The sequence below is a fragment of the Pseudochaenichthys georgianus genome, chromosome 6 (genome assembly GCF_902827115.2).
Source record: "Pseudochaenichthys georgianus chromosome 6, fPseGeo1.2, whole genome shotgun sequence".
Classification (NCBI taxonomy): Eukaryota; Metazoa; Chordata; class Actinopteri; order Perciformes; family Channichthyidae; genus Pseudochaenichthys; species Pseudochaenichthys georgianus.
This window is the reverse complement of record NC_047508.1, coordinates 37,104,750-37,248,928: the sequence shown is the minus strand read 5'-3', so window position 1 is coordinate 37,248,928 and position 144,179 is coordinate 37,104,750. Positions and strand designations below refer to the sequence as shown.

At 41.1% G+C, this 144,179-nt stretch overlaps 5 protein-coding genes and 1 pseudogene across 10 annotated transcripts in view; all 6 read left to right on the top strand.

Annotated features, from left to right (window-relative positions):
- The window catches only part of peak1 (pseudopodium-enriched atypical kinase 1), a 114,817-nt gene extending 88,955 nt beyond the window's left edge, over window positions 1–25,862 (top strand). For all 5 annotated transcript variants that reach the window (XM_071203574.1, XM_034084498.1, XM_034084499.1 and 2 more), the window contains 4 exons: window positions 1–2,594; window positions 10,446–10,675; window positions 17,430–18,229; window positions 22,126–25,862. The exon at window positions 1–2,594 is cut by the window's left edge and continues 906 nt beyond it. In XM_071203574.1, coding sequence (XP_071059675.1) covers window positions 1–2,594; window positions 10,446–10,675; window positions 17,430–18,229; window positions 22,126–23,463 — 4,962 coding nt within the window. In that variant the 3' untranslated portion in view covers window positions 23,464–25,862. The remainder of the gene's footprint in view (window positions 2,595–10,445; window positions 10,676–17,429; window positions 18,230–22,125) is intronic.
- A 9,602-nt stretch (window positions 25,863–35,464) lies between these two features.
- On the top strand, window positions 35,465–74,171 carry syt12 (synaptotagmin XII). 2 transcript variants are annotated; one of them, XM_071203573.1, is made up of 8 exons: window positions 35,465–35,907; window positions 54,018–54,078; window positions 55,317–55,510; window positions 56,139–56,543; window positions 68,314–68,529; window positions 69,542–69,677; window positions 70,983–71,116; window positions 71,957–74,171. In XM_071203573.1, exons 2-8 carry the CDS (start codon window positions 54,033–54,035, stop codon window positions 72,128–72,130), a joined length of 1,305 nt encoding a protein of 434 aa, XP_071059674.1. In that variant the 5' UTR covers window positions 35,465–35,907; window positions 54,018–54,032; the 3' UTR covers window positions 72,131–74,171. The 2 variants fall into 2 exon arrangements, with proteins under 2 accessions (XP_071059674.1, XP_033941717.2); XM_034085826.2 differs by having other exon boundaries at window positions 35,824–35,907; window positions 69,542–69,662.
- Window positions 74,172–76,329: 2,158 nt separating this feature from the next.
- On the top strand, window positions 76,330–92,706 carry cat (catalase). The gene is made up of 13 exons (XM_034085143.2): window positions 76,330–76,522; window positions 80,894–81,065; window positions 81,773–81,883; window positions 82,474–82,604; window positions 83,241–83,345; window positions 83,515–83,640; window positions 83,758–83,949; window positions 84,750–84,902; window positions 85,220–85,358; window positions 86,754–86,884; window positions 87,769–87,876; window positions 91,516–91,599; window positions 91,803–92,706. The coding sequence occupies exons 1-13, from the start codon at window positions 76,457–76,459 to the stop codon at window positions 91,866–91,868; spliced, it is 1,584 nt and encodes a 527-aa protein (XP_033941034.1). The 5' UTR covers window positions 76,330–76,456; the 3' UTR covers window positions 91,869–92,706.
- A 965-nt stretch (window positions 92,707–93,671) lies between these two features.
- Window positions 93,672–99,623, top strand: LOC117448515 (catalase-like). The gene is made up of 4 exons (XM_034085824.1): window positions 93,672–93,753; window positions 94,651–94,790; window positions 98,430–98,513; window positions 98,717–99,623. The coding sequence occupies exons 1-4, from the start codon at window positions 93,672–93,674 to the stop codon at window positions 98,780–98,782; spliced, it is 372 nt and encodes a 123-aa protein (XP_033941715.1). The 3' UTR covers window positions 98,783–99,623.
- A 13,621-nt stretch (window positions 99,624–113,244) lies between these two features.
- On the top strand, window positions 113,245–115,576 carry LOC117448141 (dispanin subfamily A member 2b-like). The gene is made up of 2 exons (XM_034085283.2): window positions 113,245–113,444; window positions 114,774–115,576. Exons 1-2 carry the CDS (start codon window positions 113,292–113,294, stop codon window positions 114,975–114,977), a joined length of 357 nt encoding a protein of 118 aa, XP_033941174.1. The 5' UTR covers window positions 113,245–113,291; the 3' UTR covers window positions 114,978–115,576.
- Window positions 115,577–128,278: 12,702 nt separating this feature from the next.
- On the top strand, window positions 128,279–140,234 carry LOC117448514 (uncharacterized; annotated as a pseudogene).
- The last annotated feature ends 3,945 nt before the right edge of the window (window positions 140,235–144,179 follow it).

Below are 144,179 nucleotides of genomic sequence, written 5' to 3'. Positions count from 1 at the left end.
TTTTCCAGTGAAGATGACGACGAAGAGGATGATTATGATGAAGAGACTGAAAGGGATGATGAACATGAGAGCTGGGATGAAAGTGATGAAGAGTTACTCGCCATGGAGATCCGTATGCGAGGCCAACCACGTTTTTCTATTTTCCGTGCCGCTACATTGTCTCCGGTGCCCTTTGCCGCAGGTAAAAAGTGGAATACCGTGCCACTTCGCAACCGCTCACTCCAGCGGATTTGTGCAGTGGACTATGATGATAGCTATGATGAGATCTTGAATGGATACCCATCCCTGGACTCCAATGGGGCGCTTCTTCCCTATCTGACCCATGACATGCAAGGCAGTGGGTTCCTATCAAACTCAGAGTCTACCACCTCTCCGGAATCATCCTCATCGCTACCAGAAGATTCTCGAACAACCTCCAGCAGTGGGAGCAGTGCTCCTTGTGCTCTTCGAAATGGCTTACATTCTCCCATATCTCCTAAAGCACCCGTCCCCTGCACTTCGCCTCTCAAAAAGGAGCCCGTCCAGAAAGCACTGAGTCCCCTCAAGGTGACTGAAACACACAAGGCTGTCCTGGCCATTAGGTTGGAAGACCAGGAAGGAAGAGAAGGCTTGCCTATGCCCCAGGCCCTTCCAGGTCAACCAGTCACCATCAGCTTTAGTCCCACAGAGGAGCAGGCGAAACCGTACCGGATAGTGAATTTGGAGAAATCCCTAATCTGTAAGCCTTACACTGTAGTGGACGTGTCAGCATCCATGGCCAACAAAGAAGAGAAGACTTCAGACTCCACTGCAAAACTAAAAAAACTGTCAATGCCTACCAGCCCCACATCATTCTGTCACGCTCCTAAAGGTCATCCCCTCTCTCCAACCTCCCCACTGTCTCCTTCTTCGCCTGGGATGCCGACATCCCCCACATCGGTAGGTCTGCCAGGTAACTCCCGGAAGAAATCAGGGAACATACGCTACCAAGAAGTGTGGACATCAAGCACAAGTCCTCGCCAAAAAATACCTAGGGTGGATCTAGGGGTTAGGAATCATGCTGGCCCCTCCATCACTACTCAACACTGCAGCCACAAGTCAGCTCCCACTTCTCCCATCGCTGGGCTACCTTCTTCACGAACTGTCCCTGTGAAGTCCCCCAACTTCTCAGAGATTAAGTTTAACAGTTTCAATAATGCCGGCATGCCTCCTTTTCCTATTATTATTCGAGATGAACCAGCTTATGCCCGCAGCTCCAAGAATGCCGTTAAGGTACCTATTGTAATCAATCCAAGTGCATATGACAACCTAGCTGTGTACAAGAGCTTCTTGGGACTCAGTGGGGAGATCCCACAGCCAAAAGCGGTGGGCAGTCGAGTGGCCAGCCATACCTATGAAGAGATTGGATCCTCTGAGAGCGTCCAGTCGTCCTCCACAGAGAAAACTATCTCTGGTAGAGGCACATCAGAGCGAGCGTCTTCTGAAGAGACAAAATGTCCGCCTGAGGCAGCGTCAAAAGCCCCAAATGTCCAACCTAGAACCACTACAGACTCTAGCACTGGGACAAGCACTGTGGTGAGCTACACCGTTGGCGCCCTCTCGTCCACTACACAAACAAATTCCCCTGCATTTCTTGCCAATACTGCAAACCTACCTAAAGCCAGCCTAACTGCCAATGCTGTTACACATACTTGCAAGACAAGTGGAGACAATAAAGATGATCATGCAGACTTAGCTTTGTCTTCTGTGGCAGTGGTAAGCCAGAGGGAGGAGGCCAGTGCTGTGCTTTTACAGATTGTGGCTTCCATTCATCCTCCCTTGTCTCCTCCAGAGTCACCCTCCGCACAAGCCTATACCGACAGTTCTGAGGAGCTGTATGCCCTCCCACCTGATGCCATGAAGGAGACCCTCACCCGACCCAAGTCTCTCTTTTCGACAACCGATGGCTGTCTTTCCAAACCCAAGAAGGAAACGCCCACAAAAGTGTTATCTAAATCCCAGAGTGCCTCTGCTGCTGTCCCGCTCTCCAGCCCCCGGTCAGAGCCCAATGCCCCCTTCCCTCCTCCTAGATCTACGTCTTCCCCTTACCACGCATCTAACATCCTGCAAAGACATTTTGGCAACTGGACCAAGAGCTCTGCCTCCAGTTCTCCCGTACGACCAAGTGAAGTTGAAGCGAGTCCAGGTGCAGAGGGGAGACGCATTTCAAATGAAAGCACCAAACCCAAGCGCTGGATCTCCTTTAAGAGCTTTTTCCGTCGGCGGAAAGACGAGGATGAGCAGAGAGAGAGGGCGGAGAAAGAGAAGGAAAAAGGGAAGATAGTTGGGCTTGATGGAACAGTCATTCACATGCTTCCACCACCACCGATCCAACAGCACCACTGGTTCACCGAGGCCAAGCCAGAGGATCCCACCCAGAAGCCGACAATCATCTTCACCTACAAACCAGAACATGGCAGCACCCCAGGTGAAGAGGAGGGAGAACTACGAGTGGAGGAGTGTAGAGAAAATGCACTGCTGACATCTGATGAGAGTAAGGAAGGCAGACCTCTGAGCCCCGGGCGAACGACGCCCTCTCACAACACTGGAAGTGACGTCGTCAGCAAGGATCTCAGGTATTTGTCTAAGATGTATTCAAATACTCCTGTCACCACTTTAAGAGATTCCCAATGACTGAAGACTGCAGAAGACTCCCAATTAATCTCCAACCAAATAGACGTAGTCACGGGAAAGTTGTCTCTTTGTAATAAGTAAGGATTCATTAGGGTCAAGTACACACTTGTAGATCAAAACCTGTAGGATTGTGGCCCCAGAACAGAATGCAGTTATGATGCTCTTTAGAAAGATTAACCTGAAGTGATTTCAACAGACAATAAGCTAACAGGGATTTAAAGGGCGAAGGATACTTTGAGCTGCGGTCAGAAACATATTGCTTAAAGGTGGGGTAGGTAAGAATGGAGAAACCAGCTTGAGCGTGCTAGAATTTGAAAGTACGCAGCCGAAAAGAATCTGCCCCTTCCTTCAGACTTCCTCTCAGAGCCCCTCCTCCAACACACACGAACGCGCACATGACCAATGAGGGCACGAGATAAGTTTGTGCACAGATGGAAGGCTGACAGGCAGGTAGGCCATCCAGTTACTTTAGCCGGGCCGGCTTAAATGATTGGTCGTGCTTTTTACAGCGCCACGGCTTCCAAGGATGACATTTTTTAATGTATTTATTGTCAAAGCATTTAATGTATTCATTGCTATCGGGATGTTGAGAGCATTCCATGGAATATAACAAAAAGTGTTTCTGAAGTGAATGACCTACCCCACCTTTAAACATACATCGTTTCAACACATATTTTCATTAGGACCTGTAGTTTAATGATTTGTATCGAACCACTCATATGTTCCTATAATTATCTAATTAATGATTTCACATCACTGCTCTTATTACTATCACCCACATGGATTCCCTCGGAGCATTCATGGCATGAAAGTAGCATGCTCCAACTTTGCCAGCTGCTTCCTCCAAAGAGCAGGGATGTTTCTCCCCCTTCACACAGGTCCCTTATTACAGATTCCAGAGGTGTTTGATCTTAATGTGGCACGTCTGCTCAGCCACTTGCCCGAGCGACCGCATGGGCTGCACAGGTCTCTTCCTTAATGCCATGTATCACCTGAGCAGCAGGCTCTGTGCTCAGCGGTTCTCCCATCAGGCGGGACCCTCAGTGTGCTACAAGTCATCCAACATCAGTGGGATCAACCTTTGCTCTATGAACCACTACTTTAGATGGCATGTTACCTTTCAAATATGCACACGCCCTCACATACAACTACACTCACTCACAGTGGTCGTTGTACTCGGTCGAATAGTCACAGTATTATTCAGGATGAGTTCATTATCGGTGTGTGACCTGCTGTTGCCCTTTGTGTTTCACTTCTGGGGGTGAGCTTCCTGCAGTGTGACTAATGGGGCCAGATACAAATCACCCAGATGTGTCGGATACACTGTATTTCCTGTTCTAAATTAAAAGCGTATTTCTGCTGAACACGACTTGCCTTAGAAATTAAGCTAAGTGCTAAGAAATGCTCCGAGATTGCAATCAGTCAATTGGATGCTGATGTGGGCAAGAAAAAACCCATCGTTTATCAGGAAAGCTGAATAGTGAAAGCATGAATAATGTGAAGTACTAATCACTTAAGACACTGTGATGGAGAATGCACTCATTCATTTTGTGTTAATCAATGTTTTAGCACACATTTGGACTTCAGATACGCCATGTACGTGATTGGATCCAGGATGAAATAAACCGTGTAATCAGGCAAAGAAAAGTCGCTGAAACGAGACGGCGTGCAGCCTCTGGACTTTTTCAGACTTGTATTTCAAATGTAATTTTAAATTGACGTGTCAAAAAGCATCTCAGAGCAAATGATTAGGAATTAGAAATATTAGATAGATGCCATACAGGATAGCTTTGTTCAGTTCTTCTTCATCTTCTCACCTTCCAATTATGAAGGATTTCCACCATCACCGTCTCTATTTCAAGTCATCTTTTACCCGTTGCCATGCCTTCCATATCGCATATTTCTACTTTGAGCCCAGAGCACTGTGAGCTCCGTCCTTTATTCTGTCAAGAGCTCGTCCCCATTCTGTCTCATTTCTAGCTACCCTGCTTTTTCTCCCCTCACAAAGTTTCAGCTCGAGGCATCATCTTTTACTTCCAGAAGTTTCTTTCTCTTCCATCGTACGAGAATAAAGTATTTCCTAGTTTTGCTATTAATGTGAGTTATTTAGGTAATGTAATGCTCAAATTGGGTATACAGTATGACGGTGTACTGTAACATTACATTACATGTTACTTGTTAGACGCTTTTATCCAAAGCATACATTCAATACTGTGGGCAATCCCCACAGGAGCAATTTGGGGTGAAGTGTCTTACCCAGGGACACAACGACATGCTGACTGCAGTGGGACTCGAACTTGCTATCCCCTGATTCGAAGTCCACTCTATCCACTGAGCCACAGCCGCCCCCGTATATAACTATTTTAAAGTGCATTACCCAAAAGTTTTATGCCATGATTCAAAGAAAAGTTGTTTTTTTCAACCACTTCCTACCGAGGATAAAAATGACTAAAATTACATTTGTTTGTCTGCGACCTCAAAGTGTTTTTTTTAACATCAATAGTAATACAGAGTTTTGTTTTCCGAGCTGATGTTGGCAATAAAGACAAACCGATGCAGTATTACACATTGTTAATATTGCTTTTTTATATTGATTAATGCACACCAGCCTCTTCACAAAAACTGCTTTTTGACATTTTTGATTTAATCGTTGAAAAAGCGCTTATTACAATTTTTGTTTTAAATAAGTTAGAAGAGACACATATTCTGTCTAGCCACAAACTTACTTCACTGTGGTTTGAGATTCAACACATAACACTTTGAAGTATCTGACCTTTGGTCTAGCCTTTCCTATTTTCTTCACACCTGTCACTTTCTTTGTGACCTTGCTGTTTACAGCCCTAACTGTGAACGTGTCAATGAGTAACTAAGTTATTCACATAGTGGTATCGGCACATGGATGTGAGTTGACCCATACACAGAGAATAACTAAACCACTCCTGTGTTGGTGAAATGTGGTTTACACGCAGACATTTAAGGGATAGGACGTTGTCTAATAGATAGTGTGATTGTTATTAACTAGGTCTCTGCAGTTAAAAGGTTTTATAGATGTGTTGTTTGTTCAAAGCAGTGCTTCTGCCTACTACTGCAACTCAAAAGCCTTTCTAAAAATTAGATTTTGTCCAACCAAAATTGTTTCTAAATTAAGCAGCAAAGCTTTTCGTCTGGAGACAAAATAACTTTTTTTCAAATGTATTTTGTAGCATTTCCAGTTACTTACCAGCCTGAGCTGCCTGGGTAAACAGACCAGCGGGTCAGTGATGTCACGCCTTACAGGTCATTCTGCTGACCTTTTGTTTTGGTTGGCAGGTGAAGGGTTAATCCTTGCTGTCTTTTTCTTTTTCTGAGAGCACTTGTATTAGCTAACCGTGGGCGTGCTCTTCAATGCTGGCAAACACTCATTACCTTAGGCAGGTGAGAGCATTCAGAGAGGGAACACAGAGGCAGACGAGGAAGGGACATGTGCAGGGAGACACTTTCTGGATTCTTTGCACCCGAGCAGCCTGCGACCACTGCTCTGCCTAGGATGTGAATTCAACTTAACCTTGCATTCAAGGTTTCCAGATGGGAAGCTGTGTGAGCCAGTACAGTGGGTAAGAACTACAGCCCTTTTCTGTCATGCACTTCTGTAAATACCTGTGACTATCAGGCCATATTGACTTAGGAGGAGGAGAGGTTTCTTCAGCATATGTTATATTTGTTTTTAAGGATCAGAGATTGTTCATTTCTCAGACAGAAGTCTGTGAAACCGTGAAATGCATTGCAGCAGCTTCTTGCCGTCTGAACAAGTCAGGTCCTGACATTGAAACGTGTAGCAGCCATAAAGGTATTTATTGTGTCAAGGGCCTCTCAAAGTGTGTACTTGCCACGCTGGGTGATTGTGTGCTCGAGATAGACTTCTGTGTGATCTATATTCTCGTTTTGTAGCGACTTTAACGCATTCATCGTCTAGTTTGCAGTAAAGAATTGTTAATTGTTTTACCCTTGTGTATAACACAGTACAGTTTTGTTCAGTTAGTTAAAACCAGAACCATTAAATGATTTGTGTTGTGTGTGAATAAAAGAGGAAACGTATACAAGAACGGGAAACGGCAGATTTCTTTCATGCCAAACTTTCTTCATTCTAGTTGAGCACACTGCACTTCAGGACATGCTATTTTGTACATTCAACTCGTACTTTACGCCCCCATCTTTTCACACTTTACTTACTCTTCCTTCTGAAATGCTCACAACAATTTGAAGGGCCTTTTATATCAGCTGTCCGCCGCTGCTAAGTGCTAAAGTAACTCGGAGGCTATTGATCGCCTCTTTTAACAGAGGCCTTGTGGTCTACAAAGACAGATCATACACTTGTCAGATCGGCAGTTTTCCTCAGACACAGCTCGAGGGCCGTGACAGACTAATGGACAGCTGGGGGTTTACTTCGAGCGCTCACTTTGCTATCACTTCAGAATGAAAATATTGCAATAACACTACCAACATTTTTGTTACTACAAAATAACCAATGGACAGATTAACTTTGCATTTGAATTGCCACAAGATCATTGTATTAGATTCTGCTGAGTTAAAACAGGAACATTGTTTACAACTCAACAGACAAATGTTTTCTTGGAAAAGGACATTGCCTTTGTTCACATCATTCATTAGTCATATGGGCAACATGTTTAATTACACCTCCAGTCAAAGGAAATGATACCTCTGATTCAGACTCGACACACATTACTGTCAACCATGACGACACCTGAGGCTATGAAAGCAGCTCTGTGAACTTTTTGTCACCTTTTTTTTTGGCTGTTGATCAAAACTCAAAACCGCAGCGACAGAACAGGGAACAATACGCCGCCACAGCAATCTGAAACTCACAGCAGGGCCAGCCACTTGATCAAAAGCTACGCACTTTGTGCATTACAATAGGAGTTCAAATCTACTGTAAGTGTAGCATGTCACCGAGCCTAGGGGGCCACAGCGGGTAGCCCGAGGCTGGGATGCTCTACTCGGGTCACATTGAGAAGCCGCGTCTGAGCTGTTATAAGATCGGGGGGCAGTACCCAGGTTGCTTTTAGCATCTTATTGACTGTGATCAGACGGCAGACAGATCACCAGCTGCCGAGGTTCATTCAGCGAAGAGCAGCGAGACACGGACACCCAGGTGACTGCCAAACAGAACTTTTGACTTGATGTCGTATTGTAAACTTTAATTAAAGGTAAGGCTTTGTTGAGCGCCAAGGCTTTTAGCTCTATACTTTAGCCAGTTGTTTTATCATTTGCATTCTGTAAAGCAAATTGTTATTGTTTTTGCATTTCATATGTTTGCTATATTTCAAAACGTTCCTAAATGTGCTCTGCTGATAATTCTTTTGTGATGGAGGGCTGTATCAAGATTGAACTCAATGTGTTTATTATCAGCTCTTAAGGAACCAATGATTGTATCTGTATTTGTATCCCTGTTATCATTGAGGGGATAACAGTTAGCAGTTAGCCGGTTAGCTTGCGAAATATTAGAAATTGTAAAAAAAAAAGCAGATGAGCAACTTTCATAACAACTATGCAACAATCGGAAGAAGCCTTGGTCAATATTTGACAATAAAGACTCTACTGCGCTTTTACCATCAGTTTTCATACAAATATATTTCGTCTTCATTGATACATTTCCAGTTTTTTGCAAACATATTGTATGTACATTCAATTTTACTCACCAAAACAAATAGTCTGTTACCTTCCAACAAACATGTTGAATGCGTTTCCTTCCCGAGATATTTTTTTAAAGTATTTTTCAGAGTTACATTTAAGACATCCATGTTTACGTCTGGACATTTGGAAATAGTGGGAAACCATTGTATTCGAACGGCATCACATTTGCTTGCTTGTCAGTTTTGTTTGTCTCGTAAAAATGTGGCATTGCAAAAGCTTCACATAGTACCTTTATGACATGACATACAGTACAGGCCCCGTGGGCAATTATGTTCCTGCCATTACCTACAGAGACACCTACTGTGGGGCCTATCTGCTGTATAACTTGCGTCACATGTAGCAATGAGCTTCAGTACGACACGTCTTATCAGAGCTCCCCCAGGGCTTCACACTCCCAACACTCAGCCTGAGATACTGTGGCCCACATCACGAGAGTCTACAGCTGTCAGTACATAATGAAGTGAAAGGCACCATGTACATATTCATCATAATGTTCATCTACTGCATCTATCATCTGATGTAAGTCATCGTGAAGAACAGCATTACTCAGAGACATAAAACACAACAAATCATAAAGAGAACTGTCATCGTGTTTCATGATACTACTGCCGTGATCTTTTAGAGGAGACAGTTTGCATTCATTTCAATATGTCTGTCAGCTGACAAGGATATATTCTTTTGTCTAATGTTGCTAAGTTTCAGAATGCCTCGATACACTTCTAAATCTGTGTTAACTATTCTATTGTTTAAACCATCTACTGTGACAGGTTAAACGTTTCCCACCGCTTTAAACGCAAATCAAAGAGACCCTTTGTCGCAGATTGGTTTTCAAAACAGTGTTGTGTTTCCTATAACGCACACCCGAGCTTCAGAAGCCGCCCATTAGAGCCGTGACTGATCTAATTCACTTTCTGAGAAGAAACACTTGAGCTGATGAAGTGAAGTCTTAGGCTAAATGAACGCCAACCACAGCTGTCTTCAATAGCATCTCGTTGTTCATCCATCAACATTACTGGCTCAGCATAAGAGCTTAGTGTTTTCACTTTGTTCTGTTTTTATTTGTTTTCGCAGATATTTAATGTCAAATTGAACCCGATCACCAACAGAAAGATGAACAAACTCAATCAGTTTTAAAAAATAACAAATTCAGGGATTGATCATTTATTGCATTCTTTTTATCATAGAAAATACAAGGAGAAATTATATTGTGTGAAGTCTGTAGAATGTGATTTATAGGCCTAGAATTCTCTACAGCTCCAAAATCCTTCATTCCAAAAGGTCTTTGATAGATCTTTAGCCTCCTTATATTGCACTATTAAAGGTCACCTATTATGCAAAATCCACTTGTTCATGTCTCCTCTACATCACCATGTGTCGCCTCTGCGTAAAGAGACTCTGAAAGTTTCAGGAACAAAGATTCTCTCTCTTTTTGTCCTGATCTATTTCTATAAAAACCTGTCTGAAAATGAGCTGATCAGATTTGGGCCACTTTATGATGTCATAACGATATTTTGGCTTGTGTGACCATTAGCCAATCACCAACCAAGGTAACCCCCCCCCTGTGTAACCAAATATCTCTCAGAGGGGCGTGGGGAGGGGCTCCTTACTTTCATCTAAAGAAACTCAAAGAAAACTCACCTCTTCAATGTGTTTTTATATGATTTGACTTTAGCTATATATTTATTTGTTGTTCCTTTCTTTTCTTTTCACTATATCTGTAAAGCGTCTTTGAGCACCTGTAAAAGCGCTAACAAAATAAATCTATTATTATTATTATCTAAAGTAACACAGAGAATCAGCACTTTTGAAACATCTCTGAAACAGAGGGGATTATGGGTAATGCTGCAAAGATCTGTTTGGTGTTTGGAGCGAAACACTTCAGAGACGAGTTTTGTATATAACTGAGACCTGTAATATATTGATGAAAAACAGAATAACAGGGGACCTTTAAGTCAATATTGCTTAGTCGATAACATTTCAAATAATTGTGCAGCCCAGGAAAATATCATAGATCACGAACACGGTAAGAAGGAAAGCAATACTAGTTTAATCCAGCTGTTCTTTATAACTAAAGGAGCCATTCCTGTCTCTCTCATCTGCAGCCAGGTACCAGTCAGTGGCAGCACTGCCAGGGACGGGGGGGGGCCGGGCGCCTCCCTGCCTGCCAAAGTGAATCCGGGGCTGCTGCTCGGGGAGGGAGAGGAGGGTCCGGCCCACCAGGTCTCCACGGCAGCCTCAGCCAGCGAGGGCAGTGCCAGCCTCGGAGAGCCCGAGGACGACGGGAATCACTCGCCCGCCTCCAGCCATTGCAGCGCCACATACAGCAACCTGGGTAAGAAGAACACGTCACGTATGAACTGTTGGGTTTTAACTGGTGTATCGTACACATTAAAGCATGGTTTTAACATAGCACGCGTACAGGGCTGTGTAGATACGGGGACCCCAAAGTCTCCAAGCTCTTATTGTTCAAAAAACTCATTTGTTTTGCTTAGGACTACCCTCTCAAAGAAATGACATACAGCCACTACTTTACAAGTTTACTGATTTTAAACAAATTAAAGTCATAATGCTTGCACATAGTGTTTATGTATTTGTTATTTACAGCAATTATCTTCACCACACTCTTCAGAGCATTGAACAAAAGTTATGTAGTTAGACCCCATAGTCCAATTCACGTTAGATTGTTGTATTGATTTGTATATTTTAAAATCAAATCAAATTTTATTTGTAGAGCACATTTAAAAACGATTTTGGTCGAGCCAAAGTGCTGTACATGTAATTTAACACATAAAAACACATTACATCACAATTAGAGATGTCCCGATCCGATCACGTGATCGGGGATCGGAGCCGATCACGTGATTTTCAAAAGATCGGAATCGGGATTACATTTTTTTTTTTTTTTATCAAATATATATATATTTTTTTATTTAATGTTACAAAACAACAATGACCATGTTCACGTCTTAAAGTCATCCTGAGGCCTTTGTTTTCAGACCTGGTTGCTTATTTCTCTGAAATCTGGCAACAGAGTGGGCGCAGTGTCTAATAGTAGCAGTAAGCTAACGAGAGGCTACGTTCAGCTGGTGACTCGGGAGTCGGACAGAGAAAATGTCAGGAGTTTGGAAGTATTATAAAATTGAAAGCGAAGGCAGTGTAACAGCCAGATGCAATGTTTGCAAGGCGGAGGTTCCGCGTGGTGGAAAGAACAGAGCTACTTTCAACACGACCAATCTAATACGCCGCCTGAGAAACAAACACCAACAACAACACGACGAGTACACAGTGGCCACTCGGGTAACGGCACTGAAGCAACCGACACTTTCAGAGACTTTTAAAAGGAAAGAGAAACTGCCCCAGAACAGTGAAAAGGCCAAACAATAACAGCCAAGATAGCTGAACTCATCGCGTTGGATGACCAGCCGTTATCTGTTACCTTGGTTTTCTCTTAATGCATTGCATAAAGATCGGATCGGGAAAAATCGGTATCGGCAGATTGTCAAAATCAAATGATCAGAATCGGATCGGGAGCAAAAAAAGGTGATCGGGACATCCCTGATCACAATGAAAGACAATAAATCACAACAGATAAAGCAACACATGGAACAGTCAGGAGTCGTGACCCCACTCTAACCACAAGGCCAGAGAGAAGTAGTGTGTCTTCAGTGTGGATTTAAAAGCCCGGGTCTGGGCCGACCTCACATGGAGGGGAAGAGTGTTCCAGAGCCTGGGGCCAGCTGCTGCGAAGGCTCGGTGCCCTCGGGTTTGAGCCCGGTCTTAGGCACTACCAGCAGCAGCTGGTCAGCAGATCTTGAGGCTCTGCCTGGGGTGTAGCGCTGGAGGAGTTCAGCTACATAGGCCGGAGCCAGCCCATTTAGGGCTTTGAAAACAAATAAAAGGATTTTAAAATCAATTCTGAACCGAACTGGAAGCCAGCGTAGTGAGGCCAGAATTGGGGTGATGTGGTCACGCTTTTTGTGGCCAGTCAGGAGACGTGCAGCTGCGTTTTGGACGAGCTGCAGGCGTTTAATTGATGCCTGGTCCACACCCACACACAGAGCGTTACAATAGTCCGGTCTTGAGGTCACAAAGGCGTTAACAACCCTTTCCAGGTCTTTAAAAGATAAAAACGACTTTTGAAACTGAGCACAGATTATTTTTGAAAGCACCACATTTCTCCTTACAGATTCTCTGTTTGCCGTTTCTGTAAGACTTGCTTTAGTCAGCGGGTGCATTTTGCAAGAATATGTCTCCCCGCACACTTGGCAGTTCACTTCACTGCTAACGGGCTAATGATACTTTTCTTCAGCATCTGCACCTCCACAAGTGACGAGTCATAATGTATTCCCTGCTGAGCTCTAGATCTCAACACATCCATCCCGTGACTTTGGATCTAGAATACTTCAAAATATTGTGTGTGTATTAAGGGTGTACAACATGTCTGCCGTGAGATTAGTTCCTAATTCTTAAGATCAGAACCATTTGGGATGATTGAAGCTTTGGAATCAGGGCTGCACTATTAGCCACATTGCAACAGCACGTATTGCATGACTGACCACGGTACTGCTATTAGTGTCATGAAAGCTTTTAGCCTCAGACTAATTATTATCCTGTCTTTGTTCCTGACATTCCTAATGGCTTGGTCTGACAAGGCATTTCTTTAAGCCCACCACCCCCGAATGTCGAGCAAGACAGCAATGTTCAGATTGTTCCTATTGTGGACTGCAGCATCACATTCCTGAAATACCATGACAACAAAGTTCCTCCATTATGTTGTCTGTTTGGGGGCCTGCTTGTGACGAGTCGACAGTCGACGTGACATTTCGCCATTAGACTTTGTCGGCAGCTGAGGACCAGACTTTGATGTGCAGGCTTTTTGAAGCAAAGACAGAAGGAGCAGCTATTTTTGACACCGCTGTCAAACATGGCTGCCCACTTAACACATCAACCTTTTTTTGGTGAAAGAACTTCGCTTGGATGAAGTGGTGGTGAGAAGACATGGACGTGGAAAGTGGATAGTGTGGGTTTGTGGAGCAGATACAGTACTAACTAAGGTCCCTCATGTTTGTGAGATTTTAAAATATATGTGGCTTTTATGAAGGGATTGTGAATCTGAGTGCACTCTGGCTCTTCTGGTGGACATATTTTGAATATGTTAAAAGCTCTCTGGACGAGTTCTAATGAGCCGCCTGCAGCCTGATTGTACTCTTCTTCGTGTTGCTAATAAGGAACGTGGCAGGAGGGCTTTCAAGCGTTGTTCAGTAACACTACACATTGTCACCGTAGTGTGTGTGGCCTTTCAGACTGACAACCATGTCTCTGAGTGGGATTGGAGTTTCCAATTGCGTCTATTGTCAGATGAGCACTAAAACTAGTGATTTGCCTCGCGCTCTGCCGTGCACGTGCTTCTCCAGTAATACTCAGTTTGCTCATTTCAGTAGAGACTCACATCCTCTTAGAGTCTCTCTCTCAGTATACCCACACTGGTGTTTTAATCAGAGCAGTAGGAGGCAGAGCGCTCGCTGCCTCGCTCACAGACACATCTCCAGTATCGGAGGGAGCGCTGAGCCTGTTGGCACCAGCACATTCTCAGAGATGGAAGCTCTGCTTAAACACCTTAACTCACCTTAAGGCTTTGAGGCATTAGTGGACTTGAGGTAGGCTCGTTTTTCCTCCTTATCTTTCAGTAATCATCTCTTTCACCAGCTGTCCCCTTTGTGTGTCTGTTTTCTTCCTGCTCACCCCCTTGCCTATTTATATTTCTCTTTCTCTGTCACTTCTCTCACTTCTACCATCTCGAGCCACCCCCTCCTTCCTTTCTCCTCTCTTTTCTTCTTTATTCTACCCACCTCCTGCATCGCGTTTTTGAACCATGAGGACTGAACAGTAATCACTCGGCTACGGCAACAAGTTCCTTCGTCTGCTTATCATTATATTTGTGCTCGAGAGTTGCAAACGGATTGTCTTCAAAACTGGAATTTCTATATATAGCAATTTGCGTTTTTCAGATTTGGATTAAGGTAATAGAAAGCAAAGGAGAAGGAGTTGTTTCAGACACTTAAGGCTTTTGATCACGAGGAGAAGAAAATACAATCATCCTTTTAATCCGGATAAGATTCTGGAGAGGTTTTGACACTCTGTTATCCCATGGAGAAGAAGGACACAGGTCAGAAGTTCAGTTGAGCATCCCTGTGTTGTAAATTGAAAATAATGACGTTGTTTTCTGTTTCAATTACTGCGCAACACTATTTTGAGGTTTTTGCTTTTTAGGATGCTTCATATGTTACACCGTCTAATTTATCAAAGATTGGATACCAGGTTAGATTTCATGTTCCTTTATGAAATATCCACTAAACTAAGTTCCTTAATGAAATATCCACTAAACTGAAATATCCACTAAACTGGATTACTGCAATGCTCTGTATATCGGAGTAACCAAGGCTTCCCTGTCACGCCTACAGCTGGTCCAGAATGCTGCTGCGCGCCTCCTTACAAGGACAGGCAGGCGTGAACATATTACGCCTGTACTCGCCTCGTTACACTGGCTACCAGTCTGTTTTAGAATCCAATAAAAAATGTTACTGTTCGCATACAAAGCCCTAAACGGTTTAGCCCCACCGTACCTGGCAGATCTTTTAAAACCATCCACACCCACACGGTCGCTGAGGTCTGCTGACAGACTCCTTCTGGTCGTCCCAACATCGAGGTTAAAGCAGCGAGGAGACGGAGCCTTTGCTGTTGCAGCTCTAAAGTTATGGAACGAATTGCCCCTCCAGGTTAGACTTGCTCCGACTCTGCCTGTTTTTAAATCTCGTTTAAAAACCCACTTCTTTCCCCTGGCTTTTACAGGCCAGGTGACACGTGTGCTTTTATCTTACTAGTGCTTTGTATTGTTTTTACGTCATGTAGGAGAGTTTCTCAGTCTGTGGCTTCTGATCTGGTTTCATTGTCTCGTGTTTTACATTTGTTTCATGTCCCGTCTGTTTTTATGTATTTATATACTATGTTTTTATACAGTTATTGATGTACAGCACTTTGTTTAAATGTGCTATAGAAATAAAATGTATATTTTTTTCTTTTTCTTTTTATATTGTCTATATCATTTGTATCTGTATTAGTCCCTTTTGTGAGGGCAAAAAAAAAAAAAAAAAAAAAAGTTGGTCACAAAAAAAGAAATAAAATGGATTGGATTAAGATGAAGCTAAGAGCCTTTTGTATTATGTTTCAATGCCCTTTGTTACACCCCTAAGGATTACAATGAAAAGTGTATTGAAATATAAATAATGGAACACCGTTTGATAATGTTTGGTAATGGGAGAATACTTCCCAACTATTTATTCAGTATAAAGGAAAATAAGAGGAAAATAAATGTGAAGACGTCCAATTCAGGCTCTGAAAACTATTTGAATGCCCATTGTTTTTATATCAAATTGAAAGATAACAGACTAAACTATATATTGATAGAGCAATTGAAAAAATAATTAGCACATTACTTACCCATGTGGGGTTTTCTGTCCCCCCAGCAGGTTGTTTATTTCTGAACATTAAAGTATTCCTTGTTCACATTCACAAACTGAGTTAGTCTGCTGGCCTTCAGTTACAGCCTCACTGCTGCCACAGAAGTTGCCTCTGACTTGAGGAGGGAGGTTGTTCCTTGGATGGATTACTGCACATTAAATACACCCGTTCCAGGGAGGATTACCAAGACTCATTTACTTTATCCCGACTGCTCTTTCTTAAGGCTCCGTCTGCTTTCTTAAAAATGATGTCAGCGTCAAGCACACGTGATGAGTCACTCCTAGCGTTTAACAAGAATCTCTGAAAGGCATTTGTTGGACGAAATGCCTTCATCGTAGGGATGGAGGATCATTTGGCAAAAGATGTGACTTTGAAAGACATCTTAAAACACTCGGCAGCCTCTCATGGTGATCCTCCTAGAAACTGGGGTACTCCCTGGTGAGTTTAAAGATGTGCAGTGGGGCTGTCTGTGACCTCGTACACCCGCTCAATTAAAACTATGAGGCTGTTATATTCCCACAATGCAAGTGGCACGGCTCCGTCTGATCTTTTCATATTGCAGCTTGTCTCTGACACATCTGCCTCTGTGGTCCTTGACTCAAGAGAACATGGAGGGAGTCTAATCAACCCCTCAACCCTTCACTTCCCTCCCACCACCAGCCCAGAAAAATAAGGTCACTGATGGATGCGCTCTGCGCTGCCTCTTTAAGCCTCGCTGCCGAACACAACTGCAGATTGAGCAGCTGGACGCTTGGAGGGGCGACTTGAGCCCAGCTGTCCTGCTCTCTGGCTTGGATTTTCCTCAAGGCCATTAGTTCTCTCACGTGCCGCAGCATAAATCCTTGTGCCAGCCTCTCGTCTGTAAGAGGCAGCGAGCCAGAGGGCGGCTGGAAGCACCATGTGGCAGGCAGGGGAATACTGGTGGCAAAAGAGAGTAGGATACATTCAGTGTCGTTGTTATACGTTCAGCTGTTCAGACGTCTGATCTGTCTTTTGGAAGGTGACATTCAGTTATTCACATTTGGTCCAAAAAATGTATTAACATATCCAATTTATTCAGTTTTGACGGCAACCTTTTAGATCCTGAAACGTTTGCCTTTTTGAACCAATATTTATTCAGTGAATATTTTTATGCCACTAATAACGGTAATAATGGTGATTTAATTGCTGAAGCTGCCATGAAAAATATTGATTTGAGAGAAATGCAGTGAAGTAAAAGCACAATATTCCCCTGAGTAATATTGTGGAGCAATAATGTAAAGTAGCATAAACTGGTAATACATAAGTGTATATATGTCCAAGTACTAAGTAAGTAAATTGTACCCATGTCCAATGTGGAAATAAATGTACTTTTCTGTTCACTAATCACAGTATGTTACTTTCCACCAACGCAAGCTGCCTAAGCGGTCATTACATTATCTAAATGTATTAACGATACATCAGATGAATTAAAGCTGTATCTCCTGCTGTTTCAAACTGCCATGTGTCGTGCACTTTGGTTTCAGCATTCTGAATTGGACTGATTCTTGTTCATCCAATAAACATGTTGTTATCTTTCTTTCCTGTAGGTCAATCCAGAGCAAACATGATCCCACTGAAACAACCCCGAAACATCAAAGCATCCAACGATACGTTAGCCTCCATCGATCTGGACAGCCTTGCTGACCAGCCGGCCCTGAAGGCAACACCACCCCCTCTGCCTAAGAAGAACGTTCCTCGCTCCAATACCGAACCCAACCTCGCCGGCAAAGACTCTGTCCTGAGAGCCCGGGCTGAGGCTCGCCCTGGGGGCACCAACCTGAGTGTGGCCAACCCCATCTACGACCTGGACTCCACGTGGGAGACGGCCAGCCAGAGCTCCTCCCTCAGCTCCGAGCCTCACCGCGTCCACGACCAGGAGAGCGGGGACTCTCTGGAGAGATCAGCTGCTACTAACAAAGTCCGCCCCACTAACAGCGTGTCCTCTCTGGTTCCTCAACCTGCGCCTGCTGCACCCAGCGCCACGACGAGCAGAGAGAGGAGGGCCTATCTGAGCACGGAGTCTCTGGCCGGGAGGGGTCGTTCAGCGGGTCGAGGCGCTGCTGCTGCCGGAGGCTCCAAAGCCCAGAGACCCGCTCTGTACCGGGGGTTGGACAGCTGGGACGAGGTGGTGGGGAGGATCCGGGGGCTCCACACGGACACACTGAGGAAGCTCTCAGCAAAGTGCGAGGACCGCTTCATGGCCGGTCAGAAGGACCACTTGAGATTCGGTACCGACAGCTGGTCTCACTTCAGGCTGACCACCGGGAGACCCTGCTGCGAGGCGGGGGACGCTGTGTACTACACCGCCTCCTACGCCAAGGACCCACTGGTCAACTACGCCATCAAGGTGAGATATCCGACCTGTTTATAATATAATAATAATATAATATGTTTGTCATTTAGAGATGGAAAGCAACATGTATGCATACATGTATGCAAACAAATGAGACGGTGTTCTGTACAAAGAGAACAAATCATTACAAAGAACACAAACAAACAATAACAACGACTAAAGTAATCCCCTACATTCACTGCCAGTGAGCCTCATACACACGATGGCACACTTTAAAAACAACGTCACCTCAAGGTGCTTCACAATGCAATTATAAATCAGTTTATTCTGCCCGGCAACAACATTAAGACCGACTCTGTCCGGTTTGATTCACAGTGTAATGCTGGTATACTATGAAGCTTCAATGCTTCCTCTAGCCTCGAGGCCTTTCTAGATTGTCTTAAAGTCCAGTGTTTACTGCAATGTCATTATACAGACTCATGCTCACTTCTCCTGCCAACTTTAATCTAATAGAATCCACATCATGTGTTTATTTAGCAGATACATTCTGCGTCACTGCGACAATAACACGTCTTCTAGTGACATAGCATCCCTTACACGATGACGGAACTATGTTGGTGTAGGTTTCATTGACTTGCTCCAGATAATCAAATGAAAGGATTGACTTGTTTCCGTTTTATAACATTGTAATTGCACTATGTTTTAACATTTCATAAGCCAATCATTAATCAAGGAAACCATTAGCATATTAATCAATAATAAACCTAATTATAATAATGTTTCAATGTAAAACCACTCGATGTGAAAATAACTTAAAGATTTAGAGTTGATTTTGTCCAGTTCATGGTACGGCCTGATGCCCGAAAGTACCATTACTGCGTATTACTACAGCGTTCAACTACACATACTATTGAAAACACAACTTAACTAACGTATACTTTGTCCCACTTTCCCATCAAAGCAGTTTTATTTTGCAATCATATACATCTTCTTGCTTTAGGCCAGACTAAATCATGTAAGAAACGGCTTTTTTTAGTTTGAATTCATTAGCGTGTGCTTTTTTGGTATTTGGCTTTTGCTTTCTCCCTGCGTTGAGATAAGATGGGAGTCTGGACGTTTCTCCAGTTGCCTTGGACACAATGGATCCTTGTATTTTGTTTTTGTGTCGAGGAATCTCCTCCCACTCGCTTAATCGAAGGTGGAGGAAAATGTTTGTGCGGAAATATTGGCACTTAAGCTTCGAGCCTTCAGGGCATAACCTTGTACAATTGTGTGTGTGTGTGTGTGTGTGTGTGTGTGTGTGTGTGTGTGTGTGTGTGTGTGTGTGTGTGTGTGTGTGTGTGTGTGTGTGTGTGTGTGTGTGTGTGTGTGTGTGTGTGTGTGTGTGTGTGTGTGTGTGTGTGTGTGTGTGTGTGTGTGTGTGTGTGTGTGTGTGTGTGTGTGTGTGTGTGTGTGTGTGTGTGTGTGTGTGTGTGTGTGTGTGTGTGTGTGTGTGTGTGTGTGTGTGTGTGTGTGTGTGTGTGTGTGTTTGCATAATGTACACCAAGCGATCTGCGCCCCACAGCACTTCAAAGCCTCCCTATTATCAGCAGACCTTCAAGAGAAAGTCTTGTTCTTTTATGATGCTCATCCATAAAAGAGGCAACCAGGAGCAGCATACTGGTCCGAGCCTCCCAATTAATCCTTCCCCATCTCACTACTTTAAGGTGCTCCTCCGCCTGCCGTCTTTCACACCCCAAGTGAAGTTGATCCTTCTGCAAATTACATTTTTAATGCTGTGCTAATTATTCATAATCCACTTTTAGCACATCTGAGTGGAATTCAGCACGTGAGTCAGTGTACTTTCAAGTATCTCTGAAATGTCAGCGTTAAGGAATCAGTCAAGTAAAAGGATTACCCGTTAAAGGTGGGGTAGGTAAGTTTGAGAAACCGGCTCGAGATCGCTAGAATTTGAAAATACACAACCGGAGAAAATCTGCCACTTCCTCACAGAGCCCCTCCTCCAACACACACGAACGCGCACATGACCAATGAGGGCACGAGATAAGTTTGTGCCCCGATGGAAGGCTGACAGGCAGGTAGGCCATCCAGTTATTTTAGCCGGGCCGCCTAAACGGATTGGTTGTACTTTTTACAGTATTACGGCTTCTCCAGATGAAACATTTTTATGGATTTTTTGTCAAAGCACTTAAGATATTCATTGCTATCGGGATATTAAGAGCATTCCATGGAATATAACAAAAAGTGTATCTCGAGCCGGTTTCTGAAACTTACCTACCCCACCTTTAACCATAGTGTTACAATCAGGAATACTGCTTAGAAAATCTGATATATAATCGACGAAAAATGTACATATTTGTCCTTAAGCGTCATCAGGAGACAGCCGGAGCCTCGGAGCCAACATGTCTGAACAAACATCAGTAAACATGCACATTCCTAAAGCGTTAGTGTGTTTGGAAGAGAAAGGTCCTAATCCATCCATGCCCCATCACTGCTTTTCTATAGCAGTCCCATTGCAAAATACGATTCGATTTTTAGATAAACCATTTTTGGGGAAATTAATACATTTTCAAATATATAAACAAATGACCATGCAGTGCACCTTCACACTTCACAGACACACAATGCCACCATTAGCACTACACAGCATCAGAAATAATAGCTCTAATTAATATTAAAGCTGCTCTCATTAGATTCATTTTCTTTTGGCCCCACAGATTCGTACTCTGAATCTAAACATCTATTTCAATCATATTGTAGTCATTCCAATGTGTGCTTAAATTAAAGTGAAGCGTATCTTGTGCTCAAGTTAAAGTGTGAATAAGATCATTACTAAAAATAACTCTCACTGTTCAGCCGAAACTATCTTAGTAACATCTCATGACTTTTCCCGCTCTGCTGGTATTTTAGTAAATGTAGTGACGTGTGCAGAGACGATCGTCACTCCTCTCCTCTGTGCTGTGATCACAGTGCAGACACACGGAGAGCTGCTGACTGTCACTGAGCTCCAGACAGACGCGGTGGTGACAGCCTGAACTCTGCTCCATGCTACGCTCCGCTTTAAATATTATGTGCGGAAATGCTCCAGAGAATCGGAGCAGGACGGAGAGTTTTAAAACCTAGAAAAGATTTGGTTTCACACTTACTGTGCATTCTCGGCTTGCATTGTGTATTCGTTCCCTGGTGTTGTCTCCCTGCGAGGCCATTTCTATTCATTCTGATTGTATTTGGAATGAAAGATCTATAGTGATTGCAGAGGTGCTTGGAAATGAAACATTTCCATGCAGAAACATCTATCAAATTAAATTATTGTTCATCATAAAAAAAAGTAAATGTCCTTATGTATCTTAACCCTCAGTTCTCCGACCACCTTACTCTGTGGCTCTCAACGCCAGCATGTACATTTAGTGAAGATGTGAATCTTTAAAACTGGTGCAAAATATGAATGTCATTTTATTTTCAATTGTAATAATTCTCCAGAGCAGCTGTTTATTTCAGAAGACACCCCTTAGAGAGAAGGAATTTGTCTGGGACTATTTTTTCCGGAGTATTTGTACACATTCAGTGCTCGAGGGATAATTGCAGTGAGAAGGGAGGTGTGTGTGCGACTGACTGAATAAAGGACAGTGCCTGTGTTCATGGTAATAAAGGAAAATGATACCCAGTGCAACAGTGTGGCTCATTAGTGCACTTTTTATCGTTATTGGACAACAATGGAGCTCGATGGCACACGGTAATAATACGTATCCGGCTGTGGAGACACACTTTGAAGTAGGGTCTATTTTTTGTCCTTTCATTGGATCATTAGGCAACTAGACTAATACAACATATCTTTAATATCAGTATTGGTAGTTTGGTAAATTGTATTTCTCCTATATCTTCATCATGAGAGGTTTTACAGCTCAAACCTTACATATATTAAAACGTTGTCATTATGTTTATTTCTGCAGATCTGTCGGAGCAAAGTGAAGGAGACCCAGCAGCAGTTCTTCCACAGCCTGGCAGTGAGGCAGAGCCTGGCCGTGCACTTCAACATCCAGCAGGACTGTGGACACTTCCTGGCTGATGTGCCCGGCCGCCTGCTGCCCTGGGAGGAGGAGGAAGGTACGGAGGAGGAAGAGGATGAGGAGGAAGATGTGAAGGAGAAAGAGAAAGACATTGAGAGGGTTGCAAAGACAACAGACTCCAAAGCTCCAAGCGGTAAACTCGATGAAACCCCAGCAGCGGGTCACATGAACACAGTGGGCCGCCTGAGGAGCCGCGTGGTGGTGATCACCCGCGAGGTGCCCTTCCAGACGGTGGCCGACTTTGTCCGGGAGGGCGTGGCGCGACACACCCACAACCCGGAGCTGTACGAGCGGCAGGTCTGCCTCCTGCTGCTGCAGCTGTGCTCTGGCCTGGAGCACATGAAGCCTTACCACGTGACGCACTGCGACCTGCGGCTGGAGAACCTGCTGCTGGTGCACTGCCAACCTGGAAACCCCTGGAATACGGACCCCCTGGAGCCCAACAACAACAGCAGCAGCAGCAGTGGGGGGGGGAGCAGCAGTTCTGGTGCGACCCCCGCCGGTGTCACTGCTGCCGCCGCCAACGCCACCTGCCCCGCCCGCCTCATCATCAGCAACTTCTCTCAAGCCAAACAGAAAACGGCTCTCGTGGCCTCCGACCCCGGAACGCTGCGCGACCAATCACGCCTCGCGCCGGAAATCGTCACAGCGACTCAGTACCGCAAGTGTGACGAGTTCCAGACGGGGATCCTCATCTACGAGATGCTGCACCGGCCGAACCCCTTTGAGGAGACGCCGGAGCTGAAGGAGCGAGAGTACACGTGGGCCGACCTGCCCGCGCTGCCCGTGCGCTCGCTCTACTCTCAGGGCCTGCAGCAGCTCGCCCGCCTGCTGCTCACCGTCAACCCCTCAGAGAGGATCCGCATGTCGGAGGCCCGGGCCTGCCTGCAGTGCCTGCTCTGGGGCCCCCGGGAGGACCTGTTCCAGGCGCTGGGCTGCAGCAGCTCGGGGCCCATGTCCGGGGCGACCTCCAGCCAGCGCGAGGCCACCCTCCAGAACTGGCTGGACCTGAAGCGGACGCTGATGATGATAAAGTTTGCGGAGCGCTCTCTGGACGCGGCGTGCGGCGTGAGCCTGGAGGACTGGCTGTGCTGTCAGTACCTGGCCTTCGCCTCCACGGACACGCTGAGCCGGGTGGTGCACATCCTGCAGCAGCCGCAGCCCCATCCCCAGTCCCAGAGCCATCAAACACAAACCCTCCACCCGACGCAGCCACTCTGAGCTCCTCCAGCCAGCTGTTACTATGGCAACAGGTCCAACTTCCCCCCCCCCCCGTGTGGCCCCCTCTGCTCAGGCTAATGTGTGATGTCAGTGTATAGTCAGCTTTGTTGTTGCAGTGCTCACATAAACCTCCTGGGCCGGGTGTGTCTGTGTTGCCTTCATGAACACATCGCTCCACAGAGTGAGGCGTTCACATCCATCACCATCACGGTTATTCTGAGCGCTCATTAGCAACAGCGGGACGGTTCAGAGTCCCGCAGATGAAGTGCTTGTCTAAAGCAAACTGAAACATTATTAGCAGGTCGACGTCATTCTGGCTCCCGGCAGCGACGTCTCTTCTTTAATCACTTCATCTGTTGCTTTATCCCGTCACATCTCAAATGTTCAAACGCTAAAAGTTCCAGATTGAAGAGATTTAGAAAATGTGTGAGGGACTTTTTGAAATGTTTCAGTCCTTCAAGACGACAGATATCATGATATTTTAAACAGTTTGCATGGCAGCCGTCTCCACTCCATCAAATGGAATAAAGTGGGGATTTTATATTGTTACACGTCAAAACTCTATCGTAATCATCGAGACTTCAGAAAGCATCAGAGATATGAGATTTTCAAAACACAATTTTCAGAAGAAGATAAAGAGAAGACACTTCAGATTAAACATATTTGGGGGGGGGAAACGAATCAAATCATTTTTCTAGACGAATAAAAAAACCACTGAAGCCAAAGATCTGCCACAAATCATCCACTTGGATAGTTTAAAGATACTTAGACACATTTTTACATGACAATAACTAGATTGGGTTTTAGCCGTGACTCAAAGTGTCACTCTTTACGGTGAAACGATTACAAAAGCCAGTGTGGAGTTGAATGATGTTGTTCCATGCCACACGTTATGGTTAACAGAGTTAATTTCGGCTTATGTTTCAAACACTTTGAAGCGAAAATGGGACACAAGTTCTTCGGCTGTCAGTTTGCTTTCTAGCCGGAGTGTGTGCAATGACTATTTGTGTTTATTTCCTTTGGAGATTAGAACATTTCAAGCAGTCTTTTACTAACCTTCCATTAGTTCTGTGGCACATAAACTGATCCAGGTCCTGCAAGTGAACCGGACTTCTTACAGTGGATGGGAGACGGGGATGTTTCAGGGACTGCGGATAAAACGTTTCTTCGTCTGTTGCGTTGTTTTCGTCAAGTTGTGTTCGGACGGTTCTGCGTTCACAGGTGACATTTTGCACATTCAGTGTGAACGTCCTCGGTGGAGACTGACCACGCGAGGGTGCAGGAGAGTGTGATAAAAGTTCCCGGGGGAATTTGAGGAACTGGATTTGTTTTTGCAGCGTGGACTGAAACAGACATTTTTTTGGACCTGGTCTCATCTTCCAGCTGAACCACTTAGTTTCACACATGAAGAAGAATCATCCACAGCCTTGAAGAGAGAGAGACTCGCCTCCATTCCTCCTGCCTTGTTCCCCGTCCACTTTCTTGTCATCCTGCCAATACTGTACGACGGCATTGATGCTCACTTCCTGTCACTCAACGGATTCATTCTGCTTTAATTAAATGAGCTCGGTGTTATTGATCCGTACCTTTCAGCTTCGAGTCAGTGGTAGTAGCCTATCAAGCCACCATGAAAACAACTCATTGCTTCCACTTCCATTGCATCGTTAATTCACATGTAATCTGTACTCTGTGTTCTTTTCTCTGGTTATCTGCAGCTCTTTAGCTTGTGTCCTGAAATGTCCTGTGATCCTTTTACGGCAGTACGAGACGGTCCACGGAGCGTAAACGAGACAAAGCAGGTGTGAGTGTGTTGCTGCATTTAAAGGTTTTGTGTACTAAGGAGTGTGTGTGGACAGCACTGGTGGCTGTCCTTGTATCTAGAGATTTAAGCCTTTATATAGTATATATAGTATAAATATATAACCTTTATCTATTTTAATCCACACACTATTTTGTCGCGTACGGAGCACCTCTATTTCTGTCTTTTAGAGAGTCTAATTATCATTTTATTCATTTTGAAAGCTTGACTTTCTTCGCTTGTTTTGAAGGGAGGGAAATCATTGTCCTACACGGAGGATTCATACACAAATATTATTCTTCAAACCCCTTACATACAGAACAATGTACAGTATTTTTACCCCTGTGTAAAGCTTAGGAGATGAACCACTTTGGGAAGAGGCTGGAGAATGACTTTTGAACGCACCATTCAACCCGACATCATCAGCTGTTTCTCTCTCTCTCTCTCTTTGCATTGTTGATTGCCACTGAACAGAAAAACTGAAGCTCTCTAAGGCTTTCTTTTAAAATGTGTACAGTTTGTCTCCTGGCCTGCCTCCATTTATTGTTGATCAAGTTAACCAACAGTAACAGAACAATAAATATATGTTTTTATAAATACACTTTGTGCCATTGTGTTATTGCTTATGTGGTATGCTTGATTTATTTACCCCTCTAGTAGTCGTAGAGAATAACTGGAGTTTTAGTACCGATTGTAAAATAAAGGAGGTTTGCACGATTTGGGGAAATAATCTAATTGCGATTTTTCTGATAAATATTGTGATTGCGATTCGATTTGCGATAATTGTTTTTAAGCGACCCAACGGAAGTTTATTATAAAATGCGGCCATATCTCCGGCTAGGAAGGTCGTATCAACATGCTCCCGTCTCTAGCACCCCCGCAACCCAACTTCCGTTGGGTTGCTTTAAAGTCAAGCTTCAGTTAAAGATTCACCCTGTAATAGAAACATGTGATGGAGCATTACTGACCTGACTCAGATGCTTTGTTTCACCAAGCCATCTAGGAAAGCTCCATTGGAAGCCATTTTGGAAAGGGCAGGCACTTTCAAAAATACTTGGCAGGCGATTGGATCAATCTGTCTATCACCTTCTATCATGGGCCACTTCTGATTGGTTAACAATGGCTGGTACATGTGGAGCACAGCACTTCTGATTGGTGTGGATGACTGACACACAAGAAGAAAAAAATATATATTATATGTATAAAACATTTAAAATGAAAAAGAATACATAAATAATAATCGCAGGCTTTGCTATTTGATAATTGCATCATTTCAAATCGTGATTTCGATTTAAAATTGATTAATCGTTCAGCCCTAGTTTGAAGATTAAGACAGATTTTTTTTGTGTGATATTTGAAGGCTGTTTCAATTGTATTACGTACTTAAGTTATATTGTTAGGATTATAAGCAGTTTGGGCATTGACACCCTTGGTTTGTATTCATTTCGGACAATCTTTAGCATCAGTCTACTAAAAAATACGAACCCTCCTCAAGCCCCGGGCCGATAATGAGCCTTTAATTATTCACAGTGACCAAACTAAAACTGGAAACGGATTCATCTTCTCAGAGGATTTGAACACCAAAACCACTGTGAATGTTTTAAACCAAAGAGAAACCTGCAATGAATTGAATTAGGTCTTTCTTTGTGAATTTGAAGAAGATGCTCATGTTAAGAGTCTTTGCTGACGTACCTCAAAGATCTCAAAAATGTCCTTTGAATCCAAAGAGTTTTGCTTTGATGCATCTTTTTCCAAATATTTGATTCAAGATTTAAAGATTTTTCTTTTCAAGGTTATACATGTTGTCAGATTGAGGAGACAAATTCACCAGGAGAGTTTTCTTGACTAATAGAATGAATTCTGGGGGTTGGAGCGTAGACTTTCCGTCTTTCAATTTTAAGGACCACTTGAGGCTAAATGTCAAGGTTGATGAGGGAGGGGTAAATGTTGTTGGAATTTTAATAACATTCACCAGGAGAGTTTTCTTGACTATCATAATGAATTCCGGTGGTTGGAGCTTAAAATAAATGAATTCGAAAATGTACATGGCACTAAGGACCACCCTAATACACAGACTTAGTAAAGAAGTTGTTTTGTACATAATTTTTTTTGGAACGAGATGTATTTCTGTGCCAACACTACAGCAGCTCCACCACCAGATGGAGACATTTAAAAGGTAAAACATACAGAATGCACCATTCTCCTGTTGTTGAGCCTCATATGAACTGAATGTTATAGTTTTAAATCACAGCTGCGAAAACACTCTGACTTTTGCAGGACTAGCCTAAATGCATACATGTTAAGCATAAGTCTTGTAAGGACACATTTCAACCAAAAGATAAGATGTTGTCTTTGTAAAAATGTTTCGTATCTTTTTAATTTGTTTTTGTTAATGTTAAATTGTTTTTTCTTTGGTAAAAGTGTTTTTCTAATGTAATTTTGTTTTATAACATGTAATTTTGTTTTATAAAATGTAAATTTGTTTTATAAAATGTAAATTTGTCTCAAGCTTTGTTAAAGTGTTTCACACTTTGTAATTGTCGTGTGAGCCTCTCAGCCACCGTACCCTCCTCTTCGTAATCTGAAAGGAGGAAAGAGGAAATCCTTTCCACCTGCCTCTCAGTGTTTAATAGAAAACAATCGATTATGAGGAGGATGCTTTTTATTTGTATTTCTGTCCCTTCAAAATGAATGTATTTCACCTTGCAGATCAGGGAGATTACCACAAGTGGAGATTGGGTTCACACGTGAGAGGTTTGTTTGATCAGACTGCACCACTGTTGGCAAACAGTGAGTTGTAATCTCATTATTCCTGTTCATCATGCTCTGTTTGTTGTTCTGTCTTCATCCGCCATCCAATGTCGCAGCTGCAGAACATGGCCCCAGAGGAAAAGACAGCTTTCTCCAAAGACACGCTTTAAGGCACATCAAGCATCCACCATCAAAAGAAAAACATAGCCTCACTGTCTCTGCATTCATAACCTGTAACCATTTACAGTGTCGGTGTTCCTCAGTGTATCTCAGTGTGGAGAGATACTCCCTCTGGAGAGGACTTCGGGGTTTTAGCCTTTCATCAATCAATCAATGTTTATTTATATAGCCCAATATCACAAATGTTACATTTGTCTCAGTGGTCTTCACAGTGTGTACAGAATATCAGTATGACAATACGACACCCTCTGTCCTTAGACCCTCACATCGTACAAGGAAAAACTTCCGAAGAAAACCCAGTTTAAAGGGAAAAATGGGAGAAACCTCAGGGAGAGCAACAGAGGAGGGATCCCTCTCCCAGGACGGACAGACGTGCAATAGATGCCGTGTGTAAATTGAAAAGATAATACATTTGCAACATAGGTAGTCCAAATGTTTGGAAATGCATGTGTGTATAATAGGAAGATGAATCCACGAGGATATCCATCCAGGACCGATGATCCAGGACCACAGCCACGACTCAAGATCCAGGGCTCGCGATCGAGGACACAGGACCGCAGGATCATCCATGACTCCGGATCCCGGCGTATATAGACACCAAAAAGAAATAAATGTGGGGAAGCTGGGTTAATCGGAACATGAGAGTACACAGGTATAGACAGAGAGAAGGAAGAAGTAAGATGTCCCCCGACAAGCTAAGCCTATATCAGCAAAACTAGGGGCTGAATCTAATCAGCCCTAACTATAAGCTTTATCAAAAAGGAAGGTCTTAAGCGCACTCTTAAAAACGGATAGGGTGTCTGCCGCCCGAACACAAACTGGAAGCTGATTCCACAAATGTGGAGCTTGATAAGAAAAGGCTCTGGCTCCCATTGTACTTTTAGAGACTCTAGGAACAACCAACAACCCTACATTCTTGGAACGCAATGCCCTAGTAGGACAGTAGGGTATAATGAGTTATTTAAGGTAAGATGGCGCCTGCCCATTAAGGGCTTTGTAGGCGAGAAGAAGAATTTTAAATTCTATCCTGTGTTCTATAGGGAGCCAGTGTAAGGCAGCCAGAACAGGAGTAATGTGGTCCCTTTTCCTAACTCTGGTTAGTACACGAGCTGCAGCATTTTGAATCAGCTGAAGCGACTTGACTGACTTCTTGGTACTCCCTGATAATAAAGAGTTACAATAATCCAGTCTAGAAGTAACAAATGCATGGACTAGTTTCTCTGCATCGTTTTGAGGCAAGATATGCCTGATTTTTGCAATGTTACGTAGATGGAAGTAGGCGGTCCTTGAAATTGATTTTATGTGGGCGTTAAAGGATAGATCCTGATCAAATATAACACCAAGATTCCTTACAGTCTCACTGGAGGCCAAATTAATGCCATCCATAGTTAGTATATCTTTAGATAATTTGTTTCGTAGATTCTTCGGGCCAAGTACAATAACTTCAGTTTTGGTCGTGTTTAACATCAAAAAGTTTAAGGTCATCCACGTTTTTAAGTCCTTGAGGCAGGCTTGAATTTTATTTAGATGATTAATTTCATCAGGCTTGATTGATAAATATAGTTGAGTATCATCCGCATAACAATGAAAGTTTACAGAATGATTCCTTATAATATTGCCTAACGGAAGCATATATAATGTGAACAAAATAGGTCCGAGCACTGAGCCCTGTGGCACTCCATGGCTAACTTTGGTTTGCGTGGAAGATTCATCGTTGACACGTACAAACTGAGAGCGTTCAGATAGATAGGACCTAAACCAGCCTAAAGCAGTTCCCTGTATGCCAACTAGGTGCTCTAGTCTTTGCAATAGGATGTCATGGTCGATAGTATCAAATGCAGCACTGAGATCAAGCAAAACAAGAATAGAGACAAGTCCCTTGTCAGAGGCTATTAGAATGTCATTTGTGACTTTAACCAGAGCTGTCTCTGTGCTATGATGTGTTCTAAAGCCAGACTGAAAATCTTCAAATAAATCATTGTTTTTTAAGTAATCACACAACTGTTTTGCGACCGCTTTCTCAAGAATCTTTGAGAGGAACGGAAGATTAGAAATAGGTCTATAGTTGGCTAAAACCTCTGGATCGAGGTTGTGCTTTTTAAGAAGCGGTTTTATCACTGCTACTTTGAATGATTGTGGAACATAGCCTGATAATAAAGACATATTCATAATATTTAATAAAGAAGTGCTAATTAATGGAAAAACTTCCTTCAACAGCTTAGTTGGAATTGGGTCTAACATGCACGTTGATGGTTTAGAAGAGAGAATCATTGAATGTAATTGTTCAAGGTTTATGGCTGAAAAGCATTCTAGTTTACTATCTAGTGTAATATTAGAACTTACGTTTCCGGGAGCTGTTGATAACACTATACTGGTCAAAGGCAAGAGGTCATTAATTTTGTTTCTAAGAGTAACAATTTTATCGTTAAAAAAGCACATAAAATCATTGCTACTGAGTGCTATGGGAATAGAAGGCTCAATGGAGCTGTGGCTCTCTGTCAGCCTGGCAACCCTGTCTCCTAAAAATTACGTTCCCACAGAACTAAACTGCATTCTCAATTACGTTTAGCTAGAAACGTATTTACTCCCACGTTACGTTTGTTATGAACGTATCTCAAATACGTTTATTTTCTACATATCTTCTAGAAACGTATTTACTCCCACGTTACGTTGTTTATGAACGTATCTCAAATACGTTTATTTTCTACATATCTTCTAGAAGCATATTTTCTTCCACGTTACGTTAGTTATGAATGTAACTTAAATACGTTTATTTTCTACATATCTTTGCCATTTATTGTCTTGCTTATAATAATGATAATTAGTTATTTATAAATATCGTTTTAGAGCACACCTTTGAAATCGACAATCGGGCTCGATATATGGTTAAATTAAAATCAGTAGGCGAGGCTGTAATTTCGCCAGCTGTTACTCTCATGAGCGAGGCAGAACATAATAGTTTTAACATGCCAAAAAGCTGCTGTGTCGTTTATTGCACCTCAAACATTAAAACAAATCCAGAGTTACGTGTTTCTGTACTTCCTCTAAGAAGAAAGGACAGTATCAGAAGAGCTCTATGACTTCAGGCTTGATCGCCGTTCAAATGACAGCGCTGGTTTCCCCAAAAGTGGGCGGGGCTGTAAAGTGAAGTAGATTTACTCTCATCTATTATTCAAAACCATTCTATTTATTCTAACGTAAATTACATGCCAGTGTTTTATCTTTTATTTATTTGTTTTTATTTTAAATGGTATAATGTCTGACTTTTATTCCGTCTGTGAGGAAAAGAAATGGGGCTCAGAGCCTCAAAATACTGAAATCTGTATTTTTTAAAATCTTTTCCTTCTAATTTATTATTCTTTTCTAAATAACACACTGTTATTTACTCAACAATAACACACAATTATCCTTGTTTTTATTTATTCATTTAATTCTATAATCTTGGGCTTTTTAGCCGTAAATAAAGTCACCGGAAACAGACTGACTACACATCTTCAGATGTTATACATAAGTGTCTACACTAATAATACAAAGTTATTATTAGTATGCTGTGTGTACCTTGTGTGCACCGCCTAGTGGTTAAAGCATGTTATTGAATTATTTTTGTTGAATAATCTTATTTGATCAAAACAATATTAAGAGTACATACTTTCATAGGGGGAAAGTAGAAGGTCAATGATAGAAATATAGAATATAAAAAGTCAAGAAGATACGAAGTGATCTCTACAATAAAACAGTTTAGTGCTGGATGTACAAAGATATTAATAGGAGGATGTGCAAAACAGAAAAACGAATTAACCTTTATTAACACATTAAAAAATACTTTAGGTTAAGGTCTTCTTTTAAACAAGAAAAAAGCTCTGGGGGTATCTATCTACAGATGAATATTAAGCCTGACAAAGTACTTAACGTCTAAAATATTGCTTTCCTGCAATGTTAACTATGTTGAAACACTTATTTTAAATGATATTATACACATTAATTATACTCTTATGTATGTAGATAGAATAAGAAATGTGCAGAATATGACAGTTTAATGGTGGAGGTATACAGTACACACATATTGATAGATGTCTGTTGAGGAACCTGCGACCCAAGTTGTGTATAAGATCAATACACCTTAGAAAACCTTGAAATCTTGAAAGGGATATGCAAAATAGCCATTATACAGTTTTTAATTAACTATTAGTAGAGAATAACGAGTAATGAATATACTTTATAAAGATCTGCAGATAAATGTTTAGTCTTCTCAAGCACCAACTATCAAATATCTCTCCTGATTGTTGGCACTTGACAATCACCTTCCCTGAATTGTATTCAGGTGTAACTAAAGTCTGCTTTAAGGGTTGTTTATATTCCACATCATTAATCAGAATCTGCAAAGTAACTAAACTAAATAGTGGAGTAAAAATACCAGGTTAACCTCTGAATTGTAGTGGAGTAGAATAACAAAGTAACAATGAGCTGTCGTGTGGGTATATATTAATGCTGCCCATTATGGATACAAGCGATTTTCACCCATTTAGTAATTACATGTTTTAAATGTGTACACACCAATGTGTTTCCTATCGCCTAAACCTCCAGGGCTGTACACAGTTTAATACTGTCAATTTCTACATTTGGGAAAAACGTCTTTTAAAACTACAATTCCCAGTAGAGACGTGCCATAGAGAACATGTTGCGAAACACAATAGCCAGCATGTGTAGTTCTGGTGGGGCGTTCGAGTCCAGTTTTGAATAGTCTGCCGTGGTTTCGTTCCATTTCAAAGAGCTTGACGCTCGGCGTAACCTAGGCGCAACATCACGGGGTTTGTCAACGGGACTGTAGTCCCAAACGATAGCTGGGGATTATGGGTAGTGTAGTGTCTTGGGCCATCCTAAATCTCGAAATGTCCCGTCTGTTTCTGGTGACTTTATTTACGGCTAAAAAGCATGATTAAATGCCCAAGATTATAGAATTAAACGAATAAATAAAAACAAGGATAATTGTGTGCTATTGTTGAGTAAATAACAGTGTGTTATTTAGAAAAGAATAACAAATTAGAAGGAAGAGATTTTAAAAAATACAGATTTCAGTATTTTGAATCTCTAAACCCCATTTCTTTTCCTCAAAGACGACAAAAAAAGTCCGACATTATACGATTTAAAATAAAAACAAATAAATAAAAAGATAAAACACTGGCATGTAATACGTTAGAATAAATAGAATGGTTTTGAATAATAGATGACAGTAAAATCTACTTCACTTTACAGCCCCGCCCACTTTTGGGGAAACCAACGCTGTCATTTGACAGCTGGCGAAATTACAGCCTCGCCTACTGATTTTAATTTAACCATATATCGAGCCCGATTGTCGATTTCAAAGGTGTGCTCTAAAATGATATTTATAAATGACTATTATCATTATTATAAGCAAGACAATAAATGGCAAAGATATGTAGAAAATAAACGTATTTCAGATACGTTCATAAGGAACGTAACCTGGGAGAAAACATGTTTCTAGAAGATATGTAGAAAATAAACGTATTTGAGATACGTTCATAACAAACGTAACGTGGGAGTAAATACGTTTCTAGCTAAACGTATTGAGAATGCAGTTTAGTTCTGTGGGAACGTAATTTTTAGGAGACAGGGTTGCAGCCTGGCTACAGTGCTGAAAAGAAATCTTGCATTATTCTTATTCTCATCTATTAATGAAGAGTAGTAGGCTGCTCTCGCTTTACGCAGTGCTTTCTTATATTCATTGAGAGTAATATGCCAAATTAAACGAGATTCTTCAAGTTTAGTGAAACGCCATATCCTTTCAAGTTGTCTAGACTTTTGCTTTATTTTGCGGGTTTCGGCATTATGCCATGGAGCTAATCTATGTTGTTTTATTTTCTTCTTTTTCAAAGGAGCAACAGAGTCTAATTTTATTCACAGCGCATCTATAGCACTATCAACAACATGATCAATTTGGGGTGGTGTACATTTTGTATAAGTTTCCTCCCTTACATGCAGACATGCTATCGAGTTAAGTATTGGTGGAATCTCTTCCTTAAATGTGGCTATAGCACTAACAGATAGGTTTCTGCTGCAAGAGCTTTTGACTAATGCTTTGTAGTCTCGTAATAGTACTTCAAAAGTTACTAAGAAATGGTCGGATAAAGCAGGATAATGCGGTTCGACTAATAGTTGCTCAATTTCAATACCATAAGTCAGAACAAGGTCGAGAGTGTGATTATAACAGTGGGTTGGTTTATTTACACTCTGACAGAAACCAACATAATCTAATATAGAGTTAAATGCAACAGTAAGGCTATTTTTTATCATCGTCAACATGAATATTAAAGTCACCTACGATAATTACTTTGTCTGTTTTAAGAACCAAAGTTGATAAAAACTCAGAGAATTCTGATAAGAATTTTGAATAAGGACCTGGTGCACGATACACTGTAACAAATAAGATTGGCTGCAAAGTTTTCCAGGTCGGATGCGTAAGACAATTTACATGCAAAATAACCAATATATAAATACACTCCAGGAGAAGGGGAACCCCAAAAAGCACGATAAGGCCTCTTTAATACAAAACAACTAAAAACTATATTTTGCCTTAAAAACATATGAACCAGAACATTTCTCTTAAAAATAAGAGTCTCATAAATTACTCAATTAAAACAAAGACATTATACCAATACTATTATACATTGTGGCTTTATTGATGCTAAATAATGCGTCAGTGCTTTAAGTTTCAGTAATAATTATTAAGATTGTGAATATCCCTCTGCTGATGTTTATCATCATATAACTCGACTACTGATCTATAAAGCAATCAGATGATTTATTAATGAATCATTAACCCCTTTATATTAGATGCCTCATTAGAAAGTGGCACTTTGAGATTTTACTTAAGCATTCAAGTGTTATAAGTGGCCTAGTGAGGAGTACTTTAAAGTACTGGGAGAGTGAATAGATACAGGTGTTATGACTGCATCTGAATGATCTGAACTGCTGAAATAATGAAGAAGAAGAAGAGGGGGAGGTTTGTTCTTGGGACAGAAACGGGGGTCATGTGGGCGTTAAGGAGAGATGATGAGTAAGAAAAGTTTGAATGTTCCTGAATCACACACCTCCCACCCCAGTTCCCCCCCCCCCCCCCCCCCCCCATGCACCGGTTGCATAACACCAAACTGTGTGTGTGTTAGTGTGTGTGCACTGTGCAGCAGGCAGGTCTCCCTCAGTGCTGCTGTGCTGTGAGGAGGAGGAGGAGGAGGAGGAGGAGGAGGAGGAGGAGGAGGAGGAGGAGGAGGAGGAGGCGGTGGTCGTGTTATCGAGCGGCCCGGCGGTGGAAGTTGCGCTGCAGGGGGGAGGGACTTTCTTCCTGCAGTCGGTCGGTCGGGGGTGAGCTGCGGCTCGTACAGAAAAGCCTCAGGCAGCAGCTTTTCAGTCTCCAGCGAGCAGCAGCAGACGGACACATCCGAGTGGAAGATAAACCATCCTCCTCCTCCTCTTCTTCTTTCTCACCACTACTCCTCACACTCCTCCCTATCTTCCGGGGGGAGTGTGGACTCCATCCCCGGGATAGAGAGCCCGGACCGGCACCGGTGCCATTAGGAGAGAGGCGCCTGAAGAAGGGAGAGCGGTGGAGTTGGTCTATCCCCCCCCTCCTCCTCATCCTCCTCCTCCTCCTCTTCATCCTCCTTCTTCTTCCCTACTGCACCAAAAGAAAACTCCGGGTAAGAAATGCGTGTTCACTCAGCTGCAATACTGCTCCGTGCACAACATGCAACATGCATCATGGCGAGACTTGGCACTTGCATGCGTCTTTTTCTCCCCTGCTTTTGTATTGTCAGGGATTTCATTAAAGCATGAAGCATTAGCTGACGGCAGACGGGGTGGCTTTTTTTAAATGTTGGCACAACGTTTCCAAATCCGCGACTTCAATCGTTTCTCTCTCTCGCGATTTAAATATTGTTTCGCATCGCAGCTCCACCTGAGCTTTAGGAGCAGGCTATCGGCTGTGGGAGCATTGTTCAGGGGGGAAAGTAAAGATAGGAAACATTACACCAGGGTGCAGGGGCTGTCATTTCAGCACCACTCTGCTGAACTCTAACTGTGGCCTTAAAACAACTTCGTGCGGGTTTGATGAGCAGCTTTAAGGATGTGGGAAAGTCAGAGTCAGCTAGGCTTGTGTTTGCAGGATAGACCCTTAGGCTAAGGTTTTACTACTAAGACTGGGTATTACCTAAGGGTCAAGGATACAGAGTGTAGTAGGTTTTACAAAGCTCAATAAATAACTGTAAGATGGTGTTGCTACCAGTACCAGGATCAGACTTTTTGGAACATCTCATTTTGCTGAAAATGTTTATCTCCAAGTTGTGTAAGAACCTTGCGTATAATGTAGTCTGATTAGTGTCTAGAAAGACCTGACTTTCAGGTCAAAACCATGTATTTGTATTTGTATTTATTCGTTATGCTCTTAAGGAGTATTTTATGCATTTGTTTACAAAGTCAAGAAATGCAGGAAATGCAGTGCGAATGATTCAACCGTAGATCTCTCCCGTTGTCAAGCTGGGGTCGTTTAGTTTGATCAACACGAGTCTCTTTAAGCATTTCATCTGAATAGATCTTGGTTTAAACTATCGCATTGTGCAACCTGTGACAAGGGGTCGTGAGAAGACATCGATTTGCTTTAAAGGGTCACTAGCCATAAAAGGTTGCGACTCGAGTCATTATCTCAGTGCTTTTGATCCGTGCTAATTCGATGAAATGTTTAGTAAAGCTCAAGAGAGTGTGTCCTTTGTTGCGTTTGGTGAGTAACATAATCAGTCCGCCTATGACGAATTCAGAGGTTTTTAGATTCTGCGACTTTCGGAGCTGGTTGGTCCAATTTCCTGAAACTAAAGCTGACTGATTGTCCGTCTAACGCTTTCTTGGCTTTGTAGACGTCCTGTTTCTCCCTGAATGCACCCACACTCATATGTATACATTTGTCCTCTTGGCTCCCTTTCTCTGTTCCATCTAAGAAATGAAACGCTGTGTACTAATTACCAGGAGAGCTTTTTGCATCAATTAACAGTTTAAGGATGTGTGGGAGTTGCCTTCTGGTCCTTGGAGCTGGTCAATTGAAGCACATTCAGAGTCCTCTTTGCTTCAGACATTTCAAACTAAAGGACACCATTTTTTAAAACATGATTCCAAAAGTCTGAGTCCTCTCCGGCTCCTCGAGTGTGTTCCCCGGAGCTTTTTAATGGTAATGGAAGTCTGTTTGAAGTGACTTGGCAACAGAGGTAAAATATCCTGGTGTGTGTTTTTGTGTGTGTGTGTCTCACTGGGAATCTCGCCTCCTCCCCGGCGTGAAATACGACCTGCTCAGAATTCAATCCCTTCTCCAGCACTTGCAATCATCTCAGCCATTCGTTTAACTCTCTTCCTCGCTCTGTCGTGGGCTTCCCCTGCTTCCACACACACACACACACACACACACACACACACACACACACACACACACACACACACACACACACACACACACACACACACACACACACACACACACACACACACACACACACACACACACACACACACACACACACACACACACACACACACACACACACACACACACACACACACACACACACACACACACACACAGCTTCCCCCTCCATGTGTCCTTGTTATTACATTTAGTAAACTGAGAGCACTTTGATGAACCCCTGAGATGTGGCTCTGTGATTCTACTGTCGCGGCTCACTGCCGTTATTAAAAAAGATGGCTTACACCTTCATGTTTCGCCTCTAATATTTCCAGAATGGATCATGTAATGGATTGCCTCAGTTTATGGAGGAGGCGTGTGGTCAGAGCAGCGTGCTGCCAAATGCAGCGACAGCTCACTTCTCCTGGAGATGCTTCGAAGGCAGCAGGCTGGGGAGCAATCGTAAAATAAAACATGGCACGATGAATCATATTTATGAGAGAGAAGTTAGCAGGCATTACAACTGTTGTTTATATCCTCTTCTACATCTGTATTGTAAATATGTAGCTATCTGGTTGCCTTAGTGTGGCTCTGGCCAAAGATTTATAAAAAAAAATGAATTACATGCATATCTAATCGGTTTAATCCAAATAAAATCCAAAGTGCAAAATTGATCATTAGTTATTTTGCAGGGGGTTATGTACCCCTCTATGTCTTGGCTTGGAGCGATCTCCAGCCATTAGTGGTGTAAAAGTCGAGCTTGAGAGATGCTAGTAGGCAGATATTGTTACCTTTGAGTTTCCACTCTTCATGCTAAGCTACAGAAGCTAACCATCAACCGGCTCCACTTCATATTTACCATACAGACTTTAGAGTGGTATTGATTTTCTCATTTTACTCTTGGCAAGAAAAAAAAAAGTGCATTTCTCAAAATGTCCTTTAAATGATTCCCAATTCCCAAAGTCGCTCGTCTCATGTGGCTGAAGATACTCCCAAAATACGTTTTAGGAAACCTGTTTGTTTATTCTCGATGGTTGTTTTGATTTCAAATACACAGCACATATTCAGTACATATTCAGTACATGTGTGTGTTCCAGTCATTTTCAATATCTGTGTAAGCATGCATGATAAATAGTTTGTAGTATAACTTCAGTTTCAACAGCCGCACCACAGCAGGCAACCAGCTCGAGGTCCTATGATGCTCATTGTCAGGTTCCTATTTGTGTTTAGTGCCTCGATGTGACACGTCTCCATGCTTTAATGTTCCAAAAGCTCTTTATTTTTCTCATACTGCCTGTGCTGCAGCACCTCTTTCCACCCTCTGTCTGAAATCAGAGCCCAGTCTGCTCTGATTGGTTAGCTGGCTGGCTCTGGTTGGGATGTTAGCCTTTGCAGACCATTAACATGCACACACATCTATAGAACACACTACAGGAAAGGGGAAACCCCCCAAAGCATAATAGGGCGTAATACATTTCCTTCTGTCCAATTTCTGATTTGATCATTTCCGAGTAAAGATTAACCTAGAAGAGTTGAAACTTAAAACACTCTTACTGTCCCAATACATTTGTATCTGACTGCAGATACTTAATAGTTCATCAATAACGCAGTGGCTTGGTTTCAAATCACTGTTCTTCCCTACTTTGGAGAGTTTAAGCTTCCATCCAGCTTGAATGGACCTTTTCCCCAAACATTAAATTGGGTCTGACAGATTGTGTTGTAGCACTAAGTGCTTTTCCTGTTAGCCTAATTGTCAGGTTGGTAATCTACTGTACGAAGAGATCTAATGAGTTTGACACTAAAGCACCAGGAAGACTTCAATCCAGGTGTGGAAGTACATGGGAAACTCCTGTGTGAAACCGTGATGAAGCTGATTCTGAATAAGAACATCAAGTCAATTAAACCAAACATATGTTCTATTTACATTTTTCTGATTAAATTGTGTTGTAAAGCTTTATTTAGTCAGCGGGCCTTTCTCCGTAAGCTGATCCCAAACTGCAGAGAGAGCTTTTCTCCCTCTCTGGCAAAGAAGAAAAGAAAATGTTTAATTATTCTCTGCTTGCTGTCACACTCAAGAACAACACTTCTGTTCTCTTCATGTTTGCCGACATCATCTTTTTACAAAGAGAATTGAAGTGCCTTTGCTCTTTTCATTGTTACGTTATCATACAATTAAAAGTATAAAGGAAGCGTAATCAGACAGTATGAAGATGACTTTTGTCGGGGCAGGGAAATAAAAGAAGTGCCATGTGTGGAATAAAAAAATTAACAAAAATAACTTTGGTGTTCGGATCTGATGTTTTGCTGTTTATCCAAAACCGATCTGCACACTAAATGTGATGAAGAATGACTCCAATATTTCAGAGACATCATTCAACTTCAAATATAACCTTCTTAGCCCAAGTAAAAATGGAAATGTTATCCAATTAAGTGTGATGGTTAAAGTGAGTGCAATGTTGTTCATGGTCCCATGCAGTGGATTAACTTCCTCTCGGCCACCATAAGAAATGTTTTGTAATGATTGACATTTCTTTGCACCTGCTGGATGGATTGATTTGATATCCAATCTATGCATTCATGATACATAACTTCTATGTTTAATTAATAACTCTTCTATGTATTGACTCAAGTCGCAATATGTTGCTTAACCTAAAGTAGTATTGTTGCCTGAACAGGTTGTGAACGTCAGGGACTCACAGTTTCTCTTATCGCTTGTTTTGCTGGACATTCATTGTAAAACACAAATAACATCTTTTAGTAAGATAACATACAAACCACTGTACGAAAATATGTTTACGCCGTTACAATTACTTAACATCAGTATAGTAGCATTGTCATTGCGACTATGCTAGCATGCTTAGCATTTTCCTCAAAGCTAGCATGTCTGTAGCCTCATGCTACTTCAGCATTAACGTGTGTGTTTCAGTACATTCGCCACACTTTTAGCGGCCTTTAGAAGTTGAATGTTTGCGTTCAGACTTTGTTGTTCTAACTCTGAGTGATTGAGCGGATTAGCCGCATCGTGCTGGCGCCATTGCTGACATTTAAAGGCCGGCTCCAGCTACTTCCACCAAGAGCTGTCCAAACCAGGAAGTCAAAATGAAGCTGGCATGGAAGCTGTAGATGTGTGAGGAGGGAGGACAGAGAGAGACAGATTGCTGTGTCGTGTTGTATCTGGACATTTCACAGCGAGCAGCAGTGAGGCAGTTCATTTAATTATGAGTCGTTGGGTGAGATTAAAAGAAAAGTAAATTGATCAGTTGTTTGGAGAGCGAGCTGACATGCACATGACCCCTTCTTCTTCTTCTTCTTCTTCTTCTTCTTCTTCTTCTTCTTCTTCTTCTTCTTCTTCTTCTTCTTCTTCTTCTTCTTCTTCTTCTTCTTCTTCTTCTTCTTCTTCTTCTTATTCTTCTTCTTCTTCTTCTTCTTCTTCTTCTTCTTCTTCGTCGTGGTGTGTGTGTGTGTGTGTGTGTGTGTGTGTGTGTGTGTGTGTGTGTGTGTGTGTGTGTGTGTGTGTGTGTGTGGACATACATCAATGTGTCTGTTCTTATTGATCAGACCTGTTTAAACATGCAGAGGGAATTTCTTGTTGTCTTTGTTCTGGCTGTTAGCGGCTCCTCTGGCATATTTACATCCAGTCTGAGCTGATTTCTGAACTGGTGCGTTGGTTTTGCTGTTCGTGCCGGAGCCGCTTTACGTTCAGCCGGAGACACGGAGGGGGCGGACTGTCACATTGATTTCTGTTGATCCCTGCAGAAACCAAGGAAACAAATACTCTATTTCCACTGAGATACATGAGTCTGACTTACACACACAGTCTGGACAAAGAGGAGCCTTATGCTATTGTAGCATGAGGGAGTACTGCTTCTGAAGTTAGAAACACACAGTTTACTAAATCCACTGCTGTCGATAGGCTTTATAACAACGGGTGGACCTGCATCAAGCTGCTGGCAGGAGGAAAACACGAGCTCTTGGCAATAACTCTTGTTATGTAAGAGGATTATCTTTCACTCAGGTGTAGAAGACACAAGGTACCAAAACCAAAAATAGAAATTAGATGGAGAGAGGTTTAACATGTTCAATTTCTATCTGAATTAAGGCAAGGCAAGGCAAGTTTATTTATATAGCACTTTTCAACACGAGGCAACTCAAAGTGCTTTACAAAAAATGAAAGACACCAAGCATTAAAAAGGAAAAGCTAATAAAATAAAAACAAGAAACTAATTAAGGATTAAGACCCCTTTTAAAAACAGAATGAGACCATTTTCTTTTTAGCATTACTGATCATAACACTTTTTGTTTATGTATATAGGGACCCCAGAAAAAAGTAATGGCAACACATGGGGATCCAAATAACCAAATAAAAAATGAAATAAAAGCCCTGTTTGAACAACAACCTTTACTGCACAGCTAAACTGGTTATTTCATGTGACAGTCCATACTACTTCAATTGTGTAAGTCAGACATTGTATTTCAATCGATTTAGAATTATGTGAACACAAGGCCGAGTTTTTTTGCAGGAAGAAATAAGCTTTCCTCGGAACTATATTGAACTATTTTGGTCAATGTTCAGATATAAACCTGACTTTTCATCCTGTAATGCAGAAGAAAAATATTTGTCTTGTTTTGTCATTTTAGTTTTGTGCTTGAAAGGTTGATATGAAATGTCCCCTGTGTTTCTTTTGCCTTCGACAGCCTTATTACAGTTCTGGAAAATGTCACAAGCTCTCTTTGAAATCATTACTCACATGCCACTTACTCATCGCGGCCAGGTTTGTAAGCTGACATCGGGACAAGATATTCATTTTATTCATATCTCAGTAATTAAAACATCCTCGACACAAACTGCTCTTCATGCGCACTGGAGGAAGACGTCGTTTCAAGTTTTATGGGGAATGTTATTAGGCACAGCACTTCTTAAGCAGCAGTCAGATACATCTGAAGAGGTTTGAGATCATGTGGGCATGATGATGACACTTCAGCGGGAAAGCTTTCATGCAAATGTTCACCTTTCCTTTCACAGCCGTGTTTTAAGAGAAAAGATTACTCATCAGACTATTGAAGAATGTGGGAGAGAAACTCCCTCTGGACCATTAAGATGCACAAAAACCTATACCGCAAAGGAAATGTTGTGTCTCGTCAAATGTGTTAGTTATGTTTATGTATTTTGCATTTCCTGTTTTATTTTGTATTTACCTCTTGTCTTTCATTTCCCTGTTTCTTCCTCCCCTTGTGTTTTTCCCGCCATCATCAGCGTCTGCCCCGCCCCCGATTGTTTCCCCCTGTTCCCACTCACCTCATGTTTAAATAGTCCTGTCTCTCCCCTGTCCCGTGTCAGTTCGTCTTGTTTGTTTCCCCGAATGGTCGAGCCAAGCCTCGGCTCAGAAAGGATCGCTTTCACTCATGTCAGGTTTTATTATTTCGTTTATTTTTGGTTGGCTTAAGTTTTTATTAAATGTCATGGCCATTTCTGCTTATCATAATTCCATTGTTGAGGTCGACTAGAATAGATTTAAATTGTGAAATTTTCCAAACTCACATTGGTTTCTCATCCAGCATCTCTGTAAAGTATGTGTATTCACTCTCTGTCCTCAACGGCTTGTTGGAGCTCCTGCACCCTCCCTCCCTGTGAGCGCAGTGTGCTCTGATTGGTCGGGACGTTGCGAGGCTCGCTGCTGTGAGGAGCGGACAGGTTTCCGGGTCGGCGACACAGCGAGAACAAGCGAAACTCATCCTGAGCACACAAACACTCACAGCCGAAGTAAAAACAATAAGTGTGGTTTGATATTGAGTAATTAAAAGGTTTGTAACGCTGTGAGAATGGGTCTGCGGAGAGCATTTCTCCACCATCCCAACTCGTCTATTACCAGCGTTCAGGGAGCTCTATGCAAGTCAATGGGACGCCTTGTTAGTTAGCCAAGGGATCCTGGTGTGTGAGGGGCTCCGCGGGTTGGTCCATTTGGGCCAATCCGGTCATTTGTTGTTGATTTGGGTGTTCACACGTCACAGAACCCAGGAGCAAACAATGGAAAAAGAGAAATCTCCGACGAGGCGTTCTGGGGCAGCACAGACAGGTATTTTCTGTGTTAGAGTTGTACTCGCTACAGGGTGTACTTTGAGGGTTTGTGACTCTGCAGACCGTTCACATGCATAAAAAGCTTCATGATAACACACAAGGGGACGGGTAAGAACCGGAGAAGCATGACATGGGCCCTTTAAGTCCTCTTTTTGTTATGCTAGTTTTTTCCTCCTTGTGGGCGCCTTTTGTTATTTCCACCACCTACTCTGTTAAGAGGGATTACCTGCACTGTGAAAAATAAATATACCTTTTTTTATATTCAAGACCTTGTCTCTGGGTCGTGCATTTGGGTTCATCAGTTTGTGTCGAGGTCCTGACAGGAAAGGGAAAACCCCAAAAGGCACAATAGGTCCCCTTTAACACACTATCTGAAGCACTTCTGCGCATGTGCTTGGTCTGTGCCTATGCTCATGTATGTTTTCTTTCAATGCCATCAACCTGTCTGGGACTGCAGATGAAAAATTAATGTGCATTGTCCCTTATTAGATATATCAATACAAGAAAGAAAGATGCTATTTGTTATAAGTCGATGATAGTGGAAATGGGGAAAGAGAGGGTGGAAGGCAGCAGCAAAGGTCACATCCTAAATTGTATTATTTTCTATCAGAAGAAAGTATGATATGCATCTTTTTTATGATTGACAACTCAAACAATATCTGCTTTTGTAACAAACGTGTGAGATGTGAGTATGATTGCACTTTGTTGACCGAGCACATGATGTCCAAATCCTCCATGGCACTGAACTGAAACAGACTTTTCAAAATGAGTGTGCCTTGTGTTTTAAAATGCATTGCTTTTTTGGGCATGTCAGACTTCTTTGTGCGTATTCTGCTATCTTAAGCCCGCTGAAGCGCCACGCTGCCTCGTTGTTTACTAAATCTGTCTTTCCTTGTTCTCTTTTATCTCTCTTTGTCTCTTGTTCGTTCCCTCCCCATCTTTGATATTTGTTCTTTTCTTCTCCTCCCTTCTTCTAAACCTCCTCAAATCTCAAATGTTAAGCAAGTCCAAACTGATGCTGAGTTTGTTTTGGGGGGGGGGTGTTGGTGGTCACATATCCCTCCCTGTGAGAGATTCCCATGCTTTTCTAAGGGCACACCAGCAGTTGTCAGTGGCCCTGCACTGCGTCAGCCACTTTAATTGGCCCGCATGGCTGTGGTCCGCAAAGCGCTCAGCATAATTGCGTTTGCAAAACCCCCCGCCAGCCCCCCCTCAGTCTTCTTTCTATATCATTAGTGTAATGCTCTCGTTTCCCTCGAGATACGGGGAGATTCCAACAAGTGTAGGGAGCAGGAGGGGAGGTTGGGCGGAGGAATGAGTCACACATGCCAGCGCCCAAAGTCTTTTTATATTTTGCACTTTGCGGAGGAAGAGAGCTGCGCAGGAAGATGTGCTTTGGTTTAGTCTTTAAAAAAACAGCCTCTGCTGCTTCTTACAATCAATGTGTTGTCCCAGACGCTGGGGACCGTACGCAGAAGTAGGGAAGTGATTACATGTATGTTTTCATCCCAGCAGTAAGATTAGAAACTATAGTATGTCTTCACAATACACACATTCAATCTATGCTGCTGTTAAAATGTTAGTAGTCAGATTTATAGAATATAATAATAAAGCTTTATTTATAAATCACTTTTCATACAACACATGCATCTCAATGTGCTTTACAAAATTACACATCACAAGATAAAAACAAACAAGAAATACCCCTCAGACCATCCGTCAAGAACCCCACAGGTACATTCAGTACAATACAACATTGTATCAGGTTAATAGACACAAGGAGGTAACTATGATAATAAAAAATAGAATGAAATACATAATGGTTTCTCTGACGGATAAGACACAAGACAACTGAATCGATGCAACAATATAATATGAGAGAGACAGGTTCATCTCTAGCAGCCCTTAATGTTTCAGACAAGTTACTGTGTATGCTTATCATCCAGGAAAAATAAATAGTATAATGTTGCCGTACACACAGTTAACATCTTAGGAAGGATGATAGATTTATGAAGTCTTACAGTTCATCACTTGTTGTCTGTTTAAAGGGTTTGGGGAGTTCTACTGCAAAAAAAAGCCAAATAAAAAAGCTATATAACATTGTTAAGGCTGCATTGGCTCAATGATGTCCTAAACCACATGTGTCAAACTCAAGGCCCGGGGGCCAAATCAGGTCCGTGGTGGATTTAATTTCGGCCCGCAGGATAATTTCTAATTACTATTAAATCTGGCCCGCCGGTATATTGCACGCACACCTTCACTCCATCCTGAGGGTCTCCTCCGCTCAGAGCCTGAGCCCAAACATTGATGAACTTGCACCCAAGATGAGATGCCAAGTGTCTGCTTGAACTTCCATCACAGAGCAGCACACTGAGTTTACATGGATGTTTCCTTCTGCACTTTTTTCCTTAGGGAATGTTTTTTTTTTTCTTTGAAGCTGTTGTTGGTCTGTGGAGAAATGTACTCATAAGAAATGACTCTGATGTTTAATGTTGTTTTATAGGCAATAATTTAAGCTTTGTTAGTTCCAGGTTTAATATGTGCAATAAGTTCATTTCAATACGTTTTGCAATAAACATTGAACCAGTCCGGCCCTCGACTAGTACCCATTTTTTTTATTTTGGCCCTCTGTGTATTTGAGTTTGACAGTTTGAAAAAGTGTTTGAATGCGTACATTAACAGGTTTATGATATCACTGCCCCGTCTAAAACACGATCTGACTTCAATTACATTTGTCTCGAGTGTTTCGTCAACTTAATGTGTTGCTTAAAATAATACTTCTGCATACAGTATGTGACACTGTGAGTGTTGCACGGCCAGATACGGCTCAGCTGACTCAGATAAGGAGATATATGATACATTATGAAGTGATATGCCGCGGACTGTACTTAATGTACTCTGATCCGGTTACTTATGTTGTGGCAGATATTTAAGTAAGCTTTCTTAACGCTAATGTTATAACAGTCAGATTGCTCTGAAGATGGAGGTGATATTCTATTAATGTTCACGTTCACACAGTCAGTGATTTTTGCCGGCCGTCTTTCCTGCGACGGCAGCTTTTCTGTATTTCCTTTCTCCTGTAATATGACTTGATCGCTTTAAACTCCGCACACTGAGCTCTGATTGGTCAGCAGGCGGTGCTTTCACTGAGTTGAGCTCTTAGCCTGCAACCTAACCAGGGGGGTATACTGCGAAGCAGGATTTTCGTTTAGCAAGATAACTTCTGGGGTTTCCGGTCCTACGAAGCTGGTTCTCTTTTTAGCAGGCTAGATCTCCATGGTGATTTATCCTGGAACCTAGTCTGTGCTCCGAAGCAGGATAGGTTCCAAGATAAGAGATCAACTCAGCGAAAGCATCACGCCTGCTGACCAATCAGAGCTCAGTGTGCGAAGGAAATACAGTTTAAACTGCCGTTGCAGGAAAGACGGCCGGCCAAAATCACCGACTGTGTGAACGTGAACATTAATAGAATATCACCCCCATCTTCAGAGCAATCTGACTATTATAACATTAGCGTTAAGAAAGCTTACTTAAATATCTGCCACAACATAAGTAACCGGATCAGAGTAACATTAAGTAGACTACAGTCCGCGGCACTGTGAGTGCAGACGTCGATGTGTCCCATTATCATTCATATCATATCACTTCATAATGTATCATATATCTCCTTATCTGAGTCAGCTGAGCCGTATCTGGCCGTGCAACACTCACAGTGTCACATACTGTATGCAGAAGTATTATTTTAAGCAACACATTAAATTGACGAAACACTCGAGACAAATGTAATTAAAGTTAGATCCCCTCGTGTCTTGGACGGGGCAGTGATATCATAAACCTGTTAATGTACGCATTCAAACACTTTTTCTTTTACCAGCTGTATTCACCTTGCAGGTGCAGCTATGTGGCTTTGATCCTGGATAAAGTGTTTAAGTCATGGATGTTTAAAGTTTAACTTCTTCATATTTGACTAATATTATAGTTGACTTTTCATTCAGGAAGTATGACGCTGCGCTGTCAGTGCGCTTCTCCATGTATGTGATTGGTCAAATGCTCCAGATACCAAACCTTTTATGTGAACGCGCACCTAACTAGATAGGACACGGCTGGCTTGAGCGAACGAGTTGATAGCCAGCGTTGTAGGACAGTTTAGCGAGAGCTGCTTCGTTTTGGATTAAGTCAACCGGATAACTCAAACATATCCAGGTTAGGTTGAAACAGCTTCGTAGTATACCCCCCTGGTTAGCCGCACAGCATAAGTTACCATGGAGATCTAGCCTGCTAAAAAGAGAACCAGCTTCGTAGGACCGGAAACCCCGAGTTTTCCCTGAAGTTAGCCGGCTAACCGAAAATCCTGCTTCGTAGTATACCCCCCTGGTCTAAACCTAACCAAACCACAACCAGAAAACCCTCACCCTTCCCTTCCCTTGTTGTGCATGTTAGCAGATTTAGACTTATACCTGTTTTCTCCTGCAGCAGAAAGGTGAATAATCTCAGCAGTTCAAGTTTAGCCATTCATCAAGGCGTTATTTATTATAGGCACACATCTCAAGAGACTTGAGGACAGAGCGAGAAGGGGCGTGACTTCCAACGGTCTTATACCCCAGGTAGTGACATCACAATCATGTGGTACAGCGCTAACCAATGAACACAGTTAGTAGTCGCAGCTACTTACATAGACACAGTAATACATGGAGTCATACACTATACATGTCTGTATGTTATATCTCAACATTGCAAGTTCCCATCCAAGATGGCTTGAAATATGAGCAATCATATTAAGAGCTTCAGATACAGTAAATACTACAACAGCATAGTGGAGTGCATATATTGTGTTTAATTAACTCAAACAACATAGCCCCATGGCCTTGAGAGATCTAAATGGCAAGTTCAGAACTCAGTAGGCCGACATGTGAAGCTAATTTAACCATCAACATCATTTAATTTGATTTAATTTAAGTGAAATGATCTAATCATTCACGCAGAGATGCAATCAATGACAGGAGTTGTTCAGGCAATGTCTTCCCCTCTATTACCTCATTCACACCAACGGTGTTTCAGGGCCGGTTCGGAGCTGGAGCTTGAAAAGCACCGGGTTTTCCTGTTCACACCGCAGCCTCTTAGCTCCGGAATCCGGTTCGTTTCAAGCACCAAAAAATGGTCTGGCTAGAGCAAAAGCACCGCATACGTCACGCTTACGTCGAGGCGGGGGCAGCGGCAGGATCAACTCCTGAACAACAAAAAGCTGGCGTTGTATCCAGTTTGTACACAACGATGGAGAAACATAACAAGCAGCAGTGGTCCACTGAAGAGACCAGCTACCTACTGGGAATCTGGTCTTCCGAAGAGGTCCAGAGGAAGCTGGAGCACAATCGGCCATTGTTGTTGTTGTAGGTGTCAATCAATCAATCAATCAATCAATCAATCAATCAATCAATCAATCAATCAATCAATCAATCAATCAATCAATCAATGTTTATTTATATAGCCCAATATCACAAATGTTACATTTGTCTCAGTGGTCTTCACAGTGTGTACAGAATATCAGTATGACAATACGACACCCTCTGTCCTTAGACCCTCACATCGTACAAGGAAAAACTTCCAAAGAAAACCCACAGTTTAAAGGGAAAAATGGGAGAAACCTCAGGGAGAGCAACAGAGGAGGGATCCCTCTCCCAGGACGGACAGACGTGCAATAGATGCCGTGTGTAAATTGAAAAGATAATACATTTGCAACATAGGTAGTCCAAATGTTTGGAAATGCATGTGTGTATAATAGGAAGATGAATCCACGAGGATATCCATCCAGGACCTATGATCCAGGACCACAGCCACGACTCAAGATCCAGCGCTCGCGATCCAGGACACAGGACCGCAGGATCATCCATGACTCCGGATCCCAGCGTATATAGACACCAAAAAGAAAGACATTTGGGGAAGCTGGGTTAATCGGAACATGAGTGTACACGGGTAGAGACAGAGAGAAGGAAGAAGTAAGATGTCCCCCGACAAACTAAGCCTATATCAGCAAAACTAGGGGCTGAATCTAATCAGCCCTAACTATAAGCTTTATCAAAAAGGAAGGTCTTAAGCGCACTCTTAAAAACGGATAGGGTGTCTGCCGCCCGAACACAAACTGGAAGCTGATTCCACAAATGTGGAGCTTGATAAGAAAAGGCTCTGGCTCCCATTGTACTTTTAAAGATTCTAGGAACAACCAACAACCCTGCATTCTTGGAACGCAATGCCCTAGTAGGACAGTAGGGTATAATGAGTTCTTTAAGGTAAGATGGCGGCTGCCCATTAAGGGCTTTGTAGGCGAGAAGAAGAATTTTAAATTCTATCCTGTGTTCTATAGGGAGCCAGTGTAAGGCAGCCAGAACAGGAGTAATGTGGTCCCTTTTCCTAACTCTGGTTAGTACACAAGCCGCAGCATTTTGAATCAGCTGAAGCGACTTGATTGACTTCTTGGTACTCCCTGATAATAAAGAGTTACAATAATCCAGCCTAGAAGTAACAAATGCATGGACTAGTTTCTCTGCATCGTTTTGAGGCAAGATATGCCTGATTTTTGCAATGTTACGTAGATGGAAGTAGGCGGTCCTTGAAATTGATTTTATGTGGGCGTTAAAGGATAAATCCTGATCAAATATAAGACCAAGATTCCTTACAGTCTCACTGGAGGCCAAATTAATGCCATCCATAGTTAGTATGTCTTTAGATAATTTGTTTCATAGATTCTTCGGGCCAAGTACAATAACTTCAGTTTTGGTCGTGTTTAACATCAAAAAGTTTAAGGTCATCCACGTTTTTAAGTCCTTAAGGCAGTCTTGAATTTTATTTAGATGATTAATTTCATCAGGCTTGATTGATAAATATAGTTGAGTATCATCCGCATAACAATGAAAGTTTACAGAATGATTCCTTATAATATTGCCTAACGGAAGCATATATAATGTGAACAAAATAGGTCCGAGCACTGAGCCCTGTGGCACTCCATGGCTAACTTTGGTTTGCGTGGAAGATTCATCGTTAACACGTACAAACTGAGAGCGTTCAGATAGATAGGACCTAAACCAGCCTAAAGCAGTTCCCTGTATGCCAACTAAGTGCTCTAGTCTTTGCAATAGGATATCATGGTCGATAGTATCAAATGCAGCACTAAGATCGAGCAAAACAAGAATAGAGACAAGTCCCTTGTCTGAGGCTATTAGAATATCATTTGTGACTTTAACCAGAGCTGTCTCTGTGCTATGATGTGTTCTAAAGCCAGACTGAAAATCTTCAAATAAATCATTGTTTTTTAAGTAATCACACAACTGTTTTGCGACCGCTTTCTCAAGAATTTTTGAGAGGAACGGAAGATTAGAAATAGGTCTATAGTTGGCTAAAACCTCTGGATCGAGGTTGTGCTTTTTAAGAAGCGGTTTTATCACTGCTACTTTGAATGATTGTGGAACATAGCCTGATAATAAAGACATATTCATAATATTTAATAAAGAAGTGCTAATTAATGGAAAAACTTCCTTCAACAGCTTAGTTGGAATTGGGTCTAACATGCACGTTGATGGTTTAGAAGAGAGAATCATTGAATGTAATTGTTCAAGGTTAATGGCTGAAAAGCATTCTAGTTTACTATCTAGTGTAATATTAGAACTTACGATTCCGAGAGCTGTTGATAACACTATACTGGTCGAAGGCAAGAGGTCATTAATTTTGTTTCTAAGAGTAACAATTTTATTGTTAAAAAAGCACATAAAATCATTGCTACTGAGTGCTAAGGGAATAGAAGGCTCAATCGAGCTATGGCTCTCTGTCAGCCTGGCTACAGTGCTGAAAAGAAATCTTGCATTATTCTTATTCTCATCTATTAATGAAGAGTAGTAGGCTGCTCTCGCTTTACGCAGTGCTTTCTTATATTCATTGAGAGTAATATGCCAAATTAAACGAGATTCTTCAAGTTTAGTGGAACGCCATATCCTTTCAAGTTGTCTAGACTTTTGCTTTATTTTGCGGGTTTCGGCATTGTGCCATGGAGCTAATCTATGTTGTTTTATTTTCTTCTTTTTCAAAGGAGCAACAGAGTCTAATTGTATTCGCAGCGCATCTATAGCACTATCAACAACATGATCAATTTGGGGTGGTGTACATTTTGTATAAGTTTCCTCCCCTACATGCAGACATGCTATCGAGTTAAGTATTGGTTGAATCTCTTCCTTAAATGTGGCTATAGCACTAACAGATAGGTTTCTGCTGCAAGAGCTTTTGACTAATGCTTTGTAGTCTAGTAACAGTACTTCAAAAGTTACATCATTACCACCGACGTGAATAACAATCCTACTGTATTTACGTTTATCTTTAGCCAGCAGTTTAAGATGCGCCTCAACGTCGCCCGCTCTGGCCCCCGGAATGCATGTGACTGTGGAGGCTTCGGTCTCTAAATTCACGTGTCTCATAATAGAGCTACCAATAACCAGAGTTGGCTTCTCAGCGGGTGTCTCGCTGAGTGGGGAATATCTGTTAGATACGTGAACGGGTTGGTGGGGACCTGCGGGTTTCGCGTTATGCCCCTTCTGAACAGTCACCCAGCCTCCCTGCTGCTCGGGAGTTGCCGGGGGACGGCTAAAAGGAGCTACATTTTGCCGGTCCGCACATGCTAACATGGGCTTTACTTTAGCTGAGTTACTTTCTAAGATGCGGAGCCGGGCTTCTATGGCTATGATTCCCGCCTCCAACCTAACAACTATACTACATTTAACACATGTATCCTTACCAGTAAGGGAGGCCGGGAAGTAACCAAACATGAGACAGGAAGAGCAGGAAATAGCACCAGAAGGTGGGGAAAGAGCCATGGCTAGCTATCAAGCTAAAGTAGCTACCATTAGCAAACCCGAAAAGAGTGTAGGCAACTGTGGAGTTACAGTCGCTAAGAGAAGGAGAGTTGTGAGTGCTTAAGCTGTAACGTGTGATTACAACGTCAGGCAGTTGCCGTGATCAAGAGTTTTAAAACGATCGATTAAGTTTAAGTTAATAAGCTATCAGCAACAGAACAGGCACACAGGATACCCGGAGATGACAACAACAACCGGAAGTTACAACGTGCAACGTGCTCACCGCAATAGGTTCCTCCTTCCGCTGGGAAGATCAGTCTGTGATCACAAGTGTGAGCTGTGAGGGGTTTCCGCGCGGTTTGGCTTTATGAAGCAGGCACGCAAACGGTTACGTCATGACGCAAACGATGATGCAATGACGCAGAACCAGTCGGACTCTGGGCGGTGTAAAAAGAGCCGGAGCTAAACCGAAGAACCAGTTCTGAACCTGAAAAGCTCTAGCACGGAGCTTGAACCGGAGTTGCGTTGGTGTGAATGAGGTGTATCTCTCAATGTAACACCCTCTCTGGAATAAAGGCATTCTGGCAGAAACAAAATCATTTAAAAAAAAAAAATCATTAAAAAAAGAAATTTGATTACTTTTTAACATTATACTCAAAGGGCCAGTAAATATCATCCCGGGCCGGACCAATTGAATAGCCCTGCTGTAATGTATCTGAAACAGCAGGATGTCAGCAGTCGTTAGCTTCCCACGACATCGCCCTGTGGCCAAAAGCAGTTCAATTTAGCCGTGTTTACTGAGATGCATGTTGAAAGCATAGATTAGATTAGAAGGTTAAAACATTTCGGTTTGTAAAAAGCTGTTGCTAATACTTAGTATTAAAACGTTATTGAATTATATTGCAAAACATAATGTATTGTTGTAATTGTAGCTTAAAGGTGGGGTAGGTAATTTTGGAGAAACCAGCTCGAGTGCTCTATAATTTGAAAATACACAGCCGGAAAAAATCTGCCACTTCCTTACAGAGCCCCTCCTCCAACACACAGGAACGCGCACATGACCAATGAAGGTACGAGATAAGTTTGTGCACAGATGGAAGGCTGACAGGCAGGTAGGCCATCCAGTTACTTTAGCCGGGCCGGCTCAGATGATTGGTCGTACTTTTTACAGTTCTACGGCTTCCACAGATGACATTTTTCATGGATTTTTTTTCAAAGCACTTCAGATATTCATTGCTATCGGGATGTTAAGAGCATTCCATGGAATATAACAAAGTGTATCTCGAGCCGGTTTCTCAAACTTACCTACCCCGCCTTTAATATTCAATGTTTTTTAGAGGAAAGTCACCCAAATGTCATCATGGATGAAGTTTTCAGTTATATTTTTAAGTCCAAATCTTTCTTGTGGTATCTGACATTAAAGGCCACTTGAACATGTTTTGATGTTTATTTTTCCAGGCTGGCTGCAGCACCATGTCCTCCGCTGAAAGTGGGGATCTATCAGGCTACCATCTGAGCGGTGAGTAGTTTCAGCTTATTTGTTTCTTTCTGCATTGTGTCCTTGTGTGGGTTAATGCATATTGTTTGATCCACATTGTTGTAAATCAGTGAGCGTGTATCAGACTAGAGACGAGGCTGTGTGTACCTTAGCTTCTGCTCTCAGGTTGCTTTACAGCTATTGCCCTTTTTTAAACAAGCTGCACAACTCCTCTGACCTGGTCTCCTGCTGAAAGCCAGCAAAGACACATTTTAACTTGTCCTATAATTGGCTTATGTCTTGTGTTAGATAAAGCTGTCAGTCTCCTCCCACAGAAGCAATGTATCTTAAGTCAGCTCGACACAGGCTCGCAATGTTTCTCTTAAACGCATCATGAGGCTCTGATGTTTAAGTCAGAGAGACTTTTCAATGTGTCACCTTCTCCCGAACTATTACATCAAACGTCATGCATCCCTTAAACTCCTCCAGTCATCTCGATGCTCAGTGTAACATAACAAGACTTGACTGTGCTCAGTGATTGTGAGTTTTCAGTGCTGTAGAAGTATTTATATCCTTTGTTTGAGTAAAAGTACAGCTAGGTTAATGTTAACATGTTCCATTATAAGTAGAAGTCCTACATCCAAAATCTAACTTAATTAAGAGTGCTTAAAGTGTAAACATTTAAAAGTACTCATTCTGCAGAAAAGAAAACCCTCCATATGTGAATAAAACAAGGTGTAGATGACATTATAAGATTATCAAGTATAATTTTACCGTTGCAGACAACATTTGTTTCACAAATTATTCATGTTTAGGACATTCTTTATTCACTTTTTGTGATATATATCAGAGTTTAACTTTTTTCTAACTCAAACAGTTATTCCACTGGTTTGATGGATGAATTATGTTAAAGGTTTATCACATCTGCTAAATATAGCAGAGGAAAAATACACAATTTCCCTTTGAAGTGAAGTACAGTAGAAGTATAAAGGAGCATACAATGGAAATACTCATGTAAACTACACATATTTAAAAAGTGTAATTACTATAGTTGAGTAAATGTACTTACAAATGTACTATTTTCCACCACTGTTTTGAGTTTGTGAAGACTCCTATTTGTGTCGTTAAATAAAAAGTTTCTTCCAACTTTCTACACTGCGTTTCTCCCAACTGTCAACCAGTGATCAAACTCCCCTATCACATATTTAGTTATGGGCCAAACATGATCTTTTTTTGATGAAATGGTAATAATGATCAATTATTTTGTGTTTTTGTTTCAGTGGTGCGTCACCCGCACGGCTGGGAGCTAGGGATCTACCTGGTGGGCTTCTTGGTGCTGCTGTGCGTTGCCGGGATCAACATCTGGAAGTTGTGGAAATCTGGAACCTTCCCTGCTCCGTCCCCTTTCCCCAACTTTGACTATCGATACCTGCAAGAAAAATATGGAACGTCCTTCTCAGAAGTCAGACAAAAGGTGCATTTACAATCATGCTAGTCTGAAAAAAGTTATCTTTAAAGGTCACCTATTATGCAAAATCCACTTTTTCAGATTTTGTATACATCAACATGTGTCCCCTCTGTGTAAAGAGATTCTGGAAGTTTCCGGAAAAAAGATTCTCTCTCTTTTTGTCCTGATCCATTTCTATAAAAACCTGTCTGAAAATGAGCTGATCAGATTGTGGCCACTTTCTGATGTCATAACGATTTTTTTGGCTTGTGTAACCATTAGCCAATCACCAACCAAGGTAACCCCCCCCCCCCCCACTAAATATTAAAAATAATAAAACATATGGTAACATATAGCAGTATTTACATAGAAATGGAATGAAATAAAAAGGAATAAAATATGGAATACAAATCTGCAGTAATACAAATAAAAAAACAAATGGATATTGTTGTACATTGATTAATGTAATGCATATAGTGTATGTGATGTGGTGAGGTATCAGTGGGGGGTCCAGGCCTTGTCAATGAGGCCGGTAGCGGAGGGGAAGAAACTGTTCAGGTGGCGAGAGGTTTTGGTCCTGACATAAAAAACATCTCATGCTTTTAGATAAATCAATTTCTCTCTTCTTCATCCCTTACTTTTCTCCTTTCTGAAGCGAGTGGCTGCCAACAACCACCGGCGGACCTCCACCACCTCCAGCCGCAAACCCAGCCTGGCGTTTGGGGAGACCCCGGACGTCCTGAGGGACCTGGGCCAGCTGGAGCTGATGAGCCGCGAGCTGGACCCCTCCGGCCTGGCCCAGCTGAATCGCTCCATCTCCACCGACTCGCTCAGCTCCATCTCCTCCATCGCCAACAACTTCGGCCACGACTTCACGGTGGGCCAGCTGGAGGTGACGCTGGAGTTTGAGCCGTCCAGGCCGCCGGGCCTGGGGGCGGGGCTTCTGCACGTCACCCTGCACCAGGGCAAAGACCTGCTGGAGAGGGAGGAAGGAGACTTCCCCGGCTGCTTCATCAGAGTCTCCCTGGGACCAGACGAGATCAACCTGGGAGTCACAAGGGTGAGGAGGCTGTGGGCTTTTGGGTCGAATGTGTTTGTCGGAGCCAAAATGCTGTGTTTATAGTTATAATATCTTCATTATTTGTTAACACCACAGACACTTGTAATGGGATGTTTCCGGAAATTGTCACATGAGTGTGGTTAATGGTATTTAGGACACCTGGTGTATGTAGAGGTTTGGTAGCATGACAATGGGGGTGAGGTTAGCTCTGATATCTTTTGTTGACCGTATGATTCTGTTTTTTTATTGTTTTGATTTACAATATTAAATATACTTAAAACGTTGAGTTCAGTACAGACTTTATTATGTATACGTGTCACAACAATGAGTGAAGTGGCGACGAAGTCAATAGGGACTTGGCTTGGCAACTGGAAGGTCACCAGTTCAAGTCCCGGCAAGACCAAGTGCTACCGAGGTGTCCCTGAGCAAGGCACCGTTCCCCACACTGCTCCCCGGGCGCCGTTCAAAATGGCAGCACACTGCTCCTAACACCAGGATGGGTCAAATGCAGAGAAACAATTTCCCCACGAGGGATTAATAAAAGTCCATCTTATCTTATCTGAAGTTTAGCCTCAGAGTGGCCGTATTCAATGGGAATATAGCCGCCTCATTGTTGTTGTTTTTTCATTATGTAAAGGCTTCAAGCCCGGAAATAGTAGTTTACACACAATTAGTGGACCAGCATCGTCTTCTAGAAGGCTGATCCCATACAACGAAATTGCATTGTGTGGGAAATGTATTTACCTAAACAAACACTGTACTTTCAGCCAGGAGACCGTGTGAAGCCAAAAGTCAATGTTCAGTGATTAGGATACACACAAATGGTGTTGGATATTAATACCAAACTTCATGGTTATCCATATATTACATGTACAGATCTTTCAATATGGACCACAGTGGTAGAGAACACCATCCTACGCTATCCTCGCTAAAAGGGACTTGGGGAAACAATCTAAAACTCAAATATGTTACTTTCACAGTGAAAACAAAAGAGGAGAAACAGCTCAAATCATCCCTTCAGCACTGCAGTGTGTTAGAGAATGTGAATTGATTTTCAAACACGGCTTTTATTATGTGAATGAAAGATTTAGTTTTCAAATGTCATCATTAAATAATTAAACAATAAATTAAGGGATTTTCAACATGATGGGAGATTCAGGCCTGAGGGGAAAACATATCCTCAGACGGTTCACCAGCAGTTAGACCATGAAGACTGAACCTGGAGAAAGGACTGCAGATTGAAAAGTGTCCTCTGACGCTCGTATGCTTGAGGGGCAGCTTTGACGGCTTGAACTGTTTTGAAGACAGTGATCCATCGCTCTGGATTTCAGTCGTGATCCTCCGGTCTGACGGTGAGCCCACTTCATTTGTTTGAGTGGAGAGACCCCTGGGAGCGGGATGTCGTCAGAGAGACTTCTCATCAGGAGGAGATGTGACTCAGTCTGGCATGTATGGGCATAGATATGTCTCATAATTATTTGTGTGAACATAAAAATAATTTGTGTGTAAATATGTGATTTGTAAATGTAAAACAACATCCACAAATGCATTTAAAAGATTTGCAAACTCACAAATACATTTGCAAGTGTAAAACGGATCTGCAAATACGCTAAATATGTTCACAAATTAAAAAAGAGATCTGTGAATATCTCTTTAACATTTACAACTTTCGATCAGGCATTTGTGAATCCATTTTGTATTTGTGGACCAAAAATGCGCTCGCGGATCTCAACTCTCTGTTCACGGATCTCAAATCTCTGTTCGCGGATCGTCTTTTTACACACACGGAATTTTGAGACATATTTTCCGCCGGTCTCGGCTAAAATCTACTCGTGTCACTCGGTTATTTTCGGAAACCACGTGATGGCCAGCTGATGACTACATTTCCGCATGATTTCAAAGTAAGAGCATGATGGTTTGTTTAATGCTCTGTTTTTGTATTATAATGAACAGCGGAACGTTAGATGCATTCTTCATCACCATCACCCTCATCATCATGTTATAGTGATACAGTTAGTTTGTGTTATTGGTTCAATACAGCATATCTCGAGCACTTTCGTTGATGTTGAAGTGCAGGCGATACGCCACTTTCGGGTCCCGGGGGGGGGAGCAGCTGGCAGCGAAGCAGCCCAGATAAAACTCTTTCTTCATTGTTTGTTGTGTATTCAGTCAAGCGGCGGGTCAAAGTTACAAAGCACTTCACATCTTATTAATCGCCCTAATTTTACTTTACCAGTGCAGTGTCTATCTATCTGTCTGTCTGCCTATACCTACCTACGTACCTACCTACCAACTAGTTGTTTTGGTTGGAAAGGTTTAGTCATTGTATTGCTCTTTACCAGCACCTGCAGAGTACAGGACTTTACATTGTAAATATTATATCAATCCATTGGTTTCTAGCATATATCATTTGCAAGTGTTTAAAACAAATGTGGGATACTGATTTCATAAAAAGAAAGACATTCACGATTGTCATATTTTATTATGTAGGATACAGGACTGGAATTATTCTTACTTTTTACTCCACTTCATTTATGCAACAACTTTATTTCATTTTATGATTAGATTGTTTTGCTTGTATCATCCTTTGCAAATACATAGTCACAATGCTGGAAACAGGGCTGCTTCTCTGAGAGACGTAGATAACCACTTATGAGAATATAATGCATTGGTGTATATTAAACTAGCCAACAGTATACAAAGCACTACAAAAGTGTTGTCAATATTAACCATAAACATTTACATTAGTGAAATGACACATCAATCAATGTTTATTTTTATTTTATTTTTCACATACACAGCCTTCATAGTAAGGCTACATTAAATGTTATAATATTCATCGTGTCCTTTCCACTGATATATTCCTGTCTATTGCTTTCATTTGTATTTAATGTTATTGTGTTTATACTTGTTTCCACACATTTCACAATTTGGGATGAATGAAGTATCTCTATAACCCCTTGCCCTTATTCCTCCGAGCTTAGCACTTTCTACTTTTGTTGTTATTTTGTTTTACTTGCTCGCTTTGAGCACCAGGAAAAGCGCTTTATAAATGTAATGTATTATTATTATTATTATTATTATATATGATATCCATCTATATATCCATATATCTATCTGTCTATCTATCTATCTATCCATATATCTATCTATCTATCTATCTGTACCTGCAGAGTACAGGACTTACATATTGTACATATTATATCAATCCTATAATATTTGTTTCTAACATTTAAAGTGCTTAAAACAAATGTGGGATATTCATTTGATAAAAGTAATTGATAAAGAAATTAACGATTGTCATATTTTATTATGTAGGATACAGAACTGGACTGTAGTCAAGCAAACTTACTTAATAACACATTCCACATACTTGTTCTTTGCGTCAGTGTTTCAATGTTATATTTTATAACCATATACATTATTAAAACAATTAAAATACATGCCCTACCGTTGATTGTGCACACTTTTGCCTGAAATTAATCTCCCACTGCCAGGCCCACGCACAGTCAATATAAGTAATTATATTAATGCATAGGAATGTAGTGATACTTCTTTATTCTTCTTTTGTATACAATTATAACGGTACATAACAGCGGAAGAAAAGTATACATATTTTTAAAAACGGTTTTGTTTTTTGTGACAGAGATTACAGATCCCCTACATTGACTGGGAGGCCAGTGGTCATCTGCGTGAGGAACACTGGGAATAGTTGTTCCTGTCACCCGGAGTCCTCTGAGTGATCAACAGATGGAACACCTTAATGCTAATATTGACCCAATGTTACCATAAGATAAGATAAGATAAGATAAGACTTTATTCATCCCGAAGGAAATTGTTGTGCCAGAGTAACAGTAACAGTAACAAAATACAACAAACACAATAAACACAGCAGAAAAAGAGCAATCAAACGTCCACCGACAACATGAAACATAGAAACATAGATGGTCACACAATCAATGCAGTCATTATTAGCAGTATTCAGTAGTTTTCAGTAGTTAGTAGTGCAAAAATTAAAACGTAGTGGCAGTTACGTAATTGCACATTATCATAGTATTATTAATAATAATACTAATACTAATAATAATAATAATATAATATAATATTGCACATAGTTATGTATAGCAGCGAGTGGAATTGCAATGATGGTAATTATATTGATATATTGCACATAGTGTTGGTGTGGAAGTTCTCACTGCCCTTTACTTAGGGGTGAAGAGTTAAAAAGTTTGATGGCCACTGGGAGGAAAGACCTCCTGTGGCGCTGTGTGGTGGTTATCGGTGATCTCAGTCTGTGGCTGAAAGTGCTCCGGTAGGAAACCAGCGTGGCATGCAGGGGGTGAGACCCATTGTCCAGAATGCCGAGGAGTTTCCTCAGCATTCTCCCCTCCGACACCACTGCCTCCTGATGAGCTTGTTGAGTCTGTTGGCATCAGCTGTCTTCACCCCGCTGCCCCAACACTCCACAGCAAAGAAGATCACACTGGAGACCACCGAGTCATAAAACATCTGCAACATAGTGCTGCAGACGTTGAAGGACCTGAGTCTCCTGAGGAAATACAGGCGACTCTGGCCCTTCTTATATAGGGCGTCAGTGTTTTTACTCCAGTCCAGTTTATTGTCTATGTGGACACCCAGGAACTTGTAGCTGTCCACAATGTCCACATCCATGCCCACGATGGTAATTGGGCTTGGGGCGGTACTCCGCTTCCTGAAGTCAACCACTAGCTCCTTGGTACCATCAGATTCATTTGGAAAGGACATCTACTTGAACACATTACAGTTGGTTCTCTTTACGACTGGAAATTAAGAGCAATGGATCCATGTACTACCAGCAGACAAAGTATTCAGATACTTGACTGAAGTAAAAGTCTTGCCTTTATAGTCTTACTTAAGTAAAGGTATGTAAGTACTAGCCAAATGGACTTACATTTGAAGTACTCATTATGCTTTAAAAGGTTCTCTGTATGTGTTAACACTTTTGATTATATAGCTGCATTAATGTGTATGTGATGTGAAAAATAAAATAAAAATAAACATTGATTGATGTGTCATTTCACTAATGTAAATGTTTATGGTTAATATTGACAACACTTTTGTAGTGCTTTGTATACTGTTGGCTAGTTTAATATACACCAATGCATTATATTCTCATAAGTGGTTATCTACGTCTCTCAGAGAAGCAGCCCTGTTTCCAGCATTGTGACTATGTATTTGCAAAGGATGATACAAGCAAAACAATCTAATCATAAAATGAAATAAAGTTGTTGCATAAATGAAGTGGAGTAAAAAGTAAGAATAATTCCAGTCCTGTATCCTACATAATAAAATATGACAATCATGAATGTCTTTCTTTTTATGAAATCAGTATCCCACATTTGTTTTAAATACTTGCAAATGATATATGCTAGAAACCAATGGATTGATATAATATTTACAATGTAAAGTCCTGTACTCTGCAGGTGCTGGTAAAGAGCAATACAATGACTAAACCTTTCCAACCAAAACAACTAGTTGGTAGGTAGGTACGTAGGTAGGTATAGGCAGACAGACAGATAGATAGACACTGCACTGGTAAAGTAAAATTAGGGCGATTAATAAGATGTGAAGTGCTTTGTAACTTTGACCCGCCGCTTGACTGAATACACAACAAACAATGAAGAAAGAGTTTTATCTGGGCTGCTTCGCTGCCAGCTGCTCCCCCCCGGGACCCGAAAGTGGCGTATCGCCTGCACTTCAACATCAACGAAAGTGCTCGAGATATGCTGTATTGAACCAATAACACAAACTAACTGTATCACTATAACATGATGATGAGGGTGATGGTGATGAAGAATGCATCTAACGTTCCGCTGTTCATTATAATTAGAGCCGGGACTCGATTAAAAAAATTAATCTAATTAATTAGAGGCTTTGTAATTAATTAATCGAAATTAATCGCATTTTTTAAAATCGCATTTTTAAGCACAGGGCCATCTAAGCTAATTTACAGATGGCCCTGAGCCCAATAGAGATTGCCCTGAAAAATGCATGCGGACGAAATGGCACGAAGGGTTTGGGGGGCCTCCCCCTAGACATTTTTTTATTTTTGCAGGTCTTAGATGCTGTCTGGTGCATTCTCTAGACTGAATTATAAGATGAACCACCACAATATTATATTGTACAATTTCAATTGTATTCTTCATTTCACTTGTTTGTTTGTTCTTGTTTGTGTTTGCTCGCTTCCTGCATAGCTATAAGAAACACTTAAGTTGTTGGTCAAAACACTTTCTATCTGATGAAGGCAAATGCCTTCCCAGATGGAAAAAAGTAGAAAACATTACATTCAGTTATAACTGCCAAAACAAACATTATTTACACTATTATGGCCCCTGTTAATGTTTGTAATGTTTGTAATGTTAACTACTGTAAATTGGTCGAACGAATGCCTCCTCATCCGGAAGCTGACCGAGCAGACCCGAGCAGCAGTCGAGAGGAGCCGAGCGCATCCGCGAAGCACACGTCAGAGTTCCCGTTAGCCGGCAAATCTAAATATCTTCGTTCAAAATAATTTCCCTTTAGAGCAATACCGCTTCAGTTGCGCCACTTATGTGAGAGACAAGAAGAGTATGTGACAGACAAGAATAGTCAACTCTAATGTCTAACACTTAATGTGGAGAAAGAGATGTCCTGTATGGGTTGATTGTGCGTTGATCTGTTGGTAATGCCTCGGGGCTCCGGTGGGCATGTAAACAAATGCATAATGCTGTGCTATACTTTGTGGCATCCAGTTGCATAGCGACACTTATTGTGTAGTTGTCTTTTAATAAGCAGGTAGTCTATCATTAGCTAGAACTAGCTGGATCTGATCGATATGGACATAAACGCGAGTGAAGTCTAATCTGACGGGAGAGAGAGATCAGCTGCAGCGGTGAGCGGAACAAAAGTAACACACACTTCAGGTTAGAATATCACACGTAGCTATTTTAATTACCTCTCAAACTACCTAAACTAGTTATACTGTAGATATGTTTAGTTTTACTGTCGGGTCACTCATTACTGGATCCGCGAGCTGCATGATACTGGCATAATAGGTTGCCCGATCGGGCAACCAGCAGGTGAGGCTTCATTGCCCGAGCTAAATACTAGATGGCCCCGGGCCATCGGGCAGTCCTTAATGTCGAGCCCTGTATTAGTGAGCTAGGGAGTTGGTTATTTTCTCAGACGTGGACTTACTTATCCTGGCCCTGAAACCAGTCATCTGGCTGAGTGTGGGTTGGGTCAGGGTGTGGTTCCTTGCACTCGGAGTCGGGCTAACGTCCACGCTAGCTGCTACATGCTTTGCATTTAGGTGATACTTTAGGCTTGATGTGCTGCGGTGATATGCACATTCTTTTTTGCATAATTTGCACACAGCCGTGCTCTTATCGACGCTTCCATCCGTCCGTTTTTTAAAACAAAATGTCCCATCCACGGGGCCGACCAAAGCGGTCTCATCAGCTTGTTCGTTCATGTTTGACTATTGTTCACCGTGGATTGTTGTTGTTTGAAGTCCCATGCTGAAGTCATGAACGTTAGTTGGTGCTCCAGTATAATCGGTACGCCTGAAACTCATCCAGTGAGAAACGTTCCGCTGTGCAAAAATAAGTGCGATTAAAGTGCGATTAAAATGCGTTAATTTTTTTAACGCGTTAATTTTTGTGTAATTAATTAATCGTAATTAACGCGTTAAAGTCCCGGCCCTAATTATAATACAAAAACAGAGCATTAAACAAACCATCATGCTCTTACTTTGAAATCATGCGGAAATGTAGTCATCAGCTGGCCATCACGTGGTTTCCGAAAATAACCGAGTGACACGAGTAGATTTTAGCCGAGACCGGCGGAAGATATGTCTCAAAATTCCGTGTGTGTAAAAAGACGATCCGCGAACAGAGATTTGAGATCCGTGAACAGAGAGTTGAGATCCGCGAGCGCATTTTTGGTCCACAAATACAAAATTGATTCACAAATGCCTGATCGAAAGTTGTAAATGTTAAAGAGATATTCACAGATCTCTTTTTAATTTGTGAACATATTTAGCCTATTTGCAGATCCGTTTTACACTTGCAAATGTATTTGTGAGTTTGCAAATCTTTTAAATGCATTTGTGGATGTTGTTTTACATTTACAAATCACATATTTACACACAAATTATTTTTATGTTCACACAAATAATTATGAGACATATCTATGCCCATAGGCATGTCACCTGTAACCTGCGTTAAACTGCAGTTTAGATTACAATGATATGTATAATACATGGTCTACTGTCACATAAAGATCTTTGGTTTTTGATTTGTTCGTACTTAACTTAGCTCTAAATGTTTAAAATGATGCTGCTAGTCACAACACCATGCTTTCTGTATGGATGGAAACCCAACATGTAGCATAATTAGCTAAAACATCTAACAAAAAATATTGCGGTAAATGACTCTCACTACTTATATTGAATCACTCATTTCAACACATTTAATTTTTACAATGTATTTTATGATTAAATAATTATTGAACTGCCTTTGTTCTTTAATTTCAGCCGTTAAATTGATATTTTCTTAAAATGTTATGAACAATTTGTAATTCATTGAACTGCATCAGTTAGATTTGTGTCTTTTCTGCAGCATTTTCTAACTTAATGCCATATTTACGCTACGAATACAGCATTTTACAATTTGATATGAGCTATAACATCTACATGTCACATACTATCATGAACTAAAAAGTAGGAGATTTTAAGTCAAGAAATGTCTTGGTGATTTTTGCCTTCAAAAGCAGTTACACGATGGTTTACAATAACCACGAGTATTCCTCTTCTAATAATGCACCATTTCTAACGATGATTCTTTGATCTCTGGTTGCTACTTCTCTTGGTATTCTCCACTGAAACATGTTCATACAAAGCTTGCATCTGACATTAGGTGACCTTCTCTCAGGAACAGAGAGCTCACAGTCCTCCATCTGCTCCACCTGCCACTCGCCTGCTGCTCTCAGTGAGACGCCGCCAGAAAGTGCTCTAATTCCTGCCTCGCTGCGAGTCCTCTTCATCGTGTGAATGTTGTCGTTTACAGGCCGACAGACTCACCAAGGCAGCAGGAGAGGACTCTTTAAAGTAGAGACACTAAATACCGATATACATCTGAACATCAGCAGGAGAGGACTCTTTAAAGTAGAGTTTCTGCAGGAAATGCATGTAGAGTTTGAATGTTAAAGCTTTATACTTGCTCAGTGAGACGTAGCTCTGGAGCATGTTGGGATGTCGTATTAATGCTTCCAGGCGGGGTGTAATAATATTGGAAGCAGCGCCTTTTGTGGCTCCCTCTTTAATATGTCGACGAGTGGGGAAGACCAAAGAAATGCTGACATCAGCTTATCTCACCCTAATGGTCAAGCCAGCCTCTCTCTCTCTCTCTCTCTCTCTCTCTCTCTCTCTCTCTCTCTCTCTCTCTCTCTCTCTCTCTCTCTCTCTTTGTTGTCACTGTTTGTTTGCTCTTCACCCTCTTTATCACTACCTCTTTCATCCCATTTCCCCTATTCTCTATTTTCTTCCCATTGATTAGCTTTCACTGCTACTTGCCCTTTGTTTTGCCTGTGATAATGTGGATGCCACTCTCCCTTCATTCTCCCTTCCTCTGTCTACACACACACACACACACACACACACACACACACACACACACACACACACACACACACACACACACACACACACACACACACACACACACACACACACACACACACACACACACACGCGCGTGCACACACACACACACACACACACCACACACACACACACACACACACACACACACACACACACACACACACACACACACACACACACACACACGCACACGCACGCTAGTCTCTGTCTGAGATTGTATTGCCTCATTTTCACCCAGCACATCACCATTCTTATCCCCCCTGAGCGATAAACAGTGCAGACAGACATATTGCGGATGGAGAGCATGTCTGTACGCTGCGCGCTCAGAGCCTTCTTCCGATGCTTTATATCTCAGCTTTCATATTTGGACAGCAGCATTAGCTTTTCTAGTATTCTGAAGGTGTAGCATGTACGATTATGGTGCTATTCATCTTTTTGTTATGAGGCGCAATTCAAGATCGGCCTCTCGGGCTGATCTGCACCCTGCGCTCTGAATTCACAATCATTTTATTGTATAAGAAGGTCTATTTTTATCAAAAACAACTCGCACATCCAGCTTTTATTTTTCTCTCTCTGTATTTCACTATATTTGTTTTAAAGTATAGTTTTTAGCAAAAATGTTCCTCTTTGTATTTTACACTTCGAGAACAACCATGGTGTGAAAAATAGCTATTATTAAAGCCACTCTCCTCCACACATTTACTTGTTGCCTGGTTACTTCCGACCCTCCATTCAGAGTCGCTTTAAAATAAGAAGCCCTGAAAACAGCCTGAGCATCACATCCAATGCTCATTCACCAACCTAAAGTAGACATGGTGTACCCTGCTGGCCTTAAACATGTCTTATTGATTTTAAGAAAAAGTTGTAGCTTGGCTGCTAAGAAATTAAATGGAATTGTACAAAATATTCAGTTTCCACATGGTTTTGAAGCTGTAAGACTAAAGAAACAACACAACTGTTGTCTTCAATTCAGTCAGTACGCTTCTCCATGTTTGTGATTGGTCAAATGTTGCTAACCCCGCCCTTTTATGTGAACGCGCACATAACTAGGCCAGGGGTACTCAAACTTTTTTGTTAAAGGTCCACTTGTGCATTTTATACAAGGTCAATGGTCCGGATCAATGCCAGTAAAGTCCCCCCCCCCACCACCCCAGACATGTTCAGACATGTTTTGTATAGGTATGGCCCTACAATATATTTTTCCAATATCGCACAATAGGTCCACTTTAATTTACATCAGAATCATAATTGGTTTTTATTTTTTGAATTTTTTGAATTTAGAATGGGACACAGGGTTCGGTCCGGATTGATTTGCAGTTCGGTCCGGATCCGGAGTTTGAGAAGCCCTGAGATAGGGCAAAGCTGACTTGAGTTAACGAGTTGATAACCAGCGTCGTGGGACCGCTTAGCGAGAACGCCTTTGTTTTGGATTAGGTAAGCCGGGTAACTCAAACATATCCAGGTTATGTTGAACCGGCTTTGTAGTACAGGCCTCTGGCTAGCCGTTCAGCATAAGTTACCATGGAGATCTAGACCGCTAAGAAGTGAACCAGCGTCGTAGGACCGGAAACCCAGAGTTTTCCCTGAAGTTAGCTCGCTAAGCGAAAATCCAGCTTCGTAGTACAGGCCTCAGGCTTGCCTTTTTGTCCACAAAGTAATAATAATAATAATGTATTACATTTTGTATTAGAATCACAGGTGCAACAAAAGGGTTTGTTTTGGCCTCCTTTGTATTAAGGGTGAGAACACACAGGGTGAAGGGTGAAATAACCCCTTTAAAAGTACTAATAGATATAATGTCGGAAGTGGAGTGACTCAGGTAGAGGATGAGAGAATAACAGATTTTAATGCCTACACAACATCTTCTTTTTTTAAGTTAAATTATTGCCTGATTCTTGTCATTTATCTTAAACAGTGATTCATGTGCAAGAGTTTTAATTACATCTGTGTTGATTTGTGATAATAATTAAGTAGCAATCAACTCACTGAGACTCAGATGACCCCCCTTTAAAAGTCAAATATCTGGGAGGTGAATCTAGTACTAAATATATACATTCTAACATTTGAATAATTTGTTGCCTCCCACAGATCCAGGCGAATGCATACACAGTGCTTTTTGACGAGCACTTCTCCATCCCCTTGGACTCGTCTCTGCTGGAGGAGTACAGTCTGCGTTGTGCCGCCTTCGGTATCGATGCTGAGGAGAGAAACATCAGTGCGGGGGTGGCAGATCTCAAACTGTCCGACCTGGACCTGACCATCAGACCGTTCAACGCCTGGCTCTACCTTCAGGATGTCAACAAGGTGAGTTTAAAACAAATGGCATTAGTATGATGGTACCATTTACTTGTATATAATAATAATACATTTTATTTCGAGGCGCCTTTCAGGACACCCAAGGTCACCTTACAGTGCATTTAAAAGTTAAAACAGCTAAAACAAAAAACGGAACACAATTTAATCGAACCGACAAGGCAATACAGCAGCATAAAAGCATAAAACAAGCAAGACAAAAGTGTGGAGTGACGGAGTGAGATACTTCTTCTAGATACCTCTTGCACTATTTCTATTTTATTTGTATTTACTTGCACTATTGTATCTGTTTTATTTGTTCTATGTCATATATGTTGCACTGTTGGAGGAGCCTGTGACCTAAGTTGTTCATTGCCATATCTACACTGTAGCTAATGTATACATTTCCATAAAGCCTTGAATGGAATGGAATGATTACAGATCATATATATTCCAGTATGACATGTTCTGCCTTTACAAAAAAATAGCTTTGAGGTGTGTGAGAGCCCCATGCTGGACATTCAGCACAACTACAAGTTAAATGCAATAAATAAGAAGCTAAGCTGTATCCCAAACAGAACTGATCTACCAGTTCACTCTCTCGGTTGTATAATGAGATCAATCGACTGCAAACAACCTTGCAGGATCATTGAAGTCCTTACAAAGACTCCATCAACCTCATTAACAAAATTACTTTTTCACTCTCGTTATTTAAATCAGGAACAGTATCCATGGCTGGGGAGCCTGCACTGTGGCAAGGGATATATTAAAGTTCTGTAACATGTTTAATGATCATAAATACTACATTAAGCAATTTTGAAAAGCTATTAAACCTCGCTTCATTACAACTGCATTTAGATAATGCGCAATAAAACAATTCAACAGGTAATACGGATCATTAAAATAAGCATCTTTCAATACATTTCCTAACAATTACATTGTAGAGTAAAAAAAAAACATAGATAAGTAATTAACATACACATGAAATGTTATATAATCTCTGCCATGCTTTTGTGACTCGCAGGCTGTGGATGCCGTCGGGGAGATCCTGTTGTCTCTCAGTTATCTGCCGACAGCAGAGCGCCTCACGGTGGTCGTGGCAAAGTGCAAAAACCTGCAGTGGACCAACAGCAAGAACACTGCAGGTTTGCCGGTTTTCTGTGTGTGATTTTGCCCTTTTTTGTAAATATGGGTGAATGGGAACTACCTGAGTAATGGTTACACTTTGTATGAACTATAAATAAATCTGTCTGTCTTTAAATACATTTTTTTAAACCACTCATAACCTTTGATTAATAACATCGAACACACATTCAGTAGTATACACTTAAAGGTGGGGTTGGTATGTTGGCATGCTCTTAACATCCCGATAGCAATGAATATCTGAAGTGCTTTGACAAAAAATCCATACAAAAATGTCATCTGTAGAAGCCGTAATACTGTAAAAAGTACAACCGGATTGGATGGCCTACCTGCCTGTCAGCCTTCCATCGGGGCACAAACTTATCTCGTGCCCTCATTGGTCATGTGCGCGTTCGTGTGTGTTGGAGGAGGGGCTCTGTGAGGAAGTGGCAGATTTTCTCCGGTTGTGTATTTTCAAATTCTAGCGATCTCGAGCCGGTTTCTCAAACTTACCTACCTCACCTTTAATGTAATCTCCCAGAGGATACATTTATTTATATCCAGACAGGCAGATGGGACTTAAATGACGTGTTTATCACATTAAATGTCCAGATTGGCCTCATGTGCCACATTAACATTTTACAGATAAAGGTCACCCACATTATCATCTCCAGAGCTAATTGTGTCTACAACACTGTGCTTCTAATTGATTGTTCTTTAATGAGCAGTGTTTTATAAGCTATACACACACACTGTGTGTGTGTGTGTGTGTGTGTGTGTTGTGTGTGTGTGTGTGTTGTGTGTGGTGTGTGTGTGTGTGTGTGTGTGTGTGTGTGTGTGTGTGTGTGTGTGTGTGTGTGTGTGTGTGTGTGTGTGTGTGTGTGTGTGTGTGTGTGTGTGTGTGTGTGTGTGTGTGTGTGTGTGGTCTAGCATTACTATACTTGTGGGGACCTAAATCTTTTTACATAGTCACGTGTGGGGACTGGTTTCCCTTATGGGGACAAAATGGAGGTCCCCATGAGGGGAATCATTAATTTTAGGGTGAAGACTTGGTTAGGTTAAGGGTTAGGGTTAGGCATGTGTTGGTTATGGTTAAGGTTAGGATAAGTCTCCAGGAAATGCATGTAAGTCAATGTGATGTATACGTGGTGTGTGTGTGTGTGTGTGTGTGGTGTGTGTGTGTGTGTGGTGTGTGTGGTGTGTGTGTGTGTGTGTGTGTGTGTGTGTGTGTGTGTGTGTGTGTGGGTGTGTGTGTGTGTGTGTGTGTGTGTGTGTGTGTGTGTGTGTGTGTTTTAGAAGCTTGAGATGCACTCCTAATCATATGTGTGCACTCTCGTTCTCAGATCCGTTTGTCAAAGTGTATCTCCTGCAAGACGGCAGGAAGATCAGTAAGAAGAAGACCTCCACCAAACGGGATGACACAAACCCAATCTTCAACGAAGCCATGATCTTCTCTGTGCCCTCCCTCGTCCTGCAGGTGATATTACACCATGATTACATTGTATTCATCTACAAGAGGAATTCAGGTCATGGAAAAAGATAAACATGTGATAACAAGAACAGAATAATAAACCAGCAATGAAAACAGATATCTCACAACAGTTGTTCAATTATTAAAGAAAAAAGCATGAACCGTAGTGTGGTTACAATACAGGTTTGCACGCCGCTGACAAAAAGCCAACAACAAGAGAGAAAATGTTATTTGTAAAAAAGGACATACCTGAAATAAGGACATAGAAATACGACATTATAGATCGGTATATTTTTGTGTCATTGTGCTCGCAATGTGAAACATAATCTTATATACTATAATAATACAATAAAGCAACATTGGAACAGATACAGAATGAGTACCCGGACTAAAGCCGCTCAAAAGGCCCAGAGAGCGATGTGCTCAAAGTTCAAATTATTCAAACATTGACCTCGACTGCTGCTTTTTTGAATACTTGAGTATTCAGGCAGAGGGTAGTAGACCTACATCCTTAGAGCAGTACATGTAAGTATTAACATAAGCATGAAAACATTGTTTAAGTTTTCGTGCTGTTAAAAAGTGCATTTTGAAAGCATGGATTAATCTATTAATGATTTCAAGCATTAGGATATTACTGCTCTTACACTTCTGGCTATTAACTAAATGAGCCAAACAGTAATACAATTAAATGTGCATAAAAGATGATGCGATGAAATGCCAAAAACAATAATAAATAGCAAATATTGTTAATACACATTCAACCAACTCCATCAAGATCACACTGCAGAGAAGCTGCTGAGTCATGCTTGCACAGCAGCTTGTGTCACCGTGCTGTTCTGTTTGCAGGAGCTCTCCCTCAGGGTGACGGTGGCCGAGGCCACAGACGACGGCCGGGGCGAGAACCTGGGTCACGTGATCATCGGCCCCGAGGCCAGCGGGATGGGCATCACCCATTGGAAACAGATGCTCGCCACGCTGAGGAAGCCGGTGTCCATGTGGCACCCTCTGCGCAGGATCTAGGCCACACACACACACACACACACACACACACACACACACACACGCACACGCACACGCACACACACACACACACACACACACACACACACACACACACACACACACACACACACACACACACACACACACACACACACACACACACACACACACACACACAACCTGTTTCAAGTAAAAACACTCGCTTCTTCACCTCTCCCCTTATTGGGTGCTTGGCGGTTTCATGTTTTAGTAAGATAAGAGCTTTGGCCCAAAGGTGTGTGCCATGTGACGCTCTGCTTGTGAGTATCGAATTGGAGCAAACACCTGATCTTCATGTGAGGGGGAGGAATCTGAAAAAGCCAGTGTTTGACTCTGAACAGGGTGTTTTTATGGATCCATGGATCAATTATACATGTATCTTTCCTTAGTATTCTGCTGTATTCTGGCATGGGTGCATTATGGGTAAGGCTGGCATTTAAGAAGCAGCATTGCATATTCCAAATGCAAGTGCAAATCCCAAATTTCACAATAAAAGTAATTCGTTTTCGTCTTACCTTTTCCCCTTGGATTGATAATCGAGCTGAATCTCAATCTAAAAAAACAGCAGAGGAGACATGAGAAGTGGATATCTATTAAATTCCCAAAAATCCAGATTGGAATATCCTATAGCGTGGACTTTGATGTGACTTTTAATTATTGAAAGGAGCCCAGCCTAGGCAGACGTAACCCCCTCTCTGCATGGTGCCTACTCTGGTTGTAGCCTGTTATAGTGAGCGACTGGACAGTGGAATTAAATCTCCTCTCTTTCAGGAAAACACTCATTTGTCTTTTCAAACCAGTCATTGATTGCGCCTCCTTGATTAATTTCGTTGCGGTTTTTGAGCCGAGCTAGCTCTATTGGATTTGCTTGTGTCATTTTTTGATAGTGAGATTGACAAATAATAGAGGTTTTGGTAGTTTCTTTTGGTTTGGTATGTATATTATTGTGCTTTTGAAAAAAATAAAATCCAGGTACTCTTATCCAGGTGACATAATTGTAATTTGTAGCAGTTGTTACAGGGTGGCCAAATCAGATGTAATCAGCATTTAAATATCATTTTACATTGTTCTATCTTTACCATGATTAATGCAATACAACTTGCATACACATAATTAACAGTGTAAATAGTGTACTTCAACATTATTCTCAATGTCTTTTAATTACTCAAAATCTGGGTGCAACTCATCTTTTTCATAGTATTCCAACTTTATTAGACTCCAAGTTCATTTCCACAACACTCTATTTAACACTAATGTTGTTGCTGAATTAATATCAAAACACCTCTGGGAATTTAACTTGATGTAAAGTATACTAACCCTTTTAAATGGGTATACAGTTCCTTTTGTCTCAGAGGAAACACCTTGATATTCTGAATTAATCTGTTGTTGTTTTTCACCAGGCACTTGTCACTGATTTAAGCTTTCGTCATTAAGCTATAGCTGCAAACGTCTCCTAAGCACTGAGGGCTAACCTGGTTAAAACCCATAGGAGCCACTTTGTAGTTTCAAGCCTGAATGGTAATATTGTAAAAAGTGTTGCTATTTAAATGAAGATAGAGTGACAGGGGTCTTGTAAAAGTCAAAATCTCAAGGTAGCTTTAGTTATCTGAGATATTCTCTACAACATTGTGCAATAGTGCTGTTTTGTTGTAACTTCCGAATGTGAAATATCATCTGAAATATCTGCTAAAAGCATCATCAGCCTTTCACGCTGTTGTGATATTTGTTTTAGTCCAGCAGAACCTAGTCTACACTTTTAGTCAAGTTCTCATTTTATTCTTCAATTCACTTTTAAAAATCAATCCAAAAATAACACATCTGTGGTCATGTAAAGGACAATATTTCCTACTGTGCCAAATAACAAAGCAATATTTTCATTTACAATCAGCATTCGCATTCAACAAAGCTGTAGCCTACATTCAACAATGCATGAAGTTATTTAGCACTTGATGTGAATGTGCCTCAAGAATACAGTGTATTGTGTGAATGCTGTTTGAAATAAAAGCAATTCAACAGTAAACGTCTGCTCATGTGTTTCTTTAGTTGGATTGTCCTGGACTTTCTGTAATCTGAGAGAAGGATTGTAGGCCTGTTTGTAGCTGTTTGAGTGAACTATGTTGGGTTGGGAGGGTTACTTTGTAAATGTAATCAGTTACTTATTGATTACTGATTACATGGCTCTGAAAGTAATCCGAATACAGTTACAGTTACGTGTCTTAAAAAAGTAATCAGATTACTTTTAGATTACTTTCTTTTTCCATCACAGATGGGAATGTGTTGGTGAACAGGAGACACAAAAAGCAAAAGGAAACTGAACATGTTTTTACCGTTTTAATGGCGTATCAAGAGCACACTGAAACATCACATCTGAAACGATGTAACAACATAATACACTTTTTGGGGATGCAGCTTGTGAGGAGTGAAGGACACGGCTTAGAACGGGCGTGTCGCCTTCTGTCCTGTCAGTGTTGGCAGGACATGAATTAAAATATCGAACTCAGACTTCATTTTAAGGACATTTCGGCCAGGGGTGTAGAGCTATATTTGTTTAAGCACCGGATCGGCAAAACAGGAGAGTGTGTGCACCAGTCTGCCTTGATCTATGAATTAATGTCCGTGACACTCACAGTATTTGCTGCCCACAGCTGTTTTATAGAAGGAACACCTCCTTCACTTCATGACATCTCTGCAGCACCAGGAGGCAGCGGGAGGGTTAACTCAGCCTCTGAGAAGACGAGCGCGCTGCGCAGTGCCTTTCACGCACCGCCTTCACTGTGTGTACCTTCAGAAATAATCATTAGTAAGGCTAAAGAGCGACCGCAGGCTGATGTGTTTTAAACTTGTAACCACACACACCTATACACACACACGCGATTTAAACGCAGACTTTTGTTCCTCCATGTTTCGTTGTTATTGTTTCACTGAGCGAGCGGACCCGCGATTTTTTTTCAAACGCTTTTTTGGTCCATCTGCGGCGGCTCTGATGATTCGAATCGGCTGTACCTATTAGTAATGAGTATTACATGTTGAGAGGAAATATTTCCACCAATAATTCCAATAAGTAATCCAAAATGTATTCACTTCAGGTTTACGAAAGTAACTGTAATCAGATTACTCGTTTTTCAAATGTAACGCGAGCTGAATTACAGTTACTTGATTTTTTAAATTCTGATTACGTAACGCTGTTACATGTATTCCGTTACAACCCAACCCTGTGTGCTGGTCAACTGCTTTGGGCTATTTTTATTGAACTCTTTTGAAATATGCAGCACTAAAACACAGTGTTGGAAGGAGTATTTCATATTTCAAAATTAGTGCATTTAGCCAATTTACTGTGCAACAATAGCCTGTTATAAGTAAAATAACGATACTTAAGTAAAAGGGAACAAGTATTACCATTAAATGTAACTATAAATACCAAAAGTAAAATTTGTAATTTGCATAATTTCCAAAATCACCTACATTTTTCAGCTGGTAACAGTGGATCTAATTTCAATTAATATAATGTATACAGCTGCAGAACTTAACCTGTAACACATCAATACATTTATTAGTTACTTTATATTTAATGATGGCGTTTGGCACAGTGAGTTGTGCGTAGGTGTTCAGATCAGGGGGTCACAGGTTCAAACCCCACTGCAGTCAGCATGTCGTTGTGTCCCTGAGACACTTCACCCCAAATTGCTCCTGTGGGGATTGTCCACAGTATTGAGTATGTAAGTCGCTTTGGATAAAAGTGTCTAACAAGCAACATGTAATGTAATATATTGCATTTCTAATGTAAGTATGCAAAGAGTAAAAAGTGCCCGGGAGATTTAGTGGAATATAATTATAGAAAAGCATAACATATATGATACTCAAGTAAAGTAAAAGCACCTCAACTGTACTTCATCCTTGTACTAGTACCGTAAGTAAGTAAATATATCTATTAAGTTAGATTCCAACATTGCCAAAGCGCAATATGACATGATATTACAGAGGTAGATTCTGCTTGCCTTTATCACCTGATCTTCAAAACAGTCCCTTTTAGGACTTGCACAATGAAACAATGAGCAAGAGGGTATTATAAAAAGGTTGATTGTGTTCATCATCTTTGGTTTGGTGCTTTCTCCTCTTGTCCTAAAAGTAGGTCAGCTTCCTCTCTTCAGCCAATCAGAAAGGAGGGTCGAGGGCGGGGGCGGGGCCTAATTGAGCAAAGTCCAGGAAGAATTGCTAGAGATCGGGGACAACAGCGATAACAGTTTCTCCTGCAACATCTACCCAGCATTTTGACGTCTAAACGTCCTGTAACTCTGAGCTGTCAACATGGCCGACAACAGAGATAAAGCTACCGATCAAATGAAGGCATGGAAGCAGAGTAGAGACTCTCAGGTCTGTATTGTGTCTGCATGTTGTTGTTGCTGTTTAGCGCTGCCTTTCTTGGGAGAAATGGGTGAGAGGTCATTTAGGGTAACCAGCTAACAGTCATAAGCTAAAGCTAGCTTGTCAATGGAGCTACTTTGCAGATATTTCCAAGTTATTTAGTGTTCTTACATGTTTATTTTGGGGCAATGCAATCTCTGTTATTGTAAAGACTGACTTGCAGATCTGCCAGTCATTTGATCATGCTAAAATAACGTCAAACGTCAAATAACGTGAAGCAGAAATGACACCACCAACCAAGCTTATTAGTCACCAAATAAACACACAAAAGGCTTTAAAATGCGTAAGGAGAGTACATTAGTGTAATGATGTAAGGTAGGTCATTGTCCAGGGGCATGTTTGTGGTTGAACTTCACCCCTTTGAGTTATATACCAGAGCATATCTGAGCAAATAGCTTGGTGCGTTTCCAGATAGTCCAGGGGATGAGGGGAGGTGAAGAAGTACTACACAAATACCACAGTGTAGAAAACTCCGTTACAAGTGAAAGTCATGCAATCTTAATGTTAGTCAAGTAAAAGTACAAAAGTATTGGCATCTTAATACTAGTGTTGCACGGTGTACCGATACTTGAAAGGTATCGCGATACCCTGCCATTAAAAACGGTACGATTCCTCCGTTTCATTAGTATCGGTACTTTAAGAATGACGGGGAAAAGTACTCCCGTGAAAAAGCGCCGTTTTAATAAGAGCCGTGTGTGTTAAGCGCTCTGCTTCCACTCCCTGCACTGCAGCCGTGCCTGCAGTCCCGCTCCTCTCAAGCACGTTCTAAGTCCCTCCCCTCTCTCGTGCACGCGGCCACGCGCTAGCTGCCAGAGCATGTGAGAAAACGAGAAGCATGGCTGCAAGTGGGAGTGCAACTGCCGCTGCGCCTCGGCTTGTTGACAAAAAAGACGCCAGAAGTCTGTGAACGGGCCGTTCAGGTGTTCAGAGCAGAGCTCCCTGTCGGAGCGGCAGAGCGTGATGTGCACTGAAAAGTTTTTCTGTCGCAATATTATCGTTGAGTAAACTTAACTAGCAAGACTATCTGCTAACGTTAGCTTTAGCCTTCGTTTTCTATTAGTTTTTTTCATAGGCTATACACGGAGGTGGTATAAGTATATATCTTGTACTTGAGTAAAAGTAGAAGTACCCAGGTCTTGTACTTGAGTTAAAGTAGAAGTACCCAGGTCTTGTACTTGAGTTAAAGTAGAAGTACCAGAATGTAGGAACAATCCTGCAATCAAAATGTTCCTCAAATAAAAGTACAAAAGTATTATCATCAAAATATAGTTAAAGTAGCGACAGTAAAAGTAGAAGTACTCAGGTCTTGTACTAGAAGCACCAGAGTGTAGGAATACTCTGTTACAGTAAAAGTACTGCATTCAAAATGTTCCTCAAGTAAAAGTATTAAAGTAGCGACAGTAAAAGTAGTCATTGTGCAGATTGGTCCATTTCAGAATAATATATATGATATGTTTTATAATGATTGATCATGAAAGTGTTCTTAAAGCTGGTAAATGTGCAGCTAGTTTGAAGTACTTTGTAGACTGCAGGGTAGCTGGTGGATTTACTCCAGGTGGAACTAAAGTCTGATTTAACACTTGATTATATTTCACATCATTCATCCAGATCTGTGAAGTAACTAAAGGTATTAAATACATGTAGTGGAGGAAAAGTACGCCATTATTTCTGAACTGTAGTGGATTAGAAGTACAAAGTAGCAAAATAAATATTGAAATACTTAAATAAAGTACAGGTATCTCAAAATTGTACCCAAGTAGTACTTGAGTTTATGAACTTAGTTACTTTACACCAGTGGCTATAAAGATAGAAAGACTAAGCCTTGCACAGAGGCATGAAAATACATTTTCAAAATGCTCAACAGTGCTGCCAAAATGTTAAACTCACTGCTACACAATTAAAATAAATGCTTTTATATATATTTATATTAGATGTGACTCTTTGGCGTTTCTGTTCTTAGTAACACTGCTGCTTTAGTTGTTCTGACTGCTAAAATCATCTGTTATTCCTAATTTTAAAGCCGATATTCCGTGTTTCCCTTTTTTTAAGAAAAGTATCGAAAAAGAATCGGAATCGCAATTCTTGACTTGGTATCGGTATCGAAACCAAAATGTTGGTATCGTGACAACACTACTTAATACACGTAAAGTACCAAAAACAAAAGTACTTATTATGCAGATTGGCCCATTTCAGTATGTTTTGATTATAATTCTTGATGCATTCAAATGTTGTCAAAGCTGGTAAAGGTGCAGCTAGTTTTAATTATGCTGCAGGGTAGCTTGTGAACTTTACTACAGGTGTAAAGTGTTATTTAGGTGTTGATCATATTTTTTACCATGAATCTATATCTGCAAAGTAACTAAAGATAATCTGTATGTCGTAAACAGATGAGCAGATTTCCCGTAAATCACAACATGTATTCTCATGTCTCGTACAGAGAGACATCAACACGCAGTTACACGTGTAATTGATCTGCTGTCCTGCTGAGATCACTTGAGAGTAAAGTTACCTGTGGAGACAATTAGTGGGAGAAAGAGAGACACCACAGCACATGACACATCTTCTAGCACCTTAAGTAACCCTTATTGTCTCTAATGTTAGTTTGGTTTGTGTTTTTATCTTAGTACAGTTTCAAGGGAAGTCTGATTGTTGTCATAAGCAGAGTGCTTCTAGAGGTTTTTTTTAATAATTTTGCAGCTGTGAAAACAATGAAGAGGGAACAATGTAATCTAGCAGGTTATGTGATCTTAGCATATGGATTTGGTGGATCCTGTTTTGTATTGTTTCTGTTGCAACACTGCAAGCAACAGTGACATATCAGTTGTAGAAATGTGCATGCAGCTGCTTGCTTGGATACCAACTTTTTCAAATGTTGTGTCAGTCGACTTATCTCTAATGCATCTACAGTGTTTCCCACAGATCTGAAATATACTTGGGCGGGTGGTGGCAGCGGGCTGAAACTTGTTTAATAATTTATTTTTGGTTCATTTATAGTTGTGAGTGTGTCTGTGCTCTTGAATCTGCCTCTCCTGTCTCCCTCCTCTCCCCCCTGCTCCTCTTTGAGGCAGCAGCAAAGACTAGTTTTCTCTCAACAAGTTTTAAAAGTGTATCTTACCTTTTTTCACCCAGTTAACTTTTTATTTATTTATTCATGCATATTTGACTAATCACATTACATTTCATTTAGCTGACGCTTTTATCCAAAGCGACTTATAATGACCGATTACAGGGACATTCTCCCTGGAGTAACTAAGGGCTAAGTGCCTTACTCAAGGGCACACTAGTGGTGGTGTTCCTCGCGGGATTTGAACTCACAGCCTTCCGATCTTCAGCCCACCTCGCTATCCATTAGACCAATCACTACCCTCTCAAATGGAAATATGTGTTTACATAACTGGTGACCACACCGTTTGAGACCCACTGAGAACTTAGACTAAGTTAACTATCTAAACACTCAGAGAGTCCTTTACCTCACCTGAGCTGAGGTTATCCCGAGCTTGAATGACACACAGAGACCAATCAAGGGCTTTGATTTATGATCTGTATGACAGTGGCCATGTCGGCAGGCCACATCATGTGGACAGCCAGTCACCCTGTGTGAGGCAGGCCACTTAACAGGCCAGAAGGAGGCGAGATTAGTGCAAGGGAGCGAGGGATCATTGTCCACAAGTTAATCGATCGCAGATGGCGTCGTGGTCACGGACGAATAAAAAAAAAATTATAAAAAAATTATAAAAAAACTAAATATACTTGGGCGGCCGTTAATATACCTGGGCGGCTCGCCCAAGTATAGTCTATGTGTGGGAAACCCTGATTTAGTTGCCTCAGCTCTACGTAGGAAGGAATTAAAATAGAGACAATGAGATAGTTAGTTGATTTAAAAGATTGGCCGGTAGACAGAAATTAATGTGCAACAGTTTTGCTTCAGTTATTTAAGCTAAAGTCAAAGTTTGTGTCCATCTTTCAGTTTAACAGCTCACTGAAAACAGCTAGAAAGGACAAAAGAACTGGCTTCTTCAATGTAAATTTGCGTTGCTTATTTTGTTTATATTTATACATATTTAATTTATATATTACAAAAGTTGTTACCTTGGCCTCTCCAGCCTATTATAAATTATAGTACGATTTGTTTGCAACATTATTTGATTCTTAATCATGCACACTTGAAACAAAAGTACTTGTGAAAATGAATGTGTTGGTTTATTTAGTTAAAATAGAGAGATAGGAGGACATCCAGCTCGGGGCCACAGGTTGGATTTGAACCTCTGCAGCGATGACTCGTCCTTTAATTATCTCTAACATGGATTATTCTTGCAACAGAGGCCCGACACTCTGACCACAGGGGCCGGCCATCCCATAGGAGACAAGCTGAACCTGCAGACTGCCGGACCCAGGGGCCCCCTGCTGGTCCAGGACGTGGTGTTCACAGACGAGATGGCCCACTTTGACCGGGAACGCATCCCAGAGAGGGTGGTGCATGCCAAAGGGGGGGGTGAGTGCTGGCCAGGGAGCAGACTCGCCTTTGTAACTGAGTCTGAGAAACTTCAGCAGATTGACATTAAACATTGAAGTAGTGGTTTCTGTTTCTCAAAACTCTGAGATCCCGTTTCTTATTGCAAAAAGGATCTCATTGTTTCTTCCACCTCCTCCTTCTGTAAACAGTGTACTTCTAGATAATCAGTTGACTCTTTAAACAGAGTTACAATTGTGTGATGTTTCAACTGTTTCTGTGATATAATGTAATCTGTATCCTGATGCGTAGTTTTCATGTAAATCTAACTATAATACTATGATAAACACACATAAAGGCATAGCACAACACTATCTCAGCAACAGGATTAAGTTCTTTCCAGATGATACAAGTATTTCTACATTTTAATGATTTGCAACGAACACGCACACAAGAAATGTTCAAATCTGGCTGCATAACCTGCCAAAGTCAATTTAGATTACTGACCGTAAAGTAGGCACAACTCAAATCAAGGTCATTCATTGGTAGATTAGCTCCAGAAAAATGCTAATCCGTGCAAGGTGATCCCATCTAGGTCCCAGACTTTGTTAAGTAACTCCTTCTTGTTGCTTTTCTCCAATGTATCGTAACGTGCAATCAACTAAAGAGCTTTGAAGCAGACTTGTTCAGCTGATATATGAATATGAGCAAATGAAGACCGGTCTCGTTATTCTCCCTCCGTGATTCAGGAGCCTTTGGTTACTTTGAGGTGACTCACGACATCTCTCGCTACTGCAAGGCCAAACTGTTTGAACATGTCGGCAAGGCTACACCTGTCGCTGTCCGTTTCTCCACTGTGGGTAAGAATAACCATTTCCTCTATTGTTTCAGTCTTACTTTATGCAAACGGGTTTCCCCCCAAAAAGATCAAACACATATATATGTATTCAAACCACAGAAACAGCATAATCTATTATTTCCCATAAAAACGCTAGGTAAGAAATGCTGCTCGAGAATAGTTTAATTTAATTTAATTATCTGTCTTGAAAATATGAGTTTTACAAAAGGAGATATAAGAAAATATGTTGTTCTGATGGAGGTTTTTTTAATTTAAGTATCTTTTAAGTAAATATGAAAAGATTACAGTTCGCCCCACACATTTGATTCGGTTCTATTGAGATAAGTATGAGTGGCAAGGTGCATGGTGTCTTGCAAGGGTGTTTTGGATATTTGCCCTCTTCCTATCAGCCCCTTGAACTCCAACTCAGTCTGATGAGTCTTTTCAAACCGCTGATCTATAACACAACAGATTTCCACTAATGGCTTGATCAACTAATCAGTGAAGCCCTACTTTACTTTGAAAAAAGAACAATGGCTCCGTCAGTGTCTGTTGAATTCTGAACTATTATTTGACTAATGACTGTTTTGTCTTATTTGCATTTGATTTCAGCTGGAGAATCGGGATCAGCAGACACCGTGCGAGACCCCCGAGGATTTGCAGTTAAGTTTTACACTGAGGAGGGAAACTGGGACCTGACGGGCAACAACACCCCCATCTTCTTCATCAGGGACGCCCTGCTGGTGAGTGTCGGTGGTGTGTGAACCAATCAAAATCTGTTATCAGTGGGAGGACTACAACGTTAATAAATAATGGTTTTAAAGGTCACCTATTATGCAAAATCCACTTTTTCATGTCTTTTCTACATCAACACTTTTTGTCCTGATCCATTTATATAAAAACCTGTCTGAAAATGAGCTGACTTTATGATGTCATAATGATGTTTTGGCTTGTGTAACCATTAGCCAATCAGCAACCAAGGTAACCCCCCCCCCCCCCCCCCCCCTTATCACCTGCATCTCCTCCTAGAGCCCCATTGTGTTCTTTTTAACCAAATGTCTCTCAGAGGGGCATGGGGAGGGGCTCCTTATTTTCATCTAAAGTAACAGACAGAGAATCAGCACTTTTGAAACAGGCCTGAAACAGAGGGGATTATGGGTAATGCTGCAACGATCTGTTTGGTATTTCGAGCCAAACACTTCAGAGACATGTTTTGTATATATCTGAGAGCTATAATATATTGATGAAGAACAGTATAATAGGGGACCTTTTTAAAGCTTTGAACTTATCAAAAAAATATAGGAGTAGATTGTAGAAAGAGCTTCACCCAACCACATTCCTCTCGTCTCACATTAACGTTCCTCTTTTTCCCCATGCAGTTCCCGTCCTTCATCCATTCCCAGAAGCGCAATCCCCAGACCCACATGAAAGACCCCGACATGGTGTGGGACTTCTGGAGCCTGAGGCCTGAGAGTCTGCATCAGGTAGCTGCTGCTGAGCCCCTTGTAGATCTTAAGTCTACAGAGGATTATTACAGAAAGCTAAATTCCTCAGTTGAAGGCACTTCACATGACTGTTTTTAATTAAAGTAAGTATTTATACATGAAAAGTTTGCAGGACTCATGATCGTGTGTCTTCTGTCCTCCTGCTCAGGTGTCTTTCTTGTTCAGCGACCGAGGTTTGCCTGATGGTTTCCGTCATATGAACGGCTACGGCTCACACACTTTCAAAATGGTCAATACCCAAGGAAAGCCTTTCTACTGCAAGTTCCACTTCAAGGTCAGTCAGAACCCAGGGTTAACACTCGTGTCCTTTCAGATTCACCTCCTGGGGTTTTGGCATTGCATAGTTACAGGAAGTCATTTGTTGTTGACATGTTGTGTTTTTTTTTTTTAGACTGATCAAGGAATAAAGAACATGTCAGGGGAGGACGCAGAACGCCTGGCTGCCAGCAACCCAGATTACGCCATTGGAGATCTTTACAACGCCATTGCTAATGGAAACTTCCCATCCTGGACCTTCTTCATCCAGATCATGACCTTCGAGCAGGCGGAGACCTTCCAGTTCAACCCCTTCGATCTCACCAAGGTACCACATCCCTCCACAGCAGAACGAACAAATGTTTGAGACAAGCCGTTATTAAAAGCTTCAGATGGAGTCACTTTGAAACCTCTTGTAGGATACTTAAATGTTCTTTTTAATTAATCTGTTGACATTATACCAGGTGTGTTTGTAGGTGCACAGCTTTGTTAGGTGTTCTAAGCCATTTGGTTGAACGAGGAACAGTCTAATCAAGAGAAGTGACTGCACCACGTGTTTTATTATATATATAATGAACACAATTGCATATTTGTGAATATTACTGTGATGTCACAGAAGAAAATTGAATTATTTATCAATCAATAGACAAATAATGAATACAACAAAAGTGTATATGTCGACTTCAGTACTGTGGAAAATCCCCACAGGAGCAATTTGGGTGAAGTGTCTTGCCCAGGGACACAATGACATGCTGACTGCAGTGGGGTTCGAACTTGCTACCCCCTAATTAGAAGTCCAGCACTCTATCCACTGAGCCACAGCCGCCCTATTAACCTGTCTTACCGTTTTGATCACTCTGGTAACAAGCTGGAGAAAAAAAGAGAACACTAAAATCAAAGATCTTTAACCTCTCCAATTATTGAATGATTAATTATTAAAGTAATAAGTGTTGTGTGCAAAAAGAAATGTTTGGGACCTACATCAGATATCTAGTTTCAAATATTTCTACAATTTTGAAATGAGTTGATGTGTTGCCTACATGTGAACTACCTCCCTGGGTGTGTTGTGTTTGCCCTTCCAGCTTTATGGTGCAGTCTTTTTCAGCTCACTGGTTTTTTCTCACTCAGGTTTGGTCTCAAAAAGAATACCCTTTGATCCCTGTGGGCAAAATGGTCCTCAACAGGAATGCAGTGAACTACTTTGCCGAGATAGAGCAGCTGGCCTTTGACCCCAGCAACATGCCGCCTGGCATCGAGGCGAGCCCCGACAAGATGCTGCAGGTAAAACAACGACAGTCTTTTCTTTATTCTTTTTTCAGGCTGATTGTAAAGAAACCGGGAGATGTTCTACGTAATTGTAGGGAAAAAAATGTATCTGCTGCCATTTTTAACCTTTAATAACCATTATCTTTGTGTTGCCATTTCAAAGGGCATGTTCTCAGTGTGCTAAAACAAATGCATGGATGTTTTTCTCTGCACCAATGCGTGTAAATAAACAGCTGAAAACATGCTTAGTGTGAAGGTTCTCATCAATAAAGAAACTTAAAGGAGTCTCACGGTGCTATGTCTTGTTTCTCTCCCATCATGCCGTTGTGTAGGGTCGTCTCTTCTCTTACCCAGACACACATCGACACCGGCTGGGAGCAAACTACCTGCAGCTCCCCGTCAACTGTCCCTTCAGGACCCGCGTGGCCAACTACCAGCGCGATGGCCCCATGTGCATGTTTGACAACCAAGGTGTGTGTGTGTGTGTGTGTGTGTCTTTGTGAATACAGTGAATCAGAAACAGGTTTATTACCAGGTAGGTTTACACGTACAAGGAATTTGACTTGATGTTGCGGTTTACATAAAATTAAAACAATAGTTGAAAACACAGGTAGAGAACTATAAAAAATAATAAAAAATATAATAAAATATAACAGTATTTACCTTGCAATGTAATGGAATAAAATATGGAATAAAAATCGGTAGTTATAAAAATAAGAAAAGGTAGGTAAGTTTGAGAAACCGGCTCGAGATCGCTAGAATTTGAAAATCCACAACCAGAGAAAATCTGCCACTTCCTTACAGAGCCCCTCCTCCAACACACACGAACGCGCACATGACCAATGAGGGCACGATATAAGTTTGTGCCCCGATGGAAGGCTGACAGGCAGGTAGGCCGGCCCGGCTAAACGGATTGGTTGTACTTTTTACAGTATTACGGCTTCTACAGATGACATTTTTTTATGGATTTTTTGTCAAAGCACTTAAGATATTCATTGCTATCGGGATGTTAAGAGTATTCCATGGAATATAACAAAAAGTGTATCTCGAGCCGGTTTCTGAAACTTACCTACCCCACCTTTAACTGTTGTAGCAGCAGATGTGGATAGTGTGAAAATGTGTATCTTGTGTAATCTATGGAGTCATTCATTTAAGTTTTGATGACCTTATATCAGTAGAGCATTGTAGCTTTGGCAATACTTGGGTTTTCCAGCAGAGGGTCCAATCGCACCTCCACCACCAAATGCAATACCAATAGCAACCAACAGATGTCGCCATTTAGAATGTATAAAATGCAATGTACTACTTCATTACCCATATTTAGCATAGTAACATCATAGTAGTTCAGTATTTCAAGACTCCCATATTATAAACAAGCAGGATCGATTTGTGACATCAACCATTTCACTGGCCAAAAAAAACTATATTAAAAACCTACACTGGGAAATTCCTTACTATAAATGTTTCCATCTTTTTCAGATTGTTTTCATGCTTTGTTTTGGTGTTGCCGTTTTGAGTGTTTTATAATTTACATTTTTCCTAATTTGCTTCCAGTTGTGGTTTTTGTAGATTTAACATATGTTTGTTTTTTACAACTTTTTCCTTTGAACCACCTTTCCCCACTTCCTTGTAATAGCTTGTTTACACGCTGACCCTAACTGATTATTTAGAAAAAACCCAATTATCTACCAATTATCAAAGCTGTGAGAATGTCTAAAAGACTTTACAACATGCCATATTTTTAAACCAGAGACCTTCCACAATTTGAGTATCCCTTCCTTTGTATTGTCTCAGTTACTTCAGTATTTGAGCAGCATTTTCTCTCCCTACCCATACTCACCCGTGTTTGGTCTGTCTTGCCTCTAGGTGGCGCTCCAAACTATTTTCCCAACAGCTTCAGTGCCCCGGACACCCAGCCTCAGTCTCTGGAGTCCAAGTTCCAGGTGTCTCCAGATGTGGCCCGCTACAACAGTGCAGATGAAGACAATTACACACAGGTACAAATAATGTCTGTAACTGGGTCACTTTTATACGCATGTGCTGTGTTGTGTTAGAAAATCACCATAAGGCCCATCAGTTATGGGTCAAAGGTCACCTATTATGCAAAATCCACTTTTCATGTCTTTTATACATAAACATGTGTCTTTAAACGGAGGGGTTTTAGCTTTACCCTGCACTGGATCGTGGAAATAGGATCCCAGTTTACATAATCTTTTTCAAATGCAAGTCTGTATAAAAACCTGAATCAATCACACTTTATTTGATCATGTGAAGTAGCTTGGACTACCACAGAGGGTTAAGTTATTTTGTACATTTTATATTGTGTTTTCTTGATATACTCTATTGATATATATATTTTCTACTCTTGATATGTACATATTTACAGTGGTTTATTTATTCGGTTTATTTTTGGTAGTTTTTCAATATAATGCATTTTTAATTAGTGTAATAAAGCTGCCGTGACAAAAATAAAGCCCAATTTAGATGACTAAAATGTATGTTATCTAATTGAATCCTTACGGTACGTCCACACGGCTCCGTCGCGTGCTTCAATGGAGACGCTTCCCATTCACTTTGAATTGGGTGACGTCACGCTTTGCCGAACCGCATTGTGGTTCGACGCGTTGCCTCCGTTGCTCGCTTCGAAAGTTGAGAAAAGTTAAACTTTTCAAGCGTCAATGGAAGCGCCAGCCAATCAAATCATATGCCAGTACAAGCTCTAGCAAATCAAACCGCGTGCTTGTGTGTCCGGGGCGGGAGATGAATGTGATTGGTTGTTGGTTGCACGCCAGACACGCCCACCGGCAAGGTTCCGCGACGGACACGTGTAGACGTACCGTTATGATCAGGTTTTCAAGGATTTGATCTACTTTCTTTGCAGGTTTGCACCTTCTACACGCAGGTGCTGAAGGAAGAGGAGCGCCAGAGACTTTGCCAGAACATGGCCGGGGCCCTGAAGGGAGCACAGCTCTTCATCCAAAAGCGCCAGGTGAGTGCTCACCATCTTACACTTTACTGCACACAGTGTTTCACTCTGTTATGATTTACGCGTGGATTTTTGATTGAATGACCACATGAAGATTTTTTTTAAAGTATCCAGTAATGAAATCAGTTAACTTGACCTTTTTAATCGAAGCATTTATATTAGTTACCCAAAAGAAATACAAACTGTGTCAGTTGTTCCATGATGAAACCACAGGATGTAGCGTTTTAAAACATGAAATGTTCCCCGGAGCCTGTGCTCTGAACCGTGTGGCTTTGTGGGTGTAGGCACTGGCAGGCGTATTTATGTTGCACGGTTCCTCACACAAAGCACTTTCAATGTGTCTTAAGCCTCTTACACACCAAAGAACATGTCCCGACGGAACGTCACCTCACGTCTCCTGCGTGTTGGCCATGTGTCGCACTGGAACACACCGCAAAGACTTCATCCGACGGCCAAGTAGCACGTACGAACTGCGCATGCGTGAGCGGCAATAACTCTCCTTACCAGTAGGCGGCGGTAGTGTGTATTCGTCATTCAAAAGAGGCAACAACCGGAAGACAGACTGCGTGATACAAACAAACAATAAATAGCGTGTGTGTTCCATGTTCACTCTACAGCGAGAAGCTCATGGGGCTTTCCCGAACCTGTGTCGAGAGCAGGGGCCTGTACTACGAAGCTGGTTCAACCTAACCTGGATATGTTTGAGTTAGCCGGTTGGCCTAATCCAAAACATACGCGCTCTCGCTAAACTGTACTACGACGCGGGTAATCAAGTGGATTTCACATGAAAGGGGTGGTATTTGGAGCATTCGACCAATCACAAACATGGAGAAGCGTACTGACAGCGCAGCGTCATACTTCCTGAATGAAAAGTCAACTATAATATTAGACATATGAAGAAGTTAAACTTTAAACATCCATGACTTAAACACTTTATCCAGGATAAAAGCCACAGAGCTGCACCTGCAAGGTGAATACAGCTGGAAAAAGAAAAAGTGTTTGAATGCGTACATTAACAGGTTTATGATATCACTGCCCCGTCTAAAACACGATCTGACTTCAATTACATTTGTCTCGAGTGTTTCGTCAACTTAATGTGTTGCTTAAAATAATACTTCTGCATACAGTATGTGACACTGTGAGTGTTGCACGGCCAGATACGGCTCAGCTGACTCAGATAAGGAAATATATGAGACATTATGATGCATGTGATATGATGTGATATGAATGATAATGGGACACATCGACGTCTGCACTCACAGTGCCGCGGACTGCAGGCAACGTAATGTTACTTTGATCCGGTTACTTATGTTGTGGCAGATATTTAATTAAGCTTTCTTAACATAATAGTATAATAGTTATAATAGTCAGATTGCTCTGAAGATGGGAGGTGATGTTCTATTCATTTTTACGTTCACACAGTCGGTGATTTTGGCCGGCTGTCTTTCCTGCAACGGCAGTTTAAACTGTATTTCCTCCGCACACTGAGCTCTGATTGGTCAGCAGGCGTGGTGCTTTCGCTGAGTTGATCTCTTATCCTGGAACCTATCCTGCTTCGGAGCACAGACTAGGTTCTAGGATAAATCACCATGGAGATCTAGCCCGCTAAAAAGAGAACCAGCTTCGTAGGACCGGAAACCCCGAGTTTTCCCTGAAGTTAGCCGGCTAAGCGAAAATCCTGTTTCGTAGTATACCCCCCTGGAGGTCAATTAAATCTCAGATTTGCCTTCTTAATAGTTTGTTTTGAAACTTCCGTTTCGCTTCTCATGCACTGATTCGCTAAGCTGAACAGCCAATCAGAGGGATTTCTTTGGCCGACGGAAGGTGTCGGCACGGCCGAAAAGACACGATGGTGCAGTACACAACAATCTGAGTAGGGCGACACGACGCTCATCGACGGCCCGACATCTATCGACGCCGATAATCGGCTCGGTGTGTAACAGCCTTTACACACACACATCAAAATAAACTAAGTCTGTATATATGCTCCTTTTATTAAATCCTATAGAGATAATTTTTATGTAAAAGAAATACATTAGAAGGCAACACAAAAAGGTCAGGGTTTAAAGCTTTTAGGGTAAGGTGGTGCAGAGATACTGAATATATCTTCTATTACTTACTTTTGGAACAGTGACCTACTTTATGCTGAGAACCTAAAGAGTCTGGCTGTTTTTTTGTAAAGCAGATGTATATCGAGTGATTTCACAGTGACTTCAGTTTCCCACTGGGTCTTTAATCCGGTCAATCCACTGAATAGGGTTGGTGAGGGACACATCATACACACAATTCACTTGATAAGGCTTTTGGATCATTTGGTTGATTCGATTCAAATATATGATTCAATAATAATTTGTTAATTTTCTTTCATTCACATTAGGTCACATAGGTAACATCACGTTAGTTCTGATTAATGCAATTCATGGTGTGGCAACTGCCACTGGTCTCCTCTACTGTTACACTGAAACCTGCCGGAAAACAGGTTTCATCAGATCTTGCCAGTTAGTACTGCACCCTCAGCCAGTGCATGCAAAAGTCAAAACGAAAGTTATAGTTTGTGTTTCTCGGCACAGCAGGCTTGTTTACTTCAATTATGAAATGGAAGTCGATATGAGTTTAAAGAAAAAATAAAATAAATAACATTCAGTGCAGTCCAATAAGGGTGTGCTGCTGTGTGAAGTACAGAAAGGAGGCCAAAAAACTGCGGACGATGGTGCACGGACCATTTGTTAAGGAACCAGAAATCTAAATAAAATTCTCTAGCGATCTTTTGAATCAATCTACGAACTTCTTCTGTAGGCCCAACCCTAGCACTGAATCAGTATTTCATCTACATAATTATGATTTTAAATAAATACAACAATTCAAATATGACAACAGAAGCAAAGCAACCAGATGTTTTGTTTTGGTTCACCATAGCAGCATGCAGAGAACTACCAAACCCATATAAACTAATACATTAACATTTAAAGAGTTCATTATTTTCTGTTCAAATCAAATCAAGTTTTATTTATATAGCACATTTATAAACGATTTTTGGTCGAGCCAAAGTGCTGTATTTGAATAAAAATAGCCTACAGTAGAGACACTTTACAGCAAATACAACAGCACAGATTGTTCAGAATATCAGTATGAGAAAAACGACACCCTCTATCCTTAGTTCAGACATTAAGCTTTACTTTCTCTCTCAGCTCACCACAGTGACTGGAACCCTGTAGCTTGTGTGGAAGTGGGTAAATCACCCTCTGTGCACGGTGTTCATGCTCAAAACCCACCAACTATGATGAAATTGTTGACTTGTCATTTATTCGTTCATTCTAATATAATCATCCATTTTGTCTACGTGACTGCTATTTTTATATTATTATTGTTGTGTCATGTATATATTTCTATACTGTATAATTTAATCTTTGGGACGGTGGGAAGCGGTATTTCGGTCTCCCTGTTTGTACCACACATACACATCGATAAATCCTGAATGGTGCACAGAAGAACGTGACAAAGCAACAGTACTACAGAGGACAAGAGTTCCGTGTTCTCATGAGAAGAAACAAATGGCCCTGACTTTGGCAGATAATGGTTTGGTTTCATTTTAGAAAATCTGTTTTCAAAGCCTAAAGTCTCACTGTCTGGTTCTTCGTGCAGGTGGAGAACTTGAAGGCTGTTCATGAAGACTATGGCAACCGCGTTCAGAGCCTTCTCAACAAGTACAACGCCGAGAACAAGAAGGTAAACACTCGCTGTGAGGTCTAATCCAGTGGAGGGTAGCAATCCATCCATGTATAGATGTTTATTGGATGAAATGTTAATTTGTGATTTCTCTTTCTTCCATATTTCATAATGCCACCAGTTAAGCTTGAATATGACATGTAACTTATGTTCATTTAAATAATATCATCTTTCTCTGTCTTCTCCACTTTTGTGTTTCTCAGAACACAGAAGTGCACGTTTACAGCCGCCCAGGAGCCTCGGCCATCGCTGCCTCTTCCAAGATGTGAAGCCTTAAATGTCCACAGACCCCCCCATCATTTATCTACGAGCAAATGCACTTGCGTGATTGTCAACTGCTACTACCAGTGGCATCGAACTTATTAACCATATAGTTTCAGGTTGGGGTTGGTTAGGTTTTAATTCAGTTAAACTGGTGATTTTCTTTAAAATACTTGTTATAAAACCCTGTGAGCTTAATTTGTCTCGACTGAAAAGTCATTAAAAAAAACATAAAAACACCTTGATTTGTTTTTAGTTTAATCCTAATACCAAAAGCATGGCAATTATGAAATATTGACTTTTAACATTTAAAAGTTCTTAAAGTAACTATAAAAGTAAGTCTTTTGCATTCTGATTTGATCTCATTACATCAATTAACCCCAACTGCTGCCAAAAACCATGACATGATTGTTTGCTATAAATCCTCAGGTTGTGTGTGTACTACTACTTTGTAATCATCCAACTATAATCTTAAACTTCAATATAAAGTAAGCCGATGTATTCAAAATGTTTTTCTCTTATGGTTAGTTTTCCATCAATAATCATGAAAAGCTATATTTTACTTAGAAAAACTGGCTCTGGAAACCCTTTGTCCGTCGAACTATAAAGCTTGTTTGCTTATGGTCATCTGCCCTACTCATTATATGCAGTTTATGAGGAGCAAGTATCAAGATGAGGAATTTATATGCATTATTGCTAAATCATTAGTGCCTTTTTTGTGTTTATGACTAAATAAAGATTATCGTAATCTTAAATCACGAGAACCAGTTATGAAATGCTCTGCTTGATGTTGTACTGATCAGCTCATTTTCAGACGGGTTTTTATATAAATGAATCAGCCTTTCAGCAGCTTCTCTTTGTCTCCATTTCTTCTGTTCTCGCCGTCTTTCTAAAGTAGGTTTTGTCGTCATGAATCCTTTTAAAGCAGTATTCAAAGATATATTTATATTTTAATTGAGCTTATTGACAGTTTATTTCAGTGTGTTTCATTAAGTGGTAGCAAAACTGATTGAGTGGATTTCCTGCTAAGACCGTAGAAAGGCTTGTAGGTTTTGAAACCTTCCAGAAAAATGTGTTGGTGTTGTCTGACCCCACCTCAGTGTTTAAGCAGCAGAAGAAGGCAGTTGTGAAAGACATATAACACGAGCACCTAAAGTTAATGCTGAGCACAGAATTATTTATACGAATCAGTTTCAATCAAACCTCTCTAATATAAGTGTAGACATTTCAGTGTGTGGACCAGCACATCAGAAGTCTAGGTCGCTCAGGAGAAAATGGATACTGTGCAACAAAAGTGAAAAGACACAAAGCAGACATTTGGAAAAGGTAAAGAAAGCTATCATATTTATTCTCCATTCCCTCTTTCTTTGAGATAAACATTTTATAGACATATATATTCAGTTAACTTGTTATGGAATTTGAGAGTACCCTTATTTTTACTTATTTATTTTATAACTATTTTGATATTTAGTGTCATTACTTCTGTTTTAATGATCCATATTTAATATAAACTAATGGTTTTATTTAATTGTAGTAGTTCCCTAATTTTGGGAACCAGGACTATGTATTTGAAATATTATTTCAGACTCTTAAATAAAATGAAAGAAACGGTATCCCATTACTACAGTATACACATTTATAACATATTCAACATAGTGTCAAAATAATCAGTTCTTGGCTCTCAACTTGTGAAGAAAAAAAGATGCATAATTTCTTGTCCTACCACCGTTGTGGGTAACTGAAATAGTTCTCTTTGATTAGGTTGATGGGTAGCTCGCCAGACTGAAATTCGCCACAGTACACCAGCAGAGATGAGGGCAGCGTTCCAGTCAAAGAACCCAGAAATCTCTTTCACATCAACAAAAAGACCCAACCTTGACGAAAAGGCCAAGAGTCAAATGAATGCTTATACAATGTTTTAAATGCAAATTGAAACAAGCACTTCTTCTGTATCTTAATCAAATCAACAACATACACAGAACATGTTCCTAAAATAAAAAAAACAAACAATTCTAAATACATCAATTATCAGACAGCTTATTTAACACATCTGTCACACATGTTATTATTTTAACAAAGTATACTGTTGGAGTAGATATCTCTTCTCCGCGCCGATCCTATGAGTTTGCTTTAAAAGAAGGAACACTCAAAACAACCAGGACGAGGGTTAAACAATAATCAATAAATCAATCACACTTTATTTGATCATGTGAAGTAGCTTGGACTACCACAGAGGGTTAAGTTATTTTGTACATTTTATATTGTGTTTTCTTGATATACTCTATTGATATATATATTTTCTACTCTTGATATGTACATATTTACAGTGGTTTATTTATTCGGTTTATTTTTGGTAGTTTTTCAATATAATGCATTTTTAATTAGTGTAATAAAGCTGCCGTGACAAAAATAAAGCCCAATTTAGATGACTAAAATGTATGTTATCTAATTGAATCCTTACGGTACGTCCACACGGCTCCGTCGCGTGCTTCAATGGAGACGCTTCCCATTCACTTTGAATTGGGTGACGTCACGCTTTGCCGAACCGCATTGTGGTTCGACGCGTTGCCTCCGTTGCTCGCTTCGAAAGTTGAGAAAAGTTAAACTTTTCAAGCGTCAATGGAAGCGCCAGCCAATCAAATCATATGCCAGTACAAGCTCTAGCAAATCAAACCGCGTGCTTGTGTGTCCGGGGCGGGAGATGAATGTGATTGGTTGTTGGTTGCACGCCAGACACGCCCACCGGCAAGGTTCCGCGACGGACACGTGTAGACGTACCGTTATGATCAGGTTTTCAAGGATTTGATCTACTTTCTTTGCAGGTTTGCACCTTCTACACGCAGGTGCTGAAGGAAGAGGAGCGCCAGAGACTTTGCCAGAACATGGCCGGGGCCCTGAAGGGAGCACAGCTCTTCATCCAAAAGCGCCAGGTGAGTGCTCACCATCTTACACTTTACTGCACACAGTGTTTCACTCTGTTATGATTTACGCGTGGATTTTTGATTGAATGACCACATGAAGATTTTTTTTAAAGTATCCAGTAATGAAATCAGTTAACTTGACCTTTTTAATCGAAGCATTTATATTAGTTACCCAAAAGAAATACAAACTGTGTCAGTTGTTCCATGATGAAACCACAGGATGTAGCGTTTTAAAACATGAAATGTTCCCCGGAGCCTGTGCTCTGAACCGTGTGGCTTTGTGGGTGTAGGCACTGGCAGGCGTATTTATGTTGCACGGTTCCTCACACAAAGCACTTTCAATGTGTCTTAAGCCTCTTACACACCAAAGAACATGTCCCGACGGAACGTCACCTCACGTCTCCTGCGTGTTGGCCATGTGTCGCACTGGAACACACCGCAAAGACTTCATCCGACGGCCAAGTAGCACGTACGAACTGCGCATGCGTGAGCGGCAATAACTCTCCTTACCAGTAGGCGGCGGTAGTGTGTATTCGTCATTCAAAAGAGGCAACAACCGGAAGACAGACTGCGTGATACAAACAAACAATAAATAGCGTGTGTGTTCCATGTTCACTCTACAGCGAGAAGCTCATGGGGCTTTCCCGAACCTGTGTCGAGAGCAGGGGCCTGTACTACGAAGCTGGTTCAACCTAACCTGGATATGTTTGAGTTAGCCGGTTGGCCTAATCCAAAACATACGCGCTCTCGCTAAACTGTACTACGACGCGGGTAATCAAGTGGATTTCACATGAAAGGGGTGGTATTTGGAGCATTCGACCAATCACAAACATGGAGAAGCGTACTGACAGCGCAGCGTCATACTTCCTGAATGAAAAGTCAACTATAATATTAGACATATGTAGAAGTTAAACTTTAAACATCCATGACTTAAACACTTTATCCAGGATAAAAGCCACAGAGCTGTACCTGCAAGGTGAATACAGCTGGAAAAAGAAAAAGTGTTTGAATGCGTACATTAACAGGTTTATGATATCACTGCCCCGTCTAAAACACGATCTGACTTCAATTACATTTGTCTCGAGTGTTTCGTCAACTTAATGTGTTGCTTAAAATAATACTTCTGCATACAGTATGTGACACTGTGAGTGTTGCACGGCCAGATACGGCTCAGCTGACTCAGATAAGGAAATATATGAGACATTATGATGCATGTGATATGATGTGATATGAATGATAATGGGACACATCGACGTCTGCACTCACAGTGCCGCGGACTGCAGGCAACGTAATGTTACTTTGATCCGGTTACTTATGTTGTGGCAGATATTTAATTAAGCTTTCTTAACATAATAGTATAATAGTTATAATAGTCAGATTGCTCTGAAGATGGGAGGTGATGTTCTATTCATTTTTACGTTCACACAGTCGGTGATTTTGGCCGGCTGTCTTTCCTGCAACGGCAGTTTAAACTGTATTTCCTCCGCACACTGAGCTCTGATTGGTCAGCAGGCGTGGTGCTTTCGCTGAGTTGATCTCTTATCCTGGAACCTATCCTGCTTCGGAGCACAGACTAGGTTCTAGGATAAATCACCATGGAGATCTAGCCCGCTAAAAAGAGAACCAGCTTCGTAGGACCGGAAACCCCGAGTTTTCCCTGAAGTTAGCCGGCTAAGCGAAAATCCTGTTTCGTAGTATACCCCCCTGGAGGTCAATTAAATCTCAGATTTGCCTTCTTAATAGTTTGTTTTGAAACTTCCGTTTCGCTTCTCATGCACTGATTCGCTAAGCTGAACAGCCAATCAGAGGGATTTCTTTGGCCGACGGAAGGTGTCGGCACGGCCGAAAAGACACGATGGTGCAGTACACAACAATCTGAGTAGGGCGACACGACGCTCATCGACGGCCCGACATCTATCGACGCCGATAATCGGCTCGGTGTGTAACAGCCTTTACACACACACATCAAAATAAACTAAGTCTGTATATATGCTCCTTTTATTAAATCCTATAGAGATAATTTTTATGTAAAAGAAATACATTAGAAGGCAACACAAAAAGGTCAGGGTTTAAAGCTTTTAGGGTAAGGTGGTGCAGAGATACTGAATATATCTTCTATTACTTACTTTTGGAACAGTGACCTACTTTATGCTGAGAACCTAAAGAGTCTGGCTGTTTTTTTGTAAAGCAGATGTATATCGAGTGATTTCACAGTGACTTCAGTTTCCCACTGGGTCTTTAATCCGGTCAATCCACTGAATAGGGTTGGTGAGGGACACATCATACACACAATTCACTTGATAAGGCTTTTGGATCATTTGGTTGATTCGATTCAAATATATGATTCAATAATAATTTGTTAATTTTCTTTCATTCACATTAGGTCACATAGGTAACATCACGTTAGTTCTGATTAATGCAATTCATGGTGTGGCAACTGCCACTGGTCTCCTCTACTGTTACACTGAAACCTGCCGGAAAACAGGTTTCATCAGATCTTGCCAGTTAGTACTGCACCCTCAGCCAGTGCATGCAAAAGTCAAAACGAAAGTTATAGTTTGTGTTTCTCGGCACAGCAGGCTTGTTTACTTCAATTATGAAATGGAAGTCGATATGAGTTTAAAGAAAAAATAAAATAAATAACATTCAGTGCAGTCCAATAAGGGTGTGCTGCTGTGTGAAGTACAGAAAGGAGGCCAAAAAACTGCGGACGATGGTGCACGGACCATTTGTTAAGGAACCAGAAATCTAAATAAAATTCTCTAGCGATCTTTTGAATCAATCTACGAACTTCTTCTGTAGGCCCAACCCTAGCACTGAATCAGTATTTCATCTACATAATTATGATTTTAAATAAATACAACAATTCAAATATGACAACAGAAGCAAAGCAACCAGATGTTTTGTTTTGGTTCACCATAGCAGCATGCAGAGAACTACCAAACCCATATAAACTAATACATTAACATTTAAAGAGTTCATTATTTTCTGTTCAAATCAAATCAAGTTTTATTTATATAGCACATTTATAAACGATTTTTGGTCGAGCCAAAGTGCTGTATTTGAATAAAAATAGCCTACAGTAGAGACACTTTACAGCAAATACAACAGCACAGATTGTTCAGAATATCAGTATGAGAAAAACGACACCCTCTATCCTTAGTTCAGACATTAAGCTTTACTTTCTCTCTCAGCTCACCACAGTGACTGGAACCCTGTAGCTTGTGTGGAAGTGGGTAAATCACCCTCTGTGCACGGTGTTCATGCTCAAAACCCACCAACTATGATGAAATTGTTGACTTGTCATTTATTCGTTCATTCTAATATAATCATCCATTTTGTCTACGTGACTGCTATTTTTATATTATTATTGTTGTGTCATGTATATATTTCTATACTGTATAATTTAATCTTTGGGACGGTGGGAAGCGGTATTTCGGTCTCCCTGTTTGTACCACACATACACATCGATAAATCCTGAATGGTGCACAGAAGAACGTGACAAAGCAAGAGTACTACAGAGGACAAGAGTTCCGTGTTCTCATGAGAAGAAACAAATGGCCCTGACTTTGGCAGATAATGGTTTGGTTTCATTTTAGAAAATCTGTTTTCAAAGCCTAAAGTCTCACTGTCTGGTTCTTCGTGCAGGTGGAGAACTTGAAGGCTGTTCATGAAGACTATGGCAACCGCGTTCAGAGCCTTCTCAACAAGTACAACGCCGAGAACAAGAAGGTAAACACTCGCTGTGAGGTCTAATCCAGTGGAGGGTAGCAATCCATCCATGTATAGATGTTTATTGGATGAAATGTTAATTTGTGATTTCTCTTTCTTCCATATTTCATAATGCCACCAGTTAAGCTTGAATATGACATGTAACTTATGTTCATTTAAATAATATCATCTTTCTCTGTCTTCTCCACTTTTGTGTTTCTCAGAACACAGAAGTGCACGTTTACAGCCGCCCAGGAGCCTCGGCCATCGCTGCCTCTTCCAAGATGTGAAGCCTTAAATGTCCACAGACCCCCCCATCATTTATCTACGAGCAAATGCACTTGCGTGATTGTCAACTGCTACTACCAGTGGCATCGAACTTATTAACCATATAGTTTCAGGTTGGGGTTGGTTAGGTTTTAATTCAGTTAAACTGGTGATTTTCTTTAAAATACTTGTTATAAAACCCTGTGAGCTTAATTTGTCTCGACTGAAAAGTCATTAAAAAAAACATAAAAACACCTTGATTTGTTTTTAGTTTAATCCTAATACCAAAAGCATGGCAATTATGAAATATTGACTTTTAACATTTAAAAGTTCTTAAAGTAACTATAAAAGTAAGTCTTTTGCATTCTGATTTGATCTCATTACATCAATTAACCCCAACTGCTGCCAAAAACCATGACATGATTGTTTGCTATAAATCCTCAGGTTGTGTGTGTACTACTACTTTGTAATCATCCAACTATAATCTTAAACTTCAATATAAAGTAAGCCGATGTATTCAAAATGTTTTTCTCTTATGGTTAGTTTTCCATCAATAATCATGAAAAGCTATATTTTACTTAGAAAAACTGGCTCTGGAAACCCTTTGTCCGTCGAACTATAAAGCTTGTTTGCTTATGGTCATCTGCCCTACTCATTATATGCAGTTTATGAGGAGCAAGTATCAAGATGAGGAATTTATATGCATTATTGCTAAATCATTAGTGCCTTTTTTGTGTTTATGACTAAATAAAGATTATCGTAATCTTAAATCACGAGAACCAGTTATGAAATGCTCTGCTTGATGTTGTACTGATCAGCTCATTTTCAGACGGGTTTTTATATAAATGAATCAGCCTTTCAGCAGCTTCTCTTTGTCTCCATTTCTTCTGTTCTCGCCGTCTTTCTAAAGTAGGTTTTGTCGTCATGAATCCTTTTAAAGCAGTATTCAAAGATATATTTATATTTTAATTGAGCTTATTGACAGTTTATTTCAGTGTGTTTCATTAAGTGGTAGCAAAACTGATTGAGTGGATTTCCTGCTAAGACCGTAGAAAGGCTTGTAGGTTTTGAAACCTTCCAGAAAAATGTGTTGGTGTTGTCTGACCCCACCTCAGTGTTTAAGCAGCAGAAGAAGGCAGTTGTGAAAGACATATAACACGAGCACCTAAAGTTAATGCTGAGCACAGAATTATTTATACGAATCAGTTTCAATCAAACCTCTCTAATATAAGTGTAGACATTTCAGTGTGTGGACCAGCACATCAGAAGTCTAGGTCGCTCAGGAGAAAATGGATACTGTGCAACAAAAGTGAAAAGACACAAAGCAGACATTTGGAAAAGGTAAAGAAAGCTATCATATTTATTCTCCATTCCCTCTTTCTTTGAGATAAACATTTTATAGACATATATATTCAGTTAACTTGTTATGGAATTTGAGAGTACCCTTATTTTTACTTATTTATTTTATAACTATTTTGATATTTATTGTCATTACTTCTGTTTTAATGATCCATATTTAATATAAACTAATGGTTTTATTTAATTGTAGTAGTTCCCTAATTTTGGGAACCAGGACTATGTATTTGAAATATTATTTCAGACTCTTAAATAAAATGAAAGAAACGGTATCCCATTACTACAGTATACACATTTATAACATATTCAACATAGTGTCAAAATAATCAGTTCTTGGCTCTCAACTTGTGAAGAAAAAAAGATGCATAATTTCTTGTCCTACCACCGTTGTGGGTAACTGAAATAGTTCTCTTTGATTAGGTTGATGGGTAGCTCGCCAGACTGAAATTCGCCACAGTACACCAGCAGAGATGAGGGCAGCGTTCCAGTCAAAGAACCCAGAAATCTCTTTCACATCAACAAAAAGACCCAACCTTGACGAAAAGGCCAAGAGTCAAATGAATGCTTATACAATGTTTTAAATGCAAATTGAAACAAGCACTTCTTCTGTATCTTAATCAAATCAACAACATACACAGAACATGTTCCTAAAATAAAAAAAACAAACAATTCTAAATACATCAATTATCAGACAGCTTATTTAACACATCTGTCACACATGTTATTATTTTAACAAAGTATACTGTTGGAGTAGATATCTCTTCTCCGCGCCGATCCTATGAGTTTGCTTTAAAAGAAGGAACACTCAAAACAACCAGGACGAGGGTTAAACAATAATCTGTTTTAATTATAAAAGGTAACAATGCAATACAATATAATACATTACCATACAATATAAAATAATATAACGTAATGTAAGGAGTACTCCTGCCCTGGTTCACGTGCTGCTTAGACCCTTCGGTCTTGGCAGCCCGAGAAGAGAGAGCGAACCCAAGGCCGAACAGGCTTTTATACCAAAACAAACAGGAAGGGGTTGGGTCAGCTGGTCATCTTTTCAGGTCATCTCATTGGGAGATACAAAATATGCAGTGTCACAGTGAATCAGCGCGTGCCAACAGAGAACCAAACAGTTTCAGTTTGAAGCCAAACACATCTTATCATGTAGCTTATCACACAATAGTCATATGTTTTTCTTTATGAAAGCCATACTTGTTGGGAATTTACCAGTCATCATCTCATGACCTCCTCAGGACCAGCTAACCAACAGAGCTTAACTGTCCTCATACCCCCAGGCCCTCTCTGAACTTCCATCTACCCGAAGTCAGCTCACCCAGAATCAGAAGGACCATTGTCTCTCTAATTGTGTGTGACCCAATCGTCTCCTGCTCTTTAGGAGTCTTGAAATGAACGCACATACATTTCTCTCATTAACTAACACTTAACATCCCATATATCAGGTGACATAAAAATGAATATACTAGAATTACGCTGTATTAAACTTTTTGCCATCAATTTCCACAAAGGGCAGAAAATAAGCTTTCAGGTGATGCCTTGGTTAAGCCTGTTCTCAATAAGGCCACTAGATAGTGCTGTGCCTTTTTTGTCTCTCCAAAGCGAAATCCATTTCAAGCAATGCACTTGTGGTCCTCTGGATTGTTTGCTGTGTTCAAAATGGGTAAATATACTTAAAAGATTATTTCTATATAACATATTGAAGGGTTTACATTAATATACACAAGGTTTGCTGCCGATGCTAAGTTAAATTGATTCAATGTTTACAGATTTTCCAGCAAGTGAGAGGATTTCAAGCTAGCTATAGCTTGAAATCCTCTCACTTGCTGGAAAATCTGCCAGCACTGTTAATGTAAGCTACAATTCTTTAATAATTTGTACCGGGGGCAATCGGGCTCAAGAGGTTGTAAAGTGTGCAGACGCAGCATCTTGTAAGAAACACCATCCCAGGGCTTGTTAATATTTAACAACCTATTAATGTGGCATACCCACTTAACGGGAAGAAACTCAGCTAACAGAAGATAATAACCATTTTACCTAACGGAACACAATTCCAACAACAAATATCTAAATCAGCACTTAACGAAAACATGCTAACGCTACATTAGCGTTACCTTAGCATCTGGCGTATCAACACCTTTGGGCATAGCCACTACCTACCACTTATTCAACCAGACACGTAGTAAATCACTCATTATGATGAACAACAGATTGGGGCTTGGGATCAGTTATGAACGTATGCAGCGTCAGCTAACAGCACACAGTTAGAAGGTCATGCACCAGGTTGAAACTGATGGTGTTTACATCCCAGAGACCATGATGAAAACAGCGAGATCCCCCATGTGTCTGCCATGGACAATCTGGACTGGAAGAAGAAGACACTGGAGGGTGGGAGTTTGAATGCCACCACTGCAATCATAATTGAAAACCAAAAGATTGTGCGGGTCCAGGAGGGTGCCAGACTCCCCACTTCTACCTCGGACAGAAAAAAGACTCTCAGATGTTACTGACCTACCTGCTCCCATGTGTCATGTCTCCGCTAAAGACAGGCAGAGATCATATAAAAGGCAATGCTCTTTGGAAATCGTGGCAAAGTTGGTCAATCAATGTTCATCAAATTCTTCTAAATAACTACATCTCTTAACTCTTAAATCCACAGTGCTACAGCGAGTGATGATGTGCCGGTCGCGAACGAGCCGGCTCAAAGAGCTGGCTCTTTTAAGTGAACGACAGGAGTTTCAAATAATTTATATATTGTGTGTGTATGTATGCTAAGCCTTAAAATAAAGTTGACATGTTACTCAGTGTTATTTATCAGTGTCTTAGTAACCGGGGGTTACACATAGCAATCTCAAGTGATAGCAACATCAGGAAGTAGTACCATGAGAAGCTTGGGAAATACCAAGGGCTCAGAGAGGAGCGAGAGAAGATGTGGTAAAGGCAACAGTGGATCCAGTGGTGATTGAAGCACTTGGGGCAGTGACCCCTAAACTTGGAAATGGCATCAGAAAATCTCAGCAACAACATCCATGATCTCTATCCAGAAGAGTACCGGACCCGGCGCCACGAGGGGACAAAAGGGGGCATTGCCCCCTCAGTTGTCTTATTTGCCCCCTCACTTTGAGCACCATTCATCCATCGAAAAGTTAAATAAATGTCACAATTATTAAATAACTTTAAATAATTATTTCCCCCAACACACGTTACTATGTGTTATGAACTCAGACACTCAGGATATGGACCCAATTGCACGACCCGGGAGACAGAGGTAAAGTATTGGTAAGATACTTTATTCTTTTCAAAAAACAAGATTAACAAAAAATGGTCACTATCGAATCTCAGGATGAGATGACAAAAAATGAGAACAAAAGGAAATCGCTCACGTAGCGAGGAACAGAAAAACTTTTCTAGAGCACAAAGAGAGCATAGACCTGACTATGGCATGAGACAAGACGAACTGACAATGAACACTGGGGAATTTAAACACACGACAACAAGACACAGGTGAAAACAATCAGGGGCGGGGCTGGTGCTGATGATCACAGGAGACACACAAGGGAAACAGGTGAACACAATCAGACAATTAGACACACCAGGGAAACTAACGACAGGGAGGAAAACACAGGGAGAAGGACCAGACAATACACAAGGAGGAAAACGTGACAGGGAGAACAGAACAGCAAAACACCCATAACAACAAGACATACAAAACAAAAAACATGAAATACTGTAACATAAGAATCGTGACACTATGTTTAGATCAGATATGTGGGCAGGCAGTCAAGCAACGTGTAAAAAAGCCTCAACCCCAAGTGAGCTTGTCTTAATTAATGTTAGCATGTGTGCTTAGCTGTAAACACAGTTGGATGGGTGACCAAAACGTCCCCGTTTTCCGGGCAAAGTCCCCTTTTTCGGAATGTGCGTTAAAAAACATAGAGCAAGGTGAAATCAAATGTTACATGTCAGTAAAAACAGAGTAACAGTGTTGTGCCTGTTTGTAGCGTTAGTGTATTTCTTTTTCTAATACTTCTTTCTTCTACCTCTAATACTTCTTCTTTCTTCTACCTCTACTTCTTCTTTCTTCTACCTCTACTTCTTCTTCTTCTACCTCTACTTCTTCTTCTTCTACCTCTACTTCTTCTTCTTCTTCTTCTTCTTCTTCCCATGGATGTATAATAAGAAGCTTCTACCTCTACTTCTTCTTCTTCTTCTGTGGTGGAGGTGTGTTTTTGAAGAGGGAAGAGGGATTTTCACTTTTATTGCGTTAGTTTGTGTTTCAATCGTTTTTTTAACATTACATTACATTACATGTCACTTGTTAGACGCTTTTATCCAAAGCGACTTACATACTCAATACTGTGTATCCCCACAGGAGCAATTTGGGGTGAAGTGTCTTGCCCAGGGACACAACGACATGCTGAATGCAGCGGGGTTTGAACCTGTGACCCCCTGATCCGAACACCTACGGACAACCCACTACGCCACACGCCTGTATGATCTTTCATTGGGATATTTGTACTCTTTGCAAGTAGCCTACGGTTAATACTTTTTCGCCGAGCCTGGGGCAGCTGGGTCCGCAGCCGCGGAACCCGGTGTCGCAGGGGCTGCTGTTGCACCCGCCGGGGCCCCGGGGGCTGCGGATGAAGTAGGGATGAATATCGTGAGAGATGAAACAGGGACTGTAGAGAGTGTGAGAGGAAAAAATGTGGAAACAGGTAAACGGGTGGGAGATGATGTAGCAGGACAGGTGAGGACCGGGGCTGTGGGACAGGTGGAGGCTGTTGGCACACAGCAGGAGCTGCCGCCTGGCTCTGGGCGGCAAAAAGAGCTTCAACAGGGGCTGAAGACAATAATGAGGTGACAGAGATGGACACAGACGGTGAGGGGGATTCTGACTGTGTTTCAGTTGCAGATAGTCTCTCTCAGAACGCAGAGATAAATTCTTCGGAAGAGAAAAAAGGTGTCGAAAATAGGCACTCGTAAGGCGGGCAGAGTCCCCTGTCAACTCCTGTTACATTCCTCCATGGTGTCATTTGAGCGAAAAACTTTTACGAGAAGCAGGCTGGGGGGGTCAAAAGGGCCCTTTTGACAAAGGCCGACCCAAAGTGCATGGTGGGCGGACTCATCACCTCCGTGACGAGCCTTCAGCCACTCTGCCCCCCGTCTCTGGAACTCTCTCCCACAAGACATCCGCAATATGGACTCACTCCCAACCTTCAAATCCAGCCTGAAAACACACCTTTTTAAACTGGCGTATTCCATTTCTTAATCTCTGCTAAACTGATTGTTGTTTTTAAGTCTCTGTTTTTTAAGTATTTTTTAAGTCTTGTATTACTGTGTGCTCTTTGTTGCTTGTTTTTAATTATGCTCTGTAAGGTGTCCTTGAGAGCTTTGAAAGGCGCCCATAAATAAAATGCATTATTATTATTATTATTATTTATGCACCCAATCAGGGCCCTGCACGTGTATCTGTTTTTCAGTTATTAAAAGACAAGCTATACACTAGTTTACAGGGGGAGTGTTATACTGTGGGGGGACTGGAACGTTTGCACTAATGTCACTTTAGACAGAATAGGACGGGCCGCATCCTCAGTCGTCCATTTTACTGCCATAAGAGAGGCTGACTTAGTGGATATGTGGAGGATGAAACACCCCTCTGTTAAACAATACGCCTGGATGAGAACGCTAGATGGTGGCGTCAGTGCAGCCAGGCTAGACAGATTTTACATGTCTGCTTATTTTATTACTCATGCAGTGAACTGTCACATCTAACCTGTTGGTTTTACAGATCATCAGCTAATTTCTTTAGATTTGGCTTTATCCAACACAGAGAAACCTAGATCGTTCTGGCAGTTTAATGTTAACATTTTACAATATTTGATTTTCTGTGAGAATTTTAAATAGTTTTGGATCAACTGGAAATCAAATAAAGAGTCTTTTCCCTCCCTGAGTCAGTGGTGGGAGGTAGGAAAGGCTCAGATTAGAGTGTTCTGCCAACAGTATACAGCCTACTCCACTGCAAACATTAGGAGAGCTATAGAGAAGTTAGAGAGGGAGATCAGAGAGTTAGAGTGTGTCTGCTCGAAATATAGAACTGTCCCTCCTAAAACAACAACAGCTTAACGGTTTTCTTCAGGAGAAGGCCAAGGGAGCCCTGATCAGAGCCCGTTTCACTTCCATGAGAGACATTGATGCACCAACCACCTTCTTCTTCAACCTGGAGAGGTCTGTGGGCCAAAGGAAGCAGATGGTATGTCTGCGTCTCACCGATGGACAGGTAACCTCTGAACCTGCTGAGATGAGGAGACATGCAGTGTCCTTCTACACAGACCTGTTCAAAGCCGAAGGTTGTGACGTGGAAGCTGCTGATGAACTTCTTCAGGGTCTTCCACAGCTGAGTCCAGCCGAAAGTGACACCCTGGGCTCTGACATTACGCTGGAGGAACAGACCTCTGCAGTGATACAGATGGACTCCGGCAAGGCTCCGGCATAGATGGTTTACCTGCAGAGTTTTTTAAACATTTCTGGAGTATTCTAGGACATGACTTGCTAGACGTATTGATGGAGTCCTTTGGGAAAGGGACTCTTCCAGCTTCCTGTAGGCGTGCAGTGATTTCACTGTTGCCTAAGAAAGGAGATCTAACCCTGCTGAATAATTGGAGACCTGTGACAGTACTCTTCAAAGGGTTCACGAAATATGACTACTACTCTTACTGTTTAACATTTTGGGTTACTTAATGTTACTTCATTAAGGCTAATAAAAATGACAAGGCTGTAATGCTAACTAACGTGCTAGCTACTAGCTAGGTAGCTAACTTGATCCAGCCACTCCTGGTCCTTTCATCAGACGGGAAGCGAAAGAACGAGCAGGACCCATTGCTGGTATTATAACAACCTGGTACTAAGCACACAGGCATCTTGTTAAAGTTATCTTATCTTAGCCAGCGCCATATAGATAGCTAAGATCAGCGCCATATAGATATAATCTATCTCTTAGTGGAGGAAAACAATTGTGACATCACTTACGCGACTCTGGGATTTGTAGTCTTTCTAGTTGCGTATTTTTCACAGTCTTATATTTCAGCAGTTTTATGACAAACTGTGACTTTTTTGACATGGAAATTATTTTTTAAGATTGACAAACATCATATGTGTAATTCATGGCACAATTTCAAACGGGATCGAGATACACGTTTTCTCTCTCCATTGACTTCAATACATTATTTTTCCGAAATAAGGTCCCATGGACCGGAAGTAGATGGGCGGGACTTCGCCACTCTATTGATACATTTCTTGTTTGCTAATGCAAAACTAGCGATCTGGAAAAGTAGGAAAAACCAACTTGCTGGAGTGGGATGGACGGATGCAGTGCTCTGTCTGAGGGGGCTGGTGGCAGCGCGTCTGAGGGTGGAGCATGCGTACTATACGCTGATCAATCATCTGCAGGGGTTTCTGGATGTGTGGGCTGTTGGGCAGGTTCTGTGCTCACTGGGGGAGAATGACTCTCTAATATTGAAGTTTTAAAGGATAGGTGTAGTTTTTGTTTTTAAAGTGTGTAAAAGAGGATGTTTTTAAATGGGTAAAACGCTTTCAAATGGGGTTTTCAAATGATATTTATTTGGTAGTCATGAAAATCTGTGTATTTATTTATTTGATTGTGTAATGTATTACTGTAGGTTTGTTGCAACTCTTTTACAGGGTGGGTGTATGGTGTATGTTTAAAACAAATGCAAATACAATTTGTTTTAAAAATCTTATTCTTATTCTTCTTCTACCTCTACTTCTTCTACCTCTACTTCTTCTACCTCTACTTCTTCTCCTTCTTCTTCTTCTGCTTCTAATTCAATGTACCTTCCCGGAAAATATTGGACAAAAGGAAGTCGGCTAGTAGTGTCAACTAAATCCATAGTATTAGAACAAAAGTGCTTTAAACGAGGTCAATTACGAATGTATGTTCTCAATCGCCAAGTGTGAGATTGAATATTAAATTAGTTTAGATTAGATGTATTGTCCCCAGGGGGAAATTCATTTGCACAGCTCTGCGAAAACAATATGAAATCGACAAAAAATAAGACAGACAACTACAGATAGCACCACACATGATGGTTACTTGTTATTATTTAGGGCTGCCTGTATGGATCAGGATTTTGCCAAAGCAAGCCCTTTCACTATAATAATAATATGTTATGTATTAAACCGTATTGGTACAATGAGCGACATCTAGTGACGGATTGTGGAACATTGATTTGATTTTTCTCATGGCAGTTAGACTCTAGAGACAAACCAGGGGACTTTATTTTTAATCTGTGTCTGTCTTTGGTGTAGTGTTTGATCCAATATTACATTTGGTTTATGTATTAGTCACTTTCTTATGGAATGCCAGGTTTAAGTCTTGGTTTGAACATTCAATCCTGGAAATAAAAAATCAACCAGATTAATGTTTCTTTAATCCTGACATGACTAGAGTAGATAGTAAGTAAGTAAATCTGATAGGAAGACGAGTTAAGGGATGGAGGAGAAAAGGTTATTGTATAATTACAGAGCCTGTCAATTTATACATTGAGGAAATCAATGTTAGTCTGTTAACCAAAGTGCAGGCATCTAATAATGTACTATCTATTATTAAAGATCAGAGGAAAAGAAAAGAATCCGGAAAACAAATAAAGAAGCAAAGAGATTATAGAGAGGTGAGATACCAAATACAGATTATTTTAACCTTAAATCACGAGAACCAGTTATGAAATGCTCTGCTTGATGTTGTAATTCAACACTTATTCTTCTGTAGAAAGAGACTATACTTTAATACCATTGTTAAGATGTTCATTGACAGTAAATCTACATGTTTTGATCTCAAATGGTATTAAAATGAAACACTGTCCACAAATTCCCCCCTGTTGTGGTTTAACAGCTGAGAAGAGACCACGAGAACAGATCTCCAACAGTGCATCAATATCTAAGGGTTGCACATGTAATCTGCTAGTTTTGTATTTGCATTCAAATGTTCTTCTGAATGTAAACTATTTTTATATTATTGTTAGGGTTCTTAAACTCTTTCAAATGACATGTGTAATTAGTGCATGTAATATTTAATTCATTTGTAATCAAAGCCTTTCAGCAGCTTCTATTTGTCTCCATTTCTGCTGTTCTCGCCGTCTTTCTAAAGCAGGGTTGTCTTCATGGATCTTTTTAAAGCAGAAATCAAAGATACATTTACATTTTAATTGAGCTAATTGACTTAAAACTTTTATTTCAGTGTGTTTTATTAAGTGGTTTAGCAAAACTGATTGAGTGTGTTTCCTGCTAAGACTTTAGAAAGGCTTGTAGGTTTTGAAACTACCGTCCAGAGAAAATGCTGTTGTCTGACCCCACCTCAGTGTTTAAGCAGCAGAAGAAGGCAGTTGTGAAAGACATACAGTAGCAATGTCAAGTGATCGCAACATCAGGAAGTAGTACCATGAGAAGCTTGAGTAATACCAAGGGCTCAGAGAAGAGAGAAGATGTGGAAGGTGAAGGCAACAGTGGTTCCAGTGGTGATACACTGTAAAAAGTCATTCAGGGGACCTTTTACCTCCACTTAATTAAAGGCATGGTTGCAAGATACACATTTGAATTAATTGATTTAGATAAACATTTTAAGTTGCAAACATTAATTTATGAGTTGTGTTGACGTAATAATGTTGGTAATTACATCAACTTAATATTGTGTGTAATTTAAACTTGGATTTCTGCGTTAATTGACTTAAAACTAAATTCAAGTTGTAGTAAGTAATGCAATTGGCTTGATAACTTAATTGTTCTACACCTTGAGTTAAGGATTTCAAATCCATTCCGACTTAACATGCCTGGACAAGTTCCGACAGTTAAGACAGATAGAAATACTATACAAAGGACATTTTAAGGTGAGTGTCATCTTTTGTCATTCAAATACATGCCTTGTAGTTGCACTGTATAGGCAAACTGCTGTTTGACCAACATTAGCAGCCTTTGAACTGTGAACAGTTCTGTGAGAGGGTACAAAGTAGTAGAGGCTACTGTGAGTGTAAAAATACTTTGGTTACTATTGTGAGCTCGCTTTTTATTAAAAATGAATCTTGGTGAAGCAGATCAAGGACATGCTTCTTGAGGTAGGATCGTTATTTAGAGTTGTCACTGAAATGCAAGTTGTTGGCAGTCACCCATTCAGAATATATTAATTTAGGTAATTTCTCTTTTTTTCCTTTTTCAAAAATAGCACAATACAATTGAAGTACACAGAGAACTATAGCCATCCGCTGCCTTGGAGAAAAGGAAGAGGACCTTTTCAAGGAGTTTAGCGACGTAATTAAAAATCTTGAAATAAAATAAAATCCATGGGCCCAGTGTAAAAACAAATATTGTATGGAACCTGCTAAAAAGATGAGAAGGTACAGTAAAACTTGCACAGTTGTGATTGACAAAATCTGTCCACATGCAGTTAAACACTATTAGTTATAGTTATAGTTATATTAGTTATAGGCAAAGTACTCAAAACCACCTCTGTGTGTCTTCAGGACCACATTGCCATGACGACACACACATGCAGACTCAATAGGTGAAAACAATACCAGCGTTGCTTTAGAAGCTGGTAATAATGGCTCTGAATTCGAGTGACAGTTTAAAAGTATGCAATTACCTAATTCATTATATCTTATGCGCTAACCCAGTGGTTCTCAAATGGGGGTACGTTGGAGTACTGCATGGGGTACATGAGATTTATTTTATGTTAATGAAAAATAAAAAATAAATATACCAATTTTAGGAAAAGTAACGAAGTTTGAGCAGTGTGGGTTTTATATTAATAGACTACAGTTTCACATATTTCAAAACGCGAGGTGTAATAACTGCAGTTTGCCTCCCTGTCAGATTGACAAAGATCCTCAGTGAAGCACAAGCCCATGTTTCTCACTAAATTGTAAGTACAACTTATTAAAAAGATCAGTTCAATGCAACTAATGTCGTCTTAGTGTTATTGCATGATGTTAAAATTGGTTTGTCATGAATTTAGTGATGGATTGTAAACATTTGAAATGTAGCATTTAAGTGTTTCTCAGTTACAATGTTGTTGTTTTTAATAAATCAGACACTGATGGTGCAGTGCTGTACTGTACCTCTTTATATAGGCTTTTTCCCCCTAACAAATAGTTTTTGCGCTGATCAGGGGGTACTTGGCTCAATTTTTTCACTGCGCTAACCTATGATTTAATGTGCTTCAAAAGGACATGAATATCGCCATCATCAGTGACCGGTCCACTCCAGGATCTGACCATACGATGGCAACCATCGTGGTCGAGGGAAACAAATGAATGAGCAAACATTCTGCGTTACATTTTTTCATACTGTTTAAAATAATGACTGTCGGCAGTGTAAACATCTTTGTTACATCTTTTGTAAAATTGATGTGTGTGATCTGCAGATTGGTGGCCATTGAGAGTTAGTTACTGTAGTTTTACAAACACTTTACAGATTTTACATATTTGGCACTGGTTTTAAATATGCAAAGGCCTCTAACTTCGATGTGATGGCAGCATGTATTTGCTGTGTCCCCATTTCCCATGGTAATATGGCTAATGTGTTTATTTATTATTTGTGGGGCAATTTAAATGTGTTATTTATCTTTTTTTTCTCAAGATTTAAATAAAGCTCAGCGCAAGTTCTTTCAGGAACACTGGGTGTATATACATTCACTCCGCAGCTGCATATAATCAGCTCATCACAGGCGTTCTCTTTAACCTATTACATTTCACCTCATTCTCCAGCAGCCAATCACCGTGCTGCAGCCAAACTATAAAATGGTTCTCCTATCTCCTGCAGTCAGCTGTGATTTCAGGTTTTCATGCTGCCGCCCGCCTCCTCCCCATCCACCTCCTTTCATCATATCCAGTGCCAGGAGAGCTAATCCAAAGACCTCATCACATCCCCTCTTCATCCCATCTCCTCATCAAATCCAGATCTTCAGCATCATCACCAGTGATAGACCCTGGGGGGTTCCCTAAATGCTCACGGCTGCATTTCCCCCTTTAGATATACGATTTCAGGATCAAGGTCTAATCGCCAAAGACTTAACATTTATCATAAGACATGTGTCAATAAATGTTCAAACTAAATCAAGTCGCTCCTGATTGAACTATCAAGTGTTTAAATAAACAACTGCAGTTCAAAATAAAAAAGTGAATTGCCTAACATTTTTGTTGTGGAATTAATTAATTTCTTTCTTTAAAGGCAAAAACATGAAAAAGCTAAAAAAAAAGAAATATTGAATACAATATATTTGGAGCAAATTAATTTATAAATAGTTGTCAACTTAAAAACTTGTGTTCACAAGGATGGTAATTAATTATATATAACTTAAAATTCCTTTTAAATAATGTGGTAAAACAAGTTGGAACAACTTCATTTTTGGAGTAATCAACTTAAAAACGTGTGTTTATGCTACCAATTATTAAGTAAGTGTTAATTGAAAACACCTCTGATTTTAGAGGAAAAGCCTTCTCCCCTAATTCCAATAAGTTTTGTTGGTTTAACACAATTTCATTAGAAGTTGTCATAACTCAATAAACATTGATGCACACTGTTGCGTTGATTTTCTTTGTTGAGCCAAAGCATTTGTTTTTAGAGTGTAGGAGCATTCGGGGCAGTGACCCCTACACTTGGAAATCGCATCAGAAAATGTCAGGAACAACATCCATGATCTCTAACAAGATGCGCATAACAGCTAAGATACTGCACAGAACCCTCAGGCTCCGAGGCCTTTGGTGGAGGCTGCAGGGCTGAAGGTATGAAGAACGAGTGGGGCAAGAGCAAAGCCATACCATTTTATTACCAAGCTGTATTGCAAATTGCTTATTATATTATCGTGTATTTTTCTTTTGGCAGCAACTCTTTTTCCTTTGCTAATTGCCTTGAGGAATAAAAGTGTGCATCAAGACTCTTCAGACCTTAATTTTAAGAAAGCAAATCGTATGTTCCTTCTGCAGCAACAGCCAACCCAAGTAGGTTGCGTATGCTTTTGTCTCATTGGCTTTCGGGCCTCCCTACGTAAAGCTAACACCCAGCTTAAAAAGAAAAACCCACACTAACCACCGTCACACTGTGAGTTGCTCAGCGTGTCTGCTAGTCGCACCTCGAACTGTAGTTGAGCTGACAGCCATGAATGCTGCAGAGAATATCCCATTGCAGGGGAGATACCCAGTGGGTCAGTACACTGAGCCCCCCAGGGATCACATCATCTGGTCCCTCTGCTGCTTTCTCTACTCAAACCCCTGCTGCCTCGGACTGGCGGCCCTCATCTACTCCATCAAGGTGAGTTTCATTCATGGGAAATATTATTTTATGGCCTATTAATAAAGAATAATGCAACAAAAAAAAAGTTAGGTATTGGCAGGCAGTTGCAGCACCAGAATTGTTCATCTTGAACACTTAAGATGTAGGCTTAGAACGTATTATTTAAAATAATAAACACTCAAAAGTTGTAAAACAATGTCTTAAAAAAAGACTACGGACACTTCAAAAGATGGAATCAGAGAAAGAACATTTCTTATGGAAAAGAGATAAAGTAATTATGTGTTTCCGGTGACTTTATTTACGACTACAAAGCACGCTAAAAAGCCCAAGATTATAGAATCAAACGAATAAATAAAAACAAGGGTAATTGTATGTTATTTTTGAGTAAATAACAGTGTGATATTTAGAATTGAATAACAAATTAGAAGGAAAAAAAAGATTACAAAAATACATATGTCAGTATTTTGAGGCTCTAAGCCCCATTTCTTTTCCTCACAGACGGCAAAAAAAGTCCGACATTATATAAAAAGATAAAACACTGGCATGTAATTTACGTTAGAATAAATAGAATGGTTTTGAATAATAGATGAGAGTAAAATCTGTCACTTTACAGCCCCGCCCACTTTTGGGGGAACCATTTGATCATTTGAATGGCGATCAAGCCTGAAGCCACAGAGCTCTTCTGTTACTGTCCTTTCTTCTTAGAGGAAGTACAGAAACACGTAATTCTGGATTTGTTTTAATGTTTGAGGTGCAATAAAAAACACAGCAGCTTTTCGGCATGTTAAAACTGTTATTTTCTGCCTCGCTCATGAGAGTAACAGCTGGCGAAATTACAGCCTCGCCTACCGATTTTAATTTAAGTGGGTTGGTTTGGTTGGTTGTAAGAGAGGGTCAAGGTGCGTAACGTGTGTGTATGATTGGTGCTCGACAGCTCGAGTTGACTGCCTGAACTAGCTTGCAGGCTTCACCCCATATCTTACAAAGGAGAGATTACAAAGGTTTATTTCAAGTTTTTACAGACAGAAAAGTAACATCCCTCACTTAGTCCATGATAAGAATAATTCAGAGCGGGCAGCTGAGGGAAAAGGAATCTTTATCTCAAAGATTCTAGATATGTGCTAATAACTTTAAATGTGTTTCAAACTATCTATAAGTGAAAATGTTGACAGACAAAGAATCAAAAATAAATGATACAAAGAGTTATCCCGTTGGAAGCATGAACATATAGCAACACTTGAATCTTTAAAGCATTTGATTGAGCCAATGTTCGACATTTAAGGCTCTTAGGGGGTTAAGTAAAGCTAAGAATCCAATTTGAAATCAATGTGCTTTTGGTCCTTTCAGGCCAGAGACCGGAAGGTGGTTGGAGATATGGAAGGAGCCCAGCACTACGGCTCCACCGCCCGCTGCCTCAACACCTGCGCCACAGTCTGGGTTTCCATCATGATCCTTATTTTCATTATTACATTCACCACTGTAACTGTACTGGCAAAGCAGGCCGCCCAAACTGGCACTGGCATCGAAGTGCAGAACAATTATAGAGGTTAAATTGTGTGTGTTTTCTGCAGCAGTGGCTTGGTCATACTTCTCTTTATCTGCTTTGCGGTTATGGCTCCTGCTTTGAACTTTTTACTTATTTTACAAAAGTCTTAAATGGAACTGTAAAAGATGGTGTTTTCAAAATAAAGAACCCCACCCAAAGAAGAAAAGGGAACAGATTGTATACTACTATTTCCTGACTACTATTTTGATGTACTATTGAAATGTTATTATCTATAACTGTTACTACTTTAACTGTCCTGCTTTCTCAGCTAAAACCAGCCTGTCCTCCTACAAAAAACGACCAAATAGGTCGATTGTTTAAGCACCTTAGATTACGACCCATAGCCACGTTTTAAAGTGTAGCACCTCTAGTGGTCGTGTAAGAAACAACATGCTCCCGTTTATTCACAAATAACCCTCTCTGGAAAATCCTAAATTGTAGAACAGTTTGGCCATTAAAATGCTTTTTGATTAGATTTCTAGCGAGAAGTGTATATTGTACTTTTAGAATCCACGTCCAGTGGAAGTGTAGGATCTATAGTTTGATAGATATTACGAAGATGATTTGTGGTCTCGCCAGGATAACGTGTATATGCGGCAGCTTCCATGTAAAGTTAGCGTGGGTGAAAACAGTATTTCCGGTCTCGAAGTTTTCATAATAAAACCGGATATATTCCCCACACTGTCAAATGATTACACAGTGATATCTGCATTACTCATCCACTAAAAAACATCAGTTTATCCTTGTTAATTACACAATATTGATTGGTTTAAATGGTGTACAATGCTTTTGTGTTTTTAACCTTCGATTCAGAGAAACAAATAGTTTTTTAGGATTACATCAATGCAAATGTGAAACAAATAAATGTTTGACCAAAAACATAAAGCCAACACAGGTGATATGATTAGGCCAATGGTCAGCACCCATTCGATTTTTGACCTACCCATAGGCTAAATTACTTTGTGACACTTCAGTGACTTCCTGTTCCTTCCTGAGCCCCAACATGATTTGCTAACAGCAAAGTGACAAATGGATCGTTTTTTAGTCCTTACACGTCCACGTGTGGACACTCAATCAAAACCACCTGAAAGCGAGAGGGATTCTGCACATAATAGGCGTCGTGAGTACACTGTACAAGTAGCTTACTTCTGGGTCTCTGTGTTTCATTCAAGCTCTGCTCTGTGTGTGTGTGTGTGTGTGTGTGTGTGTGTGTGTGTGTGTGTGTGTGTGTGTGTGTGTGTGTGTTGTGTGTGTGTGTGTGTGTGTGTGTGTGTGTGTGTGTGTGTGTGCGCGCAGTGGCGTTTCTATATGTACAAAAGTGGTGGGGCACAAAAAACTCAGATGTCTATATATAAGCTTCTGCAGAGAGGTTCATGGCTGGTGAGGCACTGGCACTGACTCTTCAGGTTTACAAATATTATATTTTGACCTAAATCAAAATATAATATTATTTTCAAAAGCTTTTTTTGTCTGATGCTTCAATTACTTTTAAACAGACAGTTCAACAGAAGGATACCCAAACAAATGTAATTTTATCATTTAAATATTGAATTGTTCTCTCTTAGTAAGATCCCATTTTCAATAAAATTGCAGTCTTACCTTGACTTGAAGATTAAGTCCATTTGCCTATCCTTCTGGACAAAAATCTCTTACTTTTTTGTAAAAGTCCTCCTTATCTTCTTGTAGTTTCAAAAGTCTATCATAAATCTAATCTAATCAATAGATTTTTGATTCGAAAATGATAAAAGTAGGGTAGACATGTGGATATTATCCGGCTGAACAAAACGTACATTTATCTAACAGCTACGTTTCCCACAGATCTTATTTTGAGCTATTTTCTAAAATCCTATGGAGAAATCTCGTTGCTTTTTTGTGGAAGCCATGCGCAGCTTACTTCCTGGTTTTAGGACGCCTCACTGCAGCTCTCTCTCGTCTCCTCTTCACACACCACACTTTTCGCGGCACACGTACTTACAGCCAATCAGCTCTGAATTATGTGAGATGACGTATGGTGGGGATGGCAGCACTTTGCCCCTATGGTCATTATTTTTTGCCACACACATTAAATAGGAAAATACTCTGAGCATGCGCAGTGTAGTTTTTGCAGTCATCGTTCACTTAGAGTCTTAGACAGTCAGAGGGAGGGGCAGGATCAGGTTTTGTCCCACATGGCTCTAAACAGCTCAATAGGCACACACTGTAGACACTAATTAGAAGAACACATACTAAAACAGCAATGTACAGACTAATCGGATGATTAAACATGATCTTAAAATATATTTTATAATTTATTTTTTGCATTTTGTTGTAATCATTATTTGTAATACTTTCTGCTGACACTAGGTGGGGCTGTGCCCCACCTGCCCCTAATGACCAGTCGCCACTGTGTGTGTGTGTGTGTGTGTGTGTGTGTGTGTCTTCCCGGGAGAGCAAGCTCCCCCGGGACCCCACTAGAGGAGGTGAGGACCCTCCTAGAGGAGGTGAGGTCCACTCCCCACTTGTAAAAATAGCACTTTACCCCTGCTTACACCTATATGCCGTGAGCTGATTACCGAGCCTTCATTGTAACTTCATTGTTCGATTAGTCTTTCGCCCCTATACCCAGGTCGGACGACCGATTTGCACGTCAGGGGTACACTGTGTGGGGAGTGTTGCAGTAGAAAATGCAACTGTAGCGCTGGTGCATTAATGGGAAACCCTTAATGTTTGAGCACCCTCTATGAAACGTCAAGCTACCCCACAGCACCCCCTAGAGAAAATTTCTGGCGCCGCCACTGGTTTAGACACTACAGTTTCCGAAGACACTACACTACCCAGAATCCCCAGCTATCGTTTGGGACTACAACATCCACCTTGCTTTACAAACCCCGTGATTAGTCATCAAGCCCTGTGATTGGATGTTGGAGTGGCAGTGCGACAAGGTTACGCCGAGCGTCAACAGCTCTTTGAAATGGAATGGAACCACGGCAGACTTTCCCAAACTGGAATTGGACGGGTCCAGCCCTCGGCTCCAGCCCCCCCCCCAGAACTACACATGCTGGCTATTGTGTGTTTCGCAATATATGGCACGTCTCTTTTTCTCGTTTTCGTATTTCCCACAATTAGAAGTTGGCAGTATTAAACTGTGTACACCCTGGAGGTTTAGGGGATACGAAACACAGTGGTGTTATCAATTGTAAAACATATAATTAATAAATGGTGAAATAATATACCCACATGCAGGCCCGGACTGGCCATCGGGAGGACCGGGAGGTTTCCCGATGGCCTGGCCTGTTAAGTGGCCTGCTGGCCTGAGGATTCTTTTTTAATGTATATATTGTGAACGCAACGCTGCGCAAATGTGGGTCTGACTCTGCCTCACAGAGGGTGACTGGCTGTCTACATGATGTGGCCTGCCGACATGGCCACTTTCATACAGATCATACTAATGCCCTTGATTGGTCTCTTTGTGTCATTCAAGCTCGGGTGTGTGTTAGTGTATGTGTGGCGCGAGCGAGTGAGATAAAGCGCGCGCACCGGTTACATGTATTGTTGTTGTTAGCATCTGGTGCTAGCTGCGCTAACGGATATCAGGAGCTTTTTCAACAACAAGGTGGTTGGAGAGTCCTCTCCAGTCAGACTGAGAGACTGATAACTACAGCTCAGGTGAGGTAAAGGACTCTCTGAGTGTTTAGATAGTTAACTTAGTCTAAGTTATCTCTGTGGGTCTCAAACGGTTTGGTCACCATTTATGTAAACACATATTTCCATTTGAGGGGGGAGTGATTAGCAAAATATGCATGAATAAAAAAAAAAACGTTAACTAGGTGAAAAAAGGCAAGATAAACTAATAAAACTTGTTGAGAGCTAAAACTAGTCTTTGCTTCTGCCTCAAAGAGGAGCAGGGGGAGAGGAGGGAGACAGGTGAGGCTGGTTCAGGAGCACACACACTCACAACTATAAATGAACCAAAAACAAATAAATAAACAAGTTTCAATGTTTTTTCATATTGGATATGGTATGTTATTGGTTATGGCCATGTTTTTATGATTTTATGATTATTTAAATGTATACAGTTATGTTTCATATGGGTGTAGTCTCTTTATTTCCCCCTCAAAATGCACCAGATTGATGCATTTAAGTCCAACATTTAAAAAACAAATCTTACCGGGGGGGGGGCATGCCCCCGGACCCCCCTATAGGATTTGAGTTCCACCCCCACTTAAAATATGTTCACATAGGTTCCTAAATAGATTTGCACATTTTTTAAAATAGTAACCCATGTCCATATGTTTATTTTTGGGTAGTAGATTTAGAGGGCTATCACTACGGGCAGCAACGCTGTAAAAATTGACAAATAAATCGTGGCCTGGCTGGGTGTATAATTCCCGGCCTGACTTATTGTCCCAGTCCGGCCCTGCCCACATGACACCTAAGGTCAGAAGAGCTTTATTTAACAGATGGTTTTATGTCTACCCCTCCTGTTGTTCATTGATAAGCCTGAAACATGCACTTGTCAAGGTTCAGAGGCAAATTTTGCAAATATGGCAGTAGCCATCGATCATCTTCAGATAAGATAAGATATACTTTATTGATCCCAAGTTGGGAAATGTTTTTGTTACAGCAGCATGCTACTTTGTTCTACTCCACTACAATTCAGAGGTTAACCTGGTATTTTTACTCCACTACATGCATTTTAGTTACTTTGCAGATTCTGATTAATGATGTGAAATATAAACAACCCTTAAATCAGACTTTAGTTACACCCGAGTCAAATTCAGGGAAGGTGATTGTCAAGTGCCAAAATAAACTATGCAACATATTGGACGTTAAGTACTTTGTCAGACTTCATATTTATCTGTGGATAACCCCAACGTTTTTTTCTTATTCAAAAGAAGACCTTAACTTAAACTATTCTTTAATGTTTAAATAAAGCCTAGTTGGTCTGTTTTTCACATCCTGTTAATATCTTTGGACGTCCTGCACTAAACTGTTTTATTGTAGAGATCACTACAGTATCTTCTTGATATTTTCAATTTTGTATGTCGGCTACTCTTAATATTTAAATGTTTTCATCAAATAAAACGTATTCAACAACAAAATTCAATAACGTGCTTTAACCACTAGGCGGTGCGGGTTTAAAAAAACAATGGTGTAGTTAATAAAACATAATAATATCAAACATAATATGACTATTAACTTTATTGTGAAATTAAAACAGAACGGTAAAGAAAAATACAGTTTCAGTCTCTCGATGTGAAGCTTATGCATTGTACCATGAACCTGTATAGACCTGTAACAGTCAACTGAGTGAGGAGTTGGAAAGGCAATGAATTAATTAATTAATTAAAATGTCGAACTCGGACTTCATTTTAAGGACATTTCGGCCAGGGGTGTAGAGCTATATTTGTTTAACCACCGGATTGGCAAAACAGGAGAGTGTGTGCACCAGTCTGCCTTGATCTATGTATTGCTGCCGCATACCTCAAATCATCTTCGTAAGATCTATCAAACTATATATCCTACATATCGACTGGACGTGGATTCTAAAAGTACAATATACACTTCTCGCTAGAAATCTAATCAAAAAGCGTTTTAATGGCCAATCTATCCTACAATTTAGGATTTTACAGACAGGGTTATTTTTTGAGGGTTACCGCCCCTGGTGGGCACCGGTGGTCAGGGAAGCCGTCCGACTGAAGAAGGAGGCCTTCAGGGATTTGTTATCCCAGGGGACTCCAGAGGCAGTTGCAAGGTACCGACAGGCCCGAAGGGCAGCAGCCTCATCCGTGGCCGAGGCAAAGCAGCGGGTGTGGGAGAAGTTCGGAGAAGACATGGAGAAGGACTTTCGGGCGGCACCAAAGTTGTTCTGGAAAACTGTCCGACACCTCAGGAGGGGGAAGCAGGGGACCATCCAAGCTGTGTACAGTAAGGATGGGACGTTGTTAACCTCAACTGATGGAGTGTTAGGGCGTTGGAAGGAACACTTATGAGGAACTCCTGAACCCGACAACTCCGCCCTCTATGTTAGAGGCAGAGCTGGAGTATGACGGGGGATCAACACCAATCTCCCGGGGGGAGGTCACTGAGGTCGTCAAACAACTCCACAGTGGCAAAGCCCCGGGGGTGGATGAGATCCGCCCGGAAATGCTGAAGGCTCTGGGTGTTGAGGGACTGTCATGGTTGACACGTCTCATCAACGTTGCGTGGAAGTCGTAAACAGTACCGAAGGAGTGGCAGACCGGGGTGGTGGTTCCCCTTTTTAAAAAGGGGGATCAGAGGGTGTGTGCCAATTACAGAGGCATCACACTACTCAGCCTCCCCGGGAAAGTTTACTCCAAGGTACTCGAAAGGAGGGTCAGGCCGATTGTCGAACCTCAGATTGAGGAGGAACAATGCGGATTCCGTCCTGGTCGTGGAACGACAGATCAGCTTTTTACTCTCGCAAGGATCCTGGAGGGGGCCTGGGAGTACGCTTATCCGGTCTACATGTGTTTTGTAGACTTGGAGAAGGCGTATGACCGGGTTCCCAGGGAGTTACTGTGGGAGATGCTGCGGGAGTATGGGGTGAGGGGGTCTCTACTCAGGGCCATCCAATCTCTGTACTCCCAAAGCGAGAGCTGTGTCCGGGTCCTCGGCAGGAAGTCGGACCCATTTCCGGTGAGGGTTGGCCTCCGCCAGGGCTGCGCTTTGTCACCAATCCTGTTTGTAATATACATGGATCGGATTTCGAGGCGTAGTCGTGGGGGAGGGGGTCTGCGGTTCGGTGGACTAAGGATTGCACCACTGATTGTTGCAGATGATGTGGTTCTGATGGCTTCATCGGTCTGCGACCTTCAGCACTCACTGGATCGGTTCGCAACCGAGTGTGAAGCGGCTGGGATGAGGATCAGCACCTCCAAATCTGAGGCCATGGTTCTCAGCAGGAAACCGATGGACTGTCCACTCCAAGTAGGGAATGAGTCCTTACCCCAAGTGAAGGAGTTCAAGTATTTTGGGGTCTTGTTCTCGAGTGAGGGAACAATGGAGCGTGAGATGGGCCGGATAATCGGAGCAGCGGGAGCGGTACTGCAGTCGCTTTACCGCACCGTTGTGACGAAAAGGGAGCTGAGCCAGAAGGCAAAGCTCTCTGTCTACCGGGCCATTTTCGTTCCTACCCTCACCTATGGTCATGAAGGATGGGTCATGACCGAAAGAACGAGATCGCGGATACAAGCGGCCGAGATGGGTTTCCTCCACCGGGTGGCTGGTGTCTCCCTTAGAGATAAGGTGAGAAGTTCGGTCATCAGGGAGGGACTCGGAGTTGAGCCGCTCCTCCTTCGCATCGAAAGGAGCCAGTTGAGGTGGTTCGGGCACTTAGTTAGGATGCCACCTGGGCGCCTCCCTAGGGAGGTGTTCCAGGCACGTCCAGCTGGGAAGAGACCAAGGGGTAGACCTAGGACCAGGTGGAGGGATTATATCTCTTCGCTGGCCTGGGAGCGCCTTGGGATCCCCCAGTCAGAGCTGGTTGATGTCGCCAGGGAAAAGAAAGTATGGGGCTCTCTGCTGGAACTGCTACCCCCGCGACCCGACCACGGATAAGTGGAAGAAGATGGATGGATGGATGGATGGTTATTTGTGAATAAACGGGAGCATGTTGTTTCTTACACGACCACTAGAGGTGCTACACTTTAAAACGTGGCTATGGGTCGTAATCTAAGGTGCTTAAACAATCGACCTATTTGGTCGTATGAGTTGGAGGACTTGTTGGCTAAAACACTCTTATTCTAAACACTCCATGCATTGTATTAACACTGCATGAAATGCTCAGAATAACATAACAATATGTTTTTGCAGGGCTGCCAACTCTAACACATTGACCATCATACTCAACCATTTAAATACATTTAATACATTACATTAAAGGGTAAGTGAGCTCTAATGATATTGTAACACTTCACAAATGTACTCCGTTTTCAACTCTCATATATTTAATTTCCTTCAGTGGTCAATGTAATGCTGTCAGGTAGATGCTGATTGCAGCGTCCCCGGCTCAAATGGTCATACTCTCCAACTGATGTTGATGCACTGTGTGGTGCAGTGGGTTGTGCGCGGGTGTTCGGATTAGGGGACACAGGTTCAAACCCCACTGCAGTCAGCATGTCGTTGTGTCCCTGGGCAAGACACTTCAATTTGTTTGGCTTGTGTAACCATTAGCCAATCACCCACCAAGGTAACCCCCCCACCTTATCACCCGAATCTCCTCCTAGAGCACCATTGTGTTCTTTTTAACTAAATATCTCTCAGAGGGGCGTGGGGAGGGGCTCCTTATTTTCATCTAAAGTAACAGACAGAGAATCAGCACTTTTGAAACAGGGCTGAAACAGAGGGGATTATGGGTAATGCTGCAATGATCTGTTTGGTATTTTGAGCCAAACACTTCAGACATATTTTTTATATATCTGAGACCTATAATATATTGATGAAGAACAGTATAATAGGGGACCTTTACAGTTTTAAGAGACAATGAATGGCAACTCATGGGAGTTAATCTTTGAAATGAAGCTGAAAGTACAATGATTTTATTATCTCCCTTTCATTGAGGGGTTTTTCCATCTTTTTTTGTATCAAAGTCTGTTCCATTTCACATAACCCAAAAGCCATAACATTATTTTTATTATGCTTTACTGTTTTCCATTCCAACATGTTTTTTTTTTTTTTAAAGCTGCATTAACCAATATATGTTGTGCCAACAATAGATGAAATGTCTACTTGTGTGTCAGGGTTGCCAGTCATAGAATACCCACAGATAATTATCCACAACATCTGCCACTTTCAAAATGTCAGGTCTTTTTGTGGTTTTCATGCATCATGTTTACCATTTTGGTTTCCTCCCTCTGCTTTTGTTAGTGTTCAACCAAAAGCTGTGTTGAATCCACTTCCTGCCCGCTACCAAAGAGCAGTCGGACAAAGTTTACGACATGCTTGTAAACATTATTTTGCACCAAAAACAACATATTTCAAGACAACAAACAATAGTAAATTACGGCAAGCATAAGTGCATTATAAAAACAATAATACTCTCAGCAGAAATGTCACCATCCTACCCATCAGTGGGGTATTTAAAGGTGACCTATCATGCTATATTTGAACAATATATTGTCGGGCCATACCTATATAAAGTATTTAAATTAGGGCGGTCAGTCGATTAAAATATTTAATCGCGATTAATCGCATGATTGTCCATAGTTAATCGCGATTAATCGCACATTTTTGATCTGTTCTAAATGTACCTTAGAGAAATATTTTTCAAGTTTGTAATACTCCTATCAACATATGAGTGGACAAATATGCTTTATGCTAATGTTTATTATCATTTGAACAATGACAAATATTCTCATGAATATTAAACACAACAAACAACTTCTGAACATTACAAATATTCGCCTCAATTCAACCTGGAACCTCTCTCATACAATAATACAATACAAATAGTGTGTGTGTGTGTGTGTGTGTGTGTGTGTGTGTGTGTGTGTGTGTGTGTGCGTGTGTGTGTATGCGTGCGTGTGTGTGATGGATCGTTGGAGCTATGTGCAACTCAAGGCATATTATGCTCGAACGGGAGCTGCCTGGACGCTGCAATCATGTTCATGTATCCGAGCTGAGTGTGCTGACTTCTCCTCCAATGTCCCGCTGTCTGGCTTCCTGCATAAAGTCAAGTGCTCGGCGCAGTTGTGGTGAAATGTCGCTCCTCTGTTTTCATTTAAACAGCTCCTTATATCCGTTAGCGCCGCTAGCTAGCACCAGATGCTAACAACAACAATGCACGTAAGGTCTCTCTCTCGCTCGCTCGGGCCACACATACACACACCCTCCCGGTCCTCCCGATGGCCAGTTGGTGCCTGCCGGTGAGCGTGGAAGTGTGGTCAGCCACCAGCGGGCGGCAGGAGCGGGGCTGTCAGCATCAGCTTGTCGATGGTATTTTAAACTCGATGCGCTCTGAAACTACGGGGCGGCCGAGGAAAAAAAATACACATGCGTTAATCGCGTTAAAATAATTAGTGGCGTTAATTTTTGTTTTTTTGTCGCCCTAATATATATATATATATTTTCAAAATACCAAACAGATCCTGCATTTTAGCCATGCCTCATTTCGCTCTATATGTTCTTTCCAGCCCTGTTTCAGGGGGCTGATTCTGTGAGCTGCAGCTGACCACGCCCCTCTGCAGAAGAGGGGGTGCTTTGAGATCAGCTGCTTGGCTGCAGCGGGGAGAGGAGGGGGACAAAAAGAGCTCTCCGTCCTCCGTGTTTTATTATTATATATGATTATATAGAGTCATTATTCATTTGTTTTAAAGCTCAATAAATAACAAAGAAGACCTTTGAAAGGCACTTTTCTAATTTTGTCCGGAAGATTTGAACTTTAACGGACATGTTGACCGGCGAAAAAAAAAAGTCAATGATTACTGGTTCCATGTTGATTTATTTCAATACAAATTGTTGGGGGGAACTGAAAGGCTATTGCCGTACTGGTTTCTTTGCAGCAGAGAAGCCCCTCAATGCAGTGCACAATGCCTCAATGAGCTCAATGTGGGCGGAGCTTCACAGATGACGCGTAGCATACTGTTTCCCGGGTAGCAGTTCTCTGCCCTCCCTTCAATCTAACCCTTCCCTTCCCCCCATCCTAACCCTAACCACTCACTACCTTTTGACCTAATCCTAATCTTGCCCTCTTCCCTTTCCACCTTGAGGGATCTCCTAACTAGGGGGGCCCCCAACAGAGGAGGGCCCCGTGGCGACCTCGTTTGCCCCCTGTGACTTTCCTCCTCTTCTTCCTCCTCTTCATCCACCAGCAGCTAATCTGCCCCTCCACCAATGTTACTCTGCTCACCCCCCTCCCCATCCTCATGCCCCTTCTCCCCTCTCTCCCCCCCTTCTGCTCCAGTTCCTATTCCCTCAACTCACCCCTCTAACCCCTACCCTGTCCCTAATCCTAAACCTAAAGTCTCCCTTCCCTCGCCTAATCCTAACCTCGCCCTAAGCCCCAAACCCAACCTCACTCTCCTTCCTGCCTCACCTCTCTCCGACCCTCACCTCCCTTTTCCTCCTCCCCCCATTTCCTTACTCCCCACCTGGCCCAAATACAAACCCCCCCACTAACCCCCCTTCTAAACTGACTCCTCACCTCCTTTCCATACCTCTCCTCCTACTGTGCGTCGGGGGGAGGGGTGTGTCAGGGGGGCCCGGGGCGCTTCCTCAGCCCCTGCCTCAGCGCACTCTTAGGAACCGAGTGCAGGTTGAGGTCCATCCGCTCCCTCAGACCGTACTCGACCGTCTGGGGGCCGATGGGAATGGGTCCTTGATCTGGGCCTCCGTCTTTCCTTCCTCCCCTCCCCCCGTGCCACCCTCCCCACAGACAGTAGATACCCCCATAATACAGACACATAACTCCCTCTCCCATCTCATTTCCATCCCTTCACCTCCCTCTCCACCCTCCATACAGTTACATAGCAATGTTGCTCTCCCCTGCAGCAACACGATCTCCTCCTTTTCACCTCCAGGTCCACACAACAACCAGCAGAGGGAGCCAGAGCTGTTTGCTGTGGAGCCCCTGGAAAGCACATTGAGCCCTGAGGTGGATGTAAACTTCACAGCAGTGATGATTAAAGGCCCACTGAAAGTCAGTTTGACTTCAAGCCTAACATCTGAGGCATCCACCTCCCACTCCACAGGGGTCTCTGCAGCGGCACCTGGCTCCCCTACACGCCCGGAACCTCACACACATCCCAGAACCTTCAAAAAACTGCAGGTATGGTCGTTGGAGTTGCTGAAGAGGACCCTCATTATCGGGGACTCTAATCTCTCCCGTATCCCCCCCTTTACAGACCCCCACCTCCAGATAGATAGTTTTCCGGGTGCTAAATTCCATCACATAACCTCAATTTTCAATAAACTTCCCCCATGTCACAACACCTCACAAGTTATAATATCAGTAGGACTCAATAATGGACTCTCAGACACTGCACCCTCATCTTCCCTTAAACAGTTGCAAGCCATGTGGAAACAAAGTACTCTCTGCTTTCCAAATGCCACCATTTACATCCCCATCATAAACTTTTCCAACAGTCTGAACATCCACCAACAGACTGTACTCACCACACTCAACAACACCATAGCTTCCAAATACAACTTCATCCCAGAAATAAACCCACTATACTCTTCCAGGTCACCTCACATGACAACATACACTGGACTAGGCAGACAGCCGAGGTCTTACTCCAGTACTGGAAGCAGCATTTAAACCCCTGAACGGGGATCACAATTGTGTTCCAACTCCCCACCGCTCAAATATAACCAACCTCTCTCCCGTTTTCTCCCCCACAGCCGCACAGCTGGAACTACTGGAAAAAGGTTTATCATTCATTCCAACACCCAAAATTCCCACCCGACCGGAGATCAGGGCGGACCTTCACACCTTCCACAGGCGGATTAAGATCATGGACCACTTCTTGGGGAGCCAGGGGTGGCAGCCTGTTCTGTTCACCGGACCGTCCACCTGGGAACCACATACGGCAACATCAACACCTGAAATAAGTAACACAACTAATCAATACAAATCTACTAGCACTCACACATTGGCGCCCCCTTCCACATAGTACACCCAACATCAGCCAGGAACAACAACAAATTATGAAAACATTAGGTAACATCCAACACATAGTCATCAAACCTGCAGTTAAGGGGGGGCAAATAGTCATACAGGATATAGGACAATTATATATTGGAAGCACATAGGCAGTTAAATGACAACACATACAGATTACTGACGCACCCACTTCAATTAGAAACACAAACACTAGTTAGCAACATTACAGCAACACTTTACACCAACAAAATCATAAACAAAAAACAATATCTGGATGGTCCGGAGGAGCCCAGGCCCCGCCTCTTCTACCTGCTCCCCAAGATCCACAAGCCTGTGGAGACGTGGACGGTCCCCTCTGTGGTTCCAGTCGGTCGCCCATCATCAGCGACTGTGGTTCAGAATCCTACAACATAACATATATAGAAACTCCATCCCAGTTACCTTTGAGACACCTACGATTTTGTTAACAAAATTAAAAACCTCACAGTACCCAGCAATACCCTCATCTTTTCAATAGATATAGTTTCACTGTACACCAATATTGAAACCCCACTTGGCCTCGCCGCCATCCAGCACTCTTTCAATAAAAACCCAGACCCATCCAGACCCGACAGTCAAATCATTCAGTTGCTCCACCTCACACTCACCCGAAATGACTTCATTTTCAACAATAACCACTACCTCCAGCTGTGTGGCAGTGCGATGGGCCGGAAATATGCTCCAGCCTACGCAGACATTTACCTGGCCCATTGGGAGGAAACGGTCTTCACTAAACTCCCCCTCAAACCCCTGCTGTACTTCCGGTACTTGTATGACATCTTCGGCCTCTGGCACCACACTGAACAGGACTTCCTCACATTCTCAGACATCCTCAACACACATCACCCTTAAATAAAACTCAAACATCTGTTAAATACACATACCGTAGTTCCTCGACACTGCGGTCTTCTTCCGCAGCTCCGGCGACCTTAGCAAGACACTCACCACCAGGGTCTTCTTCAGATACAGATCGCCACGCACTCCTCCATAAAACCAGCTATCATCCTGGGCACACGTACAGAGGTCTGATTAAATCCCAGCTGATCCGTTTCCACAGGATATGCACCCTCGCGGAGGATGTGGAGGAGGCTACCAGAATTCTCCTGAGACCTAGGGGCTATTCGAGGCGCTTCCTTAGAAGCATCAAGGCGGAGGTCAGCCGCACCTTCATAGACAGGTATAAAGACATCTCCGCCCGGCCGTCCGGCCCCACCCTCGTCCCCCTCATCACAACCTATTCAGAGAGCCTAAGCAACCTCTTGGGTAAACTTAGGGCCAATTTTTAGGGGGCTAGGGGGGACTGTGACGCGCTGCGGCCGTGCCGGCTGATCTCCGCCTACCGGAGGAACAAGAATCTCCAGGACCTTCTGATCCACACAAATCTCAACAAAAGCGTCAAAACTAGGGAGGCGCCTCAGATTTCTGAGGTTGATTTCATTCGCCTCCCCCACGTTTTTAATCCCTTCTTTCGAGAGGGGAATAATGTTCAGCAGGTCTTGACACCTAACACGAAACATTTTGTTTACTATTTATGCAATTAGGTGCAAGGCCTGCAACATACTCTATGTGGGGGAAACACGCAATGAGATCAGCCTCAGAATAAAACAACACCGATACAGAATCAGAGACGGCACGAGCGTTTTATACAACCATTTTAAACTCCATGGCCTCCAGAACGTGCAGTCTATGGGCCTGGAGAGCAGCAGCGGCTGGAGCACGGGTCAGAGACGAGCGGCAGATCGGAGGTGGATCCATCGCCTGGGCACCATTGACCCGGGCGGATGAAACGAAAAGTACAACTGATGGGTCCGCCTCCCACCACTCAAACATGTTTTAATAACAACCTGTGTGATCTCCTCTCCCCCCAGTTTCTCTCCCCTGCAGATCGGTGATTTTAATCTCCTTCTCTGCGGGTGTGTCAGCCTGTTTGAATCCACCCTCCACGTCTTTTATTAAAGCATTTATATTTATTAATTATTTATAGAGATTTTTAGATCCTCCTCATCTGGACTTTTTTTACTGGTGTGCTCCATTTTTAACGCATGTTTTAGCACTATCTTATTTATCTTAATGGTGTTCATATTTATGTTTGTATTACTTATTACATGTTTTATTCCTTTAATGTATATATGTGTATGTTTTTACCTTATGATTATAATCAAAGCCACATGAGAAGCGATCCTTTTATTTATTTATTTTGTTTTTGTTTATTTTATTACCTGGAGGCCAGAAAACCACCCGTAGAGAGAAACTCTTCACCGACCAGCCACCTTTTTATTAAAAATAAACAGAGCAAACTAAACACCTGTCCTTTGGAATCTTTTAAACTTACCTGACCTTGATCTTAGTGGTTTTTATTTTCCAGTAACATCTAGTTCATTTTATACTATTTTACTAACCCGGTGTGCCCCCTTTCCCTCTTTTTATTAGTATTAGTTTAATTTTAACACTCCTTTTACTTTTAAACTTATTAATAGTTAATTAATTTTGATTATTGGGGAGATTGTTTTAATTCTACTTATTTTTCTTATTGCACTTGTGTTTTAATAGTTGCACTTTTAAATGTATTTAATGCATGGTTTTAACTAACAGAACTGGAATCACTCTTAAGTTAACCATTTTAGCTCCCCTTCTCATTTAAGGTATTTTACTGATTCCATTGGGACGAGCTCCATACACGCACACAACAACACCTGCACACGCGCACACACACACACACACACACACACACACACACACACACACACACACACACACACACACACACACACACACACACACACACACACACACACACACACACACACACACACACACACACACACACACACACACACACACACACACACACACACACACACACACACACACACACACACACACACACACACACACACACACACACACACACACTCACGCCCCCGCCCCCCTCCAGAGATCCTGGGTTGGGGAGATCTGCTTTTTAACATACTCTGCCGCCGTTCCGTGGTCCAGCCCCGTCCTGCACTTTTTAACCAGTCTTTTAAAACGGTCTTGTCCTCACACAGCTTTTATAATGCTTTTAAAAGGGGTTTTACAAGTTCTTAATAGGGCTATGTTTATGGAGGTTTTTAATGTTTTTTTAAACTCCTATTGACCGAGCGCCAGTGCACCCTGAGCCCTACACTCTTCCACAACCCTCTTTACCTAATCCTAATCTTCTTTCCTCCCTCCCAAACCTAAACCCCAAAACCTCTCCTTCCCCTTAGTATTATTTTTGCCACTTCTTATCAGTTCTCCTTTAAACTCTCTCTTTTTCTCCATTTCCTTTTTGAATCCCCATCTTTACCTCCCTCCCTTATGATTTGTGTTCATGTGTTCATAACCATGCCACATTACCCTAAAGTAAAAAACTAACAGCATTGGTTTTATTGAACTAACTAGATATGAAAAACATGTGCCCGTGCTTCTCCCCTGCCACCACAAGATGGTGACAGGTGACCTCTATTTTCTTACCTAACCAACACACTCTCACTCCATAATCGTCCAGGAGTGACGTTTGGTCAGGGTCCCGTGGCGTGCAGTTGTGACGCTCCTAGGCTCCCTCAGCTTCATAAAGGGACGCAAATAGCTTTCAACTGATTGCAATGTATTCCCATCTGCAGCGGGATTCGACGCTCATGGAAGCACGGCATTCGTTTGTGTCGGCTGCCCTTAAAGGCAATGTGAGCGTCCATTCCCATTGGATAACGGAGAATTGTACACCCGGAAGTAAGTACTCCTCTTACTGTCGATTGATTTTACAGTGATATCTGCACTACTCATCGACTAAAAAACACCAGATTATCCTTGTTAATTACACAACATTGATTGGTTTAAATTGTGTGCAATGCTTTTGTATTTTCCCTCTTCGATTTGGAGAAACAAATATTTTTTTGGAGTAAAGGATGGCAGAAGACACTACACTACCCAGAATCCCCAGCTATCGTTTAGGACTACACCATGTGCTCTGTTTGACAAACCCCGTTTTTTTTCACCATTCATTGCAATGGCTGGCGTCTATGTCACATGATCTTCAAATTTCTCCTTGTAGAAAAAGAAAACATGGCCGAACTTCGTTTTATTCTCGGTGGAAAATGCCTATTTTAAAGTTAGTTTGGCCATTAAAATGCGTTTTGATGTCATTTGATGCGAGAAATATGAGTTGTTATTTCAGATTATGTGTGCAGTGGATGTACATGATATTTAGTTTGCTAGTTATTACGAAGATTACTTCAGGAAATTGCGTCCATAGAACGTTTTCATTGTTACCAAAGTGGTTGCTAGGGACGCTGCTATCGATATTATTTCTGTTATGTTGTGTAACCGTATAATGGTGTTATCTTTATTGCTACCCCCTTCCCCGTCAATGTATAGTGTTGGTCTACAGCGCAAACGTATTAGTTTAACAAAATCCGCATCTAAAGATACGTTATTTCCCCCTGTGCAATTCCAGTCTCACATCTCACAGCACATCGTCATTAACAAATACTGGAAACAGACCGAAAACATTTAAAAAATAAAATAATACTTTATTCCGAGTGTGCTTGCTTTTCTCTTTGAAAGTCATCACATAACGGCATTGTAATACACGGTTCGGCTGCATTAAATATTACATATCTGCCGTAGTTCTCTATTTATAGAGCCCTGATGAGAAGACCTCTAGACAAACATGAGGAACTGAAAACGTGACGTGGATCATAAATATATCAGCCATTAAACAACATCTTACATTTATTTTCACACAATACGTCTCCTTGCAGTATCAACACTAATTCGGCTGACTTTTATATTTGGTCCAATTGGTAGATAGGCTGTATTTACACCATAAAGGTGCACAGCTGATATAAAGGGACACCTAGTGGTTATTGAATTTAATTATTTTTATTATTAGATATTAATACGATCCCTATAAAGTATATTCATTACTCGTTATTCTCTACTAATAGTTAATTAAAGACTGTATATAATGACTATTTTGCACATCCCTTTCAAGATTTCAAGATTTCCTAAGGTTTATTGACATATCATATAGGCCTACACAACTACGGTGTAGTTATGCATTGAATGAAAAACTTGGGTCGCAGGTTCCTCAATAGTGCATTACAAGACATCTATCAATATTTGTGCATACCTCCAGCAATGTTAACTATGTTGAAGCACTTATTTTAACTGATATTATACATAATGTATTATACTCTTATAAGATGTATGTAGATATTTCATCTCCGGCCTTGTCAGGTATTGAACAATCAATAAATAAAGAACACAGAATTGTTAAATATAAAAAACAGAATTTGTGTGATTATACTAAATGATGTAAATAAACACAACTGCATATTTACAACTGTTACACATGCTGATGTAACGCAAATGTTTCCAACTTGGGATCAATAAAGTATATCTTATCTTAAGCTGATCGATGGCTACTGCCATATTTGCAAAATTTGCCTCTGAACCTTGACAAGTGCATGTGTCAGGCTTATCAATTAATGTAATGTAATGTTATCACAGGGGTCACAAACATAAGACCAGCTGTTAAATAAAGCTCTTCTGACCTTAGCTGGCATGTGGGTATATTATATTAATGCTGCCCATTATGGGCACAAGCAATTTTCACCCATTTATTAATTATATGTTTTAAATTTGAGTGTTTCCTATCCCCTAAACCTCCAGGGATGTACGCAGTTTAATACTGGCAACTTCTTATTATGGGAAATACGAAAACGTCTTTTAAAACTACAACTCCCAGACGTGCCATAGATAGAGAACATGTTGCGAAACGAAAACGAAACGCGGTGGACCCGTTCAAATCCAGTTTTGGACAGTCTGCCGTGGTTCCATCCCATAGTGTGAACATGTGTATCTTGTGTAATCTATGGAGTCATTCATTTAAGTTTTGATGACCTTATATCAGTAGAGCATTGTAGCTTTGGCAATACTTGGGTTTTCCAGCAGAGGGTCCAATCGCACCTCCACCACCAAATGCAATACCAATAGCAACCAACAGATGTCGCCATATAGAATGTATAAAATGCAATGTACTACTTCATTACCCATATTTAGCTAGTAACTTCATAGTAGTTCAGTACTTCAAGACTCCCATATTATAAACAAGCAGGATCGAGAGTGTACACATTTGCGACATCAACCATTTCACTGGCCCATAAAAAACTATATTAAAAACCTACACTGGGATATTCCTTTCTATAAATGTTTCCATCTTTTTCAGATTGTTTTCATGCTTTATTTTGATGTTGCCATTTTGAGTGTTTTTATAATTACATTTTTTCCTAATTTGCTTCCAGTTGTGGTTTTTGTAGATGAAATATATGTTTGTTTTTTACAACTTTTTCCTTTGAACCACCTTTCCCCACTTCCTTGTAATTGCTTTTGTACATGCTTAGAAAAAACCCAATTATCAAAGCTGTGAGAATGTCTAAAATACTTTACAAGATGCCATATTTTTAAACCAGAGAGACCTTCCTCACTATGAGTATCCTTTCCCTTTTATTGTCTCAGTTACTTCAGTATTTGAGCAGCATTTTCTCTCCATAACTTAACTCACCAGTGTTTGGTCTGTCTTGTCTATAGGTGGCGCTCCAATCTATTTTCCCAACAGCTTCAGTGCCCCGGACACCCAGCCTCAGTTTGTGGAGTCCAAGTTCCAGGTGTCTCCAGATGTGGCCCGCTACAACAGTGCAGATGAAGACAATTACACACAGGTACAAATAATGTCTGTCACTGTGTCACTTTTATAGGCATGTGCTGTGTTGTGTTAGAATATCACCATAAGACCCATCAGTCATGAGTTTTGCTGCTATTATTATTTTTGTTTACTTCCTTGCTAACTTGCTTTATGTAACAGCCTTCCTAAATCCAACCTCATGCTGATCTTTAAAGGTCACCTATTATGCAAAATCCCCTTTTTCATGTTTTTTATCAACATGTGCCTCCTCTGTGTCAAGAGATTCTGAAAGTTTCAGGACAAAAGATTCTCTCACTTTTTGTCCTGATCCATTTATATTAAAACCTGTCTGAAAAAGAGCTGATCAGATTTTGGCCACTTTATAATGTCATGATTTTTTGGCTTGTGTAACCATTAGCCAATCACCACCAATTATTTGTATTATGCTTTACTGTATACAGAGACTTACTAAGGGAATCTCTGTTTTCCATTCCAACATTTTTTTTTTAAAGCTGCATTTACCAATATATGTTGTGTCAACAATTGATGAAATGGCTACTTGTGTGTCAGAGGTGCGATCATAGAAAACCCACAGATAATTATCAAAAACCTCTGCCGCTCCACTCAGCTTTCAAACTTTCAGTTCTTTTTGTGGTTGTCACGCTGCATGCGGGTACCATTTTGGTTTCCTCCCTCTGCGTTTGTTAGTGTTCAACCAAAAGCTGTGTTGAATCCGCCCACTACCAAAGAGCAGACGGACAAAGTTTGCAACATGCTTGTAAACATTATTTTTGCACCAAAAAAACATCTTTCAAGAGGCAGAGACCACAAACAATAGTAAAGGACGTAGCAATTGTATTTCTATCTCCTGACAATGACAGGCAAGCCGTAAGTGCAATATAAAAACAATAATACTCTGAGCAGAAATGTCACCATCATACCCATCAGTGGGGTATTTAATTACATTTAATAATAACCACAATATTTATTTAACTTAGTTTTTATTTCAGATTCAGTTTCATTAAACAGCCAACATAAGAAAAAGAAAAAAAGACATCAATACAAGTAATAATAATAATAATAAAATAGACATATAGATAAATACATACAAATAATAATACTAGTGTGTGTGTGTGTGTGTGTGTGTGTGTGTGTGTGTGTGTGTGTGTGTGTGTGTGTGTGTGTGTGTGTGTGTGTGTGTGTGTGTGTGTGTGTGTGTGTGTGTGTGTGTGTGTGTGTGTGTGTGTGTGTGTGTGTGTGTGTGTGTGTGTGTGTGTGTGTGTGTGTGTGTGTGTGTGTGTGTGTGTGAATTTACTGGATCAGCACAGTTGTGGCGTGGCTCCACCTTTTGCGAAATATGTCTGTCTGGATCCTTAGAGCATAAGTTGTTTGCTCCATCTGATAGATCTCAGTCCAACATTGAATGTCGGGGGCTCAGGCTTTAGCCACTTAATTGTATTTTTAGGAGATATTTCATAGCTCTTCCCTCAATGCCTTCAAGTATCACACCTAGTATTGCCACCTTAGCATCCTTTGTGACATTTTGATGGAATATTTCACTATATAATTATTTTAATGATCGAATAATGAACAATTGCCTTATATAAATGTATAGCAGTTAGTTATACTGTAGTAGTTATATCCACTTCACTCCACCTGGTTTGACCCTCATGATAAGAGCGCATCTCACAAGTTGTGTGTGAAGAGGCAGCAAAAGAAACCCCCGCTCTGTTTGCTGGAGAAGATTTAAACTATATAGATGCAGGCTTACAGGAAAGAATTGAGAATATGCCGAGCAGGAAAATGAGAAAGAACTCATTGAATTGTTATCTAATTTGTAAATAATTTACTATTGCATGAAATGTCGGAATCAGAATCAGAATACCTTTATTCGTCCCACAGAGAAGAAATGTACATTTGTTACAGCAGAAAAGAGCCAAAAATAGCCTATTTTTAACAAGAAGCATACAAAACAAAAAGAATATTAAAGGAAAAAAATTAAAATAAATAAAGAATTACACAATTTACAAAATACACAGCCTGTAACAGTTCTGAAGATGTAGCAGCCATATTGCACAGTTATTCACGGAATATATATATATATATATATTTGCACATATTGCATATATTGCACATAGTTGGTAATTAACAACAAGGGGTGTTAAAGTCTGTGTTGTTGTGTGTGTTTGTGTGTGTGGGGTCTACTAGGGGCTGTGCTGGTTGTATGATGTGTTCATTTTCTTTATTATTGGGGTACATTTTTGACAAATGTTTCTGGGCCAGTGGTTAGGTGGTTAGGTGGCGCAAGTGAAATAGAAAATCAACTGGCCCGGGTTTTAGCCTTACCCTGCACTGGATCGTGGAAATAGGATCCCAGTTTACATAATCTTTTTCAAATGCAAGTCTGTATGAAAACCTGAATCAATCACACTTTATTTGATAATGTGAAGTAGCTTGGACTACCACAGAGGGTTAAGTTATTTTGTACATGTTATTTTGTGTTTTCTTGATATACTCTATTGATATATATATTTTCTACTGTTGATATGTACATATTTACAGTGGTTTATTTATTTGGTTTATTTTCGGTTGTTTTTCAATATAATACATTTTTAATTAGTGTAATGCCTGTTTACAAGCTGCTGTGATCAAAATAAAGCCCAATTTAGATGACTAAAATGTATGTAATCTAATTGAACCGTTATGTTCAGGTTTTCAAGGATTTTATCGACTTTCTTTGCAGGTTTGCACCTTCTACAGACAGGTGCTGAACGAAGAGGAGCAGCAGAGACTTTGCCACAACATGGCCGGGGGCCCTGAAGGGAGCACAGCTCTTCATCCAAAAGCGCCAGGTGAGTGCTCACCATCTTACACTTTACTACACATTTCACTCTGTTATGATTTACACATCTAAAATAAAAAAGTGGATTTTTTTATTGAATGACCATGTGAAGATTTTTTTTAAAGTATCCAGTAGTGAAATCTGTTAACTTTTAATCGAAGCATTTATATTAGTTACCCAAAAGAAATACAAACTATGTCAGTTGTTCCATGATGAAACCACAGGATGTAATGTTTTAAAACACCAAATGTTCCCCGGAGCCTGTGCTCTGAACCGTGTGGCTTTGTGGTGCAGGCATATTTATGTTGCACGGTTCCTCACACAAAGCACTTTCAAATGTACACATCAAAATAATAAGTCTGTATATATGCTGCTTTTATTAAATCCTATAGAGATAATTTTGATGTAAAATAAATACATTAGAAGGCAACACAAAAAGGACAGGGTTTAAAGCTTTTAGGGTGAGGTGGTGCAGAGATACTGAATAAATCTTCAATTACTTACTTTTGGAACAGTGACCTACTTTATGCTGAGAACCTAAAGAATCTGGCTGTTTTTTTGTAAAGCAGATGTATATCGAGTGATTTCACAGTGACTTCAGTTTCCCACTGGGTCTTTAATCCGGTCAATCCACTGAATAGGGTTGGTGAGGGACACATCATACACACAATTCACTTGATAAGGCTTTTGGATCATTTGGTTGATTCTATTCAAATATATGATTCAAAAATCATTTCTTAATTTTCTTTCATTCACATGTTATTTCTGATTAATGCAATTCATGGTGTGGCAACTGCCACTGGTCTCCTCTACTGTTACACTGAAACCTGCCGGAAAACAGGTTTCATCATAAATCAGTTAGTACTGCACCCTCAGCCAGTGCATGTGTAACAGTGTAAAGAATGAATGTTTGTTTTATTAAATCCTGTTAAACTGGGACTACAGACATCATTTTGTTATTTTATTTTGAAAAGCCGCAACCGGAAGCTAGTGTTGCGCTGAATGTGGTGCATTTTGGGAATCCGTCAGTATTAGAGGATTCTTAGCTTTGGGTGAGTTGTTGCTCTGTTCACTTAGTTGTAGATATAATAATAATTGTGATCTACGTGTACTATTTTGTGTATAATCTGTGCATTTATTGGTTAGCTAAATGTCTTTAGATTCTGTAGTGTATCACTTTTTAAAAGAATTGTACATAAACTGAGAGTGAGCCGTTTTCCAGCTAACTAGTTAGCCACTAACGTTGTGGAGGAGTGCACGTGGCATTTACGTTACTGACGTGAAACTTTCCTTTGTAGAGCAACATCTCACTGAACTGTGGCTAAACTGTTGATCTGTCTGTTTATTCCATGGTTTGCAGGTATGTTTATTTTGAACTGTTAAATGTTTTATTGAATACTGTTCATCTAAGTAATTTGATTAATCTTTATTGTCACAATTACAAACTAAATAGTTTTATGTTTGTAATAAATGTTATTGAGTTTCTTTATATTTAGAATCCTTTTTCTCTAAACAAATGATACCACTATACGATCACTGTAAAAGTATTAGAGGATTCTTAGCTTTGGAGCAACATCTCACTGAACTGTGGCTAAACTGTTGATCTGTCTGTTTATTCCATGGTTTGCAGAATAAACTAATTGATACCTCAAACTGACTCCGGTGAAGTACAAAAAGCAACAGCAAAGCAGGACCCAAGTGTCACACATGCAAAAGTCAAAACGAAAGTTATAGTTTGTGTTTCTCGGGAAACGCTACTGTGTTCGCTCTGCCTGTCTGACCGCCTCAGGGTCGCAACACAGCATGCCGCAGTGAGAGATACACAGCAGGCTTGTTTACTTCAATTATGAAATGGAAGTCAATATGAGTTTAAACAAAAAATTAAATAAATAACAACATTAAGTGCAGTCCAATAAGGGTGTGCTGCTGTGTGAAGTACAGAAAGGAGGCCAAAAAACAAACTGGGACGATGGTGCACGGCCCATTTGTTAAGGAACCAGAAATCTAAATAAAATTCTCTAGCGATCTTTTGAATCAAACTACAAACTGCTTCTGTAGGCCCAACCCTAGCACTGAATCAGTATTCCATCTACATAATTATGATTTAAAATAAATACAACAATGCAAATTTGACAACAGAAGCAAAGCAACCAGATGTGTTGTTTTGGTTCACCATAGCAATAATATTTCTGAAGCTTTCTTTTCTCTCAAGCTGTCAGCTCCCCACAGTGACTGGAACAATGTGGCTTGTGTGGAAGTGGTTAACCCCCCTCTGTGCATGGCACGGTGTTCATGCTTCCTCGTTCCACTTTGCAAAAACAATCTACCAAATTTTAACAATTGATTTTTCCTATTACAAACTATGAAGTTGAATGTTGAAAAAAAGTTTGGTTGGTTCAATTCTCTCTCAAAGTATTTAGCTACAACAATAAATAACAAGATTTTTTAAGATGTATTTTGTTTGTAGTTTGTCCTTTAATACTCCCTTCACAACACAATTGTAAAACACCTAGCAACTATGATGAAATTGTGATGGAATTGTTGACTTGTCATAGATTCATTCATTCTCATATGTTCATCCATCTTGTTTACGTGACTGCTATTTTTATATATTTATTGTGGTGTCATGTATATATTTTTATAATAAATGATGTATAATCTGTTTTCAAAGCCTAAATTCTCACTGTCTGGTTCTTCATGCAGGTGGAGAACTTGAAGGCTGTTCATGCGGACTATGGCAACCGCGCAGGGGCAGATCTAGACAAATATTCTTGGGGTGGCAAGAGGGTGACAGGAGAATTTCAGGGGTGGCATCCCCTGGCAGAAGTATATGCTGATTTAATCGCAGTCATATCAACAATGTTAACTTGGAAAGCCACAATATTGATATTTTAACTCAATAACATAGGTTACATTATTGTGGCACATCAGTAAAGCCTTAAATATAAATATATAAGGTGGCAGACATAATTTAATGAATTTTAACTGAACAATAACTGAATGAGTTTGTTTCACTCTTAGACCAGCAGGGGTACCAAATCTATGCAGACTGCTGCAATAAGTACATTAATTAACTGTCTCAGCGATGTTTGTCTGAATTAATATGATACTATTAACAATCATATTATTCCTATCAGCTGTCAATCACTGTTAGGATTCACATATTCAGTGTTATTATTAAATAAACTATATTTTTTGGAGGAGTTTGCTTGCTCACCCTCCTTCAAATTTGAAAGACAAGTAATTATCATAAATCAAAAGAACAGTTCAGCGCCCCACAACTTCATTGCAAACAGTTACAACCTTGACTTTACATCAGAAAGAACAAACATTAAAGAAGTGACTAACTGCATCAATTAGGGTTAAAAAACGTGTATTCAGCTAAAACATAAACATCGCTGCAGTTATGATCTAGTGGAAAGTCCTAGCTACTGGCCTAGTTAAATCAAAGTGGTTACTTTATTTTGGCTGGGCAGTGTAGTTTTACACACCGTCTTATTTGACTTTCTCAGGACTTGAAACAGTTTTTGGGGGCAGACCCCCACAAAGAAGAAAAATATTATACACACGTAAGATCATCATCTTAACAGTTTATTATTCTCATCGACTCATCCGTGAGCAGAGCATCAAGTTGGCATGCCTATAACAGCTGAATGTGGCGATTACCATCTTGTTCAGCAAAGCGCCTCACAAACTTATTAAGATTTAAAGCTATGGTGCGTTTTGATTCAATGCTGAGTACAGCCAAACTTGACAGGCTCTTCTCTGTCATTGTAGACCGCAAACAGTCTCTCCAGAGTATTTGTGTTGGGTAATCTATGGTAGGGCTAACCCATACAGTGGTGGGGCTCAAGTCAGTATTTGCAATGTAATTACATACACGCTCCCCTTGACAGTGAAACGCCACGCGTGAGGTTTAGATTATTTCCCTGTCTCAATCCAAATTGAACTGTATGAAATAAAAAGGCACATTTGTCTTGTAGTAAATAAAAAGGGCGACCTGGAGCCAATCCTGCAATTTACCCACAGGTGAAAGAGTTGACATGCTTAAAACACAGACACAGGGGGGTCTGGGGGGATTCTCCCCCGAGAGATTTTTTGAAATACTAACATAAAATACACATTCTGGTTCTCTCTTCAGAAGAAAAATAAATAAATCTATTACTACACGACATATTTAAAAAAATGAATGGTATTTTAGTTTTTTGTTACTTTGTTCTGAAAGCTGAACCTGCTGCTCCTCACAGAGAGAAGAGGGAAGAGGCTGTGAATGACTTTACATTGTGGATAAGGGTGGATAGCCCCCATTGTTCTGTGTGTCAAAATGAAAGACAGCCCACACACATATCAATCATCAAACCGTGGGGTCTTATTTCATTACCTGTTGATTTCTATCAACACGTAATGTTGTATTGATGTATATAGAGATGTACTACAGCAAAAAATATTCTCCGTCGGAACTTCCTGCAACAACACCACGCCGTTATCTTGATTCTGATTGGCCAGAAGACATTATCAAAGATGTTCTATTGAGAAGATGATCACTACGTGACAAAAGTTTTCAAAACCGTTTCTAGTCTTCGGTATTTCCAGACAAGTGGCTGCTGAAATCAATCTTACTAACTGCTGTCTGTGCAATTTACTCCGCGAGTTGGCAGACTTTATTTTGCTTACTTTAACATAATTTTTCATGGTGGGGCTAAGGTGGGCCTTAAGGCCCGTCCACACAGCGGCGTGCGTTGAAGCTTCCAACGCTTCTGCCCATTCACTTTGAATGGGGTGACGTCACTTTTAGCCGAACTGCATTTTGGGAAGCGACGTGGAGCGTTGCTGGCGTTGCTCGCTTCAAAAGTTGAGCAATGTTCAACTTTTGACGCCTCGATGGAGGCGTCAGCCAATCGAATCATATGCCAGTACAAGCTCTAGCCAATCAAACCGCGTGCTTGTGTGTCTGGGGTGGGAGATTCATGTGATTGGTTGTTGGTCGAGTGTCAGACACGCCCGCCGACAAGCGTCAACGCACGCCGCTGTGTGGACGGGCCGTAAGCCATTTCTTGGTATGGCTGTAGCCTACCCCAGCGCTGCCACTGGTGGGATGTATGGGGCGGGCCATTCTGCACATGTGTTAAATGCGCTAAATATTTTAACGCAATTAATTAAAAAAATGAATTACCGCTGTTAACGCGATAATTCTTCACGTTAACGGCGGTAATACATTTTTGGAATTAATTGCGGTAAGAAAATAAAACAATGTCAGTTGTTCCGTAATGAAACCACAGGATGTAGCGTTTTAAAATACCAAATGTTCCCCGGAGCATGTGCTCTGAACCATGTGGCTTTGTGGGTGTAGGCAGGCATATTTATATTGCACGGTTCCTCACACAAAGCACTTTCAATGTGTCTTACACACAAACACATGAAAATAAACTAAGTCTGTATATATGCTCCTTTTATTAAATCCTAGAGATCATTTTGATGTAAAACCAATACATTAGAAGGCAACACAAAAGGACAGGGTTTAAAGCTTTTAGGGTGAGGTGGTGCAGAGTTACTGAATAAATCTTCAATTACTTACTTTTGGAACAGTGACCTACTTTATGCTGAGAACCTAAAGAATCTGGCTGTTTTTTTGTAAAGCAGATGCATATAGAGTGATTTCACAGTGACTTCAGTTTCCCACTGGGTCTTTAATCCGGTCAATCCACTGAATAGGGTTGGTGAGGGACACATCATACACACAATTCACTTGAGTAGTAATACAAATGCCACTTCAATCTCATTAGTATGCAGAAAAAGTGACAGGTCGCCCCGCCCCTTTTCGACCGGAAGTCCCGCCTTATTTGACCGGAAGTCCCGCCTTTTTATTTTATTTTGAAACCGGAAGTCCCGCCTCGTTCGACCGGATGTCCCGCCCCCGCTTCCGGCGGATGTCCCGCCCCCGCTTCCGGTTTTCAAAATAAAAATAAATAAATAAATTAAAATTAAAAAAATGAGAAAAATAAAATGCCGTTGTTTTCAATCAATTAATATGCCTAGGATATATGTCCCGCCTCCTTACCACTTCCTGTGTGGTTAATCCTGTATACAGTATCGAATGTAACTTACAAATACTTGCAAATAACATGAAATTAATCAAAAGTAAGGCATCTTAAAAACATATATTTAAACCTCTCTGTTTTTGCAAACAGGACATGACAGGACATGAGGGGAGAGAACATATGGTGGAGGAGGGGGAACACACACACACACACACACACACACACACACACACACACACACACACACACACACACACACACACACACACACACACACACACACACACTTTCCCCGCCCCTCACCCTCTCCCTCTGTCTAAATAAAAAGCCATCGTCTTTAGTCACTCTTAAATATTTGTCAAGTCGAGAGAAAATTGCCAAGAGACGTCTTGATATGAATTTATTCAGCGAGACACCGGTGACAACTTACAGCCATCCGTTGGGTGCTCCAAATCAAAGTAAAGCATATAAAAAACAGATATTTTAAAAAGTCAGCCTTTTTGCTAGAGGATAAGGGAGGGGGAAAACCCCAAACCCCCTATGGAGAAGTCATAAACCCCCTATGGAGACAAACATGTTGTAAACAGAGGGAGGTAGGTAGGTAATATACTTAAATATATATATATAGAAAGTCAGAGAATATTTATCAGAGGATAAACCATATACATTTGTACAAGTCGACACTGGTGCATTTTGTAAGAAAACAGAGTTTTCGTACTCAGACCGCTGCAACAATTTCAAGCAGATCTCTGTGATATGCAGTCGCTGTCCGAATATAATGATGGCTTTAATTATTTGTTAACAGTCATAAATGTATTTAGAAAAACCTGTGCTCAAACATTAAAAAGAAAAAGAAGGGTAAGGTTACCAAAGCTTTTTGATACAGGTTTAACACACAGCGAGATCCCTAAAAAGTTACAAACAGCTGAGGGGAAAGAATTCTTTAATAAAGTTTAATAAAGTTTTTCAAAACTTGTT

What these genes read in the sequence shown, in the direction of transcription:
- syt12 (XM_071203573.1), top strand. Translation starts at nt 54,033, where the DNA reads ATGTCCTCCGCTGAAAGTGGGGATCTATCAGGCTACCATCTGAGCG. An exon ending in ACCTTCAGGATGTCAACAAG is followed by an intron (nt 68,530 to 69,541) that starts GTGAGTTTAAAA and finishes TGTGACTCGCAG; the next exon opens with GCTGTGGATGCCGTCGGGGA. An exon ending in TGCAGGTTTGCCGGTTTTCT is followed by an intron (nt 69,678 to 70,982) that starts GTGTGTGATTTT and finishes TCTCGTTCTCAG; the next exon opens with ATCCGTTTGTCAAAGTGTAT.
- cat (XM_034085143.2), top strand. Translation starts at nt 76,457, where the DNA reads ATGGCCGACAACAGAGATAAAGCTACCGATCAAATGAAGGCATGGAAG. An exon ending in GGTGCATGCCAAAGGGGGGG is followed by an intron (nt 81,066 to 81,772) that starts GTGAGTGCTGGC and finishes TCCGTGATTCAG; the next exon opens with GAGCCTTTGGTTACTTTGAG. An exon ending in ACAACGCCGAGAACAAGAAG is followed by an intron (nt 91,600 to 91,802) that starts GTAAACACTCGC and finishes TGTGTTTCTCAG; the next exon opens with AACACAGAAGTGCACGTTTA.
- LOC117448515 (XM_034085824.1), top strand. Translation starts at nt 93,672, where the DNA reads ATGAGGGCAGCGTTCCAGTCAAAGAACCCAGAAATCTCTTTCACATCA. An exon ending in CCTTGACGAAAAGGCCAAGA is followed by an intron (nt 93,754 to 94,650) that starts GTCAAATGAATG and finishes CGTTATGATCAG; the next exon opens with GTTTTCAAGGATTTGATCTA. An exon ending in ACAACGCCGAGAACAAGAAG is followed by an intron (nt 98,514 to 98,716) that starts GTAAACACTCGC and finishes TGTGTTTCTCAG; the next exon opens with AACACAGAAGTGCACGTTTA.
- LOC117448141 (XM_034085283.2), top strand. Translation starts at nt 113,292, where the DNA reads ATGAATGCTGCAGAGAATATCCCATTGCAGGGGAGATACCCAGTGGGT. An exon ending in CCCTCATCTACTCCATCAAG is followed by an intron (nt 113,445 to 114,773) that starts GTGAGTTTCATT and finishes TGGTCCTTTCAG; the next exon opens with GCCAGAGACCGGAAGGTGGT.